Raw genomic sequence first — 123,261 nt, forward strand, 5'->3', positions numbered from 1 at the left:
AGCAACAATCTCCACTTATTGCTGCTCCTATATAGCAACGTAGGACTCGAATCGAGTCTCCCACTGGTCGAACCGCTCCACCAACTGATCCAACTATGAGTGCTGGCAAAGCAGAGCAGTTATAGGAATAGGTGTAGGAGTCACCTCCCCCTAAGCTCCCTCATCTTCCTCGTGCTCCAGGTGGAGATGAGTACTGCGCACTAAGATAACTGTCTGATCGTCCCGTACGAACGGATATCGTCCAGTACGATCAGTATAAAATTTTTATGATCTCCTTATGTGTGTGTATGTTTTTATTCACTCAATTACAATCACTCCCTTTCAATTTAATTACAAAAAAGTGCAAAACTTCAAATTTTACAAAGTATCTCATTCTGAATTTGATTTGAAGTTTTCGTAGTCTGGAGTTTGTTTTTCCTGAAATGTTAGTACACAGTAGAGCAAATACAAATCTTCTAAAATTGTTAGGAGATAACTATATATTTGAACAATAATGTTTGGAATCATCAAAACTACATAAGTTGCAAAAATGTAAAGCATTCAAATAGCAACTATTTTAACAAGCTAGTGTGATGCCTACGATGAGGCAGACAATCACCTAAAGTCCTATCCTCGATGTTCGTGACGAGCTGACAAACCCCCTATGCGCTCACATAGCGTTATGGGGAGAGAAGCTAGTGCAAAGCCTACGACGAGGTAGGTAAACGCCTAAAATCCTATGCTCGGTGCTTGCGACGAGCCTGCAAACCCCCTACGTGCTCACGTAGCGTTGTAGGGGGGGAACCGGCGTGGCATTTGCAATAAGATAGGTAATTCACAGAGTGCTCATGTAGCGCGAGGGGGATAAAATAATAACAAACAAAACACCCTTAAACGCTCAAGTAGCGGGCGAAGATAATAATATATTTACGACCGTAGTATCATTTTTGACACCTATCTGAAGCGCTCACGTAGGGCTGAGGGGAAGGTTGCCTCTTGATTTTTTTCCCCTAAATGGGGGAGACGCCGGGAGGCTGCCGAAATTTTATCTGAAATAAGACATGGACTTGGAACAATTAGGGACTTGTGGACTTGAATCAAATGGACTTAAATGAACTTGAAAGATAACATAAGCTTGGACTTGAAATAAGAGAACTTGAGTTTGAACTTAGACTCAAATTGGAATAGAATTCGAACAACATTTGGACAACAGGGGACTCGGACTGATGAAAGAGGCTCATTTTGAGTCTAAATTATACTTGGACTCAAAACTCAAACAAGTGCAAATAAAAGACCTAATTTAAAACTCTAACTAAAGTAATAAGAGATTGGACCTTCAAGTTTACTAGAGTTTGAAGCTCAATGAATCATGTCTTGAATATGAAATCAACTCAAAATAAGCTTAAGCAAATGACATTGAACTGGACCCGAATGCGAATGACAAATAATTTGAACTTAGGTCAGACCGCAAGAGGCTTGAACAATCAAGATAAAGGATCCCTTATTATTCAAGCATCACTATTTTTCCTTTAACTGAGAATATAGAAGATTTGTGACACTCAATATGGCTCATCTACATGCAACCAGTCATGAACATCTGTTATAAACATACGATCAAGATGCGGCTAAATATACTGAATCCTACAAGCAATAGGGGTCAAAATGTATGAAGGAATTAGTGATAAGTGGAGTTCATTCAACATTCACCATACACAGTGCAACGAACTCTTACGATAATTCCTATAAGATTTAGATGGCAATACTGTCAGCTGATATTAGGAGACCTGTCCCTACAAACAAATACAATCATCAAACCACCTGAGATTGATGAAAGGTGGATATGATGCAGAAACAATGGGTCTTTTATGAACACTTCCAGGAGGTTGTAGTAGATACAGCGGTCCCCCGCAAGTATACATGAGCCGCTTGTGGATAACAATAGTAGATATATCGTTGGTACAACAAATCACTGTGGGCACAAGTACAGATATCACATACGACAATGGTGATTAAGATCTTCAAGTATGTCGAGTACAAGAACAACTTGATGTACGAAAAAGGACACCTCCTGGCATAAATGGAAGAGATGTTTGAACAAATTAGAACTAAACTTCCTGGTGTTCCAAAGCTTCTTCTTAGTTCTATATTTAAGAAGAAAACGGTTCTGGTGTCCACAAACACTAGAAGTAACAAGTTTACTATGCTAAAGAGCATGAAAAGAGTTCATTTCAAAGCAATGGCCACGGACTTCAAAAAGAACCCTCCTCGATGAATGAGAAAAGGGGGAGTCAACATCAAGATGTGGAGATGCCTCATGACATCAAGATCATAATGTTATTGGATCTGCAACACTTATGCAAGCAGACATAAGGCGTCTATAATCTATAACGCACTGCCACCAAATCCATAACATTCATTCAAGCTGATAGAAGGCATTTTTAAATATTTCAAAATATCCCTGCATGTGCACCATAAATTGTATACACATAGGTACACTAAATGGGAAAATACAATCATAACCCGCATGGATCCTGGTGAGCATGTTGTAGATACACACGTGATGCCTAGGGATGCTGCTCGGGTTGATAGGTGAATTCAAGTTCGAACCCGATCCTTCTTTACGGATCAATAAGAGTCAACAGGATTCAAACCTTCAAACAAATACATGGCTGTAGATACCGACGTATTTATTTTAATACATTCATATCAGGCCTTCAAGGCCTATAATCAAGAGAATTTACTAATAAAGGCACAAAGCGGCATAAAGTCTACAGAACCCGATCCTCCTAAGTAGGCAAATAGGAGTAGACAGGGTTCGAGTTATCGGATAAATATGCGATCACAAAGTCGGCCGAAATATTTATCTTATACATTCATATCAGACCTTCAATGCCTTTAATAAAGAAAGTTCACTTACAAGGGCATAAAGCCTACAGAACCCCATCCTTCTATACTGATTAATAGGAGTCGATAAGATTCGAATCAACAAACAAGTATACGGTTGCAACGATCGGTATATTTATTTTATTACATTCATATTAGACCTTAAAGGCCTTTAACAAAGAAAGTTTATAAACAAAGGCACAAAGCCTACGAAACCCGATACCCTATCGACAAGGTGATAGGGTTGACAATGTTTGGTCAATAAATGACCCCACATCCCGATGATGACCATGTTGATCGACTTTCTCAACCAGAGGGATTAATTTCATGCATTTTTCAAATGCCTCCCAAAAGTCCATTCAAAATTCAAAACTTCACAAAGTCCAATACCCAATAAATCCCAAATTTTAATAAATCCTAAATTCTAAAATATTTAAATTTGAAATCATCCATCAATCTCTCAAAGTAAAATTCATCCACCCTCTACAACAGTTTGCTGAGGTGGAAAATTTTAAAACTACTCTAGCTCATAAAAGAGCTAAATGCCTAGTCAAAAATATCATTAGGATCTATTCCCAAATAATCTCCTGCCATTAAGGATGTGGTACGTGTCCTCTGACCAACGGTTTGCTACCAAATGGCACCGCAGGATAAACAGTTATGATTCGGGGCCCTCTGAACCGAGTGGTTTTACCTCCAAAAGGCACCACGAAATACTAGTTATGGCCATAGCCAATATGCTCCTTAGTGGAATCAAATCCTTGAGATATAAATCAATAGGATATAATTGATAGGGCACAAAGCCCTCTGTTAGCTAAGGTGGATTCAAATTTGTCCCCTTAGACAAACATTCACCCCAGGTCTATAAGGTCCCATTGGACGAAGCAACCCATGGTTGCCGACAAGGATCCTTCTGTTAGGTTGGGTCGACTACCTCCTCTGACTAAGTAGATCAGGGACCACGATGGCCTGGGATGATGGAACCATGCGATCTTGATCAGGTCTATCATCCATTCCCCCACCATCTGCTTTAAGTGTAAGATAATAAAATTTCTAATTTTAAATATCAAATCTTCCAAATTTTCAAACTCCCAAATCCTAAGCCTGTGCTACTACTATATTCCAGATAACACATATCTTTACGTATCTGATTGATGACTAGCCTTAATCAAAAGTTCTATCTCATTACTGGAAGGGGTAATTAGCTATAGGGGCTTGCGCCTATAGGAAACCAGAACTTAGATCATAAAGTCCTCGCAAAATAAGGGTGAAATCTCTGGGTAGTGTCTTATCTACAAACCCATTTTCCTTCAAAATTTTACCTCGAAACTTATTCCGTTTAAACTCCCTCGCAGATAAAGCAAAAGCACAATCAGTCACGCAGCGGGGAGTCTGGGGCCAAATTTTTTGAGCCTACATTCTCATTGATAAAATGGAGACCGAACATAGCCGAATGGTTTTTCTTCCATTTACAAACTTTGTAGCTTTTCCTACCTACAGAAAACTTGACTCCCAGCTCCTCTCCAATACATAAGCTCCACAAACCTCTGAACTCTTCCTTGTTTGCAAGAAATTATTCCTTCAGATTTCCACAAGCCACAAGCTTTAGTTCTCCGACCCTGCAACTGTTGCCACCCTCCTCGCGATCTGCCTACGTCAGAGCCGAACCAAATGCAGTCCTCCTCCTCTTCAAATGCCTCATCTAGGTCAAACTCCATCCTGAACCACACAAGCCTTCCAACCCTATCAAAGTCAGCCTTAAGCATAAACCTTCAAACCTGTTTCGCCCTTTCTCAAGTCGCAGAAGCATACGCCAAGGCTGAAACCTCCAATTGTCGCCGACCCTTCTGAACACCTCAAGCTGACACGTATCTTCCAACCTTAGAGTCATAACTAAATTCCACTCTCTTCCACACCCCTTGACTGAAGCCTCACCTACTATTTTCTCTATCGAGCCCCATCTGAACGTCATCTAATCTTCATCTTCTCCACTACTTAAACCTGACCCTTTTCCTTTATATTATTAGGTTCACAGCAAAGCTGATATCAAAGTATTAAGTTGATCTTACTATAATAATGTTTTAGTGATTAAGAATGTTATTATTATTAATCCTATCATTATTATTAAGATTATTATCATTACTATGTTAGTATCAATAAGTTAATAATTGATTATTATTATTATTATTATTATTATTATTATTATCTTTGTGTGAGAGAGGGAGAGAGATAAAAAATGACGATGAGAGTTAAAAAAAAATATTAAAAAAAAAAGAATAAAAAAAATGGAGGGAAGGGGACACTGTGCGACACCTACGACGAGGCAGATAAGCCCTATACATGCTCTTTTAGCATGGTGGGGATAATCTTAAGTACTCATATGCAGCTCTATACCTACGCAGAAAGAAAATTGTGCTCTTTTTTTAAATGGGTATCGAAGATCCATACAAGCATTTCTCTAGCGTGAGGGGATTAAATATTTTATGGATGCAGTGTCTGAGGATATCTAGCATACACGCTTTTCTTAGCGTGGTGGAAAGACCCAGTTTCTCATAGTTTCTCCTAAATGGGGTAGACGTTGGAAGGCTGCCAAAATTTCACCTGAAAAATAAAGAGGACTTGGACAAAATACAGAGAACTTGCAAACTTGAACTCAATATTAAATTAACTGAACTTGAATTGAATTTGAACTTAAATTAATAAGTACACAAGATTTGATTTGAATGAAAAGATTAACAAGATACTTGTGAGCTTGGACAGAAATGAATTATAATGAGCTTGATGTGATAAACTTGAGCTCAAATGAACTTGATGCAAGGAGTTTTGACTTGAACTTGAACAATGCAAATGACTTGATTTGGACTTGTGTCGACTTGGATGATTTGAACTAAAGTAAAGATTGATTCAGAATCATATTGGACATGAACTCGAACTCGAGGTTGAACTAAATTATAGGGAATTTGAATGACATCAAATTGAATATGTGAGACATTATATAATATTTAAAATAAGATCATGATTGGTGAGTTAACTTGACCAAATTAAATGTAAGAAAGCATATACAAGACTTGCAATGAATATTGAGCCCACACACATCATTTACTCACAAATGATGATGATGAATCATACAATCAAATGTCAAATGCTAACCAAAGAAAAATTTGAATAATTCAAATCTAATGCAAGCAAGCAAAGACTCATGGTGTAGGAAATCTCTAGCATCTCATCCACAAACAGTGAAGTTAAGATGGTTTATAAATAGTTCCATCAAACCTTTGCAAACTGTTGAGTTTAATGAGACATCAATAGAAATGAGTAAATGAGTTGTGATGAACATGAACCAAACATGTTCTGCCTATGAATGATGAAAAGGGAAGCGAAAAAAGAATACACTTTGATTTACTACATTGATTCAAAGTTCTCTTCAATGAATATCATTGTAAGCAACAATGTGGAACACCTCGATCATGAATAACGGTCGATATTGAGTGAAAAAATGATGCAAATAGGTGACATTGATTGCAAGAAAATATCAATGATACAAGTCCTCCATGCACACTGCATGTTATATATAAGGAGAAATGCAAAAAGGGCTGTAACAAATATAGAAGATATTCTGGAAGATGTAGTGTCCTGTAGTCAGCACCAATTTGTGGATGAACATAATGACATTCGTAAGAAAAGTACACTAATCTATTATAAGCAAAGGTAGAGGACATGCAACAAGTGTGCATACCCATGGGCTGCTATAGGAGACCCATCACGTGCATAACATGTGTTGTAGGAGACCCTTTATGAGCTCAACGCACTACCTGCAAGAAGAAGGGGTCAATGTGTAATGAACATGATGACCTAACACATACATGATACATGCAACGTACTACCTGCAAGCAGTATTGGATGACTTATAATAAGCATAATAATCTGCATACAAAGCAACACATCAAATCCATGATGAATTTAAACTCCTACTAATCACCATATGAAGCTCTTTCATGAAATATAGTGCATACGGGTAATAGCTGAAGATCTGTAATACATATGAGTTCCCTACAAATACAGTTGTATGTACAACATGCCACCTATGGGTGGATGTAAAAAGAATACAGTAAATGCAATATCTTGTAGTCAATTCTAATCTGCGAAAAAATAAATCTACCTGTAACAGTAGTGGATGTATTGTAAAGATCAAAAACACAGTGAAATGCAAGTTCCTATGATCTTCTGCAAAAGCAGGAGATTCAATAGTGCATTATAATCCAACTGTAGAAAGTAGTAAGTAGTGCATGAAAGTCTACCTGTACAAAGCTGCAAATAACTCAATCTAGAAGCTAGTAAATATGCTACCAGATCTTCAACACTCATGCAAGCAAATAAAATGTGTCTACAAGTTATAACGTCACATCACCAGATCCATAACATCCTTATAAGAAGACAAAAAGTGTGTACGAGCATCCAAATAGAACATTACATTCAAATGAGAGTTTTCCACACAACCGAGTAGCGTCAAATACTCTAAAATATCCCCTACACATGCATCATAATTTGTATATACATAGGTACACAAAAGGCATAAGTGCAACCACAAACTCGCATAGGCCCTAACAAGCATATTGTAAGAATACACGTGACATCTAGGGATGTTATGCGACTCAATAAAGTTGAACCCTATCCTCCTAAGCAGGTAAATAAGAGTTGACAATGTTCAATAAAAAATTATAAAATGCCTTCAAACACCCACTTGGGCTCCAACATGCATTGTTATGGGTACACACGTGACGTCTAGGGATGTTGCATAGGTTAATAAATGAATGTAGTTTGAGCCCGATCCTTCTATACAAATAGACAGGAGTCGACACTGCTCAAATTATCAAACAGATATACAATCAAGATGTCGACTGAAATATCTATTTTGTGCATTCATATAAGATCTTCAATGTCTATGATAAAGAAATTTTTTTAAATAAAAACACATAACCGACAAACCAGATCCCCTATTAGCAAGTTGATAGGGTCGATAAGATTTATCCATTGAAAATAAATGTACACCCCAATGATGGTCGTGTTGAATATAGATCTCAATCGGATTGGTTAATTACAAATATTCCATATGCTTTCAAATGCCACCCAAATGCTCGAAAGTCTGAACTTTTGAAATCATTTAAGTTCGGTAAAATTAAAATTAAACTACCAAAATACTTAAAGTAAAATCCATCCACCATTCGCAAAAGTTTGCCAAAATGAACAAATTAAAATTTTTTTCAGTTCATATAGAGCTAATTCCTAGTCAAAAATATTACTAGAATCTTTTCTCAAATAATCTTCTACTAGTTAGGAAATCATACATGTCATGTGAGCAGCAACTTTGCAGCCAAATGGCATAACATGTAAATAGTTATGACCCAGGGCCCTCTAAATTGAGATGTTTTGCCGCCAAATGGCACCATGAGATAACAGTTATGGCCTGAGCCAATGCGTTCCTTAGTGGCATCAAATCCTTGAGATATGAATCAATAGGGCACGAAGCTCTCTATTAGCTAAGGTGGATTCAAATTCATCCTCTTTGACAAACATCCATCTTAGGTCTATAAGGTCCCATTAGACGAATCAACCATGGCTGGCGACAATAATCCTTCTGTTAGGTTGGCGACTACCTCCTCTAACTAAGTAGACCATGGACCACGATGGTCTGGGATGACGGAACCATGCAATCTTAATTAGGTCCATCATCCACTCCCTCACCATCTGCTATAAGTACAATATGGTGAAATTTCTAATTTAAAATATAAAATCTTCAAATTTCAAAATTTCTATACCCATGTTGCTACTATATGTTAGATAACATATATTTTCTACATATATGATTGGCAACTAGCCTTAATCAAAAGTTCTCTCTCAATATCGGGAGTCGTTATTAACTATAGAGGATTGCGCTTATAAGAAACAAAAACTCAGATAATAAAGTCCTTGCAAAATGACGGTGAATTCTCTGGGTAGTGTCTTATTTAAAAACTTATCTGCCTTCCAAAATTTACCCCGTAACATAAATCCATTAAAACTCCATAAAAAAACCAGCGGGTGAGGCCGGGGCTAAATTTTTGGAGCCCACATTGACAAATTTATGACATGCGAGGGGTTCGATACAAATATCGAGGTAAAGCATGTATAATGAGGAAAATCAGTCTCGATGTATCCAATTGACATCCGATCGCAAAACGGATTGCATTGTTGTATCTGGAATACTGTCAATACTCTAAATCCATTATTAATTTGTTCAATTATGATTATTCGACAAAATCAACGTGTAAAATGAGGTAGTTTATACATAAATTGAGAAAGCACATGCAAACTAAGGCTTGACATAATTAAAGACATTTTGTCATTTGAAATTAATGCGATAAATGATGGATCACTAATATGGTTCTTTAGCTTGATGAACTTTTGATAAAAATTAGATGCTAAATAGGGAAAAAATCAAAATATAATTAATGCCATTAAACAAATTACCTCTTTACATAGAAACTCCAGTCAAATTGTCAATCCAATGTAGTTGGCTTTAGCCTCTTTAAATGCAAGGCCTTATTAAAACGAACAAAAAAACCCTCATTCGTTCTAACTCTATTCAACCAACGCAAAATTCTATTCATTTAGATGTTCCCATCTCCTCCAACAATTTTCTAAGGCAAGCCTTGTCGAAATCCCCTTTTATTTTGTTGTCTCATGCAAGCCTTTGCATAAGCCAGACTCCAAGAACCTCCAGCAGCTCCAAAGACCTCAAACCACTTCCCTTTTCCACTAGATCTGCACCACCCTTCAATGTACTGCAGGATTTCTCTTGATTTCCCAAACCTCTCCATGCCGCTCAACTCCAACTTCACCGGGACTGACCGTCTACCTTGAAAGTTTGTTAAGGATGTTAAGCCCTTGTGAACTAGCCCAAAGCTAATCAAGAAGGGGAGGGGGGTTGGTATTATAAAAATTTCTTAATCAAAATCACAATCTTAAACCAAACCAAAATTTACCATAAGAAAATCAAAAACATCATTTTGCTAGTCCAGGAATAAACTAAGGTTTCTTTAACTGTCATCCCAGATGATCCTGCGATCATCTAGGACGATATGATCAAGCAATCAAACTTTAATTAATATCCTTAGTTACCAGACTAATTTAGGAATAATTATACTGCATCATCTATGATGATGTCCAATAATAAAACATGTCTAAATAGATCTGACGGCTGATTCTTTCTAATTTGAGCCTATCGTCAAGGATGATACTAATATCATCCATGACAATTTTCTTTATTATGACTATCTTAATCAGGATGCCCAAGTTAAGGTTTCTATTTTTGACTGGTCATCTAGGATGATTGTGGATCATCCCACACGATATGATCAAAAATAAAAAACTCTAAAAGTAGACAAAATTTTTCCCTGAGTATGTGTATGTAATGTTACTTAACATTAGGATCTACTTTATTATAATTGACTCAATAAAGGTTAAAATAACTTAACGATAGTTTATAGTTTGACTCAGTTCTAATCTACCTAATCTTGAGCTAGCTTGATTTGTAATTGATCTTGTAAATCTGAAATGTTAGAAGGCAAGGCAGTCATAGAAATAATAGAAGTTTCAGAATAATTTGCTATCATTAAAATTATAATTCTTAAATCTAGATTTGCAATAATCTCCCCCTTTTTTATGATAGAAAATAATCAAACCTAAATGAAACACAAATAGAAGTAAAACAGTACAATAAAGCAACTCAAACACTACCCACTACTCCTTCTAACATCACAAAAAGGATGAGGAAATCATAAAAGAAAAGCAGAATAAAAGGTAATAAAAATTTGACAAGAAGAATGAAAGTAAAGTTTTTTTTTATCAATGCACAAATATGATAAATTCTCCATGTGATTAAATTAAAATTTGTAAGAATCAATGAGTTAACATCGTAAAAATCCAAAAAATGGTAGAATAGCCGATCCTGTTAGCCCTAGCTCGGACTTCTCTCAGGGAAAATCGTCTTTTGAAAATAAAAGATCTAACTCAGAAAAACTAATTAGATAAAAAAAGAGAACCATTTAAAACTTGATTCCAAAAAATATCTTATAGAATAATATACCAACATAATTTGTCACAATCACAAAATTCAAAATCAAGCCTTTAAAAATATCAAGCGACACATGAATTCTTTTAAGATTTAAAGATTTGAAAGAGAAGGAAGCTTGCCTTTTGTGAGCTCATTTTATGTCTCTTGTCAATTTATTGGCGACTTTACCGGCTCATTTTATGACTCTTGTCAATTATTTGGTGCACTTTGCGCATCTTTTAATTTTTTTATACACTTTGTGTATCTTTTAATTTTTTAGCGGTCATTGTGTATCTTTTTAGTTTTTCTTTTTTTAGCTCATTTTATGCCCTTGACATTTTTCGCAATATAGATCTCTTTTAAAACTCTTAAATACTCTATGTTCTGAGTATATCTTGCAGATATTATAGAAGAAAAAACTCATTCTCTAATAAAAGGAAGAATAAATAACAAAATATAATCAAATTCATATGATAAATATAATGAAAAGATTACAAAAGTTTTATAATAATATAAGGAATTTGAACATTATATATATATATAATAGATTACTGTAACAAGATAGAAAAGATCTCAATCACAAAGTCCAATTGTTAATTTGAGATAAACTTTTGTTTAAAAAAGAAAATTACACCACTAAAAGAAGTTAGAGGAAGGAAAATAATCAACGGTATTTCTCCCCTTTAACTTATTTAGGGATATTATTAATTGGCAATAAATTTTTAAAAAAAAAAATAAGGCACAAACTATCATTTCAGCAATGATCAAAAAGAAAAAAAATAGAATAAAATGACATAAATGAAAAAATGAAAAAAATAATAAAAAGAAATAACTAAAACTAAATTCAATAGAAAAAAAAAAGAAAACAACAACAACATATCAAAAAATAAAATTTAGAATTCAGTAAGCATCAAGTTCATGCAATTATGTGTCATGAGCCTCCACTGTCTAGGTACCACATGCTCTCAAGAGGTCTTTTGTGAGAGCACGCCTATAAAATCATCAAACATTAGATTTAGGAATCCAAACAAGTTTAGGTCCCTTCTTATGGAATGAAGAATACGATGGATGTGTGTTATGCTGTAAATCATAAAATTTGGGTCTCCATACCCAATGTATACTACGGTGAATAGTACAAGTGTGTGAAATATGTCCTAGCATGGCACATAAAAAATATCTAACAGCAGGAAAAGGATTTACTAATCTACTCGGGTTATAGTGCCTCTTCCTAGGTTTCAAATTAAACTTTTGGTTTTCGATCAGGATTGAAAAACTTTTCAGGTATGGGTGTATTCCTATTTTTCTCATGCGCATTTAATTCAGGTTTAAACATTGAGTTAGCACTTTCAAAAAAAGCATTATCAACCTTCAAATAGTGCTCCCTATGCTTAGATTCATCAATATATATTTTAAAATAATTTGAAAGTGCATTGTGGGATGCTTTCAATGAATCATGCTCAATGACCAACTTAGAATACTTTTTATTTAACTCATCAAACTCATCAAGTAATGACACATGATTAACATCAAGTGTGGAGTGATCTTTAAAAATAACTTCATGCTCTTTTTGCAAATTTAAAAACTCTAATTTCAAGCTAGCATGTGATATCTTAAGTTTCTTATATGATGCATGAATTTTTTCATAAACTTCAAGTAATTGTTCATAGGTTAGTTCACATACCTCTTCTTGGTCAGCTGACCATGATGATTGTCCTCAATCAAGCACAAGTTTGTAGTCTCCTCTTTATCTTCAATCTCATATGAGTTAGATGCATAATCCACCTAGAATGCCTTTTTAAACTGCTTATTGTCCTTATTCTTTCTAAACTTGGGTTTCTCCTCACCCTTCTCCTTACTTGGGTGAGCCTTAAGTGAAGGACAAACAACTTTGACATGTACATGCTTCTTGCATTAAAAACAAACCAAATCAAAAGTACTTTTAAAATTTTTTCTACCCTTATCTTTGTTCCATTTTTTATGGTGCTAGTGATTCTTCCTTAGAAAGCTTTTGAATTGCCTAGTAATTAAGGCAACATCATTACTTTCAAACCCAAAAGAATTAGTATCTGAATCGTTGGCCTTCATTGTCAAAGTTTTTTCCTTCTTTTTCTCACCTGCATCAAGTTGTCTTTGGTTCACTCCTTGCTCATAAGCAATAAGTGATCCAAGTAACTTATTAATAGAATAAGTATTCAAATCCTTAGATTCAGTTATTACAATAATCTTAGCATCAAAAGAAGAAAGCAAGCATCTCAAAATTTTATTAACTTTTTATAATTCATGAGTTCTCTTCCTAAGGCATGCAATGAAGTGACAATTTGAGTTAACCTAGTATACATGTCAAAAATTGATTCAGTGAGTTTCATATAAAAACGTTCGTAGTTATGAAGTAAGATATTCAACCTAGATTGCTTAACTTCATTTATTCCTTTGTATCCAATACAAAATCAATCCCAAATAACTTTATCGGTAGTACAAGTTGAAATACGTATATAATCTTCTAATTTTAAAGCACATAAAAAATAGTTTAAATATTTTGCATTAAGTTGTGTTAAATCCCTATCATCAAAAGTCTATTCAATAATAGGAAGTTCAGTTTTAATTCTATTAATTTTAAGTGTTGGTTGTGAATATCCATCATTAATAAGCATTCACATGTGATAATCAATTGAATATAAAAACTTAGAAATGCGAGTTTTTCAAAAAATCAAAAGGTATGTTATCAAAAAAAGGTGGTCAGATAATAGAATACCCTTCTATAGTATTATGATTACCAAAGTTAGCCATGGATCAAAATTCAAAAGTTTTTAAAAACTCATTTTTATGAATCCCACTCTGATTCCACTTAAAAGTTTGTTAGGAATGGTAAGCCCTTGTGAACTAACCCAAGGCTAACCATGAGGGGGGTGAATTGTTATTCAAAATTTTCTCAAACTAAAAACATAATCTTAAACCAAACCAAAATTCACCACAAGAAATTTAAGTGTGTGAATTAAATGCAAAAAATAGTAATAAAGAACACACTAAAATTTCTAGTGGTTCGGTCAACTTGACCTACGTCCACTCCTAGGAGCCACTCCTTTGGGTATTGCACTAAACTTAGTGACTCTCCTTTTGCTCCCACATCAAGGCAGAGAAGCATGTACAAACCTCCTTTCCACCGACTATGGTGAGGCAGAGGACCCAACTCCTTTTGCTTCCTCTAGAAGCAGGCAAAGAACCCAACTCCTTTAGCTTCCTCCTGAAGTAGGAAGAGAACCATGATCAGTTGCTGAAGAAGACCTCTCTAGATCCTCTAAGAAACCAGAGATGATGACCGAAGAAGATGATACAGATCCTTGCTTGGAGCAACCTTTATGAAACCCCTCACAAACTCCCCCTCATAAGATTTTCTCTCTCTCTCCCAACCTCTCGTTCTCCTCTTGGCTCTCTCAAGTTAAGACAACAGTGAAAGATACAACCTTGGGTAAATAAGAGGTCTTATATAGAAGAGCTTTAAATTTTATCTTAATTGCAACAAATTAATACTATCATCTAGGACATTCAATGGATCATCCAATATGATTAGTAAAAATTATTAAGTATCATTTAGAACATCACCCTGAATGCATATCTGGAAGATGAAAAAATAAACTAATTTTCCAAGATGATTTCATGATCGACTTGGAAGATTAGTTCAAATTATCAAATATCATCCAAAACATTACCCTAATTGCATGTGTCGATGATGGAAAAGTAACTAATCCTCTAGGATGATTTTGGATCATCCCGAATGATTAATACAAAATAATACACTTCGTCCAGAACATTATTCTGGTCATCCATGATGAAATTAAGGTTTACTTAACTGATCATCCCAGGAAAACCTACAATCGTCCATGATGATATGATCGAGCAATCAAATCTTAATTTCTTTCCTTAATTACTAAATTAATTTAAGCATAATTGCATTGCATCATCCAGTCCTGGACGATGTCCAAAAAAAACATGCCTAAATATATCTGGTAATTGATTCTTTTTAATCTGAGCCTATCATCGAGAATGATGCGAATATCATCCAAGACGATCAACTTAATTATGGCTTCCTTAATCATGATACCCTTATTAGGGTTTTTATTTTTAACAGATCTTCTAGGATGATTTGGGATCATCCTAGATGATATGATCAAAAATAGAAAACTCTAAAACAGTCAGAATTTTTCTCCCGAGTGTGTGTGCAAGGTTACTTAGCATCAGGACCCACATTATTACAATTCACTCAAGAAAAGATAAAATAATATTAATGATAGTTTATAAACTGACTCATTTCTAATTTATATATTCTTAAGCTGGCTTGATTTGCAATTGGTTTTGTGGACCATAAATGTTAGTAAGAAAGGAAGTCATAGAAAAATAGAAGTGTCATAAATATTTGTTATCATCAAAATCATAATTCTTGAATCCAGATTCACAATTATTGGTGTTGTGTTGTTTGGCGCTTCAGCTAGATCTCCTCACCAATTATATATGATTTTTTGTGTTTTATTTTACTTATTATTTTTTTGAAGATGATTGTGTCCATTTTGTTTAAGCTTGGAGTGGTGTGCTTGGCTCGTGGCTTTCTTTTGTCCGGGGAGCTTTTTAATATCTATAGTAGATTATCTTATTTGTTTTCATCTGGTAGGGTCTTATGTTTCTATGTGGCTTCATACTTCATTGTGGTTATTTTATGGGAGTGGTCCAACATTAATCTTTTGTTTTTTTTCTTTTGGAGGACATGGGGGAGTTGTTCTCCTAATTCGTTTTTGTATCTTGTCCCTAATTCTTTTATCACTGGTATTTTGTCTTATTGCTTGCCCTGTTATGTGGACTAGAGATTTTTCTATTTAAGAATTGCTAAAGTTATTACTTCATACTTTTCTCTGTATAATGTGTTTTTGGTTAATTGGGTAGGTTTTCATGAGCCTTTGTAGCCCACTTTGGCATTGCCTCTTAAGGTTCTACTTTCTTAGTTTGGTATGTCATTTCTTTTTTGATCTCATTCTTAGGTTCTCATTTAAGGATAGTAATTTATTTTGTTGAAATTGTTGGATGGTCATTCCTACTTTAACTTTTTTATTGTTATTGCATTGCTATAATATATTTTATTATTTCACGTTTAATTTATTTTTCAATTTTCCTTGCAGTGTTTTCTTTTATAGGAACATGGCAGGTCCTCTTCTTTATTTAGGGCTTCTTTGTGGCTAAAAGAATGAAGCTGAATGGTTTATTTAGGTGGCTTTCTTTTTTGGTTTTGACTACTGGCCAAACTAGAGAGTTATTATGGTGTTTTATACTTATGCTTAGTAGGGAACCCCGTCTTAGAGGTTTTCTTTTTGTACTTATTTTGTAGCACTTTTTAGAAGTAGAGAGCTGGAGGTCCCCTTAAGGACCTTTTACAATTTTTTTTATTTTAATGCATAAGCCCATAGGTTGGCTTTATCAAGAAAAATTTAATAAATCAACTGTATAATCTTCAATTATGCATTTCTTTAGGTATTACTAATTTTTGGAATGAACTGGATGCTATGCTCCTAATTCATTATATTGAGGGTACTTATATCATTAATCCTGCTCATTTTTCTTTAAATAGAGATATATAACATTGAATTTTACTTCTTCTTTTTTTTTTAAGATAAACAAACTGCATTAATACTAGAAATAATGAAAACAAAGCAACCTATATGATAGGAATCCTATCACAGTCCTTCCTTATCAAGTCAAAAATACTTGAAGGAAGTTCACTAAAAACAAAAGAATCCCAAAAAAAATCTCCATAGAGGGCAAATTTAGAATAAGCATCTGCCACCCCATCACTCTATCTAGTCACAAAATGAAACATTACATTCTGAAAAACATCTAAGAAAGAAAAATCTAGTCTTCGAATCTTCTTCAACTGTTTATTGCTCCTCAATAAAGAATCTTACAGAAGATTAATAACATTTAATTTATCACCTTCTATGATGATACCATGCTTATCTATCATCCAATTTTGAATAACACTATTGAAGTGAAACACAACTAACAATTCCATACATGAAATATCCCAATGCTTCATCCTCTTACCATATGCTAACAAAAAACAACATTTGTGATCATGCAAGACTCCGGCAATACTCGCCTCATTGGTATTCAATAGTGTTTCATCTACAGTCAATTTAATCAAATTTATAGGAGGAAGAGACCAAATTTTAGATAGATTAACATGTTAGTTTGTATCCTAGTTTTAACAAATTGGAATAGGCAGATTTTTACTTGTGGTTGGAAGAAAGTTAATGCATTGGGATATATCAGTTTTGGAGCTTATTGTTGTTTTCACCTTTAAAGAAATTGTCAAAGAATGGATGAAAGAGAAGCAAGGAATTATCATTGAAGGGGATAATATCAATGTGATCAAACTTTTGAAAAAATTAGTGTTGAAGAACAACTGGAGGAATAATGTTCATAGCTTGGATTTTTCTTTTCTTGATGTTTTTAAGAATGTAAATTTTCATTTTATTTCTAGGTAGAGCAACAAAATGGTGAATGCTTGCACTTACTATGCTCTAATGGGGGATTTTTATTTGAATAATTTTCTATTTGGAGAACTTCCATCAAGCATTTTTTGCTTGATCAGGAAGGATTGTGATAGATTATCTATCACTTAGTATTTATACTTTTCTTCTTTTTGCTTTAATGATAATTGTATTTCTTCAAAAAAAAGAATGATTCCTCTCCTGAGATATTTTATACAATAGGGCATGGAGGCTAGCAGCATTTTCTTTTGGCAAGATAGGTTGTTGAGAATTTTTATTATTAATAACTTATTGAATACCCATTCCACTTCAGTTTGCAAAGTTAATCATTTTATCTAAGATGGTGTATGGAATGTAGATTTACTTTTGTTCCTCATACTACTGTTAATCATATTATCAAAATTCCATTTTAGTTGAATAAATAGGATTGCATTATGTTCACTCAAGATAATGATGGTAAGTTTATTCTTAAACATGGTTGGAATTCTATTAGGCAATCTTACCCTAATTATCTATTTTATTCAGCGATGTGGCACTGTGTTATTCCTTTTTCTTACTCTATATTACTATGAGGATATTGCATAATTATTTTCGTGTCTACTCTATTTTTATGGAGAAAGGTTTTTATATGGTTCCCAAATGCCAACTATCACATTGAAATCCTCAATAATGTTTTTTTTCTCAAGGTCCTATCTCTCTTAAAGTTTTGTTATATTTTGATAACATGTTTAATGCTCACTTTTGCACTAATTATAACTCCATAACTAAAATTTTATAAGCTTGATTTACTCCTTCCAAAGGTCATATTTGTCATATTTTACTTGTCATTATTTCTTGGTTTCTTTGGAGAAGTAGAGGATATTTGTATGAATGCAATGAGTATTATTTCCAAAGTTAAGGATAAAGTGTTTAGCTATTTTTTGCTAATTTGATTAAGATCAATTCTTTCAAAGGTCATTATCATATTATTGTTGATTTTTGTATTTCTCTTTAATTTTCTTCCCCTGTTATTAATGAGAGAATTATGTTATGGCGTAAATCTAATCTTAGTTGGTTTAAACTTAACATTGATAGCTCTCTTAACAACTCTAATGTGAGTTGTAGGGGTCTTATCTGGTATTCTACTTGCCATATTATTATTGCCTTTGCAGATCCTAGTACCTCTAGTGCTGTGATAATGGCTGATAAGCTCTTCAATATGGTTTGCAATTTAGATCTCCTTAGGTATCACTAAAATTTGGATTAAAGTTGATGTTATCCTTATTATTTATTATATTAAGGTAATGTGATGTCCAATCCATCTAATTTCTATATGATCATGCTCTTTTTTTTCTTGTGCTTTACTCCAACTAGAAGTGGCGTCATGTTGGTTTCAGAAATTGTAATATCACTATTATTTTTGCTTTTTATTTAAGTCTCCTTTTGATTGTTGAGGCAATCCAGGTGATATTTATGTTGTATAGTATTAGCATATCCTTGTTCCATTTATTTTTGTTTGATATTATCCCAATCTAATGTATATGTCCTATATTTTTGGGTTGGTTTTGGATTAGATTCGAGTGGCAGCTAGATAATTATCTTGAAGACATTGCTGATATTACACACGTATGTTGTTGTTGGCCTATCGATCAGATTCTCCCTTTTTTCGGCCTTCTGGAGATTTTTCCTCTTTTTGTTTTTTTTTTTTTTTTTTTTTGGTCTAGTGATTTTGGTGCAGTTTAGCGGGGGGGGTTCTTTAATGTATCTCTTTGGGCTTGCCTTACTTATTGTTGTCATATCTATGTAAATTGTTATGTTCATGATACTTTAATTAATTTTCATATCTCATTCCTCTTTATATGGTAGATCAATTTTCATTTTTTACTACTATGTTTTATGATTTATTTCCCTTTTGTGGTGGCTAGGCATTATTCTGGTCTATATGTTATTTTTTTGCTAGATCAGAGCCTTCATTGTTGTTATTTTATGTAACTTGGGGTTTTTTTTTCTTTCTTTGGTGGATGATCTACCCTTCTCTTCTATTATTGTTATACTTGATGTCATGAATATCTTGTAATATGGTTTTGTTTTTTGTTAAGCTCCTCTTGGTGTTATTTTCTCCAAAGGTGTTTCTCTAGGTTGTCATTTGTCTGGGTTGTAATTGTATAATTTCTTTCTATTGGTTATCTCTCTACATAGATGTAATCTTTTTGTGAGGTGTTGTTTATTAGCTTTCTTACAGGACATTAATTTTGCATCTTATAATTAAAATTATATCATTATATTTTGTGTTATTACTTTAACTTTTGCATATTGTCTGTCAAGCACGTGCCCTAGAAACAATCTCATTTTTAACTTTGGGTTTATGAATAAATTTTGCTATAACAAATTTTGGAAAGTTTTCCATCTCGTGTAAATTGAGCTTCAAGTTGGGTTTGAGTTGGACCTTTTCTGGGAACAGCGTGTTGAAATTCAAACATGAGATCTTCCCATTTTTTGGGTGTTAGCTTCTGAGCACACTAAAATGTTCTTAGGTTATTTTGTACTTGTGCTTAGCATGGACCTTAGGATCTTAAGTTTTCATTTGATTTGTTTTATAGCTCTTCTAATCAATAGTGAGTAAAGTTCTCTTTTAAGGACTTTGTAATTTACTTTCCAATAAACATGTTGGCCCCTCTGTAGGTTTTAACTTTAAAAAAAAAGTTGATCTAGTAATGCTCCCAATTTCTCCTCTATGGAGAATTTTATTAATATGGTATTGGATTACCACTTAGTTGATATTAATTTTTTTTGTTCCAACTACACATCGCATAGATCATCAATGTGGAAAAGGCTTGACAAAGTTCTTTTTAAAAATCTATGGATCTCTCCTTTAACTTTAACTAATTTCAAGCATTTAAGCATAACCCTATCTAATCACTTCCCTCTTCTGCTCACTATTAAATATCTGAATTTTAATTTTCTTTCTACTTTTAGATTTTAAAATATGAGGTTTAAAGATAGCTCCTTCCTTGATATGGTCTAGAGAAATTGGTATGCTCCTATTTTCCCTGATGATTATATTACTGGTATGAAAAGGTTATGATAAAAACTCAAATTAATGAACCAAAATATTCATTGAAGGAAAAGAGAAGTTTTCAAAAATGTGTTCTCCAATATTATTGAATTTAAGAATAATGTATATAATTTGGATAAACCCTTTTGCTGAGAATTTTAACTTTCTACTATTGCCAAAAACTAGTCTCTTTAAATTATAAGAGCAAGAAGAAATCTATTGGAAGCAAAAGTTGCTTCTAAGTTCCTTCAAGAGGGAGATAGAAATACTAAATATTTTCATGCTATTATTAGTAAGAAAAAGGCCATTAATTATATTCATTAATTAATTATTTTGTGGGAAGATCTTTATTGTGATTTCATTCCTCCTTCTTTCTTGTATTGTTTGAAGGAGGAATGTAATGCTTTAGGTTTGACTTGAGTAGGTTGTTTTTGGTTTTTCTTTGGTTTTATTGCATTTAGTTGCATTGGTTTTTCAAAAAATATATATATTCATTAAATTATTGCCTCTAATGGTATCTTATTATTTCTTCTGAGGTGTACTATTTTAACAATCTTTTTAACAAAAATTAATTCAATAAACCTAATATCATTCTCCTATTAATAAACCTAATATTATTCATTATATTATCTCACAGGTTGATAACTTTTTTTATCAATTTTATTAGAAATTGCATTGAAGGATCCTATTTTTCTATTATTATCAAAATCAATAGAATTTGTAGTCAATGTTTTACATCTCTTAATTTATTAGATGGTAAAAATATTTCGTTGATTGTGTCTCTTTTTCTAACCTATTTTAGAGGCATAGTTTTATTTTCTAATCAAAAATCAATTTCAAATTAAAGATTGTGTACGAAATTAAGATCTTTTATAAACTTGCTTAAGCAAATCTATCGTATATTTATAATGCTTAAAGTCTTTTTGTCACGTCAAGATTCCTCGTTATTCTTGTTATTGGTTATTGATTCTGTTTTGTGGATAGTTCTTCCCTATGTTAGAGAGAGAGACCACTTATTCTCTAATATCTAGAAGATATACTCACAACTAAGAATTCTTTTTTAAGAGATTGAAAAAGAAAATTTAGCTTGCAAAAATAAAAAAAGGCCATGATGCCAAATTGAAAAGAAAAGTATATACACGAAAGTGTATCAAAAATCAAAAGATGCTCAAAGAGCCAATCAAAGTGACAAGGGGCATAAAATGAGCCCACTAAAAAGCAAGCTATTCTCTCTTTTCAAATATTTTAAAACTTAGAAGTTTTCATGTATCAAATACTTGATTTTGATTGTTTTGCGATTGTGACAAATTTACTTTGGTTCATTATTTTATAAGATATTTTTTCTTAAACCAAGTGATGAATGGATTTTTTTTCTTATATCCAATTGATTTTTTGAGTTAGGTCATTGATTTCAAAAGACGATTCTACCCTAAGAGAAAGTTAGAGCTAAGGGTAACCATGATCTGATATTCTACCGTTCTTTGGATTATTGATGTTGTTAACTCATTAACTCACAAGTTTTTAAAATCAATCACATGGAATACTACATCATCTTCATGCCTTGGTAAAAAAAAGGGGGTGTCTTGTAGATTGCTTTAGTTCTTAATTCCCTCATTTTGGAGATGTCAAAAGGGGGAGTAGTTTAGGATGTTTCTTGCACTTTCGATTCTATGTGTTACACTGCTATTTTTAAAATATTTGTCGTAGTATTTTGCCATCATCAAAAAGGGGGATATTGTTGCAAATTCAGGTCCATGAACTATGTTTTGATGATTGTCAAACACTCTTACTTATCTTGGACTGCCTTTTACTACTAACTTTTTAGGAATCAAAGATTGGACGGGAAAATGGAGCCTACTTAAGAATGGGTAGATTAGGGTTGAGTCAGTCTACAATTTTATTTTTTCCTTCTTGAGTCAATTGTAATTGATTGAAGTGACTAATGCAAAGTAACCCTACACACACACACTTGAGAGACTTAGAATTTTTGTTTTTACTCATATCGGCCAGGACGATACTTACATCGTCCTGGACGATCGGGCTTAAAATAGAAAATCTAATCAGGGGTTCTTAATTAAGGCAACCGTTATTAGCTAAATGGCCTGGATGATACTTGTATTGGCTAGGATGATAGGCTCAAAACATAAAGAAATTGCCGCCATAAATAATTAAGGTATTTTGTGTTTTTGGTAATCAGCCAGGACGATCCTGAATCGTCCTAAACGATGCTCACAATTATTCCTTAATTGATCAGACAATCAAGGAGGTAATTAAGGATGATTGATACGATCATATCATCTTGGACGATCGCGATATTGGCCAGGCCGATCTATTCTAAAATCCTTAGTCGCTCCTGGACGATAAATATCGGCCAGCATAAATTCAGGGCGATGTACTGGATGATCTGGATCGGACACCCTGAATTTAGGGCGATGCTCTGGACGATTTTCCTCTAATTTGAACTGATCGGCCGGGATGATCGTGAGATCATCCAGGATGATCAAGCCAATTTTCAATCATCCAATTTGCTTTCAGGGCGATGCTATGGCCGATCTTCTGAGATTTGTATTGATCGGCCAGGATAATTTACATATCGTCCTGGACGATATAGTCGGCAACTTGCAATTAATGAGCTCCGTTAAAGCTCTTCTTTATAGGAGCTCTTGTTCAACATTTTTGGATATCCTTGGCTGCTATTTTGACCTGAGAAAATCTAAAGGAGAGAGAGAGAGAGGGAGAGAGAGAGAGGATCTTATGAGGGGGAGCTTGTGAGGGGATTCATAAGGGGTTGCTCCAAGCATTGTTCCACTTCTTCTTCCCTAGAGTCTCTTCCCCCCCCCCCCCCTCTTTATTAGTCTTGGGCCAGTTCTATATGACTTAACATCCCTAACGAACTTTCAACATAGCCAATGGCTTGCTATCTTGAGGGTTAAGCAAATGCAGATCCTTCAAAAGAACCTTGCTTTTCTCAAATGAGTTTGAGGCATAGAAAATGGAGAGTTGAATAGGAGGAATAGACAATGTTCAAAATGCCAAAAATAACTTGATTTGAGAAGGTGGGGGAGAATCCAATCTTGTATGGATTCCATTTAATCCATATACGACCTAGGCTAGCCAAGTTAAAGTTATTACAACTTTCTTCATCATCAACTATGTCATGTTCAACTTGAAACCAAGGGTCATTGAAGTTGTGAAGGATAATTCTACTCCCAAGGAGGCAAATCATGTCCAACTAGTGATCCCTCACATAACTCTTACAAATTAACACCTTATTAGGGTTATTAAAGCTCCTGATATTCTATACACCAATAGGTGGAAAAACATTAAGATTTATGAGTGGGGTGGGATCCCTTTTTAGATACCTTACTTCTTGTATTATTTTGTAATATTTGGCCACCATTAGAGGATGAATGGGAATTTATGATAGAGTTAGGAGGTGATTTAGTGGAAGAGTAGGGGGTGAGAAGAAGAGGGGGGAAACATGGATTCAAAGGAGAGGGGTTCTTATGCTGAAGTAACATTTGAATCCATATAGTTTTGAAGAATTAAGAATTTATTAGGGAAAATGATTTTGTTAGGGGAGTGACCTGTAGAAGGTGAAGTGGTTTCTGATGATGAAATTTCATCAGTTGGGGAGTTTAAGTTAAGCAATGAAGCAATTTTGAGATTTGGTGGATTATTAGGGATTTGATCTGAGACAAGAGAAGGGGTGTTTTGGTTAGGCAAGGAAGAAGTATCTTACTGCATTTAAGACTTAGTTGATTGCAATATAGTTTTTTGGATGACAAGAGGAGTAGGAGTAGGAAGAACTCCTCGTTGATTCTAGGGAGGAGGTTGAGGTTTACAACTAGTTCTTCTCCCCACTATTGGAGGGTTATAGGCTGGGATTCAAGTAAGGGATTTAAGGGACAGGAGGATACAAAATGATTTAGGGAGGAGAAGGTTGGACATGGTGTTAAATGCCATTCATATTGAATGCAGACTAAAAATTTTACCTTCTACATATATGGGGACAAGCTTTGGGTATGAAGTAGTGGAATCCAAGTGCCCACAAACACGGGCATAAGTCAAGTGAGATTTGGAGGCAGTAAGAGAGTCAACTGCAAGCGAAACACCTATTTTTGTTTTAATTATAGACATGCAAGTGGGGCCCAATAGCATAGAAGGAGACCATGTATTTTCATCTATATTAGAACCGAAGAAAATTTTTCACTTTTGGGGGAAAAGTGTGGAGACCATTTTTGAACAATGAAGGGTTCTTATGATTCTTCTCTGGGCCCTACTTGGTTTGGATTTGAATTTTGCAAAAAAAAAAAAAATGGCATGTTGTTGGCCCTTCTATTTTTTCAATTATCTCTTCTTTTTTTCTAAAGGCTATCTCCAAAAATATGCCAAATCCATGGAAAATACTCTCATCCTCAAAAAAGCTCATGAAAATGACATTTCAAATTTTAGAACAATTGGTCTTTGTAATATTTTCTACAAGATCATTGCTAAAGTTTCAGCACCTTGGTTGAAATCCATTATGCCTTTCATCATCCATAACAGTTAAATGGCTTTTATTTCCCCATCCTGGCAAATGAATTTATTAACATGTTTAAAACTTAATAGAGGGAAGTTTTTTTTGCGCCATGTTTGACATCAAGAAAGCCTTTGACTCTATTTCATGAAAGTTTTTTGCTTGCTAGAATGAATCAAAAAGGGTTCATGATCATGTTCATTAAATGGATCGAAGAATTCATTACTGAGGTGAATTTGTCCCTCTTCTTTAAGGGTGCTCTTCTAGGTTATTTCCCTTCTTCCTCTGATCTTAGGCAGAGCTACCCCCTTAGTCTGTATTTATTTTACATTATTATGGATGGTATGTCCATCCTGTTAGATGACAGACTTTAGAATGGGGCCTTTGAGGGGTTTAAAATGAATGAATTCCAACTTTCTCACCTCCTTTATGGAGATGACCTATTGGTTATCGATAAGGCTGAGACTCAGAACTACTCTCACCTCATGAGTATTCTTAATTACTCCACTAATTGATCTGGTTTGCATCTCAACCTGTCTCAAAGCTCTCTAATCATCTATCCTATTTCCCCTAATTATTATGGCATTTCTTTGACTCTGAACATTACGAACTCAATTACCAAATTTAACTACGTTGGAATCTTAGTTTCTATCGATAGACTGAAAATTGCTAATTTTTCACTTTTGGAAAAAATACTGACCTTCTATCTTGTTGGAAGGCAAAACTTCTCTCTTTTGTTGGATAATTGTAGTTCATTAGATACACAATCTCTAACATAATCACCTATTAGGTGAGGGCCACTGTAATTCCTAAGACCTTGTGTAAAACTATTAAGAAAATTTGTGCCAAGTTCTTGTACTTTTGTGGGTCTTAGGTTAAACACTTACACCTCATTTTCATGGGTCAATACTTGCAAGCCCATGTGCAAAGGGGTTCTGGGCATCCCTCTTTATAGGCTATGAGATTTGCCTATAACTGTAATGCTATTAGAAGAATGTATACTCATACCTCTTTGCTATCTGATTGGCTGAAAGTTATATATAAAACACCTCCACTAGTTTTTGGAAGAGTCTTTGTCTCACAGCCTCCTTGGCTAGACACAAAAAAAAATTTTGTTTTTAGGAACCATAATCCTACTATGGGTTCACTGGTGTTTGGGGAAGTTTTCTCCTCCTATTTCACTTATTTTCTCTACAAAACTTTTACTCTCAAATCATCACATTGGCTACTTGGATACATAATGAGTCTTTGGAATTACCTGATTTTCTCCCTTAGCATATTGCTTTTTCCTATCCTTCAGGATAAGAATAAACATTTAATATTGGGCAATAAGGATTGTTGGGCTTTCAAAGACTATTATTTTAAGTACTTTATTAGTGAGCCTAATTTTGAGTGGTCTCCTCATATTTTGCACAATAAATATTCCCTCATATTTTTTTTGTTTTCTCATGGATGGCTTTAAAGGGGGGACTCAAAATGGTGGATGTTCTTGCTTCAAGAAACATCATGGTATCAGATAAATTATGCCCATTTTTCCTTAGTTGCAATGAAACTCTTTCTCATATTTTCTTTGAATGTGAGCTTTCCTTCTCTATGTTGCTACACCTTCTCCCTCAATGCCAGAACTTCCTCCTTCGTCCTAATGTTTCTCAGAGGTTTGAATACAATTGTGGATTGTCGGGTGAAAAAAACATAGAAAATGGAATAATGCTCATTTTGCATGCTCTCATTTACCACATTTAGTGGGAATTCAACAATAGGAAATTTGGTAATTTGGCAGTTTATGCAATAACTCTAGCAAAATCTATTGTGAAAGCTGTGAGATATAAACTATTGAGATGGAAAGATGGGGCATATGAGAAGGATCAAGAAACTTTTTCCTGAGCATGGCTGACTTTCTTTGCTCATTTGTTGGGGTCTGAAAGTGGCTATCTTCCTTATTTTATCTGTAGGTTGGTTACTATCTACTTGAGTTTGTTGTTCAAATTTATAAGCTGATTTTTGTTGTCTTCTTGGGAATTGATAAGTCTGGCATGTTCTTTTTTTGTTGGTTTTGGTTCTTGGACAATGATGATAGTCTGCCTACTCCAACCTATTGGATGGTCTTTGGACAGCCAGGGGATGAGTTGATTCTAGTTTTGATTGTCAACACAAAATTCTGATTCCAAGCTGGATTTTTAGCTCTTTTCTTTAATCATGGTGTTTTTGTTTTAGTTCTTTTTGTGGCCTCTTTTTTGCTTTCATGTGCTCTATTTTTTTTTAGCCTAGAGCTGTTGGAGATGTTGTTCTTCTTCTTTGTTTTTTGTTATAAGTTTTCTCACTTTCTCTCTTGCACCTGTAATTCCTTTTTTATTATATTTAAAGGCAAATGCCAATTTTTTCCCAAAAAAAATGTTACCCTGGATTTTTTAGAAAGTATGGATCAATTCATGGCTATTCTTATTGGTTGTACTATGGAGGTAATTTGGATGGTTATTATCATGTACTTGATGATTTATTTATCTAGTACTACACCTCTGAGCTGGCTCTTCCTTAATCTTTTTTTCTCATTTGGCTTTTAGTTATTTTGATAACAATGTGGTTTGCTTATTTTTTTATCACGGGTTACCCCCTTTTGGGCACCCATCCTGGCTAGCTTTATGTTTTAATACCTTGAGTGCCTATGCTCTCTATTTTTAGGATTTTATTAAAGCTGATTTTGGCTTCATCTCTTTTAGTACTTCCAATCAATTTCACATTGGGTATGTCATGGTTCTTTTTATAAGGATTCTTAATATTACTCCATATCCTCTAACATTTGGGTTGTTTGACTGGTTTGGGGGTTGGCTATTTAGCTGTGTTGGTGGAGTTATGCTTTGTTGTGTTTATGCTGATGTTTTTTTGGTTGCATTTGATCTTTAATTTTAGATTTTGAATAATGGAAAGTATAAGAACGGTATTGAGAATATGTGGCATACCTCTTATATTAGTTTGTGTGATGTTATTGGTGTTATTTTTTAGGAATATTTTTCCCAATTCTACTCTCCTCTGTGTTATAATTATACAAGTGTTTCTTCTAAGGATTAAGGTTATTGATGCTCAGAAAGGGATTGGGATCTTGCTATTGGTGGTGGAGGAGGACATTTGCTACAATGAATTTTGGATCACTTTTTTTTAGCCATTATTTTTTCAAATCTCCAGATTATTTCTTTGGGGATCAATTTAGTTCTCAAATTGGCATTTTTGGGTGGTGGCTCCTTGCCCCGTTTTTTTTTTTTTTTTTAATTTTCTTTTCTTTTTTATTGTAACTAGTAGGATTCTATGGCTCTATAAGCTTATATTTCATTTTGATTGTATCTCTTTGAGCTTAGTGAGCTATCAAATCCTCCAAGGACTTGTATTATTATTTTTGGGTATTAATGCGTAAGCCCTATTATGGGTTTTAATTTTAAAAAAAGTTGATCTATAAACATTGAAAAGCATCAATAAATATATAAATATTAGTACAAATATGATATAAAAAGTATTGAACTCATAAAAAACCAAAAAATTAAAGAAATTTTTTCTTGAAATAATTTACAATTATAAATATATATTTATTTAATAGGGTTTAGTAAACCCTATGTCTATAAATAAATCAATAAATCTTAAGAATTAAAGGAAATTCAAAATGACTTCAAACTTTTAAAAAAAAATCTTTGGGTAATTCTTAGTCCATAAAAAAAAGTTTCCTCATATTTTGAAGTCATTTCCTTATGCAAAAATTAAACACTAATTCCCTAGTTTATCAGGGTGCCCTAAGAAACTATAAATTAGAAAATGTAATAAAAATTCAAACTATATCTCATAGATTCTAAAAAAAATTCTCAAGGTTTAGATAATTATTAGAATCAATGGGAATTAAAATTTTAGGAAATTCAACATATAAAACATATTTTAATAATTTTCTAAATAAAATGCATCATTATATTGAATAAATCATTAAAAAAACTGTCCCTCAAGTGGACAATTCTAACGTCCATGAGATGTTTTATTCAATTTTTGAGTTATTTTAAAAATAAATTAAAAATATGTCATTAAATCAAATAAAAATTTCAGAAAATTTAAAATAACTCTTAATGGGTTCAAAATTAATGGGGACGACAGTTCAAATCACCAATAATTTTCTCATGATTTTTTAAGCTCATTTTATGTATCATTTATAATGTTCTTCATTAATAATCATAAGAATACAAAATATAAAATAATCTCAAGTTTTTATGTAATGTTTTTCGAGTTATCCCTGATCCCATAGAACTATTTCATAAATTTTTGGGGTCATTTAATAAAAAAAAGTTTTAATGCAAATTAAACAACTAATTGGATAGAGTGAAGTGATATTAAATCAATAATAAAGAAATTTCATATAAATCCATAAAAGCTAAAACTTTTTGAAAATTCGGTGCTGCCAAGCTGACTTTTTGACACTGCAGCGCTGATAATTCTATGGTGCTGGATATGTTACCGCCGCAGTGCTTGCAAATAAAGAAATCGACAATGTAATGTCCAATTTATGGTGCCTCGATAGTATTTAATGTGGTGCTACGACATTATTTCATCGAACGCCACAATGTTGTGGGCTCCTTTGAATTTTTTCCATTTTTGAGTTTTTTCATGTACAAAAATAACTAAAATAACACATTTTTACTAGATATAAAATACATAAAATAGTAGATAATTTATACTTATAAGTATTGTAGTCCTTAAAGCCATCAATCCAATACACATTTACCTTCCTAAAAGGAGTCAAGCATAAGGATATGAAAGCTTCAATATCTAAATATTTTATTTTCTATTTCAATTATTATTTAGGTTGAATAATTTGTATGTATTAAATTAGGGCTATAAGGTTTATTTCACCCCTCTTGGGGTTAACTAGTAGCCTTGTAAGCTCGAATTATCCAACAATAATCTTGTTATTTAACTTTAATTTTTGTTTACAATTTTCACTAAATTTAATTTATTGAGTTGATCATTTACTAATTTTTTCCTAATTTGTTATATTTAGTCATTTAATGAATTATTTAATTAATCAAATTTGACCAAGCTATAACTTTTTCATTTGTATTGAATTCTAGAAGTTTTATATTTTCAATAAATAGTAGGCCCAGTTATGAGTTCAATGCCTTTAAGTTTATGTCATTTGGAGTTTTATGTAATAGTTATGATATTTACAAGTTTAATTTTTTTAATGAATTAATTAATTAATTAATTAAGAGGATTTTTTATTTTCGTACCAAATCAATTACAAACAACATAAAATTTTTCCTAAATGTCACTAATGACTCATAGAGAAGATCACAAGTGTTTGAAACCACTTTGGGATTTCTTTTATTTTTTAAATTATTTTAATTAATTAATGAATGAATTTTATTAATTTTTATATTACTTTTTTTTTAATTCAAGGGGCTTTTAATTTTTCTCTATTAAGTTTTTAAGTTTTAGCATCGTGAAGCTTATAACATATTTTCAACATTTTGTTTAGATTTATTAGGAATTAAAGAAAATCTTGGGTCAATTATGCATGCCGAACTTGGATTCAATAATTAAAAGACCAAATGAACTCCAAATGCAATAAAATTTGAAACATAGGTTCATTGAAATATGTGCTTCAAACTCATTGAATTTGAATTATTAAAGTCTTCCTAAGTGTCATAATAGATCCCCCATGCTAAATATCTCAATACTTTTTGAGATTTAATTTGGATGTTCTATTAATTCCATAAGCATAAACAAACCGCATAAATTTCAAGTCCTAATTCTTTGTGTATTAAGAGCAATGAATTTCAAAGTTTTGGGTCAAATTGTGACCCATAACTTTGAAATTTTAAATCATATAATTCCATTGATCATCAAGGTTCAATAAAATTAAGGTATGTAGCACACATTACTTAATTTTATTGTCCAAATTTGAGCTCAATTGGACCATTGATCGGGGATTAATTTAAAAAAAAAATTAGTGGTTATTCAAATCAAAATTACTCTCTACAAAATGATCAAGACACTTTAAAATTATTTTTAAAATAAAATTAGACTCAAATTTGACTCAAGCTATTTTTAATGAACCAAAGAACTCAAACATTGGATGAAAAATAAATTTATGGTGAATTTCATATCTAATTATTTTGGCATTTAATTTGAATTTCCCATAATGATGCAATCATTTAGCATGATTGCATGGTGGTGGGCAATCATGAGCAGTGGCAGTCTATACGTGTCAACTGACTGAGTCTTCATACTTTTTTTTAACACATCAGCATGGGATCATATGGTTGATTCAACACAATTTGGGATCAACATTTGTGATCCAGCCTTTTGGTCAATTAACAAATTGATGCACAATAACAGGAGGATTATATTGTTTGATAGGCTTGATCTGAGCTATTCAAATTGAAATAAATGGCTTAGATTGACTCTATTCATGCAGAAAAGAGAAATATAAAGTAATGGAAGAAGTACCATATCTTCTTTTACAGTGATCCAAATGCCATATAATTTGAAACATAGCTTCCCCATAAATAGATGAAGATTGAGGAAGATTTTGGAAGCTCTTAAAAGCACTTACTAAAAAGTTATTTTAAATTGAAGATTCTAAACTAGGGTTGAGCAAATACCTTGATTTAGATGGTAAATTTATTTGATGTTGGGCTCGATGGATTTCTAGAGACTCCCTCTTAATCTTCCTTAAAAACATCAAGGTCTAAAGGGCACATGCTAAAAAGTTGTTTGAGTGGGAGAATTTTCTCTCTCTTGAACCCTCTTAGACCTCACTTGAAAGTTTTTGGAGCTTGAAAAGGTTAGGAAAAGCTATGAGGGACTTGGGGGGGGGGTTCCTATGAGCTATGGAATGTAATAAACCAACCCATTCTTTAGAAAAATGGGAGGTATTAATAGCAGAGAGAAAATTATATATAAACTTGATTATGGCCAAGTGCGTGCCACCTAAGGTAGCCAAATCAATTATGGACTATCTAATAAGGGCCAGATAGCTCACCCAAGAAATTACAAGCCATGTGGTTTGTTATTGGGAAGTTATAATTGAACCAATCATTGCATAGAGGTTATTTTGAAGATTATTGCCACATCAGCCATCCACATTGCCGGAGTTTCACATGGCATGTACAATGAAGGTTCTAGAATATAAGTTAATGGTTTACATGGCCTTATTTGGGATGGGTTGTTAATGGATTCAAGAATTTGGATTTTTTATGTTTGGGTTAGCATAATTGGTTGACCAGGTCAACCCATGGGCTTGTTGGGTTTAATACAATGGGTCAAGGGATGGCTATTTTAATTATTTGTGCAATTTACTTTAATATGATTTGGGTTTTCGTTCAAGAAAACCTCTTTGAATTCACTTGGTTCATGACATATGGCTAAACCAGGTGGACTCATGGATTGAAAATTTTTTGGGTAACCCTTGGGGACCCAATGGATAGTCTCCTTGGGTTAATTTGGTTTGGCAAGGTTTGGAGTATTGGAGTAGAATTTTTAAATGGTTTAAGTATGGTTTTGGTCAACCATGGCTGACTTTGTCAACCAAGATTGACCAGAGGGTTTTGGCTAACCAATTCAAAATAATATTTTTGAGTTTCTTAGAGGTGGTCTCAAGGTTTGGTGAGGTCTCTATACATGAAATATAAATTTGAGGGATTTATGGTACATATGGTCAATATAGGTTGACTTGATCAATCAGGGTTGACCAAAGCTTAGGGTTGGATCCAACTCATTCCAAATGATATTTGGGCATGTTGTAAAAGGTTTCATGCAATGGTGAAGCCTTAATATATGAAATGCAAGTTTAAATGCTTAAGGAGTATTTTGGTCAACCTAGGTTCACTTGGTCAACCAAGCTTAACCATGAATCGTGTTTGGGTTTAACTCACTCTAATCATATTTGGGATATGTTGAAAGTGTTTTAAGGTTTGGTTTAATTCATCCATATTGAAGTTTAAGACAAATTTAAATTTAGGAGGTTTTGGGGTTTAGTTTTAAGTGGCTTTATGGTCAACCAAAGTCCACCAATGATTTAATGTTGGTTCAATGCATCATGCTAATGACAATGATCATATTCAATGATTTTGGAGAAGCTTTCAAGTTCAATTTCCACAAGATGCATGTTATGTCCAGTGGTATAGACTATAAATATTTAAAAGTTTTACATGCTTTGAATATGCTTTGAGTTTTATTATTTAGAATGACATGGATGCCTCTAAAATATCTTGGTAGACTCTTTGGACATACCTAATTAATATGCAAATTCCACACACAATTACAAATGCTTCAACTGTGGTTTTTTTATTAATCTAAAATTCCCTAGAAAATTAGAAAAGCCCAAAGTCTTTAAGATTTAATTTTGAGATTGAATTTTGACATTTTATTTATAAACAAAATTTGAATTTATTGATTAAATTCAGTGATTTCTTAATGATTATAGAAATTTACCTTATTCAAAAATGAGGTCGATAAGCCACTTTGGTCCTAAATGGTCTAAAACTCTTATGGGGTAGTCTTGAGGTTACTAGTGAAATCTGGATTTATTTTCATGACTTTTTGAATTCAATTAGGTATACAATTTGCAAACCTTAATTCTAAGCCATTCTAGGTTAATCCATATACACTTGAATTTAATATTTAAAAAAAAATCCATGTACACTTGAACTTCTATAATTCATAAATAAATTTAGAAAAATCTTTAAAATAATAAATAAATTTTTATAAAACATAAATTCATTATAGAATTCAAGAAAAATGATTACAAAACTTGTTAATTTTTAAATACTCTCTTATAGTTTTTCAGTAACAATATGAACACAATTTTTAATAAATCATTTAAAATTAAAAATTACTCTAAGTAGGCCAAAATTTTCATTAATTAAACTATGGATTAACAATGATATGAGGCTTAAATTTCACGCAAGTTTAAGCTCATTTGGTAGGTCAAAATTCAAACCCTAATTCAACTTCATAAGGAAGCCCTAATTACACCTCTATACTTGGTTCGATTATCACTAGTTTTTGGTTTTGTGCTTAGGGGTGTCAATAATTGACCCGACCCAAAATCCAACCCGAAAAAATCCGGGTTCGGGTCAACCCGTTTGTGAAACGGGTCGGGTTCGAGTTCGGATTTTTGACCCGTCTGAAAAATGGGTCAGGTTCGGGTTGACCTGGAAACCCGCGGGTCAACCCAAATTGACCCGGTTAGCCACGTCTAGTCGCAAACCGAATCTCGCAGTCACGTCATCGCAGTCACGTCATGCCAGGCTTGCCAACCGTCTCGCCAAGGTCCAATCGCTTCATGCCAGATGAATCATCACTTACGAGTTTCATCTTCCGCTACGCGTACGCCCCTACGCCACTATGGCTTCTGCGGCTCTCCGCGACAGCGCAACTCCTCCAGTCGGGTTAGTCCAAAATGACGCATCCAGTCCTCAATCCCGTGTGGTTATCCCCAGGCTTCCAATGCCCTAGCACCGGCATGCAACCTGCTTCGCCCCAGTAGACCGCACTCGCCTGCACGGACGTGCCCGCACCGCAAGGTCCGCAGTGCTTCCGAGTCGCGCTTAAGCTGCTCTTGCCCACGCTGGGAAGAAATCGGCAAGTCGGGTCACGTTGGGTCAACCCGGCAACCCATGCGGGTCAGGTCCGGGTTCAATTTTCTGACCCATTTAGCTAAACGGGTCGGATTCGGGTTGACCCATTTACGTTCGGGTCAAGTCAAGTTCGACCCGAACCCAACCCGTTGACCCGAATTGACACTCCTATTTGTGCTTATGTTGCTTGGGTTCTCTTCTGGCTATAATTGTGCATCATCTGAAGTGTGTCCTTATTCATCTATTTCATCTTCTCCTTCTCTGTTTTGGAATGGGAATTGGGGTTGGGGTGATGAGTTGGATCCTTTATTTTAGATGTGATATACTCTATTTTTAGTGTCTTTTTGGTTGTTGGTGGTTAGGTGGTCCTTTATCTTAGCTTCTTTTCTTTGTTCGGCAATTGCGTTTTATTTTTCTTGGCTGGTTTTTCATTGGATGTTGCTACTATTGTGTCTGATTGATTGGAATTATCTCTATTTCATGCATTTGTATCTTCTGTTGGGAGGGTGTTGGATTGGATTCTAGCAGCAGGTGAATATTGCCAATCATGACTTATCTGATACTACACACATGAGCCAATTTTTTTCTTGGGGGTACATCATGAATTCTAGCTCCTTTTACTTCTCGGTCTACTCCATTGCAAATTTCTTGCGCAGATTTCGTGATGGTTTTACTAATAATACTCTTCTGAGATTGGTTGCCACTAGTAACTTCAGTTATATCGTTTACCAGTTTTGGTTTTATGGATTGATTGTTTTTTGGTTTCTCGATAGCTGATAAAGTTCTTGCTGTGCTTTAGCGTGTGAGTTGCTCTGGGTGTTGCCTGTTGGTTTAGTGGGTGACTGTTGTAGTTTCACTAGCCAGATCCTTTCATCTGAGTTTGTGCATTTTGCCTTTACTGAGATACAGGCTTTCTTCTACTTTATTTTTCACATGATTTGGTTATATTTACTCATCTCCCACATTCGTTGTGTCTCGATTCCAATAATAATATGCTTGGTGTCTTTTCTTTTTTTGTATGTGCCTAATATGCTTAATATAATTGATGGGTGGTTGTTGTTGCCCGTTACCTATTTGTTAGTTGATCTATGTGTTTTGGATGGATTATTTTCTATATTTTTAGATGAGAAGTTGAAGGGACCCTTTATGTGAAGTGTTGGAATCCTTTTACTGCCCTTATTCTCTCCTATGGTTTTCTCATTTATATTTTTTTCTCTCTAATGTTTCAACTATTAAAATTTCTATTTTTGTGTTATTGTTACTTGTTATTTCTAGCGCCCTTGCAGGCCTTCTTTACAGGTTTTTGGAGACTTAGTCTCATTTTATGAAGGGATCTTTTTGGGGTGAAAAGACTGAGATGAAGAGTTCTATATTTTTCTTTTACTTTTGGATGTTGCCCTCTAGTAGTCCTAGAATGTTATTAGGCTTTCTTGTACTTGTGCTTAGTGAGGAACTCAGGCTCATAAGTTTTTTTTTCTATTTCTTTTGTTGCTCTTTCGAGCATTAGTGAGCTTGAGGTCCATTTAAGGACCTTATACTATTTTTTATTGTTAACGCGTAGGCCCTTAGATGGGTTTTATCAAAATAATAATAATAATTACACATATAAACTTTATGTAAAAACAAAAGATTACACATATAAACTTATAATAATAATAATAATAACACATATAAACTTCGTGCAAGCAAGCAGCTCATTTTCCCATTTTTGGGGTGTTGTTGTCGGCTCTATTTATTTATCACTAATAATAATAATAATTTTGTGTAGCCTATAATGTTTCATATTATATATCTAATATCAATTAGTATATCATTTATCACTAGTAAGGTGTTTGATTTGAAAATGAATTCTTGTTGGGTTTCAATTTGCACAAGATACAGCTTGTAAGTAACTTCAAATCAAGTTAAACTTTACTATATACAAAGAACGTAATTGTTATCAGCTTTGACCTTCTCATTATCTTCCCAGGCCTTGACAAGCGACATTTTCTTTTCATTCTCAACCCATGCAAGAACAGTATCTAAAGGCACAAGAAGTAGGATATTTTCCCTTAAACATGGCTAAAAGCATATTAAAAGAAATGCATTATTTCACATCATTGCATTTACAACTAAATTTTTCAATGCTTGCCTCTATCAGCTGAACCTGAACAACTAAAGCTTTTCCCAGTTGATGGAGGATCTATAACCTCTGTTGTTGGAGAAAGAGTAGAGAATTATCATACATTGTCTCTCAAATAAAAGCATTAGATCATTTAATAACTATTTTTTTCTGAATCTGTCTGTCATTATGCTTATATTTATCCAACTTGCTTTTCTATTCCTATGCTATTTTGTATAATATTATTTTGTGTTGCAACCTTTAATTTGTGCGGGTGGATTGGCTTGTAGCTTTGGACTGCAAGTTATTTATTTTTGGTAGAAAGATTGTGCTTAATGTTTTTAATTTGATCTTTCTTTTTTGGGTGCCGGCTCCTAGCCTCCCTAGCATGTTACTAGGTTATATTATAATTTTGCTTAGAGGGGACTTTTGTCTTGTGGATTTTCATTCTATTTATTTTATAGCTCGTATGAGCATTAGTGATCGAGCTGAAGGTCCCCCTTAAGGACCTTATAATATTTATTTTAATAACACGTAAGCCCCTTAGTGGATTTTAACCAAAATAAATAAATACACATATAAACTTTGAAAATTAAATAATAAATCTAGAAATATCAAAAAAAAAATACAAACTCAATTGCATTTAACTTAATTTAAAACATAGAGTCAAAGAAAAACAATGTTAATCATAGGGTTTATGATCAAAATTTTTAATTTAAAAATAAGTCAAACATAGGTCAATCCTATGATTAATAAATCATTAAAAATTTAAACCACCTTCAAATGGGCTCAAAATTTTATGAATTAATCCTCAAGTCAGTAAAAATTTGAGGTCTAAATTTCGTATCATTTAGAATTCATTTGGTGGGTCAAATGTCAAGGAATCTTAATTTCATCACCAAACTTTGAAAATTCATTAACAAATATAGAAAAAAATATAAACTAAAATGCTCTTAGATTCATAATGAAAAAAGAAAATTAGGAAAAAAGAGAGTCAATAATACTTTAAGCCAAAAATCAATAAAATACTAAGTTGTACCTAGGTCAAACTTGAATTAAATTAATAATTACATATCATAAAATTTTTTCAAATGATCTGAAACTTTCAAAACCCCTATTGAGGTCATCATTGATCCTCATGTAAAGTTTCAGGTTTTGAATTGATTTGGTTAATCAAAACTCAAAATCTAAGTTGTTAGTTAATGGTTATTCTTTAATAACCTAAACATGAGGAAGATTTAATAACAAAAACAACAAAATCCTAAGAAATTATCAGATACTTTTTTATGTTGTTATCAATTTTAATAAGGTTATCTCATGAATTTTCTAGGACCTAACTAATTTAAAATAAATTTCATAAAACATATACAACATACCTTAAATACAAATTATTAATCTTTAAGAAAATCATAAAATTGATTTATGCCATTATTTTACCTTCTCAAGTGTAATGATGGCATCTTTTGTGTATTAGGATCTATTACTGAGGAGCTTTTGCTTGTTAAACTTTCTTCCCTATTTTTTTCATAAGAATAATAAATTCAAAATTCAAATAAGAAACCCAAAAGGTTAATTATATTATAAATCATTAATAATTAATTCAATACCAACACAGCCTAAAACACATAAATTTGTTTATTAGGGTAACAAATCCAAATGTTATGTTTGGAGCATTGTAGTTATTTAAAATAATTTACATGTTGATTTCATTTATGATGTGATGATTGAATTATTTTGATGGATCTGTGTAACACTTTGAATGATATATTATCCAATGGATGTGATGATGATGTGATTTGTGATTAATGGTTAGGTGCCCTATGATTAGGAGTGTTAGGTAGGTCTACTATGGAAGCTATACATTTATTATGAGGTTTGATGGAGAAATATAGAGAGAGTAAGGAGTATCTACATATGATATTTATTGATTTAGAGAAAGCATATGATAAAGTTCCATGAGAAGTGCTTAATTTAGAGAGTTCTAAAAAAGAAAGGATTTATAAGAAAAAAGTCATTATTGATATGTATTATGGAGTTGTTACTTGTGTTCAAACACAAGGTGGTTTGACCAAGTATTTTCTTATTTCAGTTGGATTACATCAAGGATCAACTTTAGTTATGGATGTTCTTACTAAATGTTTACAATAGGATATACCATGGTGTATGAATTTTGTTGACAATATTCTTCTTAGATAAGACTAGAGAGGAAGTTGAAAAAAAATAACTTGAATTATGAAGGTCAACCTTAGAGTATAAACGTTTACATTTGAGTATATTTGAAACTTAATACATAGAGTATAATTTTTGTTGCAATAGATCTAGTTAGGGGATTGTGACTTTAGGTGATCAAGTCATTAAAAAGAGCACACATTTTAGATATCTTGATCTATTATTCAAAGTGATAGTAAAATAGATGAGGATATTATTATTAGAATTCAAGTTGGATGGTTGAAGTGAAGGAAGGCATTAGTTTTATTGTGTGATAGAAAATTACCCCTAAATATTAAGGTAAAACTCTATAAGATGGTGGTGTGACCTACAATGCTCTATGATACATGTTGACCATTAAAAGGGAAGCATAAAATTAAGTTTTATTGCAGAGATGAGGATGCTCAAGGGAATGAGTAGATTTACTCATAGGGATCAAATGAAAAATGAGTATACACATGAAAGATTAGAGTTGCTCTAGTGGAATATAAGATTAGAGAGAGTTGTCTTAGATGGTTTGTCACATAAAATGTCAGCCTTCTAATGTCCCAATTAGGAGAGTAGATGTATTAGATTTAGCCTATGTTAAGAAAGGTTGAGGTAGACCTAAAAAGACTTAGTTGGAAAGTATTACAATTGACATTTTTATTAGATTTAAATGAAAATTTAACTCTTAATAGGATACAATGAAGAAAAATGACTCATGTAACTGACTCACGCAGTAGGATAATGGGCTTGATGTTAGTATTGTTGTTGTACAATTTTTACAGGTGTCTATAAAAGGGAGGGCTAAAATATATTACATTTTGTCACTAATTAAATTTTATCTAGGTGTTACAACATAAAAATTGCTTAGCCATCTAAAATTTGAAAGCATGACTAAGAATAGGTTAATTAGCACTTAAGCAGACGCCATGTATTGTGTGTGTTGGGTGAATGATTTTCAATATATACAAACTATTTATCTAAATTTAGGGAGTATTGAGTCTTTTTTATTTTTAAATTTAATTCAAACAAAAATGTGATATAATATTTTTCATCTTAAAGAAAAGGGACTAAAAGAATGAATTTTTTAAAGGTGATTTCTTTTAAGGACCTTCTAAAGGTGATTTCTAGAAGAATTTGAAAATTCTCATAAATAAAACTTATGGCCTCGTAGGAGTAGAATTTTAGTTATACTTTAAAGGAATTACTCGACTGCCTATTTCTATAAATTGGTTGAAATTAAGTGGCACTTGCCACAATGGATTTGGCTTTACTATTTATTTTTTATTCATTTATTTCAATGGATGAATGCTTTATTTATTTTGATTGTGCATTCAATATATATATATTTTTCTTCAGTTTTCTTTTTTACATGATTTTCCAGGAATATTTGACTAAGCTCTTATGAAATAGAATATTTTTTACTCTTAACCAATAAAATTACTCTAAATAATAGAAAAAGATAAACCATTAGAACAATGTAAATGGTATCCAACTAGTCTATATCATATTATGTTCACTCCCTATTTATGTTATATTGCATGTATGTTTGAATAGACCACTCGACCTATGAGGGTGCAGTTCTATCCAAAGGGAGGCAAGCTCCTCAAAATAAAAACTATTTAATATTTTTTTCTCAAAATCATACAAATTATTATAAATGATTAGTATGCATTGCATTAATAATAAAATAATATAAAATAAAATGTTAATTACATTTAGAATTAGAAGCATAAATACCATTTAAGTCTCCCAAATTCCTAATTAAATAATAGCATATCATATCCAACATTTCATAAGATTGTATATTATAGTTTTGAAAGTGAATGGATTGGTTTATCTATCATTCTACTCTAGGCAAGATGTAAGTCTAAAAGAATTAGGTTTTCTAAAACTCTTTGCCTATTTAAAAAAAAATCCCACCTCACTTTTTCAATTCAAATTTGAGTTATCTTAATGTAATGATTCATCTTAGTTTTCAAGTTTTGAGGGTGATTTTCATATCATAAGCCAGTACCGTCTTAGAAATTCTCCTGTTCTTGTAATTAGAAATGAAAGTCATAAATTTTTTAAAAATGTCATCTTAGACAATAAAGTTTAATGCTAAAATATTAAAGTAGAACATAGGATATATTAGAATTACTTCTTAATTAAATTCACCACCTCCGACCGCTACCAATGGCCACTGCGCCATCTATGACCAGCCACCACCGCCCCCGCCGCTACCGGCCACAACCGCCCCCGCTACTACCGGCCACCACCATTGCTAATCGACGCCACCACCTGTCGCCGGCCACCACCACCTTCCCCCAACTGGTTGTCACTATTTTTGTACTATACACTACATTCATTACTTCAAACCCAACAAAAAAAAATCATTTACATGTTTTTACTAGAGAGAGAGTCCCATTTCCTAGAGAGAGAGAGTCCCCTATTATTTTGAATTTCCATTTTCTTCGTTATGGTGGAGGGTGATTGATGGCAATCACCACCGATCAATCCTTCTTCTTCTAGATTTTTTTTACGAAAACCTATGGTTGGAGCTCCATTGATCATCAAAGACAATCCTGCTGCTACAAATTCGTTTGTTATTCTAAACAACTTTTTGGATATTTGTAAGGGTAAAAATTTGATTGCCGAAGATAAAGTTTTATCTTATAAAATGAAGTTTGTTGAAGGAGTAAAACAATGAAATAATGATTTTGAGGGTTCAGTTTCTTCTGGTACAAAACTAAAAGTGAACAAATTTTACAATCCGTTGATTTTAATGCTCGGTACAAAGATGGTGCAATTTCTGATTCTTATGCTTAGATTGTTCTAAATTTTGTTTCTTATATTAAAGATGATTGCAAGTCTGATTCCTATGCAAATGAAATGATTAATCCTGATTCTCCTGATATGAAAAATGTTCTGTTATCATTGATGAAATCGGATTCGTTAAATGTTTGTGAGAAGGTTATGAAGATTTGAATAAAAATGCTGCTATTAAGCCAATTGGATAATTTAATGCTTGGAGGAAATCCCTGAATATCAAGATAGTTAATCCGAAAATAAATATTAAAATTTCAAGAGATGGAGTTTCGGTTAAATTGCATCTTGAGAATGTAACAAATATTCATAGACTTTGTAATTTGTTGGTAATCAAGGTTTTTGGAAACACTATTCCTTATTCAGTGATTAATATTGAATTAAAAAAACAGTGGAGTCAATGAAAGTTTATGAAGGTTGTTAAACCTTTGAGAACTAGCCCGAGGCTAATCAAGAAGGGGGTGAACATGTCATTTTAAAAAATTCTTTAACATATGAAAAATTTAAAACCCCTAAATGTGGAAGCAGATCAGTTTCACAATAATAAAAATTAGATATTTCAAACAAAGAACAAATCACAAAAAAGTGCAGAAATTAAATGCAGAAAAGTAAATAGAAAGAACACACCAAAATTATAGTGGTTTGGTCAACTTGGCATATGTCCACTCCCTGGAAACCTCCTTTCCAGGTATTGAACTAAAAATAGTGTCTCTTCTTTTGCCCCCACAGTAAGACAGAGGAGCCCTTACAAAATCTTTCCACTGATCCGATCAGGCAGAGTACCTTGAATCCTTTTACTCACTCCTAGAGTAGGCAGAGAACCTGAAAATTCTTTTACTCCCTCCTAGAGTAGGCACATAACCTTGGTATCCTTTTTCATCCTCCTAAGAAAGGCAGAGAATCTTGGAATCCTTTTTTACCCTTCTAGTGAAGGCAAAAAACTTAGATCAGATGATGATTAACGTGTCCCCCAGAGCCACCAAGGAACCACAAAAGCAGCTTAAAGAAGTCTGTAGAAACCTTGCTAGGAGCAACCTTTGTAAATCCCTCACAACTCCTCCTCACAATGATTTCTCTCTCTCTCTCTTCCAAGCTCTCTCTCTTCCTTATCTAAGCTCTCTCTCCAATCAATTCAGCATCAAAAGATTGTCTAATAAGAGTATTAGAAATACTTTTAAAGTGGGCTACAAAAAACCCTAATAAAAGTATTAGAAATCTACTTAAAGAGGCAGTAAAGAGAGGCAAACTGCTCTCCAATCTATTAATCCTTCGGGACGATATGAACAAAATTTGAATAACTTAGGAAATGGAATGTAATGATCATGAAGGGTTCAAAAAAAAAAAAAAGAAATAAAAACTAACAAAAAATAAATAAAAAACTATGATAAAAATAAATATAATATTAAAAACCAAGTTTTTTTTCTTTTTTTGAATTGATTTGCTCCTAATAAATAATAAAATTACCTCACTATTAAATTTAGAAAATAAGTAAGAGATTAGTTGATTGCGCTGAAATTTAGAAAGGCTAAAGAATCAATCTTATTGACTCTGGTTCGGATTCCTTGTCGTTCAAAATTCTTTTTAACTAAAAATTTAATTCATTAAAAAAATTAGATAAGAAAAGTGATATTTTCAAACTTCATTTCAAAAAAATATTTAATAAAACAGTATTGCAAAGTAATAAATCAAGAATCATGATTTTTAATATCAATTGTTTGAAGAAATTAAGTGGCACATGGATTCTTCTAGGATTTAAAATTTTGAAAGAGAATGAAGCTTATTTTTTTATGAACTCATTTTGTGCCTCTTTTTTTTTTTTAATTATTTGGTGCATTTTGCGCATCTTTTGATTTTTAATACACTTTGTGTATCTTATAATTATTTGGCGGTCATTTCGCATCTTTTTAGTTTTGGGCTCATTTTGTGTCTCTTGTCATTTTTGCGAGCTTGTTTCCTTTCAAAACCTTTAAAGACTCTCAGGTGTGAGATTATCTTCCAAATATAAGAAAAAGAAAACTTATTTGAGTCCTTTGCTTGCCCTTCTTGAATTTAGTTGTTTCCTAACCCTTCTCCTTGCTCAAGTGAGCTTTAAGACTTAGAAAATCAGACTTCAAGTGCCCTGGCTTCCTGCATTCAAAGCATATAACATCATAAGAACTTTTAAAATTCTTACTATTCTTATCTTTATTCCATTGCTTATGATATTTTTGCTTTTTCTTTAAAAATCTCTTAAATTTCCTAGTCATCAGTGCAATGTCATCATCATCTTGTCTAGAGGAGTTATTGTCAGAATCATTAGCCTTTAAGGCTACAGTTTTCTCTTTTCTCTTTTCACCTGGATCAAGCTTCCTTTGACTCACTCCTTGGTCATAGGCAATGAGTGACCCAAGTAAGTTATCAATAGACTAAATATTTAGATCTTTCGATTAAGCAATGACAGTGATTTTTGCATCATAGGAAGAAGGTAAACATTGCAAAATTTGGTTAACTTTTTTATAATTCGTAAGCTCTTTTCCTAAGGCATGCATGAAAGTAATAATCTGAGTTAACCTATTATACATTTTAAAAATTGATTCACTAGGTTTCTTGTAAAATAGTTTATAGTTATGAAGCAGAAAGTTCATCCTAGATTTTTTTACTTCATTAGTTCTCTCATATGTTATATATAGTTTATAACAAATTTTTTTTCCAGTTGAACAAGTATAGGCACACATGTAATCTTTAGATTTTAAAGCACATAAAAAATAGTTCAAACATTTTGCATTAAGTTGGGCTAAATCTTATCTTCTATACTCCATTCAGAAAAGGGAAGTTTAGTTTTTATGTCATTAATAAAGTGAGAAGGTATATAATAACCTTCATGAACTAACATCCACATGCGATAATCAATTGATTGTGAAAAGATGGACATGTAAATTTTCCAAAAAATCAAAAGAAATATTATCAAATAGAGGTGGTTGAGTGATGAAATATCTTTCCATAGTATTACAATTACCAAAGTTTGTGAAGGTTGTTAAACCTCTAAGAATTAGCCCGAGGCTATCCAAGAGAGGGTGAATTGATTATTTTTTAAAAAAATCTTGAATATATGAAAAATTTGAACCCCTTGATGTGGAAGTAGGTCAGTTTCACAATAAGAAAAATCAAAGATTTCAAACATGAAACAAATCACAGAAAAATATGAAAATTAAATGCAGAAAAATAAATAGAAAGAACACACCAATATTATAATGGTTCGATCAACTTTACCTACGTCCACACTCTCTGAAAATCTCATTTTCATGTATTTCACTAAAAGTAGTATCTCTCCTTTAGCCCCCATACAAGGCAGAGAAGCCCTTATAAAATTTTTCCATCAACTCGATGAGGCAAAGTACCTTGAATCTTTTTACTCCCTCCTACAATAGGAAAAGAACCTAGAAATCCTTTTACTTCCTATTAGAGTAGGCAGAGAACCTTGAAATCCTTTTTGACCTCCTAGCGAAGGTAGAGAACCTTGGAATCCTTTTTTACCCCCATGGTGAAAGTAGAGAACCTCGATCTGATGCTAATGAAAGTTTCCTTGGAGCCACCACAGAAGATAGTGGAAACCTTCCTTGGAGCAACTTTTATGAATTCTTCACAACTCCCCTTCACAAGGATTTCTCTCTCTTCCAAGCTCTCTATCTTCCTTCGGTAAGCTCTCTATCTGATCAATTCAACAACAAAAGATTGTCAAATAAGAGTATTAGAAATACTTTTAAATTGGGCTCCAAAAAACCCTAATTTTTAAGAAATATGTCTTCTATTCGTACAATATGATATATGTATTATATAGTATAATCAGTCTAATTTAGAATCGTCCAACAAGTTCATACAGATGAACTGTTCAAATTTTATAACATTTCATATTGTACGATCAAAATATCTTATGGTACGAATTGTAGAAATTTATTCTATTCATTTGGAACTATGCTTGGGATGACCAACTTTATACACCATCGATTGTCCAATACTTTGGACATCATACGATACAATCACTACAAAAATCATGGATTTCATTTAGTATGATCTCTGAGATGACCAATTTTGTACTCTATCAATCGTACAACACTTAAGATATTGTACCGTACAATCAGTACAAAAACCATAGATTTTATTCAATACAATCTCTGGGATGACTAAAATCGTACTCTGTCAAACATTTTATATAAGATATATCATATGATACAATCGACGATAAAATGATGTGATTGATTGATATCGTGGGGTAATTAAGAAAGATTTTATTTAGGGTGTATAATATGAACCAACTCGTAATATACGATCAGTATATTTGGAATCTTTTTTAACCTCTGGCGGCTAGGTTTTGACAAGCTCAATAGATCATACAATATGAATAAAAATTGTACCATATGATATACATATCGTACAATACAAAGCTAAAATCATACAATATGAATTACTTAAAAAGAAAAAATCTCTCTAAAACATTTTTCTCTCTCCCCATGTGTGTGTGCAAGGTTACTTAGCAATGATATCCACCCAATTATATGATACGACTCAAGAATATATATATATATATATATATATATATAAGAGAAAACTACTTAATAAAATCCTAAAAATTATTTAAAAATTAAAGGAGCTAATCAAATTGATTGAATATAATTTTTCAAGAAAATTAACTAGTTTTAAAATTAATTTAGATTATGAATTTACTCAAAATAAAATCATAGTGCTTGGATCATGTTTGCAACAGTCAATTTGGTTTGTTTCACATTACTAATTTAGGATGGAATGGTTGATCTGTTCATTTAATTCTTCTGAAGTTAAAGATGTGGTTCTTAGTGGAGATCCATGATTTGTAGGTGGTCATATAATTGGCATGGATAATTGGAGTCCAGAATATTCACCATTATCTTTAAAGAATTTGTTCTCGCCTGTGTGGATTCAATTGCCTCATCTCCTATTATTTTGTTGGAATGAAACTAATATTGTAAGAATAGCTTCTAAGGTTGGAACACCTATGTATTTGAATGACAATATGTTTAACTGGGGTATAAGAGAATTTGCAAGAATCTGTGATTGTATTAATCTTGAGGTCAACTTCTTCAAGGTGTTTGGGTAGATGGATATTCTGGAACATTTTTTCAAAAAATTCAATATGAGAAAATTGCTTCATTTTGCTATAAATGTGGTCGGATAGGATACAATCAACAAAGTTGTAATAAAATTGATAATTTTCAGAAGAAGGATTCTTCTTTATCTAATGGAAAAAAGGATAAAGGTGTACCTCTGATCATGTAACTGTTATGAATCAATATAATGCAAATGAGGTTTTAAAATCTGATTCCGATTCTGCTATGGATTATGATAACTACGATCTTTGGATTCATCTCAAATAATGGAAGGAAAAAAAAAAAAAAAATCTTCTAATAGATCTAAATCTGTAGCTGATTCTGATAAAAATTCAGTGAAGACCAAGGTGGGCTTTTATAAACCTATAAATGTAAATTCAATTTCTCTTGACGAAGATAAAAAGAATTCTGTTTAGATATACCTTGTGCTGTTTCTAATTACTCTACTAAAGAAGTTGCTAAATCTGTACTTCCAGTTGATGCTTCTTTCAAAACTAATGCTGTGATTTCTAAGTCACTTTCAATAGAAGATGATAATCTTGGTGCGAGTACTAAAGATTTTTCTGATGAATGTTTTGCAACTAAAAGTATTGATTTAGTTGTTGAAGGTGCTGATAGAGAAGAAAGTAACAAGATGGAGACAAAAAGATAATTCCAACTTTAAAAGCTCCAGAAGTTGCTGATGTTACAGTCATTGAAGATGTCTATGATACGGGTCTTGCCACATATTCTGTTACTGACAAAGAATTCAAAAATTCAGAAGTTAATAAAGCTCAAAATATTGCAAATGTTAATGAGGTTCTTGATAAAGTTAAATCAAGAGCATCAGAAGGAGATAACGTTGAAGACATTCCAAAGAATTTTAAGGTATCAAACTCACCTTCCGAAGCTATTACTGTTAATTCTATTCTTGGTATTGCTTCTTCCAGTTAGGATTATTCTAGTGGAAATGAATTTTCTCATGCTGTAAAAATTGAGAATTATTAGTCTTCAAAATATGTTCAACAGAAAAAATTAAAGAAAGAATTGAGTTTGTATGGTCCTATTAAGGATAGTCTTAGAGGTAGAAAAAGTAATGGAAATCATGAAGGTGCTGGGGGTTCATCCCCATTGATCTCTTAAACGTCTTCATTATTTTTTTGGAATTGTAGTGGAGCGAAGAAAAAAGAAACTTTCCATTACTTAAGAAGTTTGATTGTAGATAATGGTGTTTTCGTTATTGGTCTTATGGAAACTAAATTAGATTCCATAAATAGTAATGAAGTTAGAAGGATTACTAATATTGATTGGGATTTTTTTTTTCATTTTAATGCTAGAGAAACTTCTGGTGGTATTCTTGCATTGTGGAAAAATAATATTTCTTCATTTATTATTTTAAATTCTTTTAATCAATGTATCATTGGTAACTTAAAAGCTCCTAATGGAATTATCTGGACGGTTGCCATTGTTTATGGAAATAAGGATTTGCATGAAAGAAGAAACTTGTGGAATTTGATAGAAAGCTATACAGCTAATGATAATCCTTGCATTATTGGAGGAGATTTTAATTGTATTCTCTCCAAAGTAGAAAAAAATGTGGTAAAAGATTCATGTTCTCCCAAGGGCCTAGACCTGTCAATTTCGGGTCACGGGTCGGGTTCGGGTCGAACCCGGAATTGACCCGGCACTATTCGGGTTCGGGTCAACCCGACCCGTTTTCACAAACGGGTCATTTTTCCGGACCCGCACCCGACCAGCTTCGGGTTCGGTCGGGTCCAATATTGACAGGTCTACAAGGGCCGCAAGAGATGAAGAATTTTCTTATATAGAAATGATTATCATGACATTGGTTCTATTGGGCCTAAATATATATGGTGTAATAATAAAGAAATTCTTGCTCGTATTTGGGATAGATTAGACAGAATTCATCTAAATTTTAAAGCTTAATCTCATATTCCTTTTGGTGTTATTAAACATTTACCAAGAGTCGTTTCTGATTATTGTCCTCTTCTACTTAATCTATTCAATTCAATAATCTATAGTCATAAATCTATCATATTTGAAAATGTATGGTGTTGTGAAGAAGCTTCTAGGGGTGTGGTTATGAATGCCTCGAGGAAAAAAGATTTTGGAATCATATCTAATATTCTTAAAAGGAAAGTTAATAGATCTCTTAAAATTTTATTTTTTTTTTAGCAAGAATAAATTGAAAGAGCTGAATAAATTAAAGTGTGAGCTACAAAATGTCATAATGGTGAGAAGGCAAAGAAAGTTAAAAAAATTTTTTCTTGTTGAGAAGTTGCTGAAACTATTTATCTTTGTGTGAAGATGGCCCCAAGAAGGTTAAAAGTTGCAGATTATCAAATTGTTCTAAAGAAGGCAATTGAGAGGCTCCATGCATGGGGATCTCGTTATCTATCTTTGCCTGGAAAAATTTTGTTGATTAAAATAATATATTATTCTATTCCTTCTTTCATAATGGTCGCTCTTTGGTGCCAAAGAGTATTCTATACGATATTGACATGTTTTGTAGGAGTTGTTTATGGCATAAAGAACAAGGAAGACATGGTTTGCATTATATCTCTTGGAATACTCTTATTACTTCAATAAATCAAGGTAGTATTGGTATTCAAGGTGCTATTGATAGACAAGGTCCTTTGAGAGCCCATATTGCATGAAACTTCATTCAAAATTAGAATTCTATTCTTGGCAAAATTATTGTGGCAAAATATTGGTAGTGACATTTGGAAGGAAGATATTAGAAGATGCTCTTCTCTGGCATGGAGAATAATAAAAGATGGTGCTAGTTTTTTAAAACCCATAATCAGATGGAAAGTTTAAAATGGGGAAAGAATCAAAATTTCAAGCAATATTTGGATTATGGATAGATGTTTAAAGAGATGGCCAACAATGTGCAACATAAGTGATCTTCAAAATAAATCGGTTTCATTTCTCCTAGATGTAAATGGCAGATTGAACAAGGCGAAGTTAAAGAAGCATTTTTCTGAGGAGTTAACTGTAGTTAATCTCTAAAATTCATATTTTTTCAGATTCAAGTGAAGATCAACCAGAGCTGTTATCTATTAATTCAGGAAAATCATTTACTACATTGGCATATGAGGTATCTTAAGGTTCACAATGAAGTTGGTATAAATATCAAGTGGATTGGGATGTTAAAACTAGCATCTAAGGAAGTATTATTCTGGTGGAGGTTGATAAACAATGCATTGCCTACTAGTCTTTGGTTGATCCATAGAAAACTGCAATATACAGTTTTTTGTCCGTGTTCGGAAATTGAAGATATTCGTCATATTTCAATCCAATTAAAGTTAAATGAAATATTTGATATGATGAAACAATGGGGTATTCATCTTCCTAAATTTCATAATTTATCTCATTGCATGAATAATCTAAGGAAGGTGGCATCGTCAAACTCAGGAATAGTAAGAATTTACTTATCTTCAATTTATCATAATAGGAAAGCTAGGAGTTATTCTAAGCATGGAGTCAAGGTTCCAAGCTCATATTCTTTCTTATTTAATTAAACCTCAATTAATTCCAATCTATCAGAACTGGGATGCTAATCAACACGTAATGCTGTCTAAAAATTGGTATCCCCCACATACAAATTGGATTAAGTTGAATGTTGATGATTCATTGATGCAATCTAAGTTGGCAAGTATAGCAGGAGTTTTGTGTGATCATAAAGGTCGATTCTTACTTGCTTATGGAAGGAAGTTAAAGCATTGGGACATTTCATTATTGGAATTACTACCTGTTTTTGATTTCAAGAATGTAATTCAATATTGGATGAGTGATAAGCAGGAATCATTATTAAAGGTGATAACATCCATGTAATCAAAATTATTGCAAAATTCAATTATGAAGACCATCAATCGGAAGACTAGGGTACATAGATTGGATTTTTTTTCTAGAAGTTTTTTATAATGTAAATTTTTATTTTCTATAGAAAGAGTAATAGAGTGATAGATGTTTGTTCTCACTGCACCCTCTTAGGAGATTTTTATTGGGAAGCTTTTGTTTTTAGTGAAATTTCTTCAATATTTGCTGACTTGATTATGAAGGATTATGATAAGATTTTTATCACATATGTTTATGTGCATCTTTCTTCTTTATAATTTAATGCAATTTACATATCTTCAAAAAAATTTTTAATAACAAAGTATTCTTTTTCTGCTCCATTTCATTAATACTATTTTAGTCAACCAAACAATCCTCCGGCTGAAAATTCTGCATAAATCCTGTATACAAACAGCGGTTTGCTTCCGTTTTCTTAGCCATGATCGCGCACCCAGCTCTCCTACTTGCTTCGCGGTGCCACAGCTATTTTCCCCCTGCCTAATACGGGCAAATTATTGCATCAGGTCACCTGACAGAGAGATGCGTTCGGTCTCTCTCTGTCTACAGTAACCTGCGCTTTACTGTAGCACTGCTACAGTAAAGCGCAGGTTACTGTAGACAGAGAGGTCACCTGACGCAATAATTTGCCGCCTATACGGCAAGTGCAAAGCAACAAGTTGCCGGAATCGCTTTGGTTTCTCCAATGGGGACCTTGCGATGCAGGAATGAAAGTGCGATCGAGGGAGCGCAGGCGGTGAGCTTAACGGAGTGGCAGCGATGGGGTACTTCTTCTCCCGTCCCCGCCATGGTGAACCAAGTGATCGATGATCTCCGCGTTTTGACGAGGGACGCCGATACGAGAATGTGCTTTGGCGGACTCGGCGGAAAGCCTCAGGTGCAGGATTTTCTCTTATTTTTCTTTGATTCTTCTTCCTCCTTGTGTCCAGAAAACTATGTAGACGTGGAGACGATGGTGAATTTTGATTTAGTTGGAGGGTGGAAATAAAAAGTGGCTGAGGCAATGAAGAATTCTGTAGGGAAGGGTAATTTATCGTTCACGTTGGGGCTGGCTTCCTCAGGAAAACCGCTGAATCCTCACGTCGTTGTGCAGAAACGCGCAGGCGGTGAGCTTTAAGCGAAGATTTGTAATGTTGAAGATCGGGTATCCTTCATGATTGAATGGAGATAGGCCAATCCTAGGTTTGGTATCGTCTGACTTCGGGCTTGCTAAATAGAATGAAGTTATTGCTTACACCTTCAGAGTATAGTTGATCCTTTTTGCTGCTTGAGCATTTGCGATAGGAGAGAGATATAGAGTTTAACGTTTTAGCATTGCATGAAGATTTAGGGCACACACATATAAGAGAAGAGTACATGAAAATCATGGGGCTTGGCCCAATTAAAATAATTCCACTATTGTTTATCATCAACTATAAATGATGCCCTTTCTCAAGAGAAGGCATTGATACACTTTGAAGAGCATATTACTTGGTTGAAGTTGGAAGAGCTATTTGACATTAATCCAACATAAATCCAAATGTTGAAGTTGTGAGCCAAAGTTAATGTTGACGGTGTGCATTGATCTTATAATTGATAATGAGTTGGCATTACCAACAGTGCTAGATAATGAAGTCAGTAGGTGTCGGAGGTGGACCTTAGTCAAGTGACGATGGCTGGAGGGTTGTAGTCGAGCAACATTGATTAGAGGACAATAGTTGGGGGGTCATGTTTGAAGGAGCATAGTTGGGTGATGGTAGTCCGAAGGACATTAGTTGGGTGGCAGTAGTTTTAAGGGTTGTAGTTGGCCAGCGAAGGCCAGGGAATCATAGTCGGGTGATGGATGTACAATGATCGTAATCATGTGATGGTGGCCTGAGAACCTTATTTGGTAGGCAATAGAGGTTGTAAGGATATATTCTGTTGACAACTAAGGTTGAAAGTCTATAGAGGTTGAAAGAACTGTAGTTGAATTATGGTGGTCAGAGGACTATAGACAATAGACGACAGAGGTCGCAAGACCTTAGCTGATAGGTGACGGAGTTCAGGGGGCCATTGTTGGATGATGGTATTCAGAGGGGTGTAGTTGCCAGTGACGGAGTACGGAACACCATAGTTGGGCGGCAGTGGTCTGAGGACTATAGTTGGGTAACCATGATCTGAGGATTGTATTTGCCTGTAATAGAGGTCGGCTAATAGGCAGTGGAGGTCGAAAGGATCATTGTTGACAATGGTGGTCAAAGGAGTGTAGTTGTTGACGACGGAGGTTGAAGGATCCTAATTAGTTTGAGGACTGTAGTCAGACGATAGTGGTTCGAGTTTTAGTTGGCGGGTGATGGAGGTCGGCTGATAGGCAGTGGAGTTTAGAAGGATCACAATCGACAAGCAATGGAGGTTAGAAGGACCGTAGTTGGGTGACAACATAATTGGTGGGCAATGAAGGTCATAGGATCATAGTTGGAGGGTAATAGAGGTCGGAAGTAAAGTAGTTGGTGGACGATTGAGGTCGAAAGGACCGAACTTGGGCTACGGTGATTGAAAGATTGTAGTTATGTAACAGTGGCCTTAGGACAATACATAGTTGGGCAACGGTCGTTGGCATACCGTAGTTTGGCGATGGTGGTCCGAGGATCGTAGTCAGATTACGGTGGCTAGAGGATCATAGCTTGAAAGTGCTATGACACCCTAAGAATCTCCCTTCTTCCTCCTGGTCCGACAGAGATGCTACCCCCTCTTGCTCCTCGCACAGTGGAGATACCAAACCCTCCTTCAGCTCATCACTACGGTGCAGATGCTCTTTATTAGCCTTCTTGGCTTGTAAGTCTTTTGACCAAAAATTTCTCCTCGAGCTCCACAATCATAGCACGAAGGACCCAATGTGTAGATTGACCGGAACAACCATCTGAAAATCCTCACACCTCTTGACACCCTCAAGGAAGAACTCTCTTACTTTCACATTCTCTTCCCTCCTAAGTTATTTGGACTCTCACTCGAGCAAAGAGACTCCCTCTCCTCTTAAGCTCTCCCTAAAAAATGTCCTTTGCTACTCAATTTTAGACCCTTAAGCCTTTGTTAAAAGAATTAAAGCGAGCTATTTAAATTAAAATCTTAATTTCAATTTTAATTGCTATGCTCGTACAATACAATACTCGGATTGTACTGTATGATTAGTTCAATTTCGTCACTGATCATCTTGTACTATGTATAGTTCTATAGTACAATTCGTTATATTGAATAAAAGATCGTTTAGAACGAGCCATGGTTCAGTTAGCTAGCTCTTTATTTGATTGGTCTGTACGATATCAATCCTATAATACAATTATTAATTAAGATTTAATCCTAATTCGATTTCTTAATCTGCGGGACAAAATTAAACAACATTCATTAATGTTTGTATAGTACGAAGGGCTTCATACAGTACGATTAATTCAAATTTTAAATGTCTAATTTTGGTAATATAGATTCAATGATAGGGTTCAAGCAAAATAGCTGATCATCCTGTACGATTGGTGATTGTATTATATGATTAGTTATAATTCAATTTTAATTATTTGATCTAATTAAATATTTGAATTAGTTTTTGATTTAACAAATCATACAATACGGTGGAGATCATACAATACAATAAACAAAAACATTCAAGTATTTAATTTTATTCCCTTTGTGAATGCGTGCTTGGTTGTTTAGCCATCATATACCTAATACATAAAATGACTAAACAAAAAGTACTGACTATCAAACAGAAATTGAATTAGACCCTGACGATACATTCTCTTGAGTCTTGATTCTTCAGTTATGCTCATTGTATACTATACTTGAAATAGTTAGTAAAACATAAGAAATATATAATATATGTAAAGCAGAGATTAGTAATTAATCACATTAATAATATTCGAAATCATTAAAATACTAGCTCGGGCTTCCGGATTATAACGTAGTCGTGGGTTGGTGGTCGGAGAATTGTAGTTGGGTTATGTTCTGTAGACTATAAAGGCCGAAGGACTATAGTTGTGTGATGATGATTGAAGGGTTATAGTAGTCGGCCAATGAAGGCTTGACGGCGACGATCAAATAGTGGTTCGATAATGATGCATCATTGGTGCTCCGATATTCTTACAGCCTCAGAGCTCTCCTGAATCTAGCGCCAAAATTCTAGCTCAAACTCTAAGTCTAAGCTCCTCCACCTTCCCATATAGAGAGTGTATGTCTATTTAGAGATTTTTAAGTGTCATGCCTCGTAAGCATAACCGAAATTTAGAGCACTTCATTGGATGATCCATATTGATTCTCTTGATCACGAAGTGTTTGTTCAACATTTAGGTGCCTTAATGAAATTAGAATTAAACTATCTAGGTTATATTGGATTCGTCTCATTAAGATGCTTGATTCGACTATAAGCATGCCAAAAGTGAAGATTATTTGGTCCTCCAATTAATGTACTAAAATTTTCAATTACTTATAGCCCTTGATTTAGCCTAATTCAGACTTGAGATTGGACCAAGTTTTGTGTTGTAGGATTTTGTAAACCCTCCTTAGGTCTTTTGGCAGGTAGCGACTTGGTTGTGATGAGGGTATTTCATCTTGGAGCAAATCCCTCAAAGGATTCGCCCGGGACTAATCGGGGAACTTGCCCAAGGAGAACGATGACGGTCACTCGCCAGGGAGTTCACCCTAAACTAGGCGACTAGGAAGATCCTTACTAAGAAAATTTATCCTCATTCATCTCAATCAGGCCCTCCTACAACAAGCTCGTTAGACTTAGTTATAGGAAGGCTTTTACCTCAGGGACTTCATACTCCATTCAGCTATCATTACTAGGCTCAAGAACTCTTCATCCCTGCAAACACTTCTGATTTTCTTTTACAACAAATCAACCTCGACCTCCTAACACTATTTGCTGACTTGATCAGGACACTTGCCAGCTACGGGTCTATCTCTCGAGACTCGTCCCACGCCTACTCTCCCCTCCTAGCTTGCCTGATAACAGACAACTTCCGCGATTATTGACGCCCTTTTGCAACAAATCATGAGGCAAAATGTGTCTTATTTTAACGTGTAGCATGTACGATTTTTCTGTATAGTCCACAACAACAACAACAACAACAACAATAAGCCTTTATCGCACTATGTGGGGTTAACTACATGAATCTTTTTTCTCCATTATATCCTATTAAAAGTCAAAATTCTCATTTAAATTTATTAAAAAATGTCATTTCTAATATTTTCTAACCAAGTCTTTTTAAGTTTATCTCAACTTTTCTTAACATTTGTCAAACTAATACATCTACTCTTCTAACCGGGTCATCAGAAGGCCGACGTTTTATGTGACCAAACCATCAAAGATGGCTCTCTCTAATCTTATCAGCCACTAGAGCTACTCCCACTTTTTCATGTATATGCTCATTTTTGCTTTCTCTCTAAGAGTAAAGCCACTCATCCAGTTAAGCTCCTCATCTCTACAATACTTAATTTTATGCTTCTCTTTTAATGGCTAACATTCTATGTTATAAATCATTGTCGGTCTCACCACCATTTTATAAAAATTTTCCTTAAGTTTTAGGGATACTTTTCTATCACGTAATAGGCCTGTTGCATTCCTCCACTTCAACCATCCAACTTAAAATCTACTTATAATTTCTTCGTCTATTTCACTATCACTTTGGACAATAGACTTGAGATATCTAAAACGTGTACTCTTAGTAACAACTTGATCGCCCAAGGTCACAATCCCCCATTAGACCTATGACTACTAAAGTTACACTCCATGTACTCGGTTTTTGATCTACTCAAACAAAAACCTTTAGACTTTAAGATTGACCTCTATAATTCAAGTTTAAGTTCATCTCCCTCTCTAGTTTTATCAAGAAAAAGAATATCATCAATAAAAACCATATCGTAGGGTACATCCTATTACAAATGTCTAGTAAGAAAATTTATGGCTAAAGAAAAAAGATATGGGTTTAAAGCTGATCCTTAATGTAGTCCAGTTGAAATAGAAAAATACTTGGTCAAACCACCTTGTGTTTGAACACAAGTAACAAGTCTTGCATATATATCCTTAATGACTTCAATATAAGCATTATTAACCACTTTCTTTTCTTGAACTCTCCATAGCACTTCTCTTGGAACTTTATCATAAGCTTTCTCAAAATGAATTAATATCATATGTAGATCATCCTTATTCTCTTTATACTTCTACATCGAGCGTCTTAATAAATGTATAACTTATATAGTAGACTTACCCGACATAAATCCATATTGATTTTGAGAAACATTAGTATTACGTCATAACCTATGCTTAATAGTTCTCTTCAATAGTTCTAAAGTATGACACATTAACTTAATTCCTCTATAATTCACATATTCTTGTGCATCGCCTTTGTTCTTAAAATAAGAATCAATACGCCTCCCCTCATCTGGTATCTTTTTACTCTTCCAAATAATATTGAAAAGTTTTGTAATAAATAAATTCTTTCATCTCTTAAGCATTTCCACTCTGGAATATCATTAGGTTTTACAATTTTTTCACTCTTCATTTTCTTTAAAGTTTCTCTAACTTCAGTTTCAATAATACGCTGATTAAAAAAACATTCATTTAGGGTGCTAAGATCACTAAAGTCAATCGTATTCTCTTAATTTTCATTGAAAAACATATCAAAATATCTCATCCATCTTTGTTGAAATCCTCTTATGATAAAAACACTTTTTGATTTTCATCCGTAATGCACTTAATATGCACTAAATCATTAATTCTCCTATCTCTTTGTTTGACTAACTTATATATACATATTTCATCATTCTTAGTGTTTAATTTATTATATAAATTATTAAAAGCTAAATTTTTTGCATCATAAATTAGTTTCTTAGATTTCTTACATGCATCTTTATAAATTTCACAAATTTTTGAGTTTTTAGATCCACCTTAATTTTTATAACAAAATATCTTATTTTTTATCTTTTCTTGTACATTTTGATCCGACCACTAACTATTTTTACTATTTTGAGATTTTTTGCTTTAATATTCCAAGCATATCATTTACAACATTTTTAATATCATTATTTACTTTCCCACATAATATTAGGTTCCTCATATACAGAAAATTTCTTAAGATCTTAAATCTTACTCTACAACAACAACATCAAGCCTTTATCCCACTACGTGGGGTTGGCTACATGAATCCTTTTTCTTCATTGTGTCCTATTAAAGGTCAAATTCTCGTTTAAATTTAATAAAGAAAGGTCATTCCTAATATTTTCTAACCAAGTCTTTTTAGGTTTGCCTCTACCTATCTTAACATAAATCAAATCTAATACCTTTACTCTCCTAATCGGGTCATTGGAAGGCCGCCGTTTTATGTGACCAAACCATCTAAGGCGACTCTCTCTAATCTTATCTTCTACTGGAGCTACTCCAACCTTTTCACATATATGTTCATTTCATATCCTATCTCTAAGGGTAAAGCCACTCATCCACCTGAGCATTCTCATCTCTGCCACACTTAACTTAATATTATGCTTCTCTTTTAATGGCCAACATTCAATACCATAAAGCATTACTGACTTGATCGCTCAAAGTCACAAACCCCTCACTAGGTCTATTACCACTAAAATTACACTCCATATATTCCGTTTTAAATATACTCAAGCGAAAACTTTTAGTCTCTAATGTTGATCTCCATAATTCAAGTTTACTTTAAACTCCCTCTCTAGTCTTATCAACTAGAAGAATATCATCAGCAAAAAGCATACACTAAGGTACATCCTCTTGCAAATGTCTAGTGAAAACATCCATGACTAAAGCAAAAAGATATGGGCTTAAGGCTGATCCTTGATGTAACCCAACCGAATAGAGAAATACTTGGTCAAACCAACTTGTGTTTGAACACAAGTAATAGCTCATGTATACATATCTTTAACGATTTGAATATAAGCATTATTAACTCCTTTCTTTTCAATAACTCTCCATAGCACTTCTCTTGAAACTTTATCATATGCTTTTTCTAAATCAATAAATATCATATGTAGATCCTCCTTATTTTCTCTATATTTCTCCATCAAACCTTTTAATAAATGAATGACTTCCATAGTCAACCTACCCGGCATGAATCCAAATTGATTTTGAGAAACATTAGTATTACGCCGCAACCTATGCTCCATAACTCGCTCCCATAGTTTTAAAGTATGACATATTAACTTAATTTCTCTATAATTCGCACAATCTTGTGCATCACCTTTATTCTTAAAAATTGGAATTAACACACTCATTCTCCACTTATCTGGCATCATTTTAGTCTTCAAAATAGTATTAAAAAGTTTAGTAAACCAAGAAATTCCTTCATCTCCTAAGCATTTCCACACCTCTATTGGAATATCATCAGGTCCAACAGCTTTTCCACCCTTCATTTTCTTTAAAGTCTCTCTAACTTCGGTTTTACTAATATGCCGATAAAAACAGAAATCTTTATTTTGATTTAGGGTGCTAAGGTCCTTATAGTCAATCTTATTTTCACAATTTTCATTAAAAAGGTTAGCAAAATATCTCATCCACCTATGTTGAATATCATCTTAAATTTTACTCTAAAAAATATTTTTATTACTGTTCTTTAAATTTTATTCTTAAAAATATTTTTATTAGTGTTCTTTAAATATCCCCTTCTAATCCTAGGATAATATTTATTTATTTTTCATATTTCTCCCCTTCATCTTAAAATCCAAAACTAATAAGCGATGTTAAGCACATAAACCTTCACTCGGAATAATTTTATGATCTTTGTAATCTAGATGATATATTTTTTTAATAAGAAAATAATCAGTCTGAGTTTTAATATATCTATTCTTATAAGTGATGAGATACTCATTTATTTTGTTAAATAAGATGTTAGCAATTATAAAATAATAAGTTAGAGAAAAATTTAATATGGTCCAACCACCTACTTTAGTCGCTCCAAACCCATAACATATATAAATATTTTTAGAATTTTTACATCTCTATTAATATATCCATTTAAATCTCCTTTAATAAAAACTCATTCTTTAAGATATACAAGTCATTCCAAAATTTTAATTTTGTACATATATCCAAACCTATTTGAATAGCATAAGCACTTATAATGTTAATAATTTTAGCATCAAGAACAATATTTAAAATTATAATTCTAGTTCCAATTTTATTAATTTCTACAATATTATCCTTCAAACTCTTATATATAATTAGCATGCACCATTTTTAGTATGACTCCTAATTGAATATTATATTTTAAATCCTAAATTATAAATCTCCTTAACCTTATCTCCAACTCATTTAGTTTTATGAATCATTGAATATTTATCTTTCTATGATTCATATTATTTATTCATTTCATTAATTTGACTGTAAGAGATCTATATTCCAAGTACTTATTCTAATTTTAATTTCATGGACTAGCTTCTTTGTCCATATTCGTCCATGATGTGGCAATTCTTACTTATTTAATATTGTACTCGAGTGCTAGTGCAGAAACCCTTTCATACTTCTCACTGTATTTTGGCCATATAGTGCGTCACTGCCTGGAAACTCCCTAACATTAATATAATGTATTAAATAATTCATGTCATGATTATTCGACAAGTTTTATGTTGACTGTCAACTACCTAACGCAACTCTCCACTTTTCTCATGGCTTGGGACTTGACAACAATAATGTTTTATTCTGTATTGTCTGTATTTTTCTTTTCCTCTATATATCATTTCCTGTAGCCCTCAAATCTCTATAAATATAAAGTGATGAGGAACAATTTGAAACCTTTAAACCTTGGACCTTTTTATCTTTTTGGCCACAGGAGTCTTATATTTTTATTGAGATTGCGGAGATTCTAACTAGCTCACTGTCAATCATTCTACTAGCTTACTCTCATTATTTCTACTCTCTCTACTCTTTATTCTCACTAACAGGTTCTCAGCTCATAAAACGAATCTGCTAGTATAGTCAGGTATCATCAACTAGATAAATATGGATTCAAAATCCTCTTAAGTGCAGTGAGCGTGGATTGACGCTAGCCCTTGAGAGTAATTACATTTTTGAATTCAAGCGAATGCTCGTTACATAATTCACTAGCGCTTAGAGACCTCTTAAGAGCTCACAGGCTCTATTGAAAATGAAACAGAAGGTTGAAGAGTCACTAAGGAGCTTCATAGCGATGCCCCAAAGAGAAATGTTAGACATCAAGGACTTGAAGCGTTCAGTTGCTTAGACTACCATAATTCAAGAATTGAGGGAAGGTCCTTTCAAATATGCACTTAACCTGCAGTAGTCTGAGCACACTTGTCAAATCGTTAGAGTTGGCCAACAATCATGTCAATACTGAGTACAATTTGGTGTCTGAATCCTCCTCAGACCCTCACTAGGAAAGAGGGCAAGAAATAATTTGGTTTAGGAATAAGAAAGACATGAGGTCAAACCCGTCACATGATCACCAACATTTTGAGTTGTAGAGCTCGCCCATGCACCTGAGGCTTTTGAGGATACCAGGGCCACCAACATCATTGATAGAGGAGCTTTTATGTGATACTCGCCCATTGACCTCAAACTTATCCCACTTATGCTCCTCTGAGAGTGTCCATGGCCGAGCTCGTAGAGGCCATTTAGAATAAGGAGTTCTTTAGACGCCTGACACTTATGAAAGCAATGGCCAACACCCGCAATACCTCAAGCTATTGAAGTTTCTACATTGATCTTGGCCATGACATTGAGTGTCGTCATCTGCAAAGCCTAGTAAAAGTGCTCATCAAAGCAGTGAAACTGAAGGAGTTCTCACTCACTAATTCGAGACGACAACAAGGGAAGGCCCCTATAGAGGGCAACACAAATGAACTTGTGCCTGCTCGCTCAATGCACATTAGAGTATTGCCCGCCATCATGAGTGGCGAACGAACAAACTTGCCAACGAGCGCGAAGAATATGCGGGCCAAATGATCAATTCGGCATCCACATGAGCTTTTTCAGTGGATGTCACCCCTGTCACCTTCAATGAAGAAATTAGGCCACCTTGAGGAAACCCACACAATGTTGTTTTGATCATCTAGCTCTGGTTGACAACTATCAGATTATCAGTATTCTGATATATATATGAAGTTTTATAATCATATAGCGATGGTGACCTTTAGTGCACGATGATGGTAGACAATGGTTAGTCTGCCATGCAAGCAAAATGCTCAGAAGCGCGGAACAATGGTACCCAATCATGAAAAACTTCGCATGGGAACTAGTATGCTCGGCAAGAAGGTTGCGAGTTACTTCTAGGTCCATCCATTCAAGTGGTGGTCAATCACCCTCCATAGCTATCCTAGTTAAGCCAGATCACTATGGCAGGTTGCTCAAATGGTCGGTAGAACTCAACGAATTTCATATTTCCTATTCACGGAGAATGACCATCAAAGCCCATGCACTTGTTGATTTCCTTGCCGACTTCAATTGTTTAGGTGCTAGTTGGAGGAGGCGATCTCACATCAGCATTGGACATTATACGTTTTGCGACACCTCATGCGAGTAGAGAGTTATTGCGGGCATGGTTCTAAGAAATCATGTAGTTATCACCATTTATAGTGCTGCAAGCATAGAATTCAATGCTATTAATAATGAAGCCGAATACGAGGCTTTACTTGCCTATCTATGACTTGCTTGTGGGGGCAACCAAGTTGGAAGTATATTCAACTCACAGCTAATGGTCAATGAAGTCAGTGACGAGTATGAAGTGAGGGACAAGCTACTATTGAAATATCTGTTCAAAGTGAAGGTGGAGATCGACAAACTTGAATAATTCAAAATCTCGCAAATTCCTAGAGACCAAAACAAACTTGTCAACCTTCTCTCCAAGCACAAAAATCTAGACGGCAACTAGCAGTCAAAATCATGAGATTGACCATCAAAGAAAAAGTGATCATGCAGGTCAGAGGAAGTCTACGATGAGTTGGGTCAACCACTACATTGAATATTTGAAGATCGGAGCAATCAACACTAAATTCGACGACCAAATGAGATTCAAAATAAATGCGGCGAAGTACTTAATTTTGGCCTTTTGGGCGATGAATTGTTCAAATGATCGAAGACCTTTCTCAATTTGAGGTGCGTGCGAAGAGAATAGAAAGAGGCAGTATTGAAGGAGATTCACTTGAGTAATTGCACGAACCTCTAGACAAAGGACACTGCCCAAACTAGTTCTCAAGAAATTTTTTTTGGTTGACTTTTTGAAGAATACATAGGAGTTCTTGAAGAAATGCTTGAAATGTCAACGGTTCACCTCTATATAATCCATCCCTCGCACAAGCTGCACTTCATCAACAGTTTATGACCATACGTCATTTGGGGAATGGAGACATGCTAGGACCATTCCCTTCATCCACGGGATAAAAAAGATTCATCCAGGTTGACTACTTCATAAAGTGGATAGAGGCCAAAGCACTCTCCCAAACAACCTCTATTATTATGAAGAACTTTATTTTGTTGGACATCATCCTTCGGCATGGTGTCTCCTTCACCATCTTCATCAATTACGACCACAGTTCACTGACTAAAGTCTAAAGGAGTTCTGCAACTCATAGGGGATCTGTTTCAAGTCCACCTCAGCCCATCACCTCAGATTAATGGTCAGGAGGCCGCAACAAGCAAATTTTAAACTTTCTCAAAAGGTGGAAGGTGCCAAAGGCATGGGTGAACATACCCCTCAGTACTTGGGCCATAAGGACAACTCCTTTTTCGACAATTGGGCATGTGTCCTTCTAACTCTCCCATGGCACCGAGTCACTTCTTTCAGTCGAGCTCAAACTACAAAGCCAACGTTTAGTCACTGCTATCAACAAGGAAGGTGTTAAGTTCAATGAATGGGTGGTGACCAACTAAGAAGAGTTGCAGACGACAATTGACCATTTGAAGGAACTCAGAGTAGAGGGTGAACTTAGGCAGGAAGTAATGAAGAGAAGGATGGCGAAGTACTACAACTCGCATATTAAACTAAAAGCTTTCCGATCCGTGGACCTTGTTACGAAGACGGCAGACATAGCCATTCATCACTTGGCACTCGACAAGCTAACAAGCACATGAGAAGGCCCCTATATCATTAATGTAGAACTCAGCTCAGGCATGTATCAAGTGCAAATACACAATGGAAGGGAACTACCGTGAACATAGAGCACTGATGACCTCGAGATATTCTATCCATGAAAGGGAAACCCCCACACTTTTATTACTACTTGTATTCTTTCAAGAAAATTAATAAAATATTCTCCCTCTTTTTTTTTTTTCTTTTTTTTTTCTTAAGCATAAGCGAGTCCTTCATGAATAAAATAAGTATATTTATAGAGAATCTTTAAAAAAAACTCTTAGGGACTCTTACTCTCTCAAGACATATATATAAGGACTTGGCCATGCTGGGCAGTTGTCCAATGCTTTAGAAACTCAAGACACCCGGGCTGAGTGTGCAGGTGACTTCCCTCCTACTTGGGCTAGCTCCTAGTAAAATTCTAAGAAAGAAATTTAATAAGTCTTAGATAGGGCTAAAAAACGAACCGAGCTGAGCCGAGCTTCGACATGCTCGAGATCAAGCTCATTTGTCAAGACCGTGATTGAGCTCAACTCAATAAGATTCAAGCTTCTTTGATACATGTTTAAGCTCGAGCTCATTTAAAAATCTCCCTGTTCAAGCTCAGCTCGTTTTTAGGTTTGTGCTCGATTCATTTTAAGCTTATCGAGCCTATTAACGAGCGGCTCATTAAACGAGCTGAGCTTAATAACAGGCTGCTTGTTTAATAAAACTATTTTTCTTTTTTTTTTTAATGAATCAAGCAACTTGAGACCCGTCCGCCTATATAAGTGTGCCCGTCTACTGGCCCGACCCATCCCGTCCCATTTGCCCGGTTCTAGACAAACTCCCACTATGTTTCGTTATATAGTGCAATATCATATTGCTTTTCATGGTGTGGGACTAATTGACTAAATTAATTATTTTTTCCTTGATGCATAAGCAGGAAGAGAGTTGAGGCGAGAGCGGGAGCTGAGGCAGATGCGGATATCGGTAGAGAGCAGTAATTTAAAACTAAGATACTTATTGAATAGCTTCATACTATTTGCTTCATCGAGTAAAAAACATAGTGATTATTCTTAGTTGTCGAGTGACTTCTCTTTAGAGTTATATTTTAACTTCGGTCACTCGCCATGAGCGAGTGCCCATATTATTTTTACTTTTAGTTCCCCTGCTTACTCTCAGTTCCCCTGCTTACTCTTAGTTCCCCTATAATACTAACTTGCTTTTTAATTCACAATGAAAGCTTACTATAGGCGAGCACCTTCATTCTAACCTATTGAGGAGCAAGTGCTCATAATTTTATGCAAGTATACAAGAGAATGAGTCCAATACATAGAAAAAATAAAATAAAAAAACCAGTGAGTAAAATTTTTTTTATTTCATTCATGGTTACAATTACATTTACATCATGCCACTCTGCCCAAAAATGAAAAATAAAAATATAGAAAAAGTCCAAAATTTCATTCAATGGTTGAGAATGACTCACTTATGAGTCGCACTCACACCATCACTTTTCTCGCTGTTGCTAAATTTTTCAAAGAATCGTTTATGATTTTTTGAACTTTGGAGCGACCTCACCTCTGGCTGCAAGTTTCCTCAGACATATTCGATCCCGGCGCGATGGAGCCCACCTAGGATCTCTTCATATTTCCCGCCAGTCATAAAATGCTCGACCTCTTTCACCTCGACAACTTACTTGACAACCTTCGCCTTTACCCATTTCTTCGCCTCCATGGTTGAGAACGCATGAGCATTCACCGTCTCTAATTTGAATCTATGTTGATCCTTAGCCTTGGCGAGCTCATCCTCCAACTTGCTCATATTCTTCGTGACTTCTTGCTTCTCTGCTCGCTCATCCTCTAAGTAGCACTTGCTTCCTTGTAAATCCAGTTCAAAGATTCAAACCTTCCTTCTTGATGAATCTAGCAGAAAACAAGGAACAAAATTGTTAGCCATGTTTGGCCCGATGAGTTCATCATGGAGAAACTAATCTCCTCCGGAGTGACCTTCCTTAGGTGTGAGTCAAGGCCCTCATTAAATTAAAAAAAAAAAAACTTAGCCTTTGTTGTAGAAGATTGCAACTTTTTTCCCCTCGTCTTCTCCTCCCTCCTTGTCCTCCAATGAGCTCATCTCGTCCTTGCGCGATGAGTCAGTAGTTGATTCCTTAGAGGATTTAGAGCGCTTGGCAATCTTCTTGCCCTTGCCGGTCACGGTGGTGGCACAACCCCGCTTCATAGCTCTCGTATGAGCCATAGCTTCATCAATTGTGACACCTTCGTGGGGTTAGCTTGCTTCTCTTGGGGCATCTATGATCACTTAGTGACCATCATCCTTGAGATAGCTCCCCTAACATCTTTCTTCATCTTCTTGGGAGATTGCTCCTCCTTGCTGCAACCTCGACATGTCCTTCAATAGATGTTGCTCGCTTCTTCTTCACAGGTTTCACTGTGGATTCAACGATAGCCTTTAATGTCACAAAGTCATAGGGGAATTCACATCCGTTAACGTTCTCTACACAAGGAGACAAACCATTAAGCCAAGGGGAGCAAAACGCTTAACATTTTTTTTAAAAAAGTTACAGTGACTTACCATAGAAATTCTTCAATACGTTTTGATATGCGATGTGGTGGACAATAAGCGACTCACCCTTGATGGTCATCAATATACTATTCTCCTCCACGGTTAGGGTGGGGACTGCCTTCTTTTTCTTCGTGAACACGGCTGGATGGGTTGGCACTGTCCAAGTGACAAAGCTCTAGATGACGAAGCGACTCACCCTTCAGCCGTCATGAAGGCGACTATATCCATCAGCTGACCCACCTCCTTATTCAAATTGGAGACATTCCCAAGGGCCGCCTCTTCCTATTGGGTGATGGGCTTACCAACACCATGGAGATTCATCATTTTCTCCAGGGTTGTCAGCCTTCCAGTGACTTCCTCCAATGAGACAGACTCGGGGGAGGAAAGAGGTTGACAAAATGAGCCAAGAAGAGCAATGTTCTGGGCGCCTATGTGGCCTTAGAAGCTCATTTGAATATCAAGACAAATCAAAATCTAACTCCAAAACCAAGCCCCCCCCCTCCCCCCCTCTCTTGTAGAGAGTCGGGCCCTATTTATAGCTTTTAAGAGAATATAACCAAAATCCTTAAGTCTACATTAGATCGCTCATATTGATTCATTTAATCATGTAGCATTTGTTTAGTATTTAAGTGTCTTAAAGATGCCATAATTAAGCGATCTTGGGCTTGTTGGATTCGGCACACTCGATTCGACTATAAACATGCCAAAATTGAATAACATTTATTCATCCAAATAATGTTTTGAAGTTTTCAAACATTTTTGGCCCTTCATTTGGGATTATTTAGGCTTGAATTATACCACTTTTGGTGTCGTTGGGTTCATCTTGTCGGGACGTTTAGTTTGACTATAAGTTTTTTAAAATTGGAGTTCATATAATGCTGAAATTTAATTCTGAAACTTTTAATATATGTCAAGATTCGTGCCAAATCAAGGTGGTTTTTGATGACCCATCAATCCTATTTCTCTGGGAGGTTGGATTAGGAGGGAAAAAGGTCGATTATTGAATTTAGTTTAGCTATCTAGACTTGTTTTATTGTTGGCCTTTTGATGACCTTATTAGTAGAGTAAAGGTATTGGATCTAACCTATATTAAGAAAGATAGGGGTAGAAGATGAATGACTCGGTTAGAAAGTATTGAAAATGATATTTTTTTAGTTGATTTAAATGAGAATTAGTGGGAAAAAAGCTTCTTGTTGTATTTGGACTAGTTTTATCCATGTGTTCAGAAAAGTAGTTTGCCTGTTACGATTGTACCCTTAGGTGCTGTTTGACATCAAGGTTTGTACATGCCTAATCCCAACTGAATCTTGAACCAAACATCCTAGGCCCCATAGTTATACTTCTGGTGAATTATCACATCGAATTAGGGCCCGTTTGGTGGTGTTTTGTCTGATATATTTGATTCACTGCAGGTGTGTAATATGAAAATCTGAATTTGCTTTCTTATGGACATTTCATTGTTGCGCACCACTTGTGTTATGCTGGTTTTAGTAGATTATTGAATTAGTTGTTAGAAATTGGCTGTAGAAATGAAAGTTAATGGACAATTCCAATTCATTAACCTGCTATTTAGCCCTCCGTGAATTGGAGTGACGCTAACAGTTGCCGATGTATATAGGCTGGCTTCTGAATTATTTTCTTACGTTTGAACAGTTAAAACTGATAACATGGATTGTGGTTAAGTCCCTTATTTTTTCCTACTATTATTTAACATCCAAAGTTCTTATTCTGATTTTGACATTTGCAGGGAAACTTTAGGATTCAGGAAGATATTAGACATAGAGAAGTGTACCAATCTCTAACTGAATCTGAAGAAAAGCTTCAATTTTTTGCTGCTCGACAAATAGCATGCAGATTGCTTGGAAGTAGGGGATATCTTTGCCAGAAGGTATAAATTATGTGATCATATTAGCCTACTTATTTTGCGCTGGTAAAACTTCCCCTGCACCCTCACTCTCCCTCCCGCACACATCTATCCTCACACAGACGTACGTACACACCATATCTTTTCTTACTTGGATACAACTTTCACACTGCAGTTCCCCTGAAAGATTTTCATGCATGATACTGAAATATTTTGTCGGTTGCACCCATTTTACCTACGTACCATGAATTTATTCGTTAGATCTGCACTCTTTGAATTTTGTTGTAGTTGACTTCTGCTGGAATAACATTGCTCATTAGTGCTGTTTGTATATCCTATGCTATGGTTAATTTGCAGAATATCATTAGCTTTCAACTGTAACGGCTTACAAAATGGGATCAATGCAAACATTTAACGCCATTTGTATCTCCTACACAATCTGCTTGTCACCAATTTAGTTATTTTCTTTTGTGAAATACAGTGTTGTAGATCTTCGTAAGCAATCCATAAATCGCCTGATCAAATACATTGATAATCAATAAGGACTGATACGACTTCATGAGAAATTCACTAAAACAAATTGAATCCACCTCTTGTATTTCTAGATTGATTGTCTCGATGCATTTGGAATGCTAAAAGAGTCTAATCAGGTTCTCTCATATTTATCAAGTTATGAATAAGAAAGAAAATAATTTTTACATGCAAGGCAGTGGTTTTGTGAGTAATGTGCACATGCACACATATTTTCAAAATATAATTATTGAAAACTTGTTCGAATTCCTCCCAAGTATTTTGGTCCTCTGCCCTATCATTGAATTTTTTCAAATGTTGTCCCCTCCACCATCGTTCTGCCTCATCTTCCAAAATAAAAATTGCAAGGGATACAAGTACATCTGATTCCATTAAATTTTTTCTCAATCCTTACAATCCAATCTTTAGTAGTTTTGGCATCTACTCCTTGAAATAAAGGTGGTTGTAAACTCTAAAAGAGTTTTAAATGCTTATCCACTTCAGCACTAACAAGAGCACCTGCCTCTGCACTTGCATTACTACCAGGAGTTGTAGGAGTGACTGGTGTAACTACAGATGGAACACTAGGTGTTGCAAATCCCACTAGAGACTGCATCCTTTCCATCATTTACATCATCATGCTCATCATCTGCATTTGTATTATATTCCCTGACATACACTAGTAGGGTCAGGGACTGTTGGTATATTGTCAACTCTGGGTGTACTACCTTCTACTTGTGTAATATTTTCAGAACTATCATTTATTCTATCCTGTTGAGATGACTAACCACTAGTCCCTTCAGGTACCCTTTCAGCCATTATATTTGCAATACATTACATCATGAATTATGTATTTATATAATCATGCAAACATATTATTATGTTACTTTTATATGCTTCTTTCAAGCAGCATCGAAAGTTAGACTTATTACTAATGTAGAAACACAACATTCTCCCAGGCTCTGTAATAATTTAGTCAAATTCATTTCTCTTCTCTTAAACAACTAATTTTGCTTTAGCTTCCATAGTTAAATCATCAGAATCTTAATTTCTTTGCTCTGATACCACTTTTGTAATATTCCATGATACTCCTTACCAGTAACGTAAAGTGTCATTGAACTAAACATAACATTCATTCTCTACATATAATATTTCTCATTATTTGCATACTTGTATAAAAACATCCACTGACCAATACATTTAATTAATAAATAGAAGCATCTAAATAGTCTCAATTTCATCACACAAATACTTACAGAGCTATTAAGAAAATCATAATGCAATATCATATTTAAACAGTTTACATATCTCACAAGAAGACATCACGAATATTGCTAAACATACAACCTAAATGCTCCATATTTGCCTAATCAGTTTTAACTTTCTCCATGCCCTTCCTTGTAAAAACAACCAATATAAAACTGTGGTGAGCTATGAGGCTTATTAAATTATGCAATTTAAATATAAAATTAAATGCACGATTATAGAGAAATAACATAATTGAATCAACTCAAAGCATTTGCAAAATAACATAAAAATTATATTTAAGATCATTCTTTAATTCATTTGAAGTCTGTACAGAATATTATAATCAGTCTTCTACGAATTTGGCTATCCTTTTCATATAATTAACTTTCATAATAATTTTCATTGGAGCTCAGGTAAACTTGACATTATGTCATTGAACGAGATAGAGGTCTCTTTTATCTCTTTAGGGGTCATTTTTGCCCCACTTGCAATACATGTATCATATCATTTTATAGGTAATATTTTCTAATTTTGATATTCAATAAACGTCAAATATTTGTAATTCATACTTGTTTTATATTGTTGCATACTTTCATAACATTCTACCTATATTATATTGTTTGCATAAAAAGAATTTGTATGCAGTACGTAAAGAATTGAAATTCTTTCCAAAATCTTACCAACTAAGAAATGTGTTAAACAATCATATTACATCTTCTTTTAATATCGAATCATTCAAATTTGCATGTGATTGCTGGTATATAAATACTTGGCTATTATGAACATGCATTAATAAAATCATTTCATTTAATAACTATTTTTCTAAATTTCCCTTAAATACTAGTGTACTTGTCTACGAAAATAACAACATATACGTTTTAATTAAAACTTGCATTACTTAAATCTTTGATGAGTTGCCCTTTAAATCCTCCACCTTGTACTCTTCTTCGTTTGTAAATTACCTACAAATCAGCTCTCCGATTCTGTAATTTCCACAATTTATTATTCAAATAAATTGAATAAAATAGCTTTATACTAATATAAACTTTTACATCGTAATCTTTCTTCTGCATATACCTGATGAATCCTAAAATACAGTTGGTATATTTGCTTTAGAAACTTTTACAAACTCTTTAAAAAAAAAAAATAATCTAAAAGACAACTATAAACATTATCATACAAACAAATTGCTTACCTCTTTCTTTTTCCTTCTTCCCTAAACTTTCCTTCTTATTCTTCCTTCACTGTTTCTTACTCCCACACAGTTACTGTTCTCTCAAAGCAATTGCTCACTCATAGCAATTTCTTCTCACAGCAATTGCTCTCTTACACCGTCACTCTCACTCCCTTCCCGAACTCCACTAGCCGCTGCTAACTGCACTGGCGAGCACTTCCAGCACCATGCCGATCCTTCACCCTTCCAGCACTGCACTGTGCCGTGCTTTCCTTTCATTGTACCGTGAATTGCTACAGTCCCACACCCTCAATTCCTTCAGCTTATCACGTGCTTCCCTCGAACAATGCTTCGCGATTCTTCTATATATCTCCTTTCCTGAAAATAAACAGTGCACTCGCATAACTGCCACGTTATTCTTCACTGCCATCGCAGGCATCTCTTCAGAAATAAGAAAAATACTAAAATTACTTTCATATATTATCTACTGTTAAGTAAATTATTTACTTAAAGTAAATACTAATATTTACTTAATTCTTGTACTAATAGTAATTACTGTTAATACTAACTTAATAGTACTTTTTCATTAAGCTTTAGAATAAGCTTTGCAATATATTTACTTAATTTAGTGAAAATTTTTGGGTCTTAAACTTAACATCCACTATGCCTTTTAAAAGATCAACCTGAAATCACTTTAATATATAAGTTGTGTCGGTTGGGGATTTTCAACGCCCACAAATGTCTATGCTAGATTCTTCTAGTTTCTCTTGTATTATCTAAACTTCATGCTAGACATCATCAATGAGCAAAATGACCTCTGCATTATGTGAGATTATGCAGTATGCTTTTGTGTTATTTTATTTCTTTTTATCACAATTCAATGCCCCTTGGCCTACACATCTGAACTAGCAGCAAAGCCATCAACTTGTTTTTATACAGGGCATTGGTATTGTGTACAAACTTTGACATGTTTACCTCCTTTTTCATTTGCAATATTTTCTTTATGTGCATTTGCTAGATTCTCCTACCCAAAAAAAGAATGTGAAACTTGATATGGTTGTTTTCATTTAATTGCAGAAATAGAAACCATTTTTTTTCATGGCCGAGTATCTTATGGTGTACATAAGGAGCATTGTTATTTAATTTTGCAGTGTTGGATTGCTATGGAAGACTGCATGTGTTCAATGCTTGTGCCATGCATTCCTTGTATGAAAATAAGATTTTGGGTGTACATGCATCCGAAGGTTTGCTGCACTGAATTGCTTTTGCTCTACTATTTTGTGCTTTATTGTATGATTTTCCAAATATTTTTTAATACTTATTATCATACTTTCAGGATTTCTTGCGGCAAAATAACACTGGAAAGTTACTGTGGCAACTTTTCGGAGTTCAGGCTGCATCACTTTGTCTCTTTGGCATTCACGAACATGAAGAAATCATGTGGGATGCATTCAGAGCCGCAGGTTTTATCTATATGCGTTTCGTTTGATGAAATACTACTAGTAGTTTCATTGGGGTGTTGATAGAGTTTTTCCATTACATTTTAAATTCAGCATTGCATCATGGAAAAACAAGATCAAAGTTACAAGAGAAACTCACTTTGGATTAGGTTAATTCTAGCCCAAACTAAGGGCTTATCTGTCAGTAATGGTTGCTGAAGTCTGTTTATTCACTTATTCGTGGTTCCCAAATCAAGAATGTCCTTTCCATTGAGCCAAGCTCCACCTCCTCTGGTTGGGTGCTAATTATGGAAGGGTGAGATGAAAGAGTAATTTAGCTAATTTTAGGGTATGAAGATGGGTGGCCGGAGGTTAGTGAAGATGTGGAGCTGAAGAAAAGGGAGTTTAACTAGGAAAGAAGAGTAATGGCTGTCTCACACAACTCTCTGAAAATCTGAGGATGAAAGGTAGCATTACACAACCAATGAGATCAATAGAGGGCACAACCAATGAGATCAGTAGAGGGCATATAGTCAATTCATTATATCCAAAATTAGATATATGGGCTATTTATAAGAGTAACATGAACTAAATAATGTCAACCCTTAAGCTTAAAATAAATTCTATCTACTACTAAGAAGGTCAATATTCAGAACTAAAATTGTGAACTTCCAATCTACCAAGACATGTAGTTGGACTTAGATGTTGACAATGAATTGCTGGATGGCCTTCTTCAGCTCTTCTTTGTTGAGGTCTCATTTGGTGGTGTTGACTTCGTATTTTTCAAGAAGACTAGGGAAATGCAAAGGTCTTCATGTTTCATCTGATTATGGATGATCTCGTCAACTAATATTTAGCATTGAACACAAAAATGTCTATAATTTCTTCAGTCACAATCTGATTTATCTCTTATTAGCTGGGAACTGATGGATGGACTTCCATAAGAATAGTTGAATCAACTACTCTAAATAATAATACACTTACGGGAAATGCTCCATGCTTGAATATTCCATGATATGACAGTAAATATTCCACTTTGAAAGTAGGATTACTATGCATGTTGGATTAAAAATCAAGTACACTGTCATTAGGTTTTTGCTCTCTAATCATTTTATAAGGTCTAAAACCTCGGGCATGTAACTTCTTGTTTCTATTTCGCATGATGCGTGTGGGAAGAATACAACTTAAAACATAATCACCTTTAGTATACTACTGAAAGTGCGTATGAGCATCTGCTAAGGTATTATGATCTTCAGAATGCTTCATATATTTTTATCTTCGCCTTGCCATTTATTTTAAGAAAATGCTCAACAAATGAAGCTACAGAATTTCAGTGTAGCATGCATGGATACACTAATGAGATCTATTGGCCTTTTGTGGTTAAATTCTTGCACAATTTCAGATGGAATTTTGCTTGCAGTCTTATTAATAGAGCAATTAAAAGAAAATTCAACAATAAGAAGGATTTTATCAAAATGTTTAGCGATCATGATGCATTGGCCAGTTTTTGAAAAAATGAGTCAAGTTGAAACTAAAAAATGAGATATCTTAGGGAATTAGCAAATACCATAATAAAATCATGCTATCTAATAGTTCCTAGTAATTCTAAAGCAAAATCTATACTTATATTGCCAAAGAGCACATAAGCAAGTAAGGTGTGTATAATATAATATATTTTTTTGATTGCTCTATAAAACTGCAACTTGGCATCTTCTCGTTCCAATGCAAACTGAACAACAAATGGACAGTTTTGTAGCGTCCTACATGACCTACAACTCAACTATCTTTCAACTCTTAGATAAGAAAATCTTGTGAATAGGCACGAGAATATGCTTCCTACATCATCTAAAGAAGGATCTCTATTTAATGTGATTGTTATCATCATTTCCGTGGTTTTTATCCTTGAATTTATTTTAAATGAGATAAAACTCATGCCCTAATAGATTCTCCTATAACTCACTCAAATCTAAGAATAATCACTCTCATAGAGTTCATTTAAATATTTACCTTGTTCAAATCATCTAAGCATTTTTTAACTCTAGAATGATGTTGCAAAGAGTGTTCTCTTATTGGTAAGCAATCAACTTGCTATGCGTTGAATGAAGTTTCTTCTATGATTGCTCATACTTAAGTGGTTAAAGATGAAAATATAAGACAACTTCTTGTTAGAGTCATTTAGGAATTAGATCTAATAAGTTATAAATAAAATTGCTTTTGATCCCCATTTGTGCACCAGATCATGGAAAGATTAAAGAGATCATACTTGTTGATTTCTCAATTAAAAGAGCCAACAGTGGTCATTCTCAAACCACACTATTGTCATGGAAGAGGATATCTCTCTAAGGTCATAGAGCACGATCAAATTAATAATCATACACCATGGAAGGAGATGAAGGCCCCAAAACTCAGTACATTTTATTGAAATTTTGATCATAGTTGATAAGGATGAGTTTGAATTTTTAAAATTGTTTGCACAAGCTTGCTTTTTAAATTTTTACTCCAGGATTAATTAATTCCTGTTGGAATTATTGTTTGTTATTGTAAATAAGATTCTTTACTATATTGAGTTTGTTTAGGAAGTTTATTAGAGTAAACTCTACTGTAATTGCCAATTTAAAGGATTGAAAATTTTTTTAAAATCAATTTTAAATCACATAACAATTTCTCTCATTTTTAATCTTCATTTTTCTATAGTTTCAATAACCCACAAAGGCTTGGGCCCTTGGTAGTATGGAAAAATCGACGTAAAAAACTCCCATCTTGTTGTTTGCTATCAAGTTTGTATCTGAGCAACGAACCAAGGTACATGATACAAACAAAGATGATATATTAACATGGAAAAGTTGCTTCTTGTTTTGGATATGCACTGAAAGTAAAAAAATGAGAAGTGAACAAAGAGAAAGAGGAGAAAGCCAATTAATGGCTAACAATATGTTGACCTCTGTTGTATCCAGAAGAAAAACAAAAAAAAATTATACAAAATACCTGTTCAAATCCAGTCACCCTCCTCAATAGTTTGTCGAGGTGGACAAATTGAAATGTACTGTGGCTCACAAAGAGCTAATGCCTAGTCGAAAATATCAGTATGAATCATTCTCAAACAATCTCCTACCAATAAGGACGTGGTACGTGTCCTCTAACCGGCGGTTTTGCTGCCAAATGACACCACAGGATAAACGGTTATGACCCGAGGCCCTCTGAACCGAGTGGTTTTGCCACTAAATGGCACCACGAGATACCGGTTATACCCAGAGCCAATACGTTCATTAGTGACATTAAATCCTTGAGATATGAATTAATAGGATATGATCGATAGGGTATAAAGTCTTCTGTTAGCTAAGGTGGATTCAAATTTGTCTCCTTAGATAAACATTTAACCCAGGTCAACAAGGTACCCTTGGACGAAGCAACCCATGACTTCTGACAAGGATCCTTCTGTCAGGTTGGGTCGACAACTTCCTTTGACTAAGTAGACCAGGGACCACGATGGCTCGGGACGATGGAACTATGGGATCTTGATCGAGCCCATCATCCATTCCCCCATCATCCGCTTTAAGTGCAAGATGGTGAAAATTTTAATTTTAAATATCAAATTTTCCAACATCCCAAGCCCATGCTGTTACTATACGCTTGCTACTACGTATGTATGAATACAATGTATCTGATTGATGATTAGCCTTAATCGAAAGTTCTCTCTCGTTATCGGGAGGGGTAATTAACTATAGGGGATTGCGCCTATAGGAAACCAGAACTCAGATCATAAAGTATATTGGAGAATTTTTGTTATCCTCAAACGAATTGCATACTTTATGATTTAGTACAGCATAAGAATTATGATATATTATCCCGAAGGGTAAAAATATCATTTCCTTATGGACTCAATAATAAAATTTACAATTTGAAACAGAGATTCTCCCATTCAATGTTTGGTTGAATGGGGTTTATTTATTTCTGGGGTATAAACATCCCATAGGGACAAGCCCCTATGGTTAATTACATTTCAAGCTTTGGTGCTTAAAATTTTTTTGATTAAACTAGTGATTTTCTTGTCTTTTGAAAGTCATTTTAGACATTAGCTAAATTTGATTTTCTTTTAAGAGTCTATGAAAGTCTTGTTTAAAGGGTTTTAGCCTTTAGGAAATTAAAGGAAAAAATGGATCAACTTAGAATTAGATTTTGAAATGAGAGCCAGGGAGGTGAAGTAGGAGCACTTGATTTTGAGAAATCTCAGAGGTGCTTTGACTATCCTATATTGAGCTTTACTTTTTTAGAAATCTAATTTTTGTTTAAGTTGATATTTTTATTAGAAGTTTGAGGCTTACGTTCCAACAACACATGTTGGAGGAACTGCCCGAAAGGTGAGGGCTTATATGGTGATTGGAATCAACCATCGTCTCGGATCCTAAAACTAAGGTGAGGACTACTGAGAGGTAGTGCTCGAACCTAAGTCTAACGGAATGCAAAAGAGACTTATGAGCTATACCTCACATGAGGTATAGCCTGCCCGACCTTTAGATTTATTGTCTTGCCTGGAAAGAACTACCAGCTAAACCCTCCTAATCGCTTTTAAAACCATGTACTCTGGTCTTAAAGCATATGAAGAGTGGGAAGACTGTTTTTGTTTAAGAAGTAGGGCTTACAACTTAACTTTGAGGCCTAGATGCCTATGTATGAAGGTATGCATATCCTGACTCATAAAGAAGATAGATTTTTATTATGTAGTTCTTAAGTGAAGACTTTCTATATGAGACATCTTTGGGGGCTATGCATGATTATTTTAAATTTGGAAAACTTGGCTCCTTAAAAGGGAGCCATGCAAGTTTTTTTGTTAGAAAATCATAGAGCCTAAATCAATTTTTAGATTGATTACATTTTAATGAGTAGAAAGTTTATTTTATTCTAAGAGCATACCGCATTAAAGTCTAGGCCACACCCAAACAAACAAAAGAAGAAACCTAGGAAAAAAGCATGTTTTTCTATTGCGTAATCAGGTAAAGAATTAAAACATGCTTGTAATTCATCCAAAATATAAGTACAAGTAATGTCCCAATTATTACAAACAGTTTTGACAGCTGAGTTGCCTGCCATTATACAATCCATTTAAATTTACAGACTCTACTTGTGGGGGTCAGAGACTAGTTGGCGATCAGGGTGATCAACCTTTGGTCTGCCATGGACCTCAGGTGGCAGTACTGAGTAATCAACCAGAACAATCTGCTCACTAATTGCTCTCCCCTGATGAGGCCCAGAACCATACCCATCTGTCAAAGCTGACACAACTGGCTGCCTAGAAAATTTGCGCCTATCTCTCTAAGTTGGTTGTACAACCAGCCAGTAATCCTCAGGATCTCTATCCTCTTTCAGAAGTAACTTAGCAAAATCTTTGGTGATTGTATTTTTTACAGCCTTAATCATTTTCTCTTTTGTATTATAAAGTCGATTAGCTACCCTTTGAAAAATCCTCCTTATATCATTCTCTCACTTCTTTTTTCTCTCATTAGGAGTACTTCAGAAAATTTAAGTGGGGGCCTAGGGAGTGATCCAGCTATCTTTCTAACATCTTTCTCACCCCTAGACATAGAAAGAGGATAGAAGCTACTCCCCTCAGCAAGAGGAGAGAGGTCCATCATCTCAGCATCCAACTTAGCTTTCTCTTGCTTCTCCATCATCTTTTTAAATCTCCTATATTTATTTCTTTTTTGAGATTTAGTTAAAACATAGGTAGAATTGCCCCCTTCTTCATACTGACTGTACTGAAAAGGACCCTTAGACTCTGAAACATTCGGGACAACTACTAAAGGCTGAACTGACTCATGTACCTTCTCAACAAATTCCTTTTTTGGCAACAGTGGAGTCAATGCTGTCTGTCTCACATCTGACTTCAGAACCTTAGGGAAGGTCAACCTATTGAAAACAGAAGGTCGAGAGGCTAAAACTTTTGGAGACAACTCAGCCACCCTCTTCCTACTACTATGAGTATGTGACATCTCCCTAGCAGGCAAGTTTATTTCCAAAACCTTCTTTTCAGATGAAGGTTGATTTTCCAAGGCTCTTGCCTCAGAAGGTGTAGGACCTTGAAAAATAACCTCCATGTCCTCAAATCCTTGCCCAAACTTGATCATGTCCCCAGGAGCAAAGCAGGACTGATCAAATGACAACTACAAGTGATCACCAAATTTGAAAACTAGTCTTTCTTCTAGTTCTGACTCACTGAATCCTCAGATAACTGAATCTAAAAAGTTTTCCTGAAATTCAAAATTCCTTATGTCAATATTTTTGCTATATTTCTTTGAATCCAATCAACACACCATCAACTAATCACTGCACTTTTTCTGGGTTTTCTGACCGCTGACTTGAATCACTGACCACCCATAATTGTGACCCGGATTTTAATGAACGATGAATGAATTTAATAGATTTTAGAATTCCACACCATTTGATATTATTTGGTTGTATATTTACACAACCATAATAATTTTAGTGTGGGGAAAATATTGAAATTGGATACTTGAGAATGTAAAAATTTTGTTTGAAAATGATTGATTTAGAAAACTAAAGTTCATCTTTCTCATATTTCAAAGTAATTTGAAAAGTTCGTCTTGAAGGGCATTTGCTTGTATGACACCACTCAACCCAACATTTTAAATGGGAGGGGCATACAATACCAAATTGATTTTGCAAATGTCATTTAGCCAATATTTAAAATGACTGCTTGAAAATCACTAGTTTATGTGAAAGAAACATCCTCCCAAGCGGAGTCGCTAGAAAATCTGTTGGAGAAATTTTTTTATTCTCAAATGGATTGCATACTTTATGATTGAGTACGACATAAGAATGATGATATATTACCCCGAAGGATAAAAATGTCATTTCCTTATGTACTTAATGATAAAATTTATAATTTCAAATAGAGATTCCCCCATCAATGTTTGGTTGAATGGAGTTTATTTATTTTTGGGGTATAGACATCACATAGGGGCAAGCCTCTATAGTTAATTGCATCTTAAGCTTTGGTGCATTAGAAAACTTTTAATTAAACTAGTAGTTTTCTTATCTTTTGAAAGTCATTTTAGACATTGACTAAATTTGATTTTCTTTTAAGAGTTCATGAAAGTCTTGTATAAAGAGTTTTGACCTTTAGGAAATTCAAGGAAAAAGGGATTAACTTAGAATTAGATTTTGAAATGAGAGCCAAGGGAGGTGATCTAAGAGCACTTGATTCTGAGAAATCTCAGAGGTGCTCGGACTATCTTATATTGGGCTTTACATTTTTAGAAATATAATTTTTGTTGAAGTTGATATTTTTATTAGAATTTGGGGCTTATATTTCAACAACACATGTTACAGGAACTGCTCAAAAGGTAATGGCTTATATGGTGATTGAAGTCAACTATCTCCTCGGATTCTAAAACTAATGTGAGGACTGTTGAGAGGTAGTGCATCGAATCTAAGTCTAACGGAATGCAAAAGGGACTTATAAGCTACACCTCACATGAGGTATAACTTGCCCGTCCTTTGGATTTATTGTTCTGCTTGAAAAGGACTACTAACTAAACCCTCCTAATCGCTTTTAAAAATATGTACTCCGATCTTAATGCATATAAAGAGTGGGAAGACTATTTTTGTTTAAGAAGTAGGGCTTATAATTTGGCTTTGAGGCCAAAATACCTATGTATGAAGGTATGCATATGTTGACTCATAAAAAAAATAGATTTTTGTTATCTAGTCCTTAAGTGAAGTCTTTATATCTAAGACACTATTGGGGGCTGTGCATGATTGTTTTAAATTTGAAAAACTTGACTCCTTGAAATGGAGCCATGCAAATTTTTTGTTAGAAAATCATGGAGCCTAAATCAATTTTAGATTGATTAGATTTTAATGAGTAGAAAATTTATTTTATCCTAAGAGCCTACCGCATTAAAGTCCAAGTCACATCCAAATAAATAAGAGAAGAAACTTAGGAAAAATGCATACTTTTCGAATGCACAATCAGGTAAACAATCAAAACATGCTTGTAATTCAACCAAAATAGAAGTACAAGTAATGTTCCAATTATTACAAATAGTTTTGACAGCTGAGTTGCCTGCCATTATACAACCTGGTTAAATTTACAGACTCTACTGCAGGGGTCTTCAAGTTTTAACTCTCAAGTGGACCTTTGGGCCTCACCTCCAAAGGAGTATATCCTTCCTCGATCCACTTCTCTTTCTAGTCCAAATCTCACAAGTTTCACATCATAGATCTAATCAAATACATGATATAAAATGAAAAAGTCTCAAATCTGCCAAACAGTGTTAGAAGGCAGTTCATATAATAACCACATCATATTCAAAATTTGTCTAACACTTAGAGTGTCAAACATCTGCTTCTACCCTATTGGCCATGCCTCTTGAGGGGTTTTAAGCAGCGCCTGCAAGCAAACAATATTATAATAATCATGATTTATTTTACCCCCTCTTGGACATGGCCACTGCACAAAAAGCATGTATATATTTCTATACTAATCATTTAAGGGCAAGTGCTTATAACGCAGACAATCCAAAAGGGCATTCACATCAAATCATCAATCACATATACACACAAAGAAAAATTCTAATCTTAGCATGCCTAAGGGGCTGTGCACCTAAGTGTGTGAGGCTTGTGTGATATGCCACACTAAGAGTACTTCACCTAGAATTTGGATCTAAAGAAGAGGTGTCCAACATGTAGCCTTTGAGCTAAATGTTGGAGGAATTCCCCCATAGCTTTTGGAGCTAGAAGAGAAATACAGACTTCTTTTAGGTTTGAGGCTAAAGAAGGGGGAGAAAAGGGGTCCAACATATTGTTTTTGGGCCAAGTGTTGGAAGGTTGTCTCTAACTTTTGGGGCTAGAAAGAGAATACATGACTTCAACATTTAGCTTTTGGATTAAATGTTGGAAAACTCCCTTTAGCTTTTGGAGCTAAAGAGAGGATAAACTTCCTACAACTTGGAAGTTGGAAGAGAGATGGATCAAACTTATAGCTTTTAGGCTAAGATTGAGAGGATTCTTTAGACCTTTTGGAATCAAAAGAAAAGAGGGATGACTTGTAATGTTGGTTACAAGTCATCAAGAGTTATATGGACTTTTGGGTGTCCAAATAACAGAATCCCTTCATCGAACTTGGGTTGGAGGAAAGAAATGGAAGATGAGAATACTTGTTGGTTTTGGCATTAACAAATAGATATATTTGATTCACTCAATGTTGGTTGAGTAAATACCAAATTTTTCTACAACTCTTGAATTATAGGGAGAGGGGGTTTCTCTACAATTTTGATTTGTAGAGAATAAATGGGGAAGGAAGATGCAACTTTGTGTTGCAAACTTTTGAACTCTCTTTGAATATTTGGTATTCAAAGAGAGGAGTACACTCTCCTAATTTGGGTTTGGGAGAATAAAGTAGGACTTAAATATTCCTCTATAATTTTGATTTATAGAAGATTATAAAGGGAATGCAACTTAGAAGTTGCAACTCATGGAAATCTCTTAAACATTTAGTGTTCAAAAAGAGGAGATTCATTCCTCCAACTTGGGTTGAAGGGATGAAAGAAGAAAAGGTGCAACTTGAAGTTGCAAACCCTTGAAAGTTCTTTGAACATTTAATCATTCAAAGTAGAATGTACACTCTTCTAATCTAAGTTAGAAGAATGAAAGTAACTTCCTACAATATTTGAGTTGTAGAAAGGGAGAAACAACAAACAACTTATGGGTTGCAAGTTGAGGGGAAATCCCTTGAACATTTGATATTCAAGGAGAGGATATACACTCCTAATTTAGGTTAGGAGAATGAGGGAAGGATTTGGAGAATTCCCACAATCTTGGCTTGTTGGAAAGGGGAAGAGAAAATGCAATTTGTGCATTACAAGTCTATGAATATCTCTTGAATATGAGAAGACACCATTCACTTGGTCGGGGTTGAGTGAACAGAGAAAGGGGACTTAGATTTGAATCCCAAGTCTAAGAGATTCATTGGTTTTGTGTTCCAACGAATGGGTGATTTGATAAACTCCTTACAGCTTTAGAGTTGAAGGAAGGAGGTAACTTTGGAGTAACAAAATTTCATGAATGCTCTTTGAATACTTAGTATTCAAAGAGAGGATCATTCACCTAATTGAAGTCAAGTGAATGGAGAGGGATACTCATTTGTTGATTTTGTGACTCAACAAACGAAGGATGTAGCTTAGGATTTGGCCCCAAACTCAAAATGATTCATACAATGATATATTTGGAAGATCTGAGAAGTCCCAAATAATCATGCATGAAAGAGGGAAGTTGCTTGTTGATTTTGTCTCAACATACAAAAGGTGGATAACTTAGAATTTGTTTCTAAGGTCTAACAAACATGTAATAATATTGGTTGGAGCCTTTGGAGGCTCCAAATTATCATACATCAAAGGATATATGTTGGTTTCTTGTGTTCCAACAATTAATATGTTGAAGAACTTAAAATTTGGTTTTAAGCTTCATCAATTCATGGAATGATATTGCTTGGAACTTTTTGATGTTTCAAAATGTCACACACATGGAGGAAGGATAATTTTAACTTGTTGATTTTGTACCAACAAGCAAGAAAACATGAACTCAGGATTTTCATCCTAAAGTTATAAGGGTTATGCAATGAAGCATTTGGGGATTTGAGCAAGTTCCAAACACCATGTGCGAAGGAAGTAGTCATTTGTTGATTTTGTCTCAACAAACAAGAGAGAATACACCTAGGAGTTTGGTCCTAAGATTATAAGACTCATGCAATCTAATACTTGGAGCTTTGGGAACACTTTAAGTATCATGCATGAAGAAGATATAGAGGTGAATGTTTGTTGATTTTTCTTCAACAAACAAGGTCAAATAAACCTATGATTTTGATCCTAGAACTACATGATTCCTGGGATGATGAATTTGGAGCATCGAGGAAGCTTCAAATGTCATGAATAAGAGGTACAATGTATAGTTTTCGAACTACAAATTGAGAAGCAACTATCAAGTTTTATACTTAATGATGCAAGGTTATCTGCCTATGTAGGTTAGGCAAATAAGATAGGCTAGGATTAGAATCCTAAGCCTAAGGATGATATTCTTTCGTTGATCTTTGTGTCTCAAACGAATGAAAGTGATAGCTTAGATTTTGGCTCTAAGCTCCGAAATCTTCATATAATAATATGTTGGAATTTTAGAGAATTCCAAATCATTATATATAAGAGGAGAGACGTTCTAATTTTGTGTTATTAGCAAAAGGAAGGGGGATTTAGAATTTGTTCCTAAAATCTTAATGATTTATGTAAGGGAACATTTTGAGCTTGGAGAGCCTCAAAAATGTTACACATAGAGGTAGTGTTTTGTTGGTTAGATGCTCCAACAAACAAACAAAGAGGGATTAAATGTTTGGTTTCAAGCTCAAGTGGTCCATGTAATAGGACATTTGGGGCTTAGAAAGGCTCCAAAATGTTCCATATGGATGTGTATGTGTTTGTTGATTTTTTTGTCTCAACAAAAAGGGAGTGGCTTAGGATTCGATCCTAGAGTTTGCTATTACTCTTTTAGTTTCTCTAGAGGTTATTTGGGAAACTTCTAACATGAGTTTGGAAAGCCACAAGCAAGGGAATCACTTGTTGTTTTCGTGTTTCAACAAATGAAATGAAGAAAACTTAGAATTGGGTTCTAGGTTTGAGGGACTCATGTAGTGATACATTTGAAGGCTTGAGGAACCTCAAATCATCATGCATGAGAGAATGTTTGTTGGTTTTGGTGTTCCAACAAGAGATGTAAGAAAACTTGGATTTTGGTTCCAAATTTCTAAAGCTTGTAACATGATGCATTAAGGATTTTAGGGAAATCCATAATACAATGCATGACAAGGGTTGTTGATAACCCCTAAGACATGCTAGGAGTCAAGCGATAAAACATTTGGAGCATTGAGGGAGCTCCAAAGGTCATGCAATGATAGATATTTAGAGCCTTGAGGAGGTTCCAATCATCATGCATGGGAGGGATGGATGAATGCTTGTAGATTTTGTGTCAACAAGTAAAGAGGTATGAACCTAGGATTTTTGGAATCCTAAGTTAAAATCATTCATGCAATGAAAAATTTAGATTTTTGAGACGCTCCAAATTATCATGCATGAAGACGGGAAGACTCTACTAGAGAGCTTCCAACGCATTGAAATGACCTCCAAATCAATCTTGACATGATTTGAGTAGGAGGGAATGTTCTTACAACTTAAATTTGAAAGTTTCTAAGAATCTCCTTAAAATCCATTTTGACAAGATTTAGGAGAAACCTAAAAGTAAGCACATGATGGTTTGTAGATCCTAAGGTGGAGCTAAAATTCACACAATCTAATATTTGGAGCCTTGAGAAGGCTCCAAACATCATGTATGAAGGTGAATTATATAAGGAAGAGGGTTCCCTAAGGTTTGAATAGATGTTTTGGATCCATATGGAGAGAGGAAACTTGATCTCCTACGGTTTCTAAGAGATCTCAAAATCGGATTTGACATTATCTAAGAAACCAAGAAGCGTGCGAATGAAGTTTGTATGTTTAGGGGGATGAACATATGCTAAGTTCGATTATCATTGTACTTGAATCCATCAATTTATAAATTCTACTAATCATACTTAGGTAATTCCGGAATATAATGGGACATACCTCATGAGCCTTTAAAGGCTATGAGGTATTCCACATTTACTTTACAAGCACTTAGGAATTAGATGAGCATGCTTATAAATTTATAATTTTTTTTGGTACAAGAAAGAAAGTGAACAAACAACCCTTGATATACACATGCATCTCAATTATTTCATTCCAAACCTATGATTTAAAAGTTCAAAAAAATAGAATTAGATAATTCCAAACATAGGCACTCATGGGCTTGTGAAGGCCCATGCAACCTCAAAGTTGTTTAGAATTAAATGAGCCTATTTAATCGTCTTCCAAATCTCTAGAGATTGTGGGTTATTCTAGGTAAATGATAGTCACCATTCTAAACAAACTAAACTTGATGAAAAAACTGTCATGAATTTGGTTGATTATGCACGTCATGGGTTTTACAACATAAGTCTTTGGAAACTTGTGATAAACCTCACAACGGCTTGTACCATAGATCTTTTTGTGAGATCAAAAAACTCCACTACAAGTTTTCACCAAATTTATAAAGCAATGAACTTTAGCATACATAAAATACCCTAAACATATGTTAATTTTGTCGCGATGGTTTAAATTGGGTAACTACACATGCAACTCTTATGTTTGAATCCTACCTATACATATAGGAAATGCACATTTAAGGTTTGGGAAAGATCCCAATCAAGTTTTGGTATGATTGGTGGATGGAAAACATGAATGAAACCCTCAAATTTTGTGGGATTTCAAGAGCTAAAGAGAAGGATGTACCTAGGCTTCCCTAAGTGTGAATTCCTACACTTGCATGTTAATTTTGTCATGATATGTCAATCTAAGGAGCCTAACCTAGCATGTGACGTTATAAAGAAAAGTCTACACCCTAACATTTAATTTCTAGGTCAAATATAATGGCCAAACCTAAGGTTCAAACATAGGTGATGGAGGAGATGCATGAATGCAAAATCATATAATTTGAAAGGTGTTGAACACCAATCCAACACCTCCACACGCATCAAAATCTTCTCCGGACTCTCGCATAGGAGCCAACAAATGAAAATCACCAAATTTCCATTGTTTTGTGAAGAGGACAACCAACGAGGGATTTTGGGAGAGCAAAAATTGAAGTTTTCTAAGGACCTAGGGTTTGGGGACGTCAACCACACATGAACGGCTAGGGGGACTTAGGGCTTTTCCAAAGTTTTATTGTTTTACCTCTCCCGGGTTGTCCTAGTGCTCCAATCCAAACTCCGGATCGCTGTCCAGTTGCTTCGAGGGAGGAAGACTGCTATCCAAGCTGCTCTAGACATCGTCGTCGCTGTCCAAGGCATTTTGAATGCTCCAAACCGCTGTTTGGATAGTTTCAAAGCCTTCCCATGCTGTTTGGAAGCTTCTAACATACTCCAAATTGCTACGAACTCGTCGGAGTTGAAGAAGAAAGGAGTAGAAACCTTTCTCCAGAAGAAATACCTCACAGACTCTAACCTGGGTGGAATCGAGTCCTTCGGATTGGATCAGGGTCGCGGCTTCTGGAGGTCCGGCGGGTGAGGGAGGTAGAGCTCTTAGAAGATTCGACCGAATGTCCAGGCAGAGTCGGACAGTGGCTTTGCATGCGACTAGGGAGTCGCGACCGGAGGTCTTCGGAGCGGATGGGAGTTTCGCATGTAAAGGGGGAGGCGAATGGGGACCTTCGGCACAGACTAGAGCTCGGCCTGCAAAATCCCTTGCTCTCTCGCTCTTTTCTTGGTGGTTCGGGATAGACAGCCAAAAATAGGGAGCCGAATAATGCTCCCCTCTTCATCTCCTGCTCCTTATACATGTGAAAATCGCACTCGAGTAGGTTTTCTTACCAGATATCCAGTTATAGCCACATAAATCAAGCGATTTGACTGAAAATAAAGCGGGATTCTAGAGGAAATCCAAGCCGTTCGATTCAAATCTTGATTTGGGAAGTGAATTGATTCAGGACTTGATGAATTAGGCTAAAATTAGGTCCTAATTGGACCTATATTAGGGTCGATTTGAGTCGAAAAGGGTCAGATCGAGCCAATTTTATGAATTTGGGCTTAAATCGACGCCGAATTGCATCGAATTTGGTTCGACGAGGCTTAAATGGGTTCGATTCGAGTTGATTTGATTTTAATTAAATTAAATTGGATTGAATTTAATTAAATTATAATTAGTTTGATTAAATTTCAATTTAATTCAACAAATTAGGGCCCGATTTTTCTTTGACAACACTATAGAATTGATCGAGTGTGATCGAACCCAGTCGAGCTCGAATCGACTTGATTGGGGTCGGGTCGATACGAAAATATTCGTCAACAAAGTCCTCGCAAAATGAGGGCGAAATCTATGGGTAGTTTCTTATCTACAAACTCATCTGCCTTTCAAAATTTACCCCTGAATTTAATCTGTTAAAACTCTCCCCGAAAAAGCAAAGCAATGCGGGTGGAGGCCGGGGCCAAATTTTTGGAGCCCACAGATTTCTAGCGACTCCACTGGGGATCGAACCCAGAATCTCTAGTTTCTCATTCCATCTTTAGCTAGTCGTCTTAGTGTTATAGTAGCAGTTATTTCAATTCATATTCAAAATTTTGAGTCTTTTAAAATGATCATTTAACGAATTAATTTTTTGAATATTCTAAAATAATCATTCAACTAATTCATATGGCATTTAATAGGATTTTAGAATTTATATTATTTTAATCGCTTGCTAATGTTATTTGTTTATTCCTTATTTTGTGTAAGTCTCTGCATTTTGAAACTGTGGGGTGATGTATCAGACTCTGATTATTAATCCTTATCTTTCATTCATGCAGATGGATCTACAGAATACTTTGATGACTGTACAGCTGGGACAAGGTGCTAGGATCCAATTGGCAAACGCTATCATCGAGACTGAGAAGGCTGGAGCTACGATCCAATTTGATAGTCTCGACTTTCCTGCAGTCGCTGCAATGACTATCGATGTTCCCGTGGGTGGCACGAACCCTGAGAGTCATGCCAGGAGGACCCACTCTACTGAAGCTGCCACACATCGTGTGCATCATCCAGCGCCACAACCTGCTGTTGAAAATCCTCGTAGGAGGGTCTCTGTATTTGAACGACTTTCTTAATCTGAGGCCCCAGCCACCAAGAGGATTGTAGCTGATGAAAGAATTTCAGTGGTGACTGCAAACACCACATCCCTGCCAACCGGCCTACCTGCACCTGGGAAGAATGATGGTGAGGCTTCCTCATCTGGAGGAAGGCTAACCAAAAGGCAAAGGAGAAAAAAACGCGGAGCTATGAGCCCAGTAAGAACTGCTGCCATTGCATCCATCCAATCTGCCACTCCGGGAGCTAGAAGCAACCATTTCTACCCGGAATGGATTCGTGAATTTAAAATAGGTGAAGAGAAACAACTCCATTGGTGAGCTGAAGAAATCATTTTGGGACCAGCAGCCTGAAGTCCCAACTCCTCATAAGGAGCCCGAAACTTACTTGGCTCGGGTCTACAAGGTCTTGAAGAATGTGAAAGAGAGGATTGAAGAAGAGAAGATACCAACGACCATTGATGGTCGAGACTAGGAGAACTTCACCAAGAGAACGCTTATCTGTTGTGGTGAAGAGAAAATAAAGAAAATATGTTCTGCCTGGTGAGTATCAGGGCGTGACACCTGAACCTCGGGTTCAGGGATTCGTCGCCGAAAGGTCCCAGCTAAAAGGAAAAGAAATCTTGAGGCCAAAGCCTCGTAGAAGAAGAAAGAAGAATTCATTTGGGCGTGACATTCGGTATGGCTTCCCGGAGATCCGCCCCTGCCTACAAACAACGTCAGAGATCGATCCCAAAGAAGACCCACGATGATGCCCCTCCCGACAGTCGACACCTTAGAGAATTTTCCAAGGGATCCCGTCGCTCGCCACCCCCTCCAAAGGAAGAGACTAACTTCGACCACAGCCCACCGATCGAAGAAGTCTCCTTGCCTAATCAAGAACCAGATATTCAATGGCGTCGCCGCTCGGAGATTCAAGTACTAGAAGAGGAAGGGGAAGAAAACATAAAAGAAGAAGAAAATATAGAAGAAGAAATGGAAGAAATTAATAACGCCATAAATATAGAAGTTGTCTATATGGTGACACATATAGACATCGATGATGGTGCCGATTATGATGACGGTGAAGATGATGGCGATTGGCGGCTGCAACCTAGATAAGTATATCGGCGCAGCCGCAGAGATGGGCCCAGCACTAGCAGAGGTGGTCATTCCCAAGGAGAAAAGGAAGTGGAGGAAGTAAAGGAGAATCCTTTTGATGATGAAAACACCATGCTTGCCGATATGAGACGACAAATGAGACGACAATAAGGGCAAAGGATAGGGAAATCTCTCAGTAAAATGAGAAGATGACTGAGATGATGACCCAAATGACGACAATGATGCAGATGATGCAGACAAATGCTCCAGTCGGTCCTATGCCCAATCCTCCTCTGGATCCTCGAAACTTCCAAGTGCCACAAGTATTAGGAATAATGGGAGTTCCTAAAGGTGGTCACGAAGTCCATAATATCGTCCGCCTGCCCACCCCACAAAATATTGCAAGTACTTCCGATCAAGGCTATCATAGCCATTGATTTGGCGGAGAAGCTCTTGGGCAAGGGTCGCCCGTATCCAACAGAGTATGATCAGGTGCCGTATCCGAAAAGATATTCTATACCAAAATTTAACACCTTTGACGACAATAAAACTTTCAGATAATACCTGACATAGTTTAAAGCTACCTGCGGGAATACAAGGGGAACGATGCCCTAATCTTCCAGCAGTTTGTCAGTAGTTTAACAGCTGCCACTTTCAAATGTTATGCTGAACTGCCAAACGATTCTGCGAAAACTTTCGCAGAATTGAAAATTATGTTCATGAAGAGATTCACCAGTGCAACTGAGAAGATAACGATCGCTGACCTCGCTCTGGAGAAGAGAAGGGATGAGTCAATGACGAAATATATCACTCGTTGGCGAAAGTTGAGCATGAAATGTGAGTAGCAATTAGAAGAGGAGCTTGCTGTGCAATTATTAATGGGCAACATTGATGATAAAATGCAATCCTTCCTATGCATGGCTACAATGACCACATTTCAGGATCTACTAGACAGAGTGGCCAAATTTGAGAAATTAAATCTATTAAGATCAGAGAGTTACTCTGATAAGCCTAAGGAGGCTAAAGCCTCAGGTGCTAGAAGAGATGAGGCTGACTCCACATTTTTCTCTAGAGCTGATAAGGGGAAATAGGTGGTTTATAATGTAGACAAAGTTAAGCAGCCGATGAAATATCAAGAAAAGCCTAAATAAGTCTACAACCTAACCCTCAACCGAAGCTTATACTCAAGGGAAATGATAAGCCACGAACTTACTAGGTTGGTGGCGAACGCCCGAGGCGAACAACGGGAACTGGTGATTGAATATTCCCCTCCCTCAAGTATAAAATGAATAAGGAATATTCATTTAAGAGGAAAAATATTGTCAAATTATTTTGACGAGCACTGAAAGCAGGTTTAGAACCGCCTGAATGCAAGAGGCCCGAGGAGTCGAAACATACGAGCGACCCGAATTATTACCATACGAGGGTAATTAGCTATCCCATTGAAGATTGTTATATCTTCAAGGATTGGTTAAAAAGAAAATATCAAAGAGGAGAGCTCACATTGTCGGATAATGTTTTGACTCATCTTAAAAAAAATCAACTCGGGTGATTACGTCCTCTTCCGTACCCCAAGTTGAAGAAAGAAGAAATGAAAAGAAGTCAGCTCAAGAAGAGCAGTTAGAGACTAAAATCTCCAAGAAGATCGTGAAAATGCTGAAGCAGCTTGAAGGAGTTCCGGGTGTAAAGTGGAAGTCTCCTACTGAGCCGGTGCTAGATTCCAAGGCGCTGCCTATGACACAAGCATATACTTCTAAGCAATTCCCCAACCAAGCTGGCACTTCGAAGTCTGGAAAGGTGAAGCTCTCCAAGAAGAAGACCAAACTGAAGAAGCCGAAAGAGAAAAAGACAACAACTCAAAGAGTTATCGACGATTTGGGGAATATTACCAGACTGTGAGGCATCCTATTAAGCTCGCTGACTTCATGTCAGAGCTTAAAATAGATGGAGCCAAAAAAGATGATGAAGATTCTCTTCTGATAAAAGTATGTTGGGTCGTCTCAGTGACCCCAAATGCGATGATAAAAGAAGAAAGCACTGAGGAGGCAGCTTATGAATCCTGTATGATGGTGTCACTGATGGATTATAGTTCGGAGGAAGATCTATATTTTTCAAAAACAGATGAGTCGAACCCCGACATAGCATCACATATGGGACATAAAAACATGGGTGGTGAGTCTGAATCAACGGTTGAATCTCCGGATGCGACAATGGCTGACTCTGAAAAAAATGCGTTATCAAGTAAGTCTGAGTCAGAGGAGGTCGCTCAGGTGCAGTTGAGAAGTGACAAGATATTGCCATCTCTAGCAAAGAAGGAAGTCTCTAGTATATATAAGGGGAAGGAGATAGTTGTCAATGAAGACATTATCCCCAAGGACCCCAAGATGAAAGATGTTTCAGCCTGGCGAATATATTATAATATCATATCACATCTGAGAAAAATTTTGACATAACTCAGCATATACGATGCTTTAGTGATGTCCAAATGCCTTCAGGAGACTTTGATTTGGGCTCTCAAAGACCCCGAAAGGTACGAGGCATATTTTGCTGAGCGTAATATGATGAAGGTTCTGTAAGCCCGTAATAAGCCGTTCATCACCTTCTCCGAAGAGGATATGATGCTCGGAACAACAAATCATAATCGCCCTCTATATGTTACTGCAGAAAACCATGGGATGATGATCAATCGAATCCTAATTGATCTAGGGTCCTCCATAAATCTAATGAGCTTGAAAGCACTAAGATCATTATGTCTCGATGTGGAGCATCTTGGGTCAGATAAGCTAATGGTACATGCCTTTAATGAGAAGGGGCATAAGACCCTAGGGTCATTTACACTCTCCCTCATATTTAGAGAACTTCATACAGACGTCAAATTTCATTGATTGACGTAGATACCGCATTTAAGGAGCTTATTGGTCTCCCATGGTTGCTTGAGTACGGCATTGTCCCGTCAGCACTACATCAATGCAGAAGTACCTCAGGGATGGAAAGGAGTTCAGAATCTCTGGTGACATCTAGCCCTTTGTAGTTCATGAAGCAAAGATATATGAAGATGACAAATACTTCATTCCAAAGAAGTTGAAGCCATCGAGCTCTCTTGAGGCCCAGGCATCGGACCCAAAAACTGCAAAGCAACCTAAACAAGAAAACAAGAAGAAGCAGGTGGGGAGAAAGATGACAACGCCGACTCTCCCCAAGGCACCTTTCATTCCTAAAGAAAGGAAATAAGTACCTTACCTAGGGAGTAACACAGATGAAGATGATGTCACACCTATCAAATCTCGAATAGTATGCCAGTCTACGATTGAATGGAGTAGGGAGGTTGAATATTCAAATGATGATTATGACTGCGACTCTATCTATATGAACACGGTGCAGGGTGTGCTCTCTAGAAGAATAGATAGTCTATCAATCTCAGATAGCGTACTCATAGTTACACGTATTCCCCTGCAACACTTCAAAGAAATTATTTTGCTAGAGGTGCATAATGTTGAAGAGCTCGTGACATTCTATGTACCTCCCCAAGAGAAAAGGGTGAACCAGCGAGTTTATTTTATTCAATCGAAAAACTCGAAGAAAAAAAAATCGTGACTGGATTCATACACTCATCGATTATGGGGAATTAGTACCTATGAAATTTCCTAAGTATAATACCAAAAACATCCAAAGAATGTTACGAAAGCGAGGTAAAACTCGTTCTTCCAAACAACAAGTTCGTTTTTGCTTGAGCCTCTGGTATCGAAGAAATACCCATTAATTAAAGAAGAAAGATATTTTTGCAAAAAAGGGTTTAGGATTTATCGTACTAAAGTACTCCCAAAAGGAGATTTGCCAAGCAATCGCATGCAGGGAAATCAAATCCGATGACGATGGTGATGAGAAGGCGTACGAAGTTGATAATTATGATGATCAACCCATAGAAGCCAAACCTGCACCAGAAGAGCTTGAAGATGATGGATAGATAACCACTATGGATGAGTTAAAAGAAGTCAACTTGGAAACTAATGAAGATCCTCGCCCAACCTTCATTAGCTCCCTTCTACCATAAGAGCAAGTGGAAGAAATAAAAGAACTATGTGAATTCAGGGACTGCTTTGCTTGGACATATGCTTAGATGCCTGACTTATCACCTGATATAGTAGTTCACAGATTAGCCATCAAACTAGATGCTGTACCCATCTAGCAAGCTCTAAGGAGAATGAGATTGGAGATTAAAGAGCAGGTAATTGCAGAGACGAAGAAGCTCATAAATGCAGGCTTTATTAGTGAAGAAAAGTATGCTGATTGAATCGTCAATATTATCACCGTCAAAAACAAGAATGGACATATTCATGTATGTATTGACTTTCAGGACCTCAACAAGGCGTGTCCAAAAGACGATTTTCCGCTCCCCGTATCTGAACTCCTGGTGGACAACACTTTCAATTATGATATGTTCTCTTTTATGAACGGATCGTCAGGTTACATTCAAATCAAGATGGCGCCCGATCGAGGATGAAAACCCCATATCATTCAGAACGCCCATCAGCATTTTCTGCTATACGGTCATGCTCTTTGGCCTGAAGAATGTTGGTGCCACATATCAACGGTTAATGACGCGTATATTTGATAAGCTAATACACCCAAAGGTCGAGAGTTATATTGACGACTTGGTTGTTAAGAGCATGGATTGCAAAAACCACCTAAGTGATTTAAGAATCGTATTTGAGAGAATTAGAAAGTTTGATCTGAAGATGAATCCTCTCAAATGTGCTTTTGGGTTCACCTCCGATAATTCTTGGGGTACGTTGTTCGTCATCGAGGTATCGAGATCAACCCCAATAAGATCAAGGTAATTATGGAGATGCTGCCTCCCAAAAATCTCCGTCAACTTCGTTCTTTACAAGGACAACTGGCTTTCATTTGGTGATTTATATCGAATCTATCGGGTAGGTGCCAGCCATTTTCAATGTTAATGAAGAAAGATTTATATTTCAAATGGGACACATAGTACCAAGAAACATTTGATAGTATTAAGAGATATTTATTAAATCCACCCGTTTTGGCAGCGCCAATTCTGGGGAGGCCTCTTATAATGTACACGACAGCACTAGAAGAGTCATTCAGAGCATTATTGACCCAACACAATGAAGAAGGCAAGGAGAACACGCTGTACTACATCCGTCGGAGGTTGATTGGCGCTGAAATCCGCTATTCTCTAATTGAGAAGTATTGCCTAGTTTTGATTTTTACAGTTTAAAACTCTATCACTACATGCTCTCTCACAAAGTTACTTAGATATCAAAGATCGATGCACTGAAGTTGTTGATGACAATACCAGTATTGACAGGTCGTTTAGCCAGATGGGCAGTACTACTCCTATAATTTGATATCACATACATGCCACAAAAGGTGATGAAAGGGCAAGTGTTAGCAGACTTCTTTGTAACACATCCAATCTCGGCAGATTCCCCGCTAAATGATGATTTGCCCGACAAGCAGATCATGCAGGTCAAGGAAGAGGAGAAATTACTATTTTGGGAGATGTATTTTGATGGGGCTTTTTTCGATTAAGCCTGCCCGACCTCCAAATATTGCAAGGGCCCGAGCTGGCATCGGTCTCATTTTTGTAGCACCTGAGGGAGGCATAATGAGATTTTTTATTCAGTTTGACTGAACTCAGACCAACAATGAAACCAAATACGAAGCTATAATAGTAGGACTTGTGATTGCGATCGATGTCAGAATTCAAAATTTCCAAATCTTTAGTGATTCTCAACTTGTGATAAATCAGGTCCTCGACATTTACAAGGTTGGCAAACTTGAACTTGCTCATTACCACCGGCAAGCCCTCGAGCTTCTGAAGCAAATACCAACTGTTAAAATAGCTCACGTTCTTCGAGGATAGAAGGCTAAAACAGATTGTCTGGCCAAATTGGCCAAGGAAATGACAAACATCAATGAGGAGAGGCCTATATTCATTGGAGTTTACACCCGCAGGGTCTTAGAGCCCGCTCTGTTACAATTCCCGAGGGCAGAAGGAGTATCGGATTTAAGTCAATAAGATACAATCCCAATTGACCCTCAACCTCTCCATCAGATCATTATGAAAAAATATCCGGAAGGATATCATGTAGCTAAGAGACGTAAAGCTAGTCAAGCTTCAGAATCGTGGTTGCATTGCCTCGATATTGTTGTAGAGAAAGATTGGAGACAGTTATTCATCGATTACATCAAAGAAAATAAACTTTCAACAGATAAATCTCTAGCCACGTAAATTCAAAAGAGAGTGTTACGATATACGTTTGTCAATGACATATTGTATAGACGAGTTTTTGATCAAATGTGCTTAAGGTGCCTAGGGATCCAGGAAGCTGATAAGGTAGTGACAAAAGTTTATGAATGGCTTTGTGGAGCACTTCAGTCAGGTCCCAACATGTCAGCTAAAATCAAAAGAATGGGTTATTATTGGCCGACAATAGTAAGAAATTGTATTGACCATGCCCAGAGGTGACATGAATGTCAAATCCATGGTGATGTCATACATCAACCACCAAATTCACTGCACCCAATAGTAATGTCCTGACCATTTGAATGCTAGGGCACAAATATAATTTGGCCAATAGACCGGCCATCTTCAGCGGGACACCGCTTCATTCTGGCAGACTACTTTTCTAAGTGGGCAGAGGTAGCCGCATTCAGAGAGGTCACATACGATCATGTGATCAATTTCTTTACCCATAATATTGTCTATAGATTCGGTATTCCACGCCGCATAATCTCGGATAATGGCATAACATTCAAAAGTACAAAAATCTATAAATTCGTTGATCGGCATAAAATCGATTGACGGTTTTTATCCATATACAATTCAAGGGCAAATGACTTGACAGAAGTCTTTACTAAGATGCTGGTGAAACTGTTGAAGAAGATCCTTACCAAAAATATAGTGAGTGGCATACGAAGATGGAAGAAGCGCTATGGACATGTCGTACAACCTATAAGTTGCCAATCAAAGCTACTCCTTCATTAGTGTTTGGAGTTGAAGCAGTATTGCCGCTAGAAGTTGAACTACCATCACTCCGGGTAGCAATCCAAAACGATCTCACTCAAGAGCCAAATGCTCGCCTAAGAATGGAAGAGCGATGCACTTGATGAACTCAGGTTACAAGTTCAACACAACCTGAAAATCTACCGAATAAGAATGACAAAATCTTTTGATCGTATGGTGCGTCTTCGGGCATTTCAGGAAGGGGAATTGGTCCTGATGCTGAGAAGACCAATCATCCCACACCGAAAAATTGGTGGCAAATTTGTATCCAACTGGAAGGGCCCCTTTTTCATCGAGAAGGCATTTTAAGGAGGGGCTTATTAGTTAATCAACCTGGAAGGTCAGAGACCCATGCCGTTATTTGAAGAAATATTATGCATAAAATTACTTGGAAAAATATTATATTTAATACGCTATATTTTTGTACATATTTATTAGCGTATACATTTCATGTCTTGAAATATTCCTGAATTATGAGAATATATTTCAAAATTCCTCAACACGCCATAAGAAAGGCCATAGTAGCGGAACCCCCACTTTGTCAACCCGTTAGTAAGGACTGTAGGAAGTACGAAGGTTAATTTGACTCGACAAGTTCAAGTGATCATAGTCTATCAAATTCTCTTAATTGACTGACGAATCAAAGTTCTAATAGGAAAGAGGAGTCGCAAACAACTACTAATTGTACGTGGGCTCCAAATCTTCAACCACGAAGGATAATTCCAAATCTACCAACTTTAGTAGATTCAGCATTGGGAGCACATCTCCCGTAGCTCAAGTCTGAAGCATGAATAGGTGTAAGAGGTCGGAACCAACACGCACAAATATGGTCGGATCGCTGACAGCTCCATCTACTCAACACGCCATAAAAAATACCGTAGTAGAGGAACCCCATCTCAGCAACCAGAGGACGAAAAACTATCAAATCTTAGCTCTCATGATCTGATGAACTCAAGTGACTCAGATTAAAGTCTCCTCAAGTGGGTAACGATCAAGATATTACCCACATTTGGTACTATCAACCTAATCCAAAGCCTGCAAATCCTTCAATAAATCCATAAAGCATCAAGCGAGGATCGAAGAAATTTTTCTTCAACAAGTCCGTCAAAGCACAAAGCAAAGGATCAGAGAAAATATCTGATAGTTCACATAAAGTCTAAGGCTGAACTAAGAGGATTTCGTCATCAACAAGTCCGTTAGGCACAAAGCTTTAGACCGATGACTTTTCGCCACCGACCTAATGCAAGCCTAAATAGTTTAGGTCACTGAAATCTACTCCTTCGTTAAGCCCGCCAAAGCAAAAAGCATAGGGTTGAATGTACAAAAAACCACTTGACAAGTCTGTAAAGATAAATCAGGTAATTCTCCATGAATATCTGACGCACAAAGCACATGATAGAAGGAACCAAGACCTCAGTTCTCAAGCTAAAGCTATATAAAGAAGTATCCCGAATGATATCTACAAGTGTCCCTAAAGACTGAGGGCATTTTAAATATTTATTTGGGTCGACATCGTGCTACATGCTGAGATCCCCAAATAAATATTTAAAATTTCTTGTCAAAATGCAGTTGAAGGAGGGAAGAATGTGGAAGATCCTCTGTAAATTGAATGTAAATTCGACCAGTTTGAAAACTTGGGTTGGGTCTGGGTCAACCTGCTAACCCGAAGTTGATCCAGTTATGACCCGATTCCAGGTCAATCCATTTCATGCAAGCGTAGTCCGCTTGCTTTGTAGTTTTTCTTTATATTAGGTGGGAAGTCACGCGAGTTAAGAAAGCTCGGAGCTTGCCTTTTTGCAGTCAGATTGAAAGTAACGAAGACGACGGGAGGGAGCTCGCCATTTTGCAGGTAGATCGGAAGTAGCGCCAATGACAATGACTAGAGGGAGGTGAGCTCGTCGTTCTACAGTTGGATCTGAAGTATTGACGACAATGACGGGAGCTCGTCGTTTTGCAGTTATATCAGAAGTAATGCCGCCGTCGATGATGAGAGGGAGCTCACCGTTTTGCAGTTGGATCGGAAGTAACCTTGACAACGATGGGAGGGACTCACTATTCTGCAGTTGGATCAGAAGTAATGATGACGACGGGAGGGACTTGCACCGTGGTTTCTTGTCGGGTCGGGTCAACCCGGAAACCCTATGAGTCTGGTTTGGTTGAAATTTCTAACCCGTTTATAAAAACAGGTTGGGTTTGGGTCAGGTCAAACAAAAACGGGTCAATATTGGATTCGATCTGAACCCGACCCTTAACCCGATTTTGACACTCTTAAGTGGGAGGTTGATGAGCTTTCTTCAAATAATAAGGATGGAGATTCGAGGTTCCTCAATTCTGGGTGATAGCGATCTCTAGAGGGGGCGAGTAGGTGTAGGGCTAGTCCTGAAAGTGGGTGAATACATATCCAGAGGGTTATCTTGTGATGTCGGCAAATGATATAAGAGGCTCGACATTGCCCTGCTGATGAAGGCAAGTTGAAAATTGAGTGGGTATGGCGAGTTCTCAAGCTTGGGATGAGTTGTAGCCGAATGAGTGTGGGATTGCTGAGGTTGGCACTTTCCTGTTGATGCGTTGGGTGAGCTTGAAGGGCTTCATGGGTAAGAGCTTGACTAAGATGAGTGATGATCTACTTCTCTGGTTGAAGGACCTTCTAGTCGCCCATTATGGGTTGAGTTCTTGGAGTGGATCTGGGTTAAATGTGACTTCTCCTTGGACGGATCCTTATATCAGCTATTGGTGAGTTTGCTAAGGCATCTACTCCTTGGAAAGAAATATCCTTTCTATGAGCCAATTGCTATTTGTGAGGATACTTGTGAAGGCAACTAAGGGCTTCATGGGTAAGAGCTTGAAGGGCTTCATGGGTAAGAGCTTGACTAAGATGAGTGATGATCTACTTCTCTGGTTGAAGGACCTTCTAGTCGCCCATTATGGGTTGAGTTCTTGGAGTGGATCTGGGTGAAATGTGACTTCTCCTTGGACGGATCCTTATAGCAGCTATTGGTGAGTTTGCTAAGGCATCTACTCCTTGGAAAGAAATATCCTTTCTATGAGCCAATTGCTATTTGTGAGGATACCTGTGAAGGCAACTAAGGGTATATAATGCTGAGCACCGATAATTGAAGCATCATAATTCACTACTGATATTGTGCTTTTACTCTTGATGGCCTAGATCATCTCAACATTGTTTAGTTATACCAATTTATATTTTTATTCCTTCTTTAACTAATTGTCACTAATGTTGTATGCTAGCCTTGTTTGGTCTTTTTCATAGCATAATAATCACCATTTGATAATTTTGAATACAATATAAAACAACAAGACTGACTTTTAACTTCTGCTTATAACATGAGTATGCCAAGCAAAGCTTATATTAAGAATATAAAGACTTATGTAAATTAATTTAGATACCCATAAACAAACCCTTTTGACGACAATTTTCCTTGAATTTAAGGATATTGCTTAGCCCAAATTTATTATTCTTGATTCTTCATGAATTCTAAGCGAAATCTTTTTTTGCCAGGAAGAAGATTGGTATGGTTTCTTTATCCTAATCAAAACACCTCTCCCAAATCAGTCAAAGATATCTTCTTTAACAGTTCACTTACTGATCCTGAAGGTGAAAAGATGGTACCTTCTTTTTAGTTTCTCCTGATTCTCCTTTTTATCATCAACATCATTAGCTTTAGCGACATAATATTGGTCAGCTCTCTGCATTCTCATTTTACATTCTTTATGTTGACTGATGTATTAAGCATTAAACTTATTCTGCTTAAAATTTTTTTAATAGATTTATCCTTCTTACCTTAGGTTTACTATATTTCGTAGCTAATATTTCAATATTAATTTTATCTACTCGTTTAATAATGTATTTTCTGCATTCATTGTACGTCTAAGCCATCCAATCTTACTTTTAACTCTCTTATTTTCAACAAATGACACTCCATGTGTTCTTAGTATAATCGTTCCTCATTATGTTCTTTTTAATTTTATCATGCATTCATATTAAGATTCTAATTTCCACCATATTCAGCTTAGCTATCAATAACTTTTTATGTTACTAACACTTGGATCCATACAACATAATCGACCTAATTATAGTTTTATAAAATTAACCTCTAATTCTATATAATACTCTCTTATCACATAATACTCTTGAGAAACTTTACATTAACTGAAGCATAAATCATCTAAAGCCAAAAATTTAAATGCTAGTCAACTATATTTCAGGAGAAAATCAGCTTTAAGTTGAAGACTATTGTTTGTCTTTTAATTGATTTTTTTTTTCTTCTCTTTAATTGATTATGAATCTTCCATTATTTCTATTTTTGATCGAGTGCTAAATGAGGTTTTAACTTTATTTTTTTCAAGCATGGCCTCTATTTGGATTGCCTTTGGCCATGCCTCTTTTCTTTCTATTCCTTCAACTTTAATTTTTTAATCACTTATTGGTGAATCTTTTCTTCATGGTTGTAAACATCCAAAATCATTTGATCTATTTTCTACTATCTTATCTTCCATTATTCCTATTTTTTATTGAGTGCTAAATGAGGTTTTAACTTTATTTTTTGCAAGCATGACCTCTATTTGGATTGCCTTTGGCCATGCCTCTCTTTTCTTTCTATTCCTTCAACTTTAATTTTGCAAGCACTTATTGGTGAATCTTATCTTCATGGTTGTAGACTTCCAAAATCATTTGATCTATTTTCTAACATCTTATCTTCATAATGTTCTACTAACTGTACTTGTCATTCTTTGTTGCCAACACGCAGGTCTATATAGTACTCGATCTAATTATTATTTATGAAATTTTTGGTCTAGTTGATATTTTCTTATTGCATAAAATTTTTAATTCACTTCTTTATTTTAGCTACCGCACTCTATATCTATTCTTTTATGTAATCTACAGTGCTTTATTACTTCAACTTCCAATAATATCCACTAAATAATTAACTTCGTGCCTAATAAAAATTCATTTATGGCTTGTTTTATTAATGTTTAGACCCTTTTGAGAATTTTCTCTATTTTTCAAATGTTTTGCTTCAAAAGGGGTATCATCAGTATTAGAGTGATATCATGTACATAGAATCTTTATAAAGTTGTTTCATTTTGATTTTTTTTAAAGTATCTTCATAATCAATACAGGCATATATAGCATAGTCACATGCTTGACTTTAGCATGCTACGGTTGGAAAACCTTTTGATCAATTCAGAACTAATTCTAATGTTAGTCACCGCGGCATCATTCATATTATTATTAATTTTAACATAGTATATACGCACCTCTTTGCCTTGATGCCAATCAAATTATTTATTTTTTGGTATTGGTGTGACTTTTTTTTTTCTAACCATATGTTCTAACCACCCCATAATTTTATCATATCACTACTAAATTTAATATTTTTTATAATTATCATTATGCTACGCATTTAGTTTAGTCTTAAATTCTGATAACATCTTATATCTAATTATCAATAGGAATCTTGTCTAGTAATAAAGCTTCACCATTAATGTTTTTATAAAAGCTAATTTGACTTCAATATTTTTTTCAATATTTTATAGTATAGTTCATTTTTTTTTATTTTATTCTTATAAAGGATTTTCTTCTTCAATACTTTAATGCATATTTTATCAAAACTATTGCTTCAATCCTTTTTAAAGAAAACTTGAATAATCAGGAAAAATATTTTTGATTGATTCTTAATTTTAATTTCTTCAAATATTTTATTTCCGATTGACATGTTTCACAAATTGCATAGAAGAATATTTTTAGATGAAGAAATTAGAGAATATTAATTTAACTTATTGCTTTTCATTTTCATTTTCCATCATTTCTATCACGACCTGATCCGATAACTTGAAATTCCATGACTAATACAATCGGTTGGGCGGTAGTTTAATTCTCTTCAACGACCTTTACAAGTAATTCAAATTGAAACAACATGCAAAATATAAAGAATCACTAAGCAACAATATTTTGTTGACATTCAAAGTATACGCAAATCAATTCTAATTAATACATTTCAAATAAATTAACTGTAGTAAAGTACATATGATATTTTAATAACTATTCGTATTTGCTCCTATTTTCCTATATGTAAGTCCATCTCTAGCACTCATTTAATTTAGAAGTGCCTTTTCTGAAGTATTAATATTTCATAATAGGTCTAGTCACATAACAACTTATTGACTAATTATAGTTTTATAATTTAGTAGTTTAAAAAATGGAAGGAAAATGCATATAGTTCAACATACGAAATCTCTAAAATATCATTTTAAAAGAAATTTGTCCCATGCATATTTGTCATTTTCTAAGGAAAATAAAGAGCATGTCATTTTATAGCAAGAAATTTAGTCAGTAATTTAGCATATTATAACTTTTAATAAAATACTCATCTTAGGAACACCATTTAAATTGTAACATTTAAGTTACTCCATTTGTTTAATTTTTTTTTTTCTCATAAGATATATATATATATATATATATTATTTAAGGCTCACATTGCATCCACAGCTAGTATCAAATAGGTGAACTACTTCATTTTGGCACATGCATACATGACATTTGTTTTCATTCATCTTTGCTTATATTTATATTTAATTTGTGCATACATGAGTTTCAATAAGATGCTTTATTTAACATTTATCACAATATGAGGGTAAGTATGCAAGTAAAAGAAAAAAAATCATTTAATCATTTGAATGGAATTTTTAGAAATATTAATATTGTCAATGCACATATAGAAGGTGATATCAGTCAATGACTTAAATCATAGAAAAGTAGAAAAATCTCAAAATAGTCCCCAGTCTATTCGCATATGGCCAATTTTGTCCGAAAGCACCACACCGTCCCAATTTAGTCCCTTAACTATATAAAATTAATTTAAAATAGTCCTTCATATTGTAATTGTGATATAAAATTGATCCCAATTTAGTCTATCTTTACAAAGTTGATTCCAATTTAGTCCCAAAGGGATCATTTTGTTTCAATTTCATATAGTTGAGGGATTAAATTGGGACAATGTGATATTCTGGGACTAAAATGTCCATATTCAAATTGTCGGGGGAGTATTATTGAACAACTACTATAATATAGGAATATAATTACCCCATTAATTTTTAGTTGATCTTTAAACGCATTTCTCTTAGCTTTCACCTATACATGCATATAATCGCCCATAAATACTTATTTTCTATCATCTTTTGTAATTGTTTTTCAAATTATAATTTATTTTTTTTCAATTGTCTATATTTATTATTACCTTTCTTTTTCCTTTTGCAAAACATGCCTTCTCCTGACGGATTCTTCCTTTCCTCAATAAATTCCTAAAGTTTAATTCAGAAAATAGCAATCTTAATTATGTTTTCCTAATAGAGTCCATAAAACAATGAAATTTTCTGTTCAAACCTTACATTAATTGAAAAAGAAGAAGAAAGTAATTAATTAAATTCTGACTTAAATACATGTCTGAAATATTCCTTTTTATTTTTCTTCCTCTTCTTTTAATATTCAAATTCTTGATTTTTCCTAGTGATATTATTCTTCTTCACCAAAAGGTTCTTACAAAGTTAACTTGTAAATTAAAGAACAAATCTAGGCTTATGGATTTGGAGTTGAAAATTTTGCATAGGAAGAAATAAATGAAGATACAAGTTCTAAGTTTGATTCCAGTTAGCTTACCCACGCTTACTCTCTCTCAATTTTATTGTTACAACAATGATCCTCCTCTAAGTCTCCCTTGCTTCATCCTCCCAATTTTTTTTGTTTCTTCTCCATCTCTTTATCTTTATCACCCTCTCGTTCACTCAATTTCTCTTGAATGTTCACCCTCCACGATCGTACATTATTGCTCGTGTGTATGTATGAGATGGAAATGGCCTTGTTGTAGATTGCATGATGTGGTTGCTTGTTTGACTTCCCCATTTCTCTTGCTATATTCACGGACGGAATCTACTCGCTCTCTTCTAGATCGCTTGCTTCGTTTCAACTTTTATTCATTGGTCTCCCTTCAAGTCAGAGACAAAACCACAACATCTGTTTTATTGAGCCAGTGCTGCTAATTCATTTATGAACCAGAAGTTGCAACTTCTTCGACACTTTGCCCTCTTTCTAATTGACTTCGAGGTAGAGCTCAACGTCGGTGTTCAGATTTAGTTTAAATAATACTCTATCTGTTAAACAGCGGTTAGCCCTTTCAAGAAGCACTAAATTACTTAAGAATAAGATTCACTTTGATTTTATTTTACCCAATCTATAGTTTACTTCTCTGTTTGCTTCCCTCAACTCACTTGTGCTTTGTTCAACTTCAGCTAGAATGTCATCTAGCCCATACAACCACGTTTTTAAAAGGAAGAAAAAAGCCTGGTCCCTGAAGGTCTTGGTATAGCCTATTAAAGCCTATTTAATAAAACAAATACTTAGATCTCTTTGTAAATCTGCAACAATAAGCACAAGAAGGTCACCACTATTTTAAATAGATATCTCTTATTACATAATATTATGAGCTGCCCTAGTCCCCTGGATAGGGCTGCAAACGAACCGAGCCGAGTCGAGTATGTGAGTGTTCATGTTTGTGTTCATTTAATATCAGCTTGTTGAAGTTTGGTTCGTGTTTGATTCAAGCTTTATTGTTTGTGTTCATGTTTGGTTCGTTTAAATTAATGAGTGTTCATATTTGATTCATGTTCAATTCGTTTAGTTCTTATCGAGCTTTAAACAAACAAGCCTTAACGCACTATAAACGAGCTCTACTTCTAGATGTTCATTAACTTAACAAACAAGTTTTATCAAGCCTCCTAACAAATAATTACATTGAGCATGTTCGTAAACATATTTAGCGATTTTTTTTTTTGAAATATCAAACAAACACGTTCATGAATATATCTAACGAGTATTCTTGAACTATCAAATGAGCAAGTTCATGATCATATATAACAAGATTTTTCGAGCTAGCAAATTTTTTCATTCACGAACAAGTGATTTATGATTCATCTTATATTTGTTCATGTACATTTTAAACAAACAATCAAGATAACATGAACAAATGTGAAATGTCTCTTGTACATGAATCGAGCTTTTATCGAGTTTTTTATCGAGCCTAATGTCAAGCTTATTCACGAGCTTTAAATGATGTTGTTCACGAACATAAATGAGCCGAACACATTAGTGTTCAAGCTTGTTTATTTAAGGATCGATTATTTAAAATATTGTTCAGGTTTGTTTGTTTAATTAATTAAACAATCACAAACGAACCTAATTGAACCGAACAACGAGTAGCTCATCGAACGCTTGATTCACTTGCAGCCCTACCCCTGGAGCCTATTAGGGTTAACGTTTCCCTGTAGTCTATCAGGGCCAATCCTTGTAAGCTTTGTTTAGTTAAGTCAAATAATTGTTGTCTTTAAATCGCAGAGCTTGCAGCCACATAGGCTTCTGAGTGGGCGTGTTCTTTAAAATTTTATAAATCCTTATTTGTATTGCAGGGATAAACATATTTAAAATCAACTGATGAATTGAACTTAAAATATACAGGATCAAAAGAAGCTAAACTTTGTCCTAATTGATGGCACATGGAGCAATTCTGCTGCAATGTATAGACGTTTGAAGGTACTCCATGATTTTCTTGAAATTTCATATCTTATTGAGCGTTGAATTGCTACACCATTTCATTATTTTCCACAAAGAGCCTGAAGCTATCTTGCTGGTAATTAAGTGGCTAAGGTTTATGATTATTCTGCATTTCTTCATCAAATTAATTTTAAATGACAATTAATTGGAGCCAATTCAATCAGCATTCGTGGAGTGGATTGGCTAGTCGCCAACTAGCTGCTGTCGGCCACTCAAAAAATAATAATAATATTCCATGAAATTCATTTGATTACAAATAATGCGAAACATATCATCAAAGCAAACCCATATAAAAGCATTTTCTTTTCAGGAGAGATGGGCCGCTACATGGGGGGAGAAAGATCCACCTTGCATTTCTCTTTCAAGTACTGGCGCATCAGTGATGCATAAACTCCGGTGAGGCATTTTACTCTTCTTACAATCTTTCCCCCGTCAAGCCATTCCACACTTTGGTTTCCGCATCTGATGCATATTTTGCCTGTTCTATGTTAAAAGGCCACAGCCGGGTTGGGATAGAACATGCACGGCAGCTGCTGCTGGTGGTCTTCTCTCAGAACTTCACCATCATCCGGTGCTGCAGTCACATGGGCTTGATAAACATGCGGAAAATGTGGAGAATGCATTGGATGTCTTACTCAAATCCCTCACTGCTCGACGCTTGCGGATGGGCCGGTCCATCAATCGGAAGGAAAGGCATAACAACTGCATCTAAAAGAACAGAACTTTTTTTTTTTAATCTTGTCCTTGTGCTTAGAAGATGAACTATAGCTGGTAATTGTTGCTTGTAAGTCTACTGGGCGGACGAGATTAAAGCAACAGGTTTCACATTTTTTAACGTGGTATCATTATTATTTCCAAACAGATTTGAGGGAAAACTCTGTATGTTCTTTTTAAAAAACAAAGTAGAGTCATTGTGGTTAAAACTATAGTTTTGTAAACCTGGGGAACTACTGTTTTGAATTTCTGAACTATGTTATCACATTGCGATCTTAACTCATGCATTCTGGCAGTTCCTTTTAGATATGATTCTCGCAGCTACTTGCTAGACTATTATGAGAACATATGACGAGGAGCTATTGAATGGACTAGTAGATAAGAAGCTTGTGTCAAGGACCCTACCTGTTGTAGAAGCACTCGGTTGTTGAAGAGAAGCTATGTAATTTGTCTTTAACGATATTTTAGATGAAATTTTTAGAACTTTCTACTTGAAGAACTTGATGTCAATAAAATATAGGGGCGCCAGGGTCAATTTGTGTATTTCGCTAGAAGCAATGAATTTGATATATCAAATGACGTGGAAATTTGGATATTCGGCTAGTACAGCTATACTAAGTATTTTTAGAAATGATTTTAATCATGCATCTCAGTCATGGCACTATAATAGTCTCACCAAGAACCTAGTTCCTTTCTTTTGATTGGTTTCTTTCCAGCTCGTCTTTTCTGATACCAACCCATTACAATTGATGGTTCACCTCAGCCAACTAACTCTGCATGCCTCTTTCCTTCTCTCCCAAACCACATGGAAAGTTTATTAAATTGATTGTTTAATTACATTTTTCTGAAGCTAATTTTCTAAAGAATGTCATCAATGTGACATTATCATATAGCTGCCTAAATCTTCTCAACTACGATAGCTACACTTGGAAGCGCTTTGCACCTTCCAAGAATGCTGAGTATAGGTTGCCAATTGGACCCCACCACTCCATAATGTTCCATCCTAACCTCTCCTCTCCCTCTCCTTTAGTTAAACACCCGTATCTACCCTCCTCAAATCCTCTTTTTAATTGCCCCTCCAATTTCCTCTCCTAAATTAACTTCTCAGTTCACCATCACCATCACTCCAACCATGGCCAAAGCTTCAAGGGCCTGCGCTCTCTTGCTCAGGTTCCTGGCTATGGCAGCAACCATCTCCGCTGCTGCCATCATGGCCACTAGCCATGAGACTACCAACATCTTCAGCATCACCATCAAGGCTGAGTTTTATCAAATCCCTTCTTTCACGTAATTAACTCAATTTTTTTTCTCATACCAGACATGTATATACTGCAAGTTAAACCTTGATTACAGGTTTTTCGTTATAGCCAACTCCATCTCCGCTGCCTACAGCCTTATTGCTCTCTTTTTACTGCCGGCAGGTCTAATCTCAAGATGGTTTGCTGTGGTAAGACTAACTTGCTTGGCTTCTATTGCTTTTTATGAGAAAGACGTGTATCATGTGTTGTTGAGTTTGTTGTGTGATTGCATTTAGATTATTGCAATGCTGCTGACTGGTGCAATGGCGTCGGCTGGATCGATATCACAGGTGGGGAAGAAGGGAAACGTGCATGCAGGATGGCTTCCCATCTGCGATGAGGTCTCCAAGTATTGCAACCAGATCATGGAAGCCCTCATAAGTGGCTTCATTGGACTTTTACTCCACACCATAATTGTTCTGCATACCATAACCACTGAGCTCAATCCTCTGCTTCCCTAAACAAATGGTGGTCAAGTGGACTTTACTATTGTATGCATGTTTCTGTCTTTAAACATCACTGTATTCTTATCAAAAGAGTGTATTCTAATTGCTTAATTAGTTATGGATGCAACTTAATATTCAATGATGCTTACGCTTGCATGTTTGGCAATTTGGCATGCTGTACTCCCGAGGTTTTTCTCTTCTGAGGATGTCATCTTATTGCAATGTAAAGTTATAGTGTTATTTATTATTATTATTTTTAATGGGAATGAAGGATAAATCGGTATGAATTCATTATTTTGAGGAAACAACCTTATCGGTATCCATTCATGATTGTAATGCTATTTATTTTGAAATATGATTCTGACAAAATCTAAATAGGTTTCTGTGTCAGAATGTTGTCTTGAGATCAAAATTTTTGAATTTGGACTAGATCGATCGATTCAACTATGAATTATCCGGGAAACAGGTCCGGTATTAGAGCAAACCTCTTTAGCATGGAACTGGGAAAAAATTAGAATAAATGCTAGTTCAACTTTATAATCGTTGAACAGGCCGGATTTAAATGAACCGTCCAGTTTTGAACAACCAGCTCATTTGCACTATCAATCACTAATTCATGGGCCAAAAACATGAAATTAAGTCGCAGTTAGTCAAACAAACGTTAAAACCGTGAAATCCCAAGGCTTAGTTTCCTCCCATGCATGAGCTCTCTCTCATTCTCGCATATCGGGTAGCATCACTCTCAGGCAAAAACCAAAATTGTTTTTCTTGTTATTATAGCAGGTGTGCTTCTCATGTTACATAAACTTCATAGTTGGGCCTAGGCTCTCAAAATGGTAGAAAGGAAATTTCAAATTTGCACCTTCGATCGCTAATCAACAAGTGTATTGGCATTATATTTGAGTTTTGCATTTCAACATTTTTCAAAACTAAAGTCAATTTTGGATTTGGGTTTAAATTATCTTTATTTATCCAAATGTTTCTTTATAACTTTTAATGAAGTTGCAACATATTCACCCTTGCTAAGAATTATTTTTGTTTCCAATTAAGTAAAGATATTTAGGCATTCACAACCTTCAATTATCAAATATCTCAAACAAATTTATTGACCCCTACGCATCAAATCACATGTAAAGGGAGCAAAAAAAAGGCGGATCAAGCGACGCGTGTGTCGACGCGATGCGTTACTTGAAGGCTCAAATGACCTTCGATTGCCAAACGGTCTACACCGTTGCAATCCGGGCATCGAATTCGCCTAAGTGGGGACCCCTCCCAATCAAATCAGATGAGATCGGTCCAAAGGGATGGCTGACATCATAAATTGGCATGCGACGTCACCCAAACCACATTCGATCTAGAATGAATTTCGCTGTTGCCTCAGGAACATTGTCGACACTCAAAAACTACAATTAATTTGTTTAAATGGAATCGACCCTAGCAAAATGGCACGAATCCCAAGGTGATGATGTGCAAATCGAGGAAATTGAAATGAAATGACGTCTGAGTGACGTCCGATTGTAAAACATACTTCGTCATTGCATTCGAAACATTGTCAATGCCTAAAAATGATAGCCAATTAGAACAATTAAACATACACTAGGGGGATCGACACGCATCTCTAGACAACAAGGCAAATCGAGGAAAATGGCGTGCGATGTTACCCAAACAACGTCCAATTGCAAAATGAACTTTGTCGATGCATTCAGAACATCATAAATACGCAAAAGGCACTATCAATTTGACCAATGAAAGTTGTGTGCGAGATCGACATGTATCTTAAGGCAACACGTACAAAACTAGAAATCTTGCATGTAGCTTGGCCCAAACAACGTCCAATCACAAAATGGACTTTGTCGTTGTGTTCGGAACATCTTCAATACTCAAAATTGACTTCCAAGTTATTTAATTAAAATTGTGCAACAAGATCAGCACTGGTCTTGAGGAAACAACACACAAATCGAGGAAATTGACACGTGATGTTGCGCAAACGACTTTTGATTGCAAAACGGACTTTGCTGTTGCATTCAGAATGTCTTCAATATCCAATACACACTATCAATTTACCCAACAAAAATTGTGCGGTGAAATCGACACGCAAAATGAGTAATACATGTAAATCTCGGATCACGCGAATGAAGTTTTTTTTTTTTTTTTAAATCAGCATATCATTGTCATTTTGAATTAGTAATAATATGATATGTTTTATATTAATATTAATTTAAAAAAATCATCAAATCAAAAGTTCAAGAAAATATTTTTTTTTCAAAACAACATTAATTACATGTATCCTAGTTATGTTGAAAGCTTAAACGTTGATCCCTAAAAATCCGCCCAGTCACCGGACGCTGAGAATAGGTTCGGACATCCAATAAAAATTTGCCACGTCACCTGCGCTTTTGACTTGCGTTTTAGTTGCACTTTGACTGCGCTTCACCTGTGCTTTTGACTGCGCTTTGACATGCGGTTTACTTGCGCTTTTGACGAGCTTAATTTAAAATAATATTTTATTAATATTCGGACCTATCTCCAGTCCGATGACTAGATGCAATAATTTGCCTCACCTCAGACACTGCTCTCGATTAAATGTGTAGCCCCGTTGTTGAAAAGCGAGATGAATCAACGACCTCGTTTCTTCTTGGCGCGTAAGACTTTCTTCTTATTTAATTCCTTCCCAATTCTCCTCCTCTCCTCTAGCCAACCGAAGTTCATAAAACTCAAAACCTCGCACGTTCTCCGATCTTCAACACCCTTCGCAAGCCACAACCCAGTTTCCCTGTCCGTCTCAAGCTACACACCCATCATGTCTTCTGTCCCTCACCTCCTCTTAAAACGGTCAAGCTTTGCTTCGTCCAGCCTCTCACGCCTCTAACAGGTCACTCAAAGCCATCGTCTTGTACCTAACTCTCCTCAGACTTCTTCACCCAAACGGGAGCTTTGACCTTCCCCTTCCGTTCACGACTCCAACAGCAACCTACGCAACCTGAGCCAAATCCACCTACACCTTCATGTTCATATTGACATACGGAACATGTTCAAGGGAACTGCAATGACTACAAATCACCCATATCTCATGTCAACATATTGCAAATGAAGGCATTGAACTAATTGCAAGCAACGACAACATAAAAGCTGTATGAATGTGATGATTTTCCTCCAATCAATATCAACTTGCAAGTAAATTCATCGAACATCGACAAGTAAAGAATGACAATACATGAGGAATGTGATGGGCTCCTACCATAACTTCTATGCAGTCAAATGCACCAGCTCATCAACGACTGAAACACTACCCACAAACATATGTAAGCATTTATACAACAAATAATGAATATGACCATCTATTGATGACCCACCTTTAGATAAAATTCATAAACTTATCATACATCCAAAATGCCCAGACAAGCACTATAATATGTAGACACCAAACACATAAGTGCACATACGCCCATATTAGCCTGTAAACATATAAAATCAAATATTTGAGATATGAATTAATAGGATATGATCGATAGGGCACAAAGCCCTCTGTTAAGTAAGGTGGATTTAAATTTATCCCCTTAGAAAAATATTCACCGCAGGTTTACAAGGTTCCCTATGACGAAGCAGCCTATGGCTGCCGACAAGGATTCTTCTGCCAAGTTGGGTCAACTACATCCTTTGACTAAGTAGATCAAGGATCATGATGACCCTTGACAACAAAACCATGGGATCTTGATCGGGTCCATTATTATCCATTCCCCCACCATCAACTTTAAATGCAACATGGTGAAATTTTTAATTTTAAATATCAAACCTTCATACACATAAACTAATGTTGCTACTATACACCAGATACTACGTATTCAATCCTTAATCGAATTTTCTCACTCATTAATGTGAGGGGTAATTAACTATAGGGGCTTGCGCTTTTAGGAAACCAAAACTAAAATCATAAAGTCCTGGCAAAATAAGGGCGAAATCTTTGAGTAATGTCTTATCTACAAACCCAATCTATCTTCTAAAAATTTACCCCGGAACATATTTCTTTAAAACTCCACCGAAAGCAAGGAGATGCTGAGGAACAAATTTTCGGAGCACCAAAATCACACCATCAATATTCACATGATAAATTAAAAGGGTTGATTTGGTACAAACATTTATTTCTTGACAGCTTTTAAATACATAAATTATACAAAAACAAAAACTATAGCATATTACACACACAGATCTCTGCTAACACATAAATGTGGATGTGAAATCATGATTCATATATTTGTGTGTGTTGACTTTTAATTAGTCGGAAATACAACAAATCTGTATCATGCACAACCAAGTCATAATAAACTAATTTGAAAAAAAAAAGTAAAAGACTTCAAATTGTTAACAATATTATTCAAATTGATTATTGTCCTTATAAAAAAAAGAGTTTTTGTAGTATGGATCCTAAAAATTGGTCCTGAGCTGTAATTTGGTGTAATATATTATAGACTTGATAGGAAAATTGATATACATCACAAAGCCACCATGTTACAATTGAATGGAACTAATTAGTGAGTGCAATGGACATTTTAGCAATATATATATATATATATATATATATATATATATAATGTCCGAGTATTGCAAATGGAGCTGCTCATTCATATGACTAACCCCTAGAGATATCTAATGGAATAATGTCACTTGCAAAACAAGTGAATGAATTTGCCAATGTATGTAAGGTACAAAATATTTCAAGGAAATTTAGCTCCAAAAGTTGTAGAGCTATTTTAGCACATCGACATTGTCAGATAATTGAGAAAAAATCGATGGGCTTTGCAAGGCTAGAAATGCCAATGATGTGTTTGAAACTTTCAAAGAAACTGATTCATTCAACCTAACATTATTGTCTATAATATTTTAATTGAAAGTCTTTGCAAGGTTCGACCAATAAAGGAGGTAGCGATTATTCTTCTCTAACTGTTTATAGGAAGCACTACATTGATAGGAAGTAAAACTTGGGTTGAATAAATAAAACATGCTAGAGTTTTTCTTTATTCAAATGAACCCCGCAAGAAAATAAATTGCTCATCATGGCCACGTTTGCATGTCCACAACATCTGGCAGTTTGTATCTAATTCAATTCAATTCATATAAAAAAGAAAACAAAGGCTGCAATATTTCACGCTTACTTTGCAAAAAGAAATTGAGTTTTCTCTGGCTTTGGCTCTCTAGTTTCTGCTCAGCAATCCTCCGCCCCGGTTTCTTTCCGCGAACAGTCGTTCGGCTTAGGTCCAGTGAGCTCCCTGTTCCACATGTGAGCACCGTCTCCGTCAACTAGGCCTCCACCTCTGCACGTGAATCAACCCGATCGGATAAGTCTCGTTCCCCTCCTATGCTTCGGCTCCTCACGTAAAATACAATCGGCGTCCAGCCCACTCGATCTATTCACAAATCCAAGCCGATCGTTTGCCCCCTTGTACAAATGACCCAAATTGTTCTTATCTTGCCTACGTCCGATTAGCCTCACACAAAACAGCCTGTTGAAGAACTCAAGCTCGTTTCGTCTACTCCCTTGTGAACGAACTACCTGAACACCCTGTTGTCATTTCGCCATCTTTTGAAGCGTGAGCGAGCAAATCAGAAGAAATATTCATTATATCTTATTATTATTATTTATAAGATTAATAGTAATAATACTAATTATAAAAGGAGGATTAGACATTGCAATCATCTGTCATAAGGCATCATAAGGCTACAGTTAGCAAATCGAAGCTACCAAACATAATTTTCGGGACCTGATAACGTTCTGAAGTCATTGATTGTTGATTATCTTTCTAGTTGGAAGGATTAAAAGGGTACTCGTGAAATGCTGCCAAAATTTCGCCATAAAATTATTAAACTCATAAAATTGGAGTTTTGATCAATCTACTCTTAACAAATTAAAATCCTTATAATAATAATAATGATAACTCTTAATAAATAAATTGAATGGCTAATCAACTCACTTAAATAAGCTTAAATAAAATTAAAATTCTATCATAGTAACTAATTTAAAATTTAATTAATTTTAATTAGTTTAAATAATTTGATCAATTGACCAATCAATTTTTAAAAAAATTACATAAGCAAATTAACTGGTATAACGATTAAATCAATTAATAATTCCTTCTAATTAATTGATAACTTAGCTAATATCAAAACCTTAATTAATTTTATGACTTTAACCCAACCAATTAACTGAAATAAGAACTAAATGAAAATCAGAGATCCAAAATGAGCTTTTCAATTTATTCAATTAACCATTTGGAAATCAATTTTAATTAACTAACTAAAAGTATAGTAAATTAAATCCATGTTAATTGATTCAAAAATCTAATTAAGCAACTGATTTAAAACCTAAATTAAAACCAAAACATAACTTAAAAATTAAAATTTTAATTTAAAATTAAAATATGATTATTAAATAAATCAATTGAAACATAATTAATCAAATTGATTAACCACTTTAAAATTAAAATTTAAAAATTAAAATTCACTAATTTTCAAAATTAAATTCACTTAAATTAATTAAGTAGCTAACTTAATTTAAATACTTAAGTAATTTTAAAATATACAATCAATTTTAAAATACAATTAATGAGTCGAGGGATTTGTTTGAAATAAAAACTTAATTTCAATTAAAAATTCATTTAATTAATTCATATAATTAATTAATGCAATTAAAATTAAATAAAATTAAATCCAGAACAATGTCCAGACTAAATTGACACTATATAACTCACACTAAAACACCCACTCCTAAAAAAATAACCAAAACATAAAACAGAAAGAAAACTCTAAAATCTTAATCTAAACCCAGCTCTTGGCAAAACCCCAAGTCCCTGGTAAGCTCCAACTCCTAGCAAAAGTTGTAACTGCAAACTCCGACCCCTGCATTTGTATCCCTACAGCTACAAGTTCCAGCTGCTATAATTGTTGGCTACGAACACCTGCAAATAAGCAGACAAAAGTTGGCACATCATAATTAAAATTATTGCTGAAAAAGAGTAAAACTAGCTACTATATGTAAATTGAAGTGCTAGAAAATGGGTAAAGAACAAACAATAGTGCTAAAGTAGAGCAACAAACTACTAAAGTGAAAAAAATTACGAGCATAAAACACAAGCACACTACTGAAAAAGCTAGAGTAGAAAATAACTATTGGCTAGTGAGTGTAAAACTAGCAAACAAATTGCTAGTAAATAGGTTAAGCCCACAGTTTATTGTCAAAATAGTAAATAATTACAAACCACTGGGCTACTTTTAAGCAAAGTAGTAAGACCCTCATACTAAGGAACTTCTAAATGAACGACCCTAGATCTAAAACTTAAACCCTAACTAATAGTCTTATTTATAAGAACTAGGTTGTAAGACTAACCTAACATTATTGGATGGGTTGCTCCCACGTCCGAAGCTAGGGTTTTTTTCAGAGCTTGGGCCTCCTGCCCCGCTTTGCCTAGGCTTCTCCCGATGGTTTCTTTCCGGCAATGGCTCACTATTGCCGCTTCTCTGGCTTCAGAGAAGTCCTTCATTCCTTTTATTTTTCTTTTAATGCCTTTTTTTGTTCTCTGCTTTGTCCCCATTGGCCCTTGTGGCTAGCATGACGATAAAGCAGTTCTTGGATCCTGGTTTTTGGGATGGATCTAAGAAGTCATGCTGTTTCTTGGATGCTTTGTATAGTACTACTTCGGAGGTTTGTTTTCTATCTATCAAAATAACTATATATTTGTGGTTTACTTACTGTGTGGATCACTGAGGAGGAAATTTTTTCATTGGCGGCACCCTTCCAGTATGCCTTGATTTTTTTTCTTCCCGTCGTCCTAGCATGGATACTATCCATAAGTTTTTTTTCAACCTTAAGCTATCCACTAATTTTTTTGTAACCTTGGTTGATTCTTCTCATGTGCTGATTAAATTGATGAATGACATGGATTATATCAGGGTTTTCTGCCACCGTTCTTACTTTGTTTATAATTGCTACATGAAAGTTACCAATTGGTCAACTTCTGTTGAAATCGGATTTGAATCCCCTATTATCCACATTTGAATTTTCTTCCCCAATTTGTGGCCCCATCTATTCACTCCCCGAATCCTTCATGCGTTGGATTCTTTATTTGGCCACCCGTTAAAAGTTAATAACGCCACCTCTGTTGGCTCTCAGCCCTCTCAGACACGTGTCTTGGTTGAACTGGACATCACTAAAACTATTCAAATAAAGTGTGTCTCGACCTTGATAAGTTGGGTTACATCCAAGAACTGTAAATGGAAGTTTTCCCTCCTTTTTATGATCTCTGTAAAGCTATTGGGCAAGTGAGGGCGGAGTGTCGATCTTTTTCCTCTGTCCCCATTCCTACCACTTTTGCAAATCCTATTAACTTTATTAGGAATGAAACTAATGCTGTGGAAAATGATATTAGTGAGGGAAATGTTGTTGTTATTTCTTCTAATCTGTTGGGTCCTTTTAAGACTTTGTCCTATAATGGGGTCAAGGTAGATGGGGCTGTTGGTCCTCCCTCGCATACTTCTGATGGTGGGTCTCCTGTTACTCCAGTGGTTCCAAATGTTTCTGATGGTTATTACTGGGCCAGTTGTTCCTTCCTCTAGTAATTTTGTGGAAGGGGGTGTTGTTTCTGATGTACCTCACAGTGGTGAGTTTGTTGAGGATGGTGGATCGATTCTTTGTTTACTTAATCTAGTTACTAGTCCTATCATTTCCCCTAACTCTAATATTATTGTTTGTGATGGTGAAGCTGAATTTTCTGATGAGGATGTTTGTTTTGATCCTGGGAACTGCGACTGTGTTCCATATAAAGGTGGGTTTTTTACTCTTAATTTTTGTGAGGGTGCTAATGCTTCTGTTCTTAAGGGTGATGATCATATGGTGGGAAATGGGGAATGGTTGATGTCCCCATTTCAATTATTTCTAATGTTGCCTTGCTCCCTCACCTATCTTACAGTGTTAGGGATTATGAGATCATGCATGGAGATTGGTTGAATATTGAATTGTCTTCAACTGCTAGAGAGGAATTTGATGAGAATTCTTTAAATTCTATGGACAATATTGATCTAAGTATTATGCAAATTGTTAACATTGATCTTCCTCTTAAAAATACTATGAAGAAAAAATGTAAATCAAAGAAGAAATGAATTTCCATAAAGTTTTTTAATAGCTACTACTCTTTCTTCTATGTTATTGGTGTTTTCCTCTAGTGCTTGTGATGTGCTTTGTCGATGGTTTTCTCTTTTGGATGGTGGTTTCTCTATTGAATGGTGGTTTGTTCTGGGCTATGATGATGAGGTTTCGGTGTGCTACCTCTTGGGCCTAGCTTGGTGGCCTTTTGCTTGAGGGTGGGTGTACGCTACCCACTGAGTCCGATTCTTCATATTTTTTCTCTTATAATCTTATTTTCATCTTGTTTTGTGTTTGTCTTTCTAGCTCATTAGGTTTCTCTTTCCTCTTGTATTGCTGCTCTTGGGAGCTTTAGTGAGCCCTTTCTCTATTTTGTCTTTATATCCTTTTACTGTTTAACATGAGGCATTTTGGTTAAAAAAAAACTTTGTTGTAAGACCCACCAACCGATAACTTTCAATGAAGGTTGTAAGTCTGACTTTAGGGGAAATCTTTAAATAAAAATGATCTAACCCCTAATCCTTGATTAGTACATCGACAACTTCTAATAGAAGCCATAAGTCCAATCACTGAGAAAAATATTTAGATAATAACATAACTCTAGACCCCTCACTCGGACATCCTGGTCTATAGGGCTAAATTGTAAGACCCCAACAAATGGGCCACTTAGCTTACAAGGCTCAGTCATAAGACCCATCATTAGACTACTTCTAATGGAAGCCATATGACCCACTCACACTCAAAATCTTTGGGCCTCCTCTAATAGAGGCCCTATGACCCACTATTAGGGTTACTTATAAATGAAACCTACAAGCCTCTACCTAAATTCAATCACACAAGCAATTCTTAAGCAGTGCCATAAGCCCCAACCCAAGCCAAACTAAACTAAAATTCATATTTCTCTACTTTAGTTTACTCAGGATCTCTAAGAGGAGGCAACCCATGATTGCTAATCAAATTCCTTGGACACTATAATTAATAGTTTTTAGTGTTGGTAGACTGAAACCCACGATATACCTAGAATGGCAGAACTATGGGATCTTGAATAGGTGCACCTTCATTACCTCTCATAACTAAGATTAAAACACTACAAGATTGTTGAACATTTTTGTGATTTTTACACATTTTCATAATTAATCGAGAGTGCTCTTCTAAAGTATTAGGAGGGGTAATTAACTATGAGGGCTTTCACCCATAGGAAGTAGGACCCAGATCTAAATAAACCCTTACACTACTCTTAGAGGAAATTTGGTTTCTCTCTATCTCTAAATAAAATAAATATTATATATATATATTCACTATTAAAATAGATCTTTTTGTGCATCAGAAGTCCAATTGACTATAATCCCTGCAAGTTCTATTGCATGTTGTTGAAAACATGTAACCTATCAAGAGTATAATGACCATTAAACTTGGGGATGTATCGCATGTTTAATTTCCCCATATTATGAATGGCACTGATCGTACTAGCGTAATGTTAAAATTCAAAGCTATTTTTGAAGTATTTAACTTCCTTCCTAATAAGGTTATATCAACCAGGAAGGTGTTAACTTGGAACACCACTATAATGAGGCCTTATGTGTTCTTTAGACTGTCGATTGAGCCTACCATAATTCTTTTAGCCAAGAAGATGGCTTATAAGCCTAAATTGAAGCAAATTTTTAATGTCATGGCTGGCCATAACTTGAACAAATCTATTGTTCACTATGAGAAGCCTAATAATAGGGCTTCAATTGTTAGCGCCAATATGTTCCTATTGGCCAAATGAAAGGCTAATGAGCCTAAGTTGAAATTAATTATTATTTATATGGCCAGTCGGAAAAGGAACAAAACTAAGGTTCCTAAGAAGACTATTTTTATTCCTAGGAGAAATGATGCTGAAGCTTCCACTTCTAGTGTTAAACTTTCAAGGAAGGCCAAGAGGAAAGTGTGGACCTCCGAAAGGACACTGCTAAACTACGGAATGAAGAGGGGTATACGATCGCACAACCTCAAGGGATAGAGATGATCGCAGGCCTCCGCACTCCTCACAAATGGGCTAATGGGAGGGCATATTATATCGTGCATATGAGTAACCATTGAGGACAGCAGCTCTCGCTAGCACACCCCGATGGGTAGTAATATACTGGACTTGATTAAAACAATGGGTTCCCCCCACCCAATACATCAGCTCGAGTGGGGTTTATTAGATGTGGAATTCAGTTTCCTACGGGCGCAAGCCCCTGTGGTTTATTATATCTTAGGCTAGAGCCTAAGAAGACTCTCGATTAAGGATGCTATATTATCCTTTGAAAGTGGGATTGGCACAAGGGTGGAGACTAGGAAATCCTACTCAAATGGAAAGAAAGGGCTCAAATGGCTTAGTCAACATATGTGGTTCACATCAGCATCCGGAGGGACTAAGATACTAAGAAGAAAACTAGAGAAAAAGTCAAGCAATCGATAAATACATGAGAGAAAGATAGAAGTTGCGTCATCTATGTGACGTAGATAAGTAGGATTTATAGTCTCTGAAGACAAGGGACTTACCCACTATTTAGGCATATTACGAGACCGAATGTAGTAGCCTTGAATCCTAAATCTAAATTGGATTTAGTGTCTACATACAATACTAACACATGTGTCCTAACTAATACAGTACAAAACTTGAACTTACCGAGACCTAGATTGGGAAGCCAGTTAACTACCTATTCGATTCAAAACAATATTGTCCAGTCTTTTATGAAAGATAGATGGGTGGTTTAGTTTTTGGAAGTTAAGGCCGACATCTAGAGAGCTCCTAAGTGACCTTATACTTATGTAGGGTGAATACTCCTATAACAAATACAATTAAATTTTAATTTAGTTAGTTTATAATGCAATGTATGCTAGTTGAAGTATCCAAATCAGATATGCATAAGATTTTAAAATCAAGCATATAGAAAATAATTTTTAGAAAAGACTAGGCCTCTCCAGGTTCGACACTTCATCCTCATAGGATAGATTATCTAGACTCTACCCACAAGCGAGGAGGTGTCTTATAATAAGGAGAAAGAAGAATGAAATATTATGCATGCGACCCCGGATGATTCTGATAGTTCCCTAGATCGTTGAGTTTCTATATTATTTAATTTTTAAAATTTTAATATTATTTATGAATAGAAAAATTTTTAATCCTTAGAGAGCCTAATGAGATCTAGGCTAAAACAAAAGTGGCATGTAAATTGCCAATAAACTAAGAAAAATAAGAAAATAAGCAACCCTAGAGGCAATCATTATAAATCAAACACATCAGAAGAATCAACAAATTAATAAATGTCCATAGGCCAACTATCCTTAATTATAAGCCAAGATCTGTAGAAAATAAAGTGGTCGGGCATCACTGCCAACAACCCAGATTTCTAAGCCTAGGAATGAGGCAAATTACTTTAAGTGGGATATTGCATCTTCAGCACTTTAGCTTTCTTAGATTTCCTTTCCTTGGACTCCTTGGATATCACCTCCTTGGACTCCTTAGATTTGTCGTAGCTTGAATATCCAAACGAAGAGACAATCTCCCATTAGAGGGGTATTGCCTTTTCTCTTTGGATATCTAAAAGCCATCCAAACTCGATCTTCTAAATGAAAGAAGACTCTCTCTCTTGAGAATGCCTTCTTCTTTTGGAATTTGAGATGAATAAGGATATCCAAACTCAAAGGACATTTTCACAACTCAAACCAATATTATAAATAATTTATATTAATGGAAATTAATAAATTCTAGACTCTCATGCAAGGTTATCATAATAAAAGTTCCCAAGCAGTTAATATGTCATTTTAAGCAATTTATATGAAAGTAAAAGTACTCACCACAGCCACACACTTGGCCATGCTCTTAATCATTTTTGAGGGCTAAGCAGCCTCTGGAGCACATGTAACAGTTATTATTTATGTTTTTTTAGCCCTCATTTATTTTTTATTTTATTTTTTTTTTTGGGGGGGGGGTGGCTGAGAAATTTTTGAAGCATCCGCACAAGACATTATTAGTATTTAAATCATGATAATTGCCCCCATTTTATTTATCACTGCATAAGCATGATCACCTGCAAAAAATAGCATTAGTATCAAAATATTAATCCTAACCTATGGGTAAATCTACTACACAATCAATTTAATTTGTAGAGTACAGTAAAAGTAAGCAAATACAGTAACAATTTCTCTCACAATATGTAAAATCTTGAAAAACCTGACACACAATAAAAAAGTAAACACTGGCCTAGCATAAGTCTAAAAGTGGTGCCCTAGAAAACAATTCTATGTGTGTGTAAAGGCCTGTGTTGCTAAGATAGATCCTGAGCTGGGTGGTGAATTCAAGTTACCTAAGGTTCAAGTTTGTTGAAGGCCCAAGAAGAAAATTTTATTTAAAGTCTAAATATTAATGAATTAGGATCTATTTTATTTAATTTAGTTTGTTGATTCATTTTAATACTTAGGGTAGTGGTAATTTAAGTTTAAATTGTATTAGCTAATTTTGAAAAGTCTCGGGTCCTCCTAGCTGCTAGGTTAAGGGGGTCCAAAAAGTCACTATGAGAAATAGACTAGTTTTGGAGGATCTATTATTTTATTTAAATATTAGGACTTAAGAGAAGTAATTAGGCTTTGAGTTTACTGAATTTGGAGTTTCCTATGCAAAGTTCTGAATTTTAAAGGATTTGGGCAATTAAAGGAATTATTATAACTGCTTAATTAGGGGTGATTTTATGGTTTTAATCCAAATCAGCTCTAAACTAATTGGAATCACATCTAAAGTTAATAAATAACCTATGAAAGTGTTCCCAAGTGTTTTGGGAAAATTTGGAATTTTTAGTAATTTAAAATCATCTAAAAAAGGCAAAAATAATAATTTTGAGTTAAAGTTAGATTAAGGCCAGATGAAAGTCCAACTAAGGAGCTCTAATTATCTAAGGTTAAGAGAAAAATTCTGAAGAATGCAAGATATTATAGAAAATTGTTTGAGTTGAAATGAATTTATTAGAATTTTGTGAAGATATCAAGGCCTTATTATTGGAAAAATTAGGGTTTGTTAATTAGGGGGTCTAAAGGCTCCTAAAAATTTCTAGAAAATTCTAATAGGTTTAGAATTTCACTAAGTTTAAATGTTTAAGTTTTCATATCAATCAGGGGTCTACTCTAACTCATAGAAGTTTTCTAAGTTTGTTAGACGGGTCCTTAATTATTATCCTTAGGGTGTCGCTATATTATATGGGTTTAAATCTGAGTTTTGGACTAATCCTTAAGGTAACAATGCAGGGAGTATATAAATAAATAAACACACCAAGTCCTTAGATATAGGAGAGCCTAAATTAAGTGCTCGTGCATCCTACACTTGCAAAATATGATAAAAGAAAAGGAAGCGTGCTTATAGGTGAGATTAGTGAATGATTGGAACTCAACTATCCACTAATTTACCTCCCCTAGGAATGCTATCCATTTACATAGCCAATGTTTAAAATTCCAATAGTAGATCTCCCAAAATTAGGGATTTAATTATAAGTAGTTTTAAAATAATTCAAAATACCCATAAATATAAGAATATTGGAAAAATAATATAATTAAAAATAGTCAATTCATAATAGATAAATATTGGGGAGATCCAGGGCCTCCCTAACG

At 35.0% G+C, this 123,261-nt stretch overlaps 2 protein-coding genes across 3 annotated transcripts; both read left to right on the top strand.

Annotated features, from left to right (window-relative positions):
- Window positions 1-51,368: 51,368 nt before the first annotated feature.
- Window positions 51,369-107,038, top strand: LOC110111082. 2 transcript variants are annotated; one of them, XM_020842781.1, is made up of 8 exons: window positions 51,369-51,608; window positions 68,093-68,233; window positions 72,293-72,385; window positions 72,478-72,604; window positions 99,941-100,047; window positions 105,950-106,024; window positions 106,356-106,441; window positions 106,541-107,038. In XM_020842781.1, the coding sequence occupies exons 1-8, from the start codon at window positions 51,417-51,419 to the stop codon at window positions 106,755-106,757; spliced, it is 1,038 nt and encodes a 345-aa protein (XP_020698440.1). In that variant the 5' UTR covers window positions 51,369-51,416; the 3' UTR covers window positions 106,758-107,038. The 2 variants fall into 2 exon arrangements, with proteins under 2 accessions (XP_020698440.1, XP_028554238.1); XM_028698405.1 differs by having other exon boundaries at window positions 99,941-99,951.
- Window positions 107,039-107,193: 155 nt separating this feature from the next.
- Window positions 107,194-108,708, top strand: LOC110111083 (CASP-like protein 1C1). Its single transcript, XM_020842782.2, has 3 exons — window positions 107,194-108,046; window positions 108,113-108,206; window positions 108,294-108,708. The coding sequence occupies exons 1-3, from the start codon at window positions 107,892-107,894 to the stop codon at window positions 108,516-108,518; spliced, it is 474 nt and encodes a 157-aa protein (XP_020698441.1). The 5' UTR covers window positions 107,194-107,891; the 3' UTR covers window positions 108,519-108,708.
- Window positions 108,709-123,261: the final 14,553 nt, after the last annotated feature.

Source organism: Dendrobium catenatum, unplaced genomic scaffold (genome assembly GCF_001605985.2).
Source record: "Dendrobium catenatum unplaced genomic scaffold, ASM160598v2 fragScaff_scaffold_1082, whole genome shotgun sequence".
Classification (NCBI taxonomy): domain Eukaryota; kingdom Viridiplantae; phylum Streptophyta; class Magnoliopsida; order Asparagales; family Orchidaceae; genus Dendrobium; species Dendrobium catenatum.

Excerpts from the sequence above, each read along its gene's own strand:
- LOC110111082 (XM_020842781.1), top strand. The coding sequence starts at position 51,417 with ATGGGGACCTTGCGATGCAGGAATGAAAGTGCGATCGAGGGAGCGCAG. Across the intron at positions 72,605-99,940 it reads GGATGCATTCAGAGCCGCAG|GAAGAAGATTGGTATGGTTT; the intron begins GTTTTATCTATA and ends TTTTTTTGCCAG. Across the intron at positions 106,025-106,355 it reads CAATGTATAGACGTTTGAAG|GAGAGATGGGCCGCTACATG; the intron begins GTACTCCATGAT and ends TTTTCTTTTCAG.
- LOC110111083 (XM_020842782.2), top strand. The coding sequence starts at position 107,892 with ATGGCCAAAGCTTCAAGGGCCTGCGCTCTCTTGCTCAGGTTCCTGGCT. Across the intron at positions 108,047-108,112 it reads TATCAAATCCCTTCTTTCAC|GTTTTTCGTTATAGCCAACT; the intron begins GTAATTAACTCA and ends CCTTGATTACAG. Across the intron at positions 108,207-108,293 it reads TCTCAAGATGGTTTGCTGTG|ATTATTGCAATGCTGCTGAC; the intron begins GTAAGACTAACT and ends GATTGCATTTAG.